Genomic DNA, 144179 nt, shown 5'->3' on the forward strand with positions numbered 1-144179 from the left:
TGGGGAGAGTTGGACCTATCAGGCAGGAGAAATATAAAGTAGTGTTTCAGGGGTTTGGATGGGAAGGGGAGGGCAGGCCAGTCGTGAGCTAATCCCGAGCTGCTGGTGGTTGTTTGCAAATTGTGAAGTAGAGGAGGGATGGGGATGGGGCCACAGCTTCTTCGGGACATTATGGAATTGCGCACGGCAATACCCAGCCCCTCTGATTTTCCCCTGTACACCTTGTTCCAGGGTCCACTTTTAAGGATGAGACATTAAGCTGTATGTCAGTATACTTGGCCACTGGTAAAATACTCTATGAATGTATATTATTGTTTTATAGTTCATCTGAGAAAAATTGGCATTTCCTCAAATAACATGAACTGACAAACTGTTCCATTTTTCCCCTCACATTAATCTAAAAAATCCAGCATTGATTTGGTTTTCATTACATAAAATCTTTATGTATGGAAACAGGAAGAAAACAGATTGAACCAATGGGTAATGCCTAGTTATTACATGAGAAAGACACAGGTCCTGAGGGGATATGGAGTTTATAGAATAGAGAGAAATATATTTTGTGGAGGGAGGGAGAAAGAAAGAGAAAGTGACAGAGAGAGAGAGAGAGAGAGAGAGATATTTTTCTGTAGTCATGTACATATACTCTGTCAAAATTTGAGACTAGATTCTAGTTGGCATTCATGAGAGGATTTTGTCAGGAATCAAAGTTAGCCATAATGATGGAGAATTTAATTAAAATTAGGGAGTATGTTTAGCAGAAAAAGAAATAACTGTTAATCCAATCATTTCAGTGAGTTTAGGAAAAAGGTCAGACCGACTGTATTTAACTTTGGGTTGACACAGTCAACCCTCTATGTAGGTATTTATAGTAAGCCTGGAGGGTTTGATGAAATGTGGAGGTAATTGAAAATAAACTATAGTTTGTGGATTCTCAAGAATTTTGGAATCTCTTATTCTCTCTGTTTAGTATGGTACTAGCTAAGCATGGCTCGAGTGATTAGTACAAAGTTTTAGAAAGGGAAAAAATAATTTCTTCTCTATGCAGAAAGAAAATCTCATAAATAATGGTTGCTGGCTGTGAATAGATTAATAAAGTTCATAGAATCTTTTTTAAAAAGATACTGATTTTTGATAACATGTTTTAAAAAGTACTTTGATATATATCAAAATTAATAAGCTTCCTGGCAGAATTCATTAACACCTTAATTTAAATAATTTTGGTGGAAATTAATAGGCTAATAATTTTTCTTTACTTTTTCACTTTCTTATAAAAATCACTGAGATTTAAAAAATGATAATGTTAGTTGTAGTCAATCCAAAGCTTGCCTGTCCTTGGTCAAATACCGTGCTCACCTTTCATTCCAAGTCTTCAAATCTTTACAGATTACTGAGGGTTGGTAACCAACAGCCCCTTGAGAAAAGAGGACTTTTTTCCACAGGATTCAAAAAGGAAAAACATCACTCTGAATAAATGCCTTAGAGTGCTCTGCCCACTCTCCCTTTGACCCTTTACCCTGCAAAATTTATTAACATTCTAGATCCTTCCGTGAATGTAAACTCTTTTCTAATACTTTCCTAACCAGCTCCACCTGCTGGCGCTAATCTGTGCTTCTTTGCCATCTGTACCCTGACCTGAGATAAGGTAGGAGTTTCCTTCAAAATACGACCTCTGTTTCATATTTTCATACATCTGCATCACTTAGTTCCTGGCATGAGAAGAAGTGGGGTTAGGTCTGTTTTAGAATATTTTCTTTTGATCTTAAACTGTGTTTAATTTGAGTCACATTTAATTGCTTTCATGTAAATGGATGAACAACCCTAGAAAATATACCTCAGGAGAGTACAGTGAGGTTAGGGTTTGGAGGGGTGAGATGCCAATTACCTTCCTCTTAGGCCTCTCTAAGGATAAACTTAGCAGAACTCCACTGTTTGGGAGATCAAAATATGTTATTTGGGAATTCAGCAGACAGTGACAGATTTTGAATTTTCTGGATCTTTTACGATGCTTTCAAGCAGGTATGAGTCTCACACCTGCTTTGAAAAGTATAACTAGAGGTCAGCTCCTGTTTTTCTCAGAAGCTTCTGCTCTTTCTTGAGGTCAACTGAGCAGTTCTGCTTATATTTCTGATAACTTCTCATCCAGATGTCTCCCTGAGGACTTTATAAACAGATCATCCTCTATACCCACTCCTGAAAGATCTGGATCAACATTAAAATACTTTCTGGGCAATACTTTTGGGACCAAGTAAAAGAAACAAAAAGCATTATGAGTGAGTGTTTTGAAGGGAGCATTGAAATTTGGTGCCCTGGTTGTTGTTTCTCTTAGGAGACCATTGATAATAATCACTCATTCATTTCTAGCATCCTTTTGCTCTATGTGCTGTAGAAGGAGTAGTTTGCTTTGGACTTGATACTGTTGGCTGTATTAGCTTTTGCCTGGTGCGATAGCAAAGGGAAGGTGCCAAGAAGTTGGGAGAAAGGCCGTGTTTTCCAGTGTTTATTCTTTGATCTTACTCTTCATGTTCTCAGCTCTTGAAGGGGAAAGAAGTTTGTTGTAGTCAATCCAAAGCTTCCTTCCTGGTTATTTTCCCAGATACTTGGCCTCAAAAATTTGCTCTAGACATATTTTTTTGGCATAGGGTGCATTTGTTCAGTGCCCTTTAGCAAAGACCTTTCAGACACACAAACACAAGTTCAACTCTTGGTTCACGAAGGATTTCAAGATCATAAATCATATTGAGTCATATCTACTAGCAATTCATGAGGAGTCTTTTCTTTACATTCCTTCTGCCTAGAGTTATTCTAGATTTTTAATGAGAATCCTTGCAATTATGAGTGCATATGTAGAACCCAAATATGAAAGACCAAAGATGTAATACTTGGTTACTGACATGATATTTTGATTAATTTCTAATATTTCATATTTAAACTTTATTACCCAGATGTTATGGATTCTGACTCTATTTCAAAGTAGATGTAATTATAGATGTTCTACATTTATAAGGTTTATTCTATGCTCACTGGAGTATATAGTTACCTCTCTTCTTGATCTGGAAAGTTATTTTAATGCCATTTAATGATGCTTTTATTTTATTTAAAAAAAACAAAAACAAACAAAATATCCAACTCTATATTGTATGAAAAAAATGTATTTGAGTAGCTGAGAAGTTGTATAAAAGTTTGGGATTAAAACCAGAAACATCAGCTTTGTGTTCCAACTGTGTCAACTGTGACCTATATACAGTTGTGTGCTGGTAACTGTTTAACAACCAGCTCCCAAGCAGAAATTGGCCCAGATTTGTAGAGTTTGCCAATTCTAAGTAGTGTTTCCAAATCCACCATGACTAATCTTAAGCCACAGACTGGAAGTTGCTGAATTCAAGGTAGGAAGCTGTGTGTACAATAGGCTCCCTCCATAGCCTGTGAGAGCCAGGTCTAGTACATGATCCTTGGACCTTGGGTATAACACTTCCCTGAGTCTTAGTTTACACCCTCTGTGGAATGAATGATGTGTGTAGCTGGGACAACTTCTTTTATTCTTATGTTAATTGCTAGCCTGTTAAACTAGGCTGGTTCAAGTGGGGAGTTCTGTTTCTTTTGTGGGGATTTTTTTTTTAAGTAAAACAATCAGAATTATAAGTAAAAAACTAAAAAAATAGATTGTTAGAATAAAATAGCCTATGATAAAGCCCTGAAATATGAGAGCTCCAATAAATAGTTTTTGTATAGTTATCCATTAATGCGACTACCATATTGTAGGAATATATTGTATATGTTAAATAAATATATTACTTTCATAAAAACTTTGTTGTAAAAGTTAATTTTTATCTCAATGCCAACCATTTATTTGGTTTTGTAATATTCAATCAACTAAGCCCAAAATACAGAAAAGGCAGACTTTCTGTGATTATGAAGCAAACTCCATTCCTCAAGCCATTTTGAGCCACAGCTGCACTTAATTGTTTAGCATTAATTACTGAATAATGTGGCTGCATCTGTGACCTTCCCCTTAAATCACCGAGAGGGAAAAGATACGAGAATCAAAATTTGGTCTGGTTTTGTCCACTGAAAACTCTAGATCCCAAAGATTTGGGGAAAAGGTAACATTTTAAAACTACTGCTGAGGAGATTTATTTCATCAAGTCATAAAATATTTGGCAATGTCTCTAATAAATAAGGTTAAATTTCATTTTACACGAAATGCTAATTATTTTAAAGAAAGAATTCGTGCTTTTTTGATCTTACCTCTTCCAGATCAGCGTTCTCCAGTTGAGTCCTTTGCCTTTCCTGGGTTCTTCCTGCCCAGCAGCGTTCATGACATGAGCTCCCCTCACTCCATTGCTTCCTTCTTCTTGACTTGACTGCCGGCTTTGACTCAGTTATCTGACTCTTCGTGCCCAGAGAAAATATTAGGGGGATAAAAGAGGTGAAAGGAGAGTGGGTAAAATTGGTCAACAATAAATCAATCAAACAAGCACTTATCCAACACTTCCTACGTAATGGAGATTGTGGTGTAAACCCATAAAATCCTTAGAGGGAAAGGAAAGGAAAGAAGCCAAGTAATGAAACACATAAGAAAGAAATATTTAAAAAGTAACCCATAGGTGCAAAGTTAAAAAATAAACATAAAGAATAAAGGAAGGTACAAAATATATAAAATAACTAAAAGGAAAAACCTTATAGATTTGTTGCAGATGAGGCAAATGCATAAAGCATTCACATAATACCCAAAGGTAAATAAGAGTACACATTTGACGCTGTCTTTTTACATTTCGCAAGGTACTGTTTCCTCTTAGAAAGCTAATTAGAAATCCTTCTGCTTTTCTTTGTTCTCTGAGAGTTTCCCATTGATTCAAAGCCCTATTTAGTGAAATGTCATGAAATTCTAATGAAATAAATGTAATGACAGCAGACATATCCCTTCCACCCACCAATTTTCCCGCAATACTGACACACTGGAAGATGACTTCATGGGTATTTATTTGATGTTAGAGCTGTAGGATTTGGATTTTTAAAGTTTATATTTTTTTCTTTTCACTGAAAATGAAAATTAGAGGAGGCAGATGACACAACAGTTAGGAATCAAATGTCCCAATGTAGGTAGGAATCTTTTTACAAGTCAGCAAATTACTCAGTCCTGCAAAGCCACAAATAGTGCTGTTTCAGTGTCAAGTTCTTTGAGATTACTTGACCTCTTGAACTCCACAAAAGGCAATTTTTAATATTTATATAGTACTCAAAATGCGGATTATTTGTTTCATGATAAAAAATTCAGCCTTTATTTTATGTAAAAATGTTGGTTTTTGTAAGTTGGAAAATTGATTAGTCCTATGGTTGTGTGGCTGACAAAATCTGGGGGTATGTAGTTGGTTTCTGAATGGTATTATCTATAAGTCTACCAATATCTATCTCTAATGGACCACTGAATTGAAGTAAAATCGAATCTAGTTAATTATATTAATTTATTATAACTTATACATTGTTAATGCTTCCTAAAATCTAATTATAAGCATAATTTGAATGTTTTCTTATTTCTCTCACATGACAGAGAGGCCCTTTTCCTTGACCTGCTTCAAGCTAACCCACAGAAAAGAAAGATATTAAATGCCTAGCTTTGGTGATTTAGTCAGTATCTTGCAAATCCATATAGAGAATGTATATAGACAGTGTGACACTTGAGTCAGACAGTTATGGGTCCAAACAGTAATTCTACTTACTAGTGTATGGCTTGATAAAAAGAAATTACTAAAGCTCTTTGGGCCTGTTTACTCATCAATAAAATTGGATTAATGAGGTCATCTTTGCAAGATTGCTCCGAGAATAAAGATGATCAATAGATAAGAATGATTGTAAGTCTTTTCCTCATTAGCTCCTATACTTTCCATGCAGAAATTTGTTCTTGAAGTTTCTATCCTTTTCCATCAAGAAGGACAAATGAGAAAGAGGGTCCCCTGGAGTAGGGTTGACATAAGGCCATGGAAGTGTTGTTAGTTCTGTCTTAAGCCTCTTCCAGCTGAGATTCTCAGACCTGGCAGAGCAAAGCTCAAATAAACACAGCTGCTTCTATGTCCTTTCAGGGGTGGTGTGGCCACCTGCGTCAGCCTTCCTTTATAATGACAAAACTCCTCAGGTATATGACAAAGGTTTGGCCTTAATATAATGGCAAAAAACCATAACAGTATTCGTATTCTATAGAACACGTTTAGGCTTAAAGGTGCAAGCCCATGGGCAAATGTTTCTGAGCACAAGATTGAGAAGATACTTCTATCCCAAACAATATAATGATGAGGAATTATCTACAGGGGATGATCTTGTGATTCTCACTTCATTAAACTTCAAGTTCATGTTCTATCAGTAGATAGGAAAGAATATGATGATTGGCAAATGTATAATATGTAAAGCCTAAGAGTGCCCAAAACCAGCAGTGACTCTGATGGAGCTTCCATTTATTATGTGTATGCTGTATCAGTTATAAGACACTTTATATCCATTTATAACACAACTGCAGTGTATATACCTTTATCCTTAATGGGGACATGGAGAAGCAAAACTCACTGGTGACTAGACTAATAGACTTGTACTGACAGATTGCAGAGCTCAGGGTCTTCTCATTGCACTATGCTGCAATAGTCCAACAGGTGCATGCTTAAGGATCTCTACAGTTAAATCTGTGCCTGCATGAACAAAACCTAGACACATCATACTGGTTTTGTCTTAGGTTAGATTCCCTAAAAGCAGAGCTTGAGGCAGGTACTCGGTGCACATGTTTTACTGAGGGAATGTTCTCTGGTGAATGATATAAGTCAGCGAGGAAAGAAGAAGGCAGTAGACATTTCATACACATCCAAACTCACTGCTTTGAAAGGCAGGTCATTTTACCCAGGCCAGATGAGATCGGGCGCCTTCAGGCCGGCATGGCCTTAGACAGGTGAGAATAAATTGCAGGCTCCACATCATTAGGGTTTTTTTGTTCTCTAAACTCAGTGTCTCCATACCTTTTGTCATTCTAATCAACTTTTTCTAGAAGGTGCCTTTTACAAAGGGCTCTTCCTGGACCTGAGGCATTCAGAGATTCAAATCAAAACCACAATGAAGGTATACACCCATCCCTTCATTGTGGTTTTGATTTGAATCTCTGAATGCCTCGGAGATGGGGGGGATGGGCAATATACATAACCTGAACTTTTGTACCCCCATAATAAGCTGAAATAAAAAAAAAAACAAAACTCCGCAATGAAATATCATGTAACTCCAGTGAGAACGGCCTTTATCAAAAAGTCCCAAAACAACAAATGCAGGCGTGGATGTGGAGAGATTGGAACACTCTTACACTGCTGATGGGACTGCAAATTAGTACAACCCCTGTAGAAAGTAATTTGGAGATATCTCAAAGAGCTAAAAATAGAAATACTATTTGATCCAGCAATCCCAGTACTAGGCATCTACCCAAAGGAAAAAAAGACATTCTACAATAAAGACACCTGAATTCAAATGTTTGTGGCAGCACCATTCACAATTGCAAAGATATGGAAACAACCCAAGTGCCCATCAATACATGAGTGGATTAATAAAATGTGGTATATGTATACCATGGAGTACTACTCAACTACAAAAAACAATGTGAACTAACACCTCATATATTATCCTGGATAGAGCTTGAGCCCATCCTTCAAAGTGAGGTATCACAAGAATGGAAAAACAAGCACCACGTGTACTCGCCATCAAATTGGTACTAAATGAGCAACACTAAGGTGTTCATGTGGAAGCAATATTCCCTGGCTGCCAGTCAGGTGGGAGGGGGTGGGCAGGTGGATAAACTCACAACTAATGGATACGGAGAGCACTGTATAGGGGAAGGGCACGTTTCTAGCTCTGGCTTGGTCGAGGCATAGGCATTATATGTAACCAAATAGTTTGTACCCCCCTAATATTCTAAAATTAAAAAACAAATAAAATTAAAAAACATAACCCAATAGAAAAACAAACAAACAAACAGCTTCCTATTATATTTGTGAGTAAAAAAAAAAAAAAGAGAGAGAAAAGGAAAAAGGATGGGAATGGAAGGATGAAGGATGAGTGGATAAAAAGACATGCATTCTTAGAGCCATGTCTATGGAGAACCAGCCTTCCCCTCCATGGAGTCCAAGGGCAAATTCAGCCACAGCTTGGATGGGGTGAATACCAGATCTGGCTTTGAACCTTGATGGGTGCCTGTCACTTATGAAGCACTAAGTAAATTTTCAACACATGTTTGCTGAATTCATAAATGAGTGAATAATTGAATGGTTGGATAATTTGAATTTTTTCAGGCATTATTTTAAAGTATACTTATTTGGAATCTATCTCTCTTTTGTTTTTCACCGCCCATATATTTGCTCATCTTCCAATTTCCCATTATTCTGATCAAACAGGATATATTTGTTGGTCAGAAACTCTATAATGCCCAAAAATGTACTTTTTGTGTGAGAGTAGAGACTTGGATGAGTGAGTTTTGATGACCCTGATCTACCCAGAGACATTTTAAGGCAAAGCATTCAATGCAAAGAAAACCAGTGAGTATTGTTTGGCAGTGACATGGTAATTCTAGGATTTGTCTAAATTTAATAACATGGATAGCTACAAAAGAACAGGCCGTAAGAACATAAATTCAACAACTTGATTTATTATACTTACAGAAAAATAAATTTTCTAATCCAATCTTGTTCACTAGAAATTTACCCAAAGACACATGGAAGCTACAGATTATCTTTTTCAGCTTCTCTATATCTTCTTTCCCTAAGGCAATATTGAATCTTTAATGTTCTTTGAGTCATATCTTTGAACTATTTAGGAAGGTTTGATAAGTGTTTCCAATTAAGTCATTTTGTAAAATGGATACTTAAGATCAGTTTTATGATACTATCTCTAATAATGAAGACACATTAATTTATTAATAAATTGACCCACCAGAATATAAACTGAAACCCTTTATGTAACAGGTAAAAGCTATTTTTTATTAATCCCAATAGCTTAATATATTGAAAAGCCTGTGTAAGTCTTCTAGCTCAAAAAAAACTGGTTGCTTTATGAACTACCCTAAATAGATTATTCAGTAGATTATTTCATCTTTTAAAATATTCCTCCTTCTCCTGTCTATGGTAAATATACATATGATATAATGACATATTATAACATATCATGTTAACATTGCTGATGGTGCACCAAAAAGTCGTTATTCCCCATAAACTTTCTTTGAGCCCCTAAATGAGAGAGTCCTTTAGAAAGACTGCAAATTGAGAACATGAAGACAGAGGCATTATAACCCTAGACTAAATTTCAAATATCTCTATTATTCAGATAGCTGCTACATATCTGTAGTAACATTGGAGTGAATATTCACAATTTCTTGGTTTAATTGTGACTATCTCTTCTGATATAGAAATTTGGATTATAGTGCTAAAAGGGGATTATGGGGAACTCTTCTTAAAGAATCTTGATGCTTTCTAGGCAGAGGAATCTTGGTAAGTGTTAGGCAGAGGGTACCTACGTGACCAGTCCCCAATAAAAATCTTGGGAAGTGAGTCTCTAATGAGCTTCACAGGTACACAATATTTCATACGTGTGGTCAGAATTGAATGTTGGGGGAATTAAGAGTGTCCTGTGTGACTGTACTGGGTGAGAATTCTTGGAAGCTGGCACCTGGTTTCTTTTACACTTTTCGCCATTCACCTTTTCCTTTTGCTGATTTTGCTTTGCATAATTTTGCTGTAATAAATCATGTCTCTGACTTCAACTATATTCTGTGTCCTTTAAGTTCTCCTTGCAAATTATCAAAACTAGATGGTCTTGGGGACCTCCAACACAGCCAATTTATCAGCACATTATTGATTATATTGTGAAATTCTATTCAGTTATTAACATGAAGTATCATTGTAGGTAATGTCCTGGAAATGGGCTCATGGTTTATTGTTAAGGAGAAACAAACAAATGTGTAATTCATAAAATATAATGTGTGCATGTGTGTATGTTTGTGTGTGCGCATCTTTGAAAATATAGGAAATTATCTGGAAGATTATATATTAAACCATCGATATGGTATAGATAGGACACAATGCTTCTTCTATGTACTTTATAAAATAATAATAACAAAAGGATAGGATGTATAAATGACTCCTATTTTATTTTTTAATAACGAAATAAAAATGCAGACTACAATTCTAAATGTCACTATCTGTAGTAATGTCTTTTTTAGAGTTCTGTATCATGGGAAACTACTAATTTGAGTCAGATCTAATTAAATCTGATATGTTAAGGAGCCTCCAGAGGCAATGATAATTAACCAATAACATTGCTCATGAACATCCTGGGTGCACGGTCTTTGCTTGGTTCGAAAATATTTCATGGTTTCTTGTTCCAAATGTCAAGAGAGTCTCTGTGCCCTGTGTTTAATTTTCATGCATAGGCAGCCAAATTTGTTTTTTCAAACATGTTCTTGGTCCAAATTTGTCAAGTCTACTCTACTTGGCTTCAGGTTATTCAGCAACATTTTTCAGGTAAAGATTTGTGAATTGAGTTGCATAATAACAGGTCCGTTTGGTATCAGGATGGCAGGTATTTGAACAATCTGTATAAGCATATTAAAATCAAATACTAGAAATATGATATATACAGAATTGATGCTTTTAGATTAAACCTGGCAACGTGGTAGAATAATGACCTAGCTTTTTTCTAGATTTCCCCAAATTCACTAATAAATAATTCAGGAGGTATTATTTTCTCTATTTACCTCAAACACCTATTGGTAAAATTGCCCCCACATTTTCTCTCTTGGCCCCCACCCACAACCTATCAAGGAGCTATTGCATTCTAAGTAAATATTAGGCTGTTAAAATTGTATTCATGCATATTTGCACAGTAGACAGTTAAACCAACTTTTACTGTGTTCTATGAAACTACATAATTACAGACCTTTCAAAGTGCATATTATTAACCTGGTACATGACTACTTCAAAGCAGACATACTGCAGATGAGTTGAGTCAATATTCACATGGTATTTTTCAGCTTTCAGTCTTAGGAGGAGGTAAAAATACAGAGGCTTCTGGGTACATGGTAAAGAAGAGTTTGGCATGAACTAAAAATTTCACACAGTCAGCTAGGATTTTCAAATACACAGTTGTTGAATGCTCTATTTTATAATATATGTGTCTAAAATATCTAATGATGTCCTGAATGTCATTTTGTATATTATATTTGATTTATATATGTGTGTGTGTGTGTGTGTGCGTGCATGCGCATATGTATGTATTAGCCAGGATCAGGAGAAGCCAATTGACAAACAAGAATGTAGGTTTATTTAATTACAATAGGAATATAGATTTGCAGGGTATGTAACCCTAGATCCACAATATCTTCTCTGCTACTTAAGATGTTCTCCCATTTCTAGCACTTAGGTTTTTAGAAAAATGGATTATTTGGCTGAGGATTCCTTGGGCATTATGGGATAAGAGCAAAGGGGTGTGAATAGGGTTAGATATTTTTGTCCAGACCCAGGTAAACCTTAGGACACATCTTCACTCCTCATTAGAGAATACCTTTAACATTGGCAGATTCTTCCCATCCCCACATATTTGACTGCTCAGGCAATATAGAAGCACACTGCTGGATCATATGGTAATTCTATATTTAACTTTTTAAGGAGTTGCCAACCTGTTTTCTACTGCAGGTGTACCATTTTGCAAACTCATCAACTATGTATGAGCTTTCCAATTTCTCCATATCCTCAGCAACACATTTAATTTTTAATTTTTTTTAGTTTAGCCATTCTAGAGAGTGTGAAGTGGTACCTTATTATGATGTGGTAACTCAGGGGATTAGATTCTTCCCCTCCCTAGAATTTGCTGTGTTTGATATTCAATGGCTATCGTCATTGATTTGTTTAGTGACTTTCCAAACTATTTTTGAAAAGACTGTATTCTTTGACATGTGTGGTCACTAAAGTCTCTGCTCTATTATCTCTTTAGTCAGCCAGTGATGTGATAGAAATTTCCTTAAACTATTTCCTTAAAGGCTGTCTATGACTCTCTCTTAGTCTTTACCTACTTGTGTGGTGTTCACAGATCAGCAAGAGGTAGAAGCCTGGGTGCCTCTTAGGTTTTTTCTGAGCAAATTTTGGGTACTGGGCATTTGTGTTTTACTCTGTCTTCTCCAGTATATGTGATGGCTTTTGGGAGCCCATATTTCCTCGATAATTTTCCTCTTTGGCTTCTTCCTTTCCAGACCTAGGGGTTCTGTCTGTTGCTGCCCATCTGCTATGTTTCTCCCAGGTGGGCATGGGGTGAGAATGTCTTTAAATATTTCCACAGCCATTTCCAAAGCCTGGAAAGGTACCCCAACCTATGTTGGAGGGATGCAAGAGGCAGTATTAACAATTGTCAGGCTCTGTGCCATTCTCTCAGGGAACCATCAGACAGACAAAAATACACAGCCACAGTATTTTAGGAACAAGGTTTGTATTAACACCCTAGTCCCAGCAAGCCAATAAGAAACACAGGCTACGGTCTCTGTCACTGCCACTGCTGCAGCCTCTGCTGCACCAGACAATGGGATGGTATTCAGGTGGGGGGAAATGTCATGGTGCTCATACTGAATTTCAGCTGTCCTTTACTGAATGTGACTGAACTTGGATTTAACTCTCTCATGCACTTTCCAATATTTTACTTTCCTAGCAAGGCTGTATTCTAGTTAGTTTTTCCATAGAGTTGAATTTATAAGAATTTTGTTAGGCCCATCATATCTATAGATTTACTATCCCCACTTATTTTCTCTTCCTCATTCTCAACATCAATACCAATTGTCATGGTCTGTATGTCTGTGAACCCCCCAAATTCATCTACTGTAACCTAATCACCAATATGATGATACTAGGAGGGTAGGGCCTTTGAGAGGTGATTAGGCTCATGATAGTGGAACCCTCATGAGTGATATTATTGCAAAAGAGAGAAGGTTCATCATGGATTGAGTAAAACCTTAAAAGACTCATGATTATAGAGCAAGAAGTACCATAAAGAAAATTATTCACTAAAACCCAGATTCCCTGAACCCTGCACTGTTGCTTTTTCCATAAAACAAGTGGCTTAGTTTATAGACCTCAGTGATGTTGTTTTCTGTCCACACAGTCCATCCTTTTTCATGCAGATGACTAGAACACTCTCCAGCCTGCAGACTTTCACCCACTCCATCCTGCCCATTACGTTCACCCGCTCTCTGTTGTCATAGTAGTCACTCCTCCCTCTGCTCTTTTTCTTATCACTGTAATATTTAACGTGGACATTACGGAGGCTGGATTTCAGGTTTGTTCACTGTTGGCCCACTGGTAAAGTCTTATTTCCATGGCAAGCAGCTTGGATTGCTCCAAGACAGGTTTATTTTTAAAAGTTCTACATTGCACATTGTTGGCTCTCTAATATCTCCTGGCAAAAAGATGCTAACAAGACAGAACACATAAAAAAAAAAAAGAAGACAAACACCCAGCATTTTCTTTTCCCTTTTCCATATTCTCCTCAAGCCAAGTTTGGAATGGCTTCAAGGAGGGTTTTTTTTCTTTCCCTTCTTTTTTGCCTAGAACTGACTGCTGAGAGGCACCTTTTTGGATTCAGATATTTTCCTGTTGGCTTCTCCCGGGGTATCTTCCACTGAGTTCTGATACGTCTTACTTATCCAAGAAACCACTGCTTAAGGGAGAAACAGCCCTTGGGTTGAAGAACAGCCGGCTCTACCTGTTAAGGATTCTCTCTGTTGGGTGGAATTAGACACCATGCCTTTGGATTTATGGCTCTGCTGAGTCTTTAACCCATTCTGACCATCTGCAAGGCCACAAAAAACTAAAATTTCCAATGTGGGGTAGTGGTTTGCTACTGTGTAAGGTGAATCACCATAAGTAGAAGACAAGTGTTTGGTCTTTGAAGGTGGTGTAAGCAACAAACCAAGAGTTTCTGCTAAATGTCTTGAGTTTTTTCTTGGAGAGAACTACTCCCTGGAGAATCTAACTATACAATTGATCAGGATTACCACTGAGTCACCTGTTCTTTGTACTCCCTTTTCGTTCATCATGGCAGACATCTGTAGTCATAAGTACATGAGTATTTGCAATGCATCTTTCCCTACTCCAAGCACCTCAGGTGGTTATCACAGAGGTGTAGTTAGTTGTGTTTGATAGATGGAATTTTTCCAATAAATAGTGCATGGGATATTGGCATCATTCCATAATTTTGCTCTAGTCTCATTGAATTTTTTACGCAATAGAATGAAAATATATAGAATATAGTTTACACATTTTCCTTCTCATTAAAAAAAGAAAAAGGAAATAAAATAAGTCTATTTACTAAAAAAATTAGCTAGTCAGGGATCAGTATCAAAAGGTAGAGGTGTAGGCCGGGCGCGGTGGCTCACGCCTGTAATCCTAGCACTCTGGGAGGCCGAGGTGGGTGGATTGCTCAAGGTCAGGAGTTCGAGACCAGCCTGAGCGAGACCCCGTCTCTACTAAAAATAGAAAGACATTATATGGACAACTAAAAATCTATATAGAAAAAATTAGCCGGGCATAGTGGCGCATGCCTGTAGTCCCAGCTACTCGGGAGGCTGAGGCAGTAGGATCGCTTAAGCCGAGGAGTCTGAGGTTGCTGTGAGCTAAGCTGACGCCACGGCACTCACTCTAGCCTGGGCAACAAAGTGAGACTCTGTCTCAACAAAAAAAAAAAAAAAAAAAGGTAGAGGTGTTTATGTAGAACTTACCTGAGACTTTGAGTTAGAAAGTGAATTGTCAGAAACTGAGAAGTGAAATTTAATTGGGATTCTAATACTGGGAGAACATCCTCTTTTTGTTTCCAACAGATTCCAGGAATTGAGAAACATAAACCCATGAACCACCACCGCCCCTAATTTTTTTTAAAGCATCAAAGATAAAAACCAAACTAACCTATAAACCCACATACATCAACACAACAATGAAACATATATACATTACCTGAGCATTGCTGAATAATTCTCTGCATTAATAATGATGGAAAAGTGCTATTCTGCTTTACTGGAGATTAGGAGGTGGAGATGTTGGGGTCAATTTTAGTGAGCCCTTTTGAGCCAATCTGATGTAAAAAGTCCACGAGCCAACATTCACAGGCTACACAAAGGAAAGATTTATTAGGCAGCCAGAAATCCAGACAGCTAGCAGGTTTGGCATTATTCTGTTCACCACAGTAGAAATTACCCCAGACTTCGTTAATGCCTGCTTGGTTGCAAATGTCTCATTGCTGCTTACGGTGCTCCTTGGGCAATGATCCTCATTTGGAAGAGCTGTTGGCAACACACATTTTTTAAAAAAGAATAAACTGCCAAACAATATGCTCATCACCAAGTAACAATGATGACAGCAAAAGCAAAACAAAGGAATTAAAATAATCTGATAACCACTTTCTTTCTGGGCAACAGGGTTCTCTCCGGGCAACAGGATTCTTTCCATAGACATTTAAAGATAGAGTTGTTATGCCTTTGTCATAACTCCCTTTTAATTATTTTATCCCAGAAAATACCAATTACCTTTGTTCTGTCTTAGATAATGTTTCCTAGCTCCCAAGGGTTGCAGATAGATCTTCTTAACCAAGAATTATCAGTAGAATGGAGGTACACAGGTCCCCATCTTCTTGCCCTTGAAGGCATTGAGTACACTTCAAATATTACAGCTCAAATGCTAAGGCTAATGATCCATGTCCTTAGCAGAGTCAAGCTCAGATACGATTTCTTAATCTCCCTTTCGTTGTGTGGCCACAGGTCTCTGTAGTGCCAAGTTTACATTGAGAAAGCACAATTTGTATTTCAGTTAATCAAGTGAACATCTCTTGGTTTTATCTGTCAAAGAACCTTCCCCCTATTTTCTTGAGGACGGAATCCTGGCTTTCTTTGTGAGCACCATCCCTTCTCCACTCCCATCAGATATGGTTTTGGTGTCACTAATGTACTCGTTCCTACATTTTCTCAGCAAAGGATGAGGATAGGACTCCGTTGGTCTCTGCCACTTTCCCTGCAGATCCCCTCTCCATTTCCATGCACACCACTCTAGCTCCATCAACCAGCAAAAGCATGATTGTTGCACGACTGCCTTCACGTTGCTGAAGACTTTTTCACCCATACACAAGGCAGGTGGAAAATGCCTGGGATGGGGGAGAACCCCCCTGCCCCCCAGAGGGAGTCCTTACCTAATAGCTCATGGGTGTGGCTGTGTAAATACCCCACATCCCTCACTCCTTGGCAGGGGTAATTCCTAGGTATCTGTTTTGCCAGAGAATATTACTATAAGATTAAGCTCCAATATCTCACTGGTATCTGATTTAACAACACTCCCTGAATTGGCTGACTTCCCTGTCACTCACCTATGTCTCTTGCAATTTTCCATAAACTGTTTTCACTAGAATCCTTGGCTCAGGATCTACTTCTGGAGGAACCTAAACCTAAACAAAAACAAAGCCTGGCACATCTTATCATTCCCTCCCCTGGCTTCAGTGATTGATTATGGATGCAAACCTGATCCAAGCCAGACCAATGAGAGACCCAGGCTTTTCCTGGAACCCTTAAATCAGAGTGAGTTTCTTTCCGTTGGGATTCCTTTATATAAAATGTAAGCTGGGACTACTGTTCCTTATCTTTTCCACTGCACAAGAACGAAGCTAGCACTGGAGAAACTCATTTCAGCAAGGTGAGAGGGAGACTTTCTTGATGGATTCTGCCATACTGGAAACTCTGATCTACCCCAGGGCTTTTCAGTTATATGAGTTCCTTTCCCCTCTCACCAGTTTGAAAGAAAGGTTAAGTTTCTGTTTCTTGAAATTGAAAGTGTTCTGATTTATTCAGATATAAATGAGAAGATTCCATGTGGGCTTGTTCTCAATGCAGTGCTGGCCAGCAAGAGAGGGGTTTGGTACCATAGTTTCTCAATTGTGATATATGTGGTGGTCAGCCGTTAGCTCAGAATGGAAGGCATGGACTCTGGTATCTAAATACTGAGGAGTTTGTCTTTTCTCGGTTTTTATCACAAAAGTTGAGAGAGGCCACATTTTGAATTTGGTTGGGATAGGGGAAAAAATGTCTAAAATATTTCATCACTTTTCTTTTCATGTGAGAATTTTTGGAGAATATAGACAAATGGTCTCTGAGGACAAAGTATCATGTAGTGAATAAATTTGTCCACATGAGGTAAATGATCGTCTTAAATTTTGCTGTATAAATTGCAGGCTGCATTTTTTGTTTTAATTAAGCAACACCAAAAATGGTTTTGTGGCATTTTCCTCCCAGGATTGGGAACCTACACACATCAGCTTTGTGCATGAGAACCAGAAATTAAAACTGACCGCAGCTAATGGGAACCTGCTCAGGTCCATTTTATAGGCTCTACTGAGGGAAGTGAAAAGAGAAAACAGGCTAAGTGAAGAAGGAAAAACACAATTCTGCCTTTTCAATAAGTTTTAATAATATATAATCCCCCAGAAAGTAACATATGAATAGAATTATAAATTCTGGGCTGGTTGCTTTTCTACCATTTAGGATTCGTTAAATACCCAAAGGGAATTTTTGGTTCTTTATATTATTAATTCCGCTCCAATGTCTTCAATTAAAGCATGCTGTTGGAGTAAGCAATACTCTTCAAATGTATGGTTGAGAATGACTAATGCTAAATCTTGAGGCATCCCTAACCCAGTGAAAATTCAAGTGCTCATTGTTACAGAGAGAATCCTTGTTAGCAAGGTGGTCTTTTCTGGAATGATCTGTGTATAATCTTGCCATACTGTGCCTGAAGCAAGATCTAAGAAAATGGGCATCCAGGGGGATCTTGTCATGGCTGTTAACCTTTTACAATAGTCTTAGGAAACATCTTCTGCTTCCACTAATGAAGTCTCTTTGATCTCATTTTTTAGGTTTAGCTTTCTAGGATATTATAAAATAGTTTTTGAAGGCATATAGCAGCCTCTAGGTATTTTTAGCACTCTCAATAGGGGCACTAAATACGCAGAGAGAAAACGTTATTAATAACTATAGTGACCCAACAGCCAAAAAGAGCTTAGGAATGTATTCCATCTAATCTGATCTTTGGAGCCTACTCTTGTCTTTGGAAATTGTTTAAAAATTTCACTCAGGGGACTGGTGGCCATCTGTAGTTTCATGTGTTTATTTTTTAAAGCTTTCCTGTTTACTTAAATGGCTCTCCTACATTGGATTTCTCTCAATACATGTTGTGGGCACTATCTTAGGTTTTTTATTTCCTCCCTTTTCCTACGACTGAATGCCCCAAAGATAAGCTCTTTAAAAAAGCTGAGATTTGAGCCAGTCACCTGTAATCCCAGTGACTCGGGAGGCAGGGATGGGAGCATGGCTTGAGCCCAGGAGTTCAAGGCTGCAGTGAGCTACGATTGCACCCCTGGGCTTCATCTTACGAGACAGAGAGATAATTTGTCTTTCCCTAAAAAAAGGTGAGATTCCAAAAACCCAAAGTAAGCAGTCAGAGAGTTGTTTGTAATTCATTTGTAATCTGTAGAGTGGAGAGATGCTCTATCAGTTATCCACTGATGTGTAACAAACCACCCCAAAACTTGATGCATTACAACAAAGATTTATTACTTATCAAGATTATATGGGCTATGGGTTATGGGGTGGTTCTTCTGTTGGTTTCACAGAAACTCACTCAAGTGGCTGCATTTATGTGGTGGGCGACCTGAACTTGGAGGGTCTACTATGGCATCACTCTTCTCAGTAATACAGGGTAAACACAGAATGGCCAATGCAGGCAAAGTCCGTGGCAGCTCTTTTCCTTGAAGCTTTAACAGATATGAGCCTGGAATGGGTAACTCAAGTATATCTGTTTCACTGTGATTTGGGGAACAGGTTAATGTCCAGGTTGAGGTATCAGGTCAATTGCAGAATATTCTAGGGAGAGACTTTACAGAAGGGATTTCATTATTGGAAGTATTGTAAAATAGAGCCTCATCCTAAGGTTTTAGCAACAGCTAGGCTCTGCAAAGGAAAAAAAAGTGGGCTGAAACAAGGAGGCTTTATCTATTCTAATAGGTCAGAAAGAGGAGTGTGATGGTAAATGAAATGGTTAACAACTGGCTCTAAAAATACCAAAAGAACCCTGAGTTGTAGCATTTGTTGACTTACATTGTACAAATACTCCTACTGATGTAAAGCTTTTGTCCATATGAGAAAGACAAGTGCACAATTGACTCTTGAGAGCCTGCTCAAGCCTATTCTAGCATAGCATTCATCAGAAAGAATGAAAAAAATGAAAAAAAGCATTACCAAGCCATGGAAAAGAGAATGTCTCTGGGGCATAAAACACATTCAAGAGATGAAATTTGGACATGGGGATAGAAGATGGGATAGAATCATTGGTGAAACCCTCTGCTACCTACTTAGGGATACCTCAAGTGTTCTTAAAATGCACAAACAGGCCCAAATGCACCATAAAGAAAAACAAAAAGTAAGTAAGAAAGAAAAAGGAAAATATAATAGAGAGGAAGTAAAATTGAAATTTTTCAGTTTGGACCCAAAGTCATCATTAAAACATGAAGTAGACAAATCAGTCCCTGGGTTTGATAGAGCCTCAGCTCTGGAGATTTGACCTGAGGTAGGCAGGTGGTGTGAGATGAACACCACATTGAAGGATGTCTAATGCAGTTGACAAAGTGGAAAGAGTACGATGAGGGGTTCAGGAGTCTAGACACAGTTCTAGTTCTATTATTACCCCGACTCCGTGGCCTGGAACATCTGGCCTCTACAAGTTGTAAGTTTTTTGAGTCATTCCTCTGCCCATTTTTGCTGTGTAAATATATCCCAAGGCAGCAGTGATTTCTTCTGGGATCGGGAGGTTGGAATAGTATGTGAAGACAACCGTGTACTAGTACGTAGTCTAGAGTATACAATAAGGGAAGAGGAGGGTCACTCTGGGTTGACTCAGAACAATAAGGAGAAAGAATATATATCAGTAAGAAAAATTTGTCATGGGCAGATATTTGTTCTAGCAGAGCACATGATGTCCTTGGTTACCAGATAGTATGGTGTTGTACAAGGTAAACCAGCCGGGGTAGGAAATGATGTATTCAAACTGGTCCTGTGTCAGGTGGTTGGCAGGTTGGCAGTATCGCTTAACCTCATGTCCTGAAAAAGCAGAGCCCTTCTTCCTTAGAAAAACACCAGTAGAGGTGTAGACTAAAGTCTCCCCCACACTTGCCCTCATTTACTACATTGATGTTTCCTCAATTGTCAAATGGTAGTGCTTAGAAATCTGGACAACTTACTTACTATAAGAAATTATTGTTAGTAAGGTATTTCTCTTATGTGCAGATTATATATACATACATATATATCTCACTTCTGTGAAGTCTCTCCCTAAAACAGTTCATTAAGCAACAAAGAAGGACCTTGACTTAAGTTCTAGAGTGGTACCCTATGAAATTACCCAAAATTGATTCATTGACATAGGTGAATATTGGCAGTATCATATAGTTTGACCAAAATTTATCAAAAGTCTATTCAGCTAGAAATCTATTTAAAATAGCCATAGATACCAAAGTGGGTATCTTCAATACATATGTTCAATTTCTAGAATTGTCCTGAACTAGTCTTTGCGACCTATGAATTACATTAAACTCATTTCTTGCTCTCCCCGTATGCATTCTTCTGGACCCATGACTCACTGTTTCTCCTTCACTAGGACTTTGGCTTTGCCATGCTAGTAAAGGCAATGACAGAAGTGCTGGACCTAGCCTTGCAGATTTGCCTTCAGTGACTCACACGGCTGCTGAGTGACAACAGCAGAACCCATTTATTCATGTAACAAATATATGTGCCTCTATTTCTTCAGCATATGCTTTTATGGGCATCTTGTGGTTCTTGAGAGCTATTTAGTGCATGGTGTTTTGGTCTCCTGCTTGACACATTGGGCAAAGAAACAGCTGTGTGCATATAAAGCCAGTCAACTCTGGAGAATGCTCATTCTCCTGAGCTTCCAAAAGAACTGTGAGAACAGTGGAGCTACCTAATTATCTACCTACTGCTTACAACATAGAAGGAGCTAAGTCATGAGAGATTCTACTCTCAGCTCTAGGCTATTGGACTGTGTTTGAAAGGGTGTCATTTAAAAAGCAATTTCAAAAAGGTCTAGTTACCCTTTGCCATAAACTGACTGGCATCTAAACCAGGTGGTCTGTTTGGGTCAGTGATGTGATGAGTTCTGGAGAGGGAGGTGGTTATAACCAACCCAGTTACGTTTTCAGTTTGAGGCCTTTCTAAAAGTAGAGATTTATCCCACACTTCTATTGAGAGAGGTCCTACCATGTCTGGTCTAGACAGGGAACAAGTCCAGTCTAAGCCTCATCCCTTTTCTTACCTGGAAGTGTATTTTGACTGCCCAGGGTTTTGATATTTGGGTTCTGCCTCTATGTTCTGCTGATAATAGACTCTAGAACAACAATTAGATTTACAGTTATCTGGGGAAGCTAGCTATCTACCTGCATCTGCATGTGCCCACAGTTTATGTTGATGAGTCTATGACCCTGCCACTGGGAATCCAAGTAGAGTACCATGCAGGAAGTGATGATGTTCAAGATGTCTGGCTTCAGGTCCAGGATTGGGGGGACTTTACTTTGTGTGGAAGACTTTAATTTGGCTAACTGTGCCGACTTTCATAATTATCTGCTTAGGAAGACATGTAATTCACTCCTCCAGGAGTTTTCATGCCATTCCAGCACATGGTCTACTGTGGGGCTCATAGAGTAACAGCAAAAGAACAGCATCTAATACTGCTAAGATTTCGACAGTGATCTCATGTTGAAACTAGAACCCTTTGGAAGCATAAACTCTGTCTTAAAGCTAGAGGCCTGAGCTAGACGGAAGTCATCCATAAAGCTTGAAGTACAACACTGTTCAGCAGGCATTCATTTCTTTCCTTTGAAATTAAGGTACATAGGTGTCCTGATTGCTGTAACAGTCTGAAAGGATGTCAGGTGTTTGTTCACAAGAAGTGAATTTCCAGGACCTCAAAAAGGAGAGGAATAGAAAAGAGCATTGCTGAGCCAAATTCAGCTCATTCTTGTTGCTTCCAATGCCATTTTCCCTTGTTAATCCCCATAGTGTTCCAGCTCCTGTGGAATCACATCTTCCATCATTTTCTAGTTAGGAGATAATCATCTATTTCAAAGATACTTTGGTTTGGTCTTCCCTAAGCTCATTTTCTGGGGTGTCCTAATCCAGCTACGTTGCAAGGGTGGGGATGATGTGTGATTAGAGCCAGGACTGAAGGAACCCACTGTCATGACTTTGTAAGGCTGGATTCCATGAAGGACTCAAAGCCTTGGTATATGAAAATTAATAAGAAATCTTCTGGGTTGGGGGCCAGAAATAGCAGTGGAGTCAAACTCAGATGTTCACAGAATGAATGTTAAGATTTTAACTTAATTAAGTGTAGGGAAATTCAGTGGGGGTTAGGGGTGGAAGAGTGGTCACCTTTATATGACTTCTGTCAAATGTAACTATTGGTTTAAACTATTCTGAGTTTTCCTCAGTTTTGTTCTGTTGTTTTCCAACTGAATTTTATGGAACATACTTGTTTTAGAGTAGCAGAGCTATAGAGAATAAAGAGGGTGTCAAATGCACAAGCCATTGGGTTTTCAACTGCATTTCCAAAAATTTTCATTCCTCTATTACCATCTTTGCATAATGAGGCCTCATGTTGGGGGAGAAAATTCTGTTATTAAAAGTAACCATTAGAAAACCACTAGCTTAAGTTATTACCAACTGAGCAACTTGAATGCTTTAATTTTCCCAAGAGGAATGCATATTACAACCTGTTATTTAAAAAAATAAATTGGTCTCTGCCCAATTAGTACTTTAAGAAATGGTGGTTGTCCTCAAGAAACGAAGTCTTACAGATTGAAGAAGGCTTTATTTTTCATACAATCTAGGTACAAATAAAACTAAAGTGGATAAATTTGCTATAATTAATCACAAATTTATCACATATAAATACATTGTAATTGTTTCAATAGAAGCAGTTTATTGGATGATAAGGGTCAGTAAGGAAAGGGACTAAAGACAAGCTACAAATAGAAGACTATCCTTGGAGACCAAGTCCTGGGGACCACTGCCTTTCCCTGTTAGCATTTCTCTGACACTGCTCCTCTGAATACAATTAGTCATTTAGAGAGCAAAATGATCTCCTTACTTTGTGGGACCAGCACAAGGTACAACTGTGTGTTGTCTAATTAAGAACTGGCATGCTATCCTTGGCTATAATGTCTGGATAGATGCCATCAAAAAACTAGGCTCATCATACACTGATGCTCACTTTAAAATAAACAAACAAACAAAAAAAAAGTTAATTCAGAAAACAAAGAAGCTGAAGTTTAGGACTAGATGTCTTCTACAAAATAAAATATTCTTCAGAAAAATCACAGTACAATAAAAACACTGATTTCAACATTATATAATTTATCCAGGTCACGAAAAACACTTGTACTCCTTAAATCTATTGAAATGAAAATAAATAAATATTTTTTAAAAATAAAATCACAGTAATCTTGGGGTGGGCTTTGAATATCCACGGGGTATTAACTGGGGGCTCAAATTAATATCATCTAGACGTTAAAGTGTTGGAAGACTCTAACAAGGATCTGAATTAAAACTGAAATAATCTGGGCCTGGAACTTAGAATTTTAAATAATTGTGTCTTATGTAACCTAAGTGTGCTTACCTAAGTACTGAGATACCATTTTCGTAGTTTCAAATGAAGCTGACATACACACGTGCCACTCTGTATTCCAAGCTCATGCTTACTATTCATTACACTGTATTATTATGTTCCACATCCAATGCATCAAAAAGGTTGACTTTGAACTCTTATCTCACTGACATTCATGTTTTTAATTTCTTTGGGGGAATGGGATAGTGGGGGTTAACATATAATTTAAATTTCCCGGGCTTCCAGTTCCTAAACATCATATAGGATGATTTAATGAAACAAAAGAAAACAAAATAAAACAAAGCAAAAATACATTTATTTCTATGTCTTTCTTAGCTTATTCTGAATTTATATTAATCCATACTCAAGCTGAATATGAAGTGGCTTTCATATTTACTTTACAAATATTCAATAACAAATACATATTTATATCAATTTATAGTTATTTATGAACATTAAGCAGATTCTGTTAGTGGTTTTAACATTAGAGCCAGCTTTCAAGCAAGAAGAGATCATTTTATTTAAAATAATTTTATGTTGCCATATTTAAAATTGATTTAGTTAATTTCTGGCAATGGAATTGTTCTAGGGTGATGAGATTTAAAACTACCTAACTGATTATGGGATCCAAAGAGGTGAGGCTGTATCTCTAGCCTACATCCCAATCCTGGGTAAGCAGGAACAAGAAACTATGAAACATAAGTATCTGGAAATGGACTTACCTTGGACAACCTGCTACCCTTCCCTGGAGATATTGGTATGTTTCCTACTCTCCATTCTACAGAGACATGTGCTTTTTAGCTTGATTTTAAATTTTCTAGTAGAGTAGGGATGCAAAGGGAGCATAGAACCAATTAAATGAACAGGACCAAGCCCGTTGGGTATTACTCCCTTTAAAGTATAATTCTAGAGGAGAAGGCTAACTGTGAGGAACGTCAGCAGCACCATTCAAGGCTCAGCAGCCTTTCGTTTAGAAGGTCCTGTGACTCTTCTCCTTTGAGAGAGGGTGAGGTGAGGTCCTGTTTGAAGTAGAGCCCATAGCAGGGGGAGGAAGTGACTCAGTGGTCTCAGCCCCACAACAGTAAAACTCTTCTAGCAAGAGAAACTGTGCTTGAACTTGGCAGCCTAAGCAAAATCTCAGCGTGATTCAGGCTTAGAAAGTCAATCTAGCTTTCACTGGCTGACTAATAATACCCCATGGGGCTCCTCCAGGCTACAGCTGAGGAATGGATATGGAGACAGTGAAATGCTTTCTGCAATGCACGTGTATATTGGGACCACAGAGCCAATGGGGCCTGATGGCTGCATAGAGCTGGGAAGGTGGGCATTTCACTATTTGCTAAACTCACTCTCTAACCTTGGGCAGGACAGCCCATGCTCTTTATCTTTTAAGATAATTATGAAATTTAAGTAAAATCTATTCAAGGTGAATTTTTATTTTCTTTTTTAACATGACCACTTTTTTTTAATATTGGGAAAGTTTTGATTATTCTCTATTAGCATATAATTATTTGCCAGAAATAAAGTGCCCTTAAAATCAGTGAATATGCTTGGCAAAAACAAAAGATGCTCAAATTCTACTCAGGATAGGTCAGAAGCCTCATCTTTATTAATAAAATGATACACAATAGTATAGAAGCTTAAATTATGTGCAACATCTCCACTTACCCAGCAAATATCTTTGAGGATTTATTGTGAGCTGAGCATATTACAAGGGTTGATGATAAAGACGCAGATACAACATGATCTTTGCCTTCAAGGAGCTTGCTGTCTTGTGAGGGAGGTAAAGCCATTGTGAGTAAGTGGTTTGGTTTTATGGTGGTAAGAACAGTTAACATGAGATCTATCTTCCTAACAAATATTTTAAGTGTACACCACATTATTGTTGACTCTAGGTACAGTATTGTACAGCAGATTTCTAGAGCTTATTCAATTGCTTAACTGAAACTTTATGCCTATTGATTAGCAAGTCCCCATGTCTCCCTGGCAGCCAGCATTCTAGTCTCTCTTCCCATGAATTTGACTATTTTAAATACTTTATACAAATGGAATCAAGCAGTATTTGTCTTTCTGTGACTGCCTTATTTCACTTAGAATAATATCCCCAAGGTTCATTCATATTGTCGCATAATACAGAATTTCCTTCTTTGTTAAGGTTGAATACTATTCCATTGTGTAATATACCTCATTGTCTTTATTCATTCATGTCCTGGTGGACAATTAGGTGGTTTTCACATCTTGGCTATTGTGAATAGTACCGCAATGAACATTTGAATGCTTATATCTGTTCAGGATTCTGATTTCAGTTCTCTTGGATAAATACCCAGAAGTGGGATTACTGGCTCATACAGTGTTATAAGAGAAGTTCTTCACAGTTTCCTACTGGAGCAGGAAGAAGTAAAAAGCAAGGGGCTCAGTTAAAATGTAAGGGATACTGGGTCAGATGACAAATCCAAAAACACGTAGCAGGAGTTGCTTGGGGAGGACGGAGGAGGAGTGATCGGAAGCAGAGATAATACACTGTATGGTGCAAAACACCAGGTAATTGAGAACATGGCACATTGTATGAAACTGAAGTGGTCCAGTTTCTTTGGAGTAAAAAATGTAAGTGGAGCCCAAAATAAGACTGGAGAGGTAGAGTGGGATCTTTTTCCCTTTGTAAATCCCTAAATCCTGTGGAGAATTCTTGGCAAAGTACATCCCAAGAGGAAGTGGATAAGAAGTTTTGGCTTCTTTCATGATAACAAAGCCATTAAAATGGTTCGTCTGGAGTTTCAAACCATGTTTTCTGCCCATGAGAACATTTCATAAATTTAATGTTTTTGTTTTTGGCATCATCAGTAAAAAATCTAGTAGAGAAAAAAGGCTAAAGCCAAGTCAGATCACATACAGAAATCTGAGACTATAAACTGCTTGTTTTTCTTTACTTTTTCATTGACATCATAGATGAAACAATTATGACCATTATTAATTTATAACACTCTAAACATTATAATCCAGATAATATCATGTTGTCTCCTTGAATAAGAAAAGGAAATGTTTTTGTTTGACTCACTTTAAATTTGGAGAGTTAAAAATGAAGGAAATGATTAGGTGAAAGATTTTACTCGAAGAATTAAAGTAGTATCAATGTCTTCAAGACTTCTTGTTCTAGTCCAAGTTCATGAGTTTGTACAACCTGTAAATTGTCACTGCCAAGGACCTAGAATTAAATAAATCTGGTGTATTCTATGCAAGTTTTCTTCCTTATCTATTTTCTGGTATCTTGAATATCCACTTCACTTTACTTTGACTCCTGATGTTTCAAAAAGACAAAAAAATATGTATTAGGTTGAGCAGAGCTCCATATTATATTGTTTATATAATTATATACTCATATCACACCCTTGAAGAGTGATTAATAAGATCATCCCTTTTATAAAAAAAAATGGAGAATCTTGCTAACCAGTGGTGAAACTGTGACTAAGCCAATTCTGGGATTACAGGTGTAGGAGGAGCATGGCAGAGGAGGGACAGGGATAAAACATGGGATTTGATTCAGCCATCTACTAATTGTTGGATATGTGCTAAGATAAAGATTATAGTCTTTTTATAGTACTATACAATTACTTGTAAGTATTAGTAATTATATGTACATATAAACACTCTGACATATAGTAGTGGTCACTAAGCAGTAGCTACTCATTAAGGTATACTCAAGACTGCAACCTGGGAACATAGAGTGAGAATATGGTAAATAGCAAAGCTAAGACTCAGCTTTGCTTTCTCATGAACCTCTTGTATATGGAAAAATCAGTCATTTGAATGAAAATAATGGAATGAAGCAATGATGGTATTGTTTAGGGGAGTGAGCCTACTCGGTACTGATCCAGGCTCAGCAGATGTAGCACAAAACAAAACGGACAAGCAAAACAGAGGGAATGTTGAGATGTATGGGTTTCTTTGCTGTTATACCAAAATATCTTATTTGGCTACATATTTTTTAATGATTAAGTCAAATTTTTGTAATCACTCTGTTTCCTCTTGACCAATTAGTGATCATTCCTTCTTGCTGTTCCAGTTGTTCCTCCAATCATCATATTGACTCACGATAGAAACACCGTAGGGAATCACTTGGTTTCCAACAACCTTCTTCTTTATGTTGGACTAATCCCACTTTACACTTACTTTATTATGCAGCCAAAACATTTGAAACAAAGTAAGATTACTAACATTAAACCATAAAACCCAATAGCTTTCATAAAATAATTTATTTTCAATTTATTCCTTCTAAAATGCTGGATGCCCCTTGGGCAGCTGGGGAACTCTTCCATGAGATCATAAACATCGGTGTGGAGGTTTTTAAAACATGCATTTTGATTGCTTTGAAAACTTTTTTCCCCTCCAAATTTATTATTTTCTTTAGGAAATTGATTTCCTATTTCATAAGAAGATAGGTATTACTACACACAGCTTTTAAAACCGCGAGGGTAACTGTCAGTGCAAAACAAAAACCTCAAAGTTCCCTATTAACTAGTCAAATTGTCAGCTCAGATATGCCATTGGTCCAAGAGTGAGAGTACCAGTGAAATTGAGAATACATAGAATTTTAGAGGAATCACTGAGGTCATGCATTTGAACTGCAAACCTCTAAAAGAGAAAGCTGAGATTCAGATGAATAATTAAATGATTCTATGATCTGTTACTGTTGAGACATGGTTCCATCACAGGAGACGGAGGGTGGCCCAGGCCAAGAGGAATTGAGCTGTTCCGGCTATTGCTCTCAATTAGATAGGTACAGGCCATCTTGTTGACATAACACAGAGACCAGAGAAGTGCCTACAAATGCCATCGGGTGCTTAATAATATCGAAAAGTGTTTTTCTATCATGAGATTCCCTAACACTACAGAACAATTAGTAGAGAGGGACAGATTGCATGGTTTAAAGTTCTTTGTGTAATTATGAACACAGTTCATATATATACAACCTTCAGCAATGTAGCCAGGTATCACTGGCCTGTGGGTTTTACAAAGTCTTAATCTCAACCTTCCAAGACACTGGGGAATCTCCTATGCCTTTTTGAGGGGTGGGAGGTGGACAAGGAGGGTAGGATCCTAAGGAACTATCTGGCTATTATCTAACTTCCTCTGTCTCCACATCTAATGTTGATCATTTCCATGGTTCAAAACTAATATATTTTATTTGTTCAGAGTGTTTATATCCTGAACTCTTCAAACTATTAGAATGTTGGAGTTACTTTCCACTTGATGCCTTTTTTTCTACACTTTCACTGCAATGGGAGGAGTTTTCTAAATATGTAAGATTTACACAGGACAAATTTAATGTTAAATGTATAACACTTACTGAAAAATGACTTATTTTGAATATATGGAACCTAGTGCATTAGCAGATGATAGAATATGCTCGTGTGACATTTTAAGGACTAATATAAAAATAGATAGGATTGATTGCTTTTATTTGATTCAAAATTGTGGCCATTATATTTCTGTGATGGCCTTTCTAGCTAATACTTCACTGCATTTATAGTTTTACAAGTCTGTCTCCCTCAGTGAAGGGTACTTCTCTTGTGTTTCATTCACCTTTGTATCTTCACCTTCTAGCATATAGGCTGGTACATAGAATGTGTTTAATAAATAAATGGGTGTCGACAGGAGGAGTAATAGGTCAATTGATTGAACAAACCTGATCTGGGCTTTAAAAAATGTGGGAGAATTGGTGTGATGAAAATGAATTGACAGAACCATGCTAAATGGGACATGTGTAAAAGCATGAAGGTAGGTATATCAGGGTATATGTGAATCATGGCACTAGATCGAGTATTAGCACTTTAATACATTTCTAAATGTTTGCCATAGGTTGCTTCTAAGGTATGTTCAAAAGACTCCTTTTCTACCCTGGGGATAGTGTGAGGTTTTTCTCTATCAGTCTACCATCAAGATTGTAATTAAGTCACTGAGGCTGTGTCCTATATTTATGATTACAATATATGATCAAGGGTTATAAACACCAGGAAAACTGTATTATCACACTGCCTAATTATCATGTTAAGAGAATGACAGCAGACAAACTTTTCATCTCTTACTAGAAAGAGGGAATCTGACAGAACCTGGGAGTTCACTTTGATGTTGGATTTGTATATGAAAATATCAAAGATTGAATTATTTTCAAACAGAACATGCAATGTTGGTTTCATCCAGGCAGTCGGTTTTCTGCTCCACTACCATAGTTTCCTTTGAAGTGGCCTAGCCTAGAGTTTGTTATTAGGGTCTATTTATTGGCGGGAGAGCAATGAAATTCAAGAAGGTGAAAGAAAAATCAGAAGACCTCAAAGCCAACAGCAGGTATTATAAGTTGATCTCTGAAATGGGTAAGGTGCTAACAGACCCAGACAGTTAGCGTGAAAGACCTAGGTAGATCCGTGGTACATAAAATGTGTTCCTCAGGCTAGTAACATTGGCAGCCCCCGGGGAATGCAAATTCTCAGGCTGCATTCCAGGCTTACTGAATCAGACACTCTGACAGTGGATTTTGGCAGTCTATGTTTTAAAAGGACCTCCAGGTGGTTGTGATGCCGACTAAAATTTGAGAAACACTGGCCTAAAATAATGCATAGCATGGGTTTCATGCATCATTTTTACTTTCCTAATCTTACTGGCTCAAGGTCTGGGATGATTTCTTTTATAGCTATTCCAGTCCATCTGTAAACCCACTTCTTTAAACAATTTGTCATTTAAATAAGTTTTAGATTATGCTGCTTTCTAATTTATTTACATTTGTTTATTTGTTGATTGTGCCCCTCCCTTAAATGCCACCACAAGTTATTGTATCTTGTAATATTATATTTTCCTGGTTACAGAAACAGGAAAGGACAAAGAATAAACCCTAAAATACTTGTTGGCTAATTGACAATGCTAAACATCGCCCTTAATTGGCTGCATAAATGATTAGAGAAAAAGTTAACACTATAGTTAAAATTTGCTTTACTTGTCTCTTTCATCAGTAGTGAAGACATCCTAAGTATCTCTCACTACTCAAGAAGCTAGTCAGAAAAACAGAAAAAAAAAAATAAAAGCTGATGGGACAAATGTCCATATCAAGTTATTCTCTAGGGCGGAGACCGTGTATAATTCATCTATGTACCTACATTACATGGCAGAGAACATGGGAGAAAAAGGTGCTGATGTTCAAGACTTAAGCATTAAAGGCTGATAGAAAAAAATAATAATACAGCCGGGTGTGGTGGCTCATGCCTGTAACCCTAGCACTTTGAAAGGCTGAGGCAGGAATATCACTTGAGGCCAGGAGTTCGAGACTAGCCTGGACGACAGAGCCAGTCCCTGTCTCAAATAAATAAATAATATAAAAGAAAAAAAAATAATACAACTCTTGTATTATTACCAAGGAGTTCTGAATTCCAATTAAGCTTCTGTGTGGTGGTTGTTAGGAGACTTTGGAGTCAATAGATTTGAATTTAAATCAAATGCTAAAGCCTTATCAACAAGTTATTAAATCTCTTTGTTACTCAGTTTCCTTCTGTTAAAAGTGGAAATAGTAATACTTAGCTCACAGAATAACTTTGCAATTTCAACAGAGCATCTAAAGCTTTTAGCAGAGTAACCATAGCAAATATCCAATCAATAAAATCTGTTATTATTCACCTCTCTGGGTATACTAATCAGTGTATACCCTATCCATATCTATATCTATTTATATTTATATCTAGAGAAAGAGAGACAGAGATAGGGGGGTTGTTTGTTCTAAAGTTCACAAGGCAAGCTGACAAGCTGGAGACCCTAGAGAATTGGTATTGTGCTTGAGTCCACAAGTAGTCTAGAGGCTGAATTCCTTCCTCCTCCAAAGGTTCTCATTCTTTTTCTCTTAAGGCCTCCCACTGATTGGATAAAGCCCACTTCCATTATTGAAGGTAGTTTGCTTTTCTCAGAGTCTAATTATTTAACTGTTAATCACGTTTTACAAAATACCTTCACAGCAACATGTAGACTAGTGTTTGACCAAACATCTGGGTACCATAATCTAGTCAAGTTGACATGTAAACTTAACCATCTTTCTAAGTGAATCACTTCATCCTTAGACTGCCTCCTGCCATTAGATTATGCTATTAAAATTCCCACACTTGTTGGAATCAATGACATTTACCCTGTATCTTTGCTGTAAAACATATGAGACTGTAAGGTTTAACTGGTGGTAGATAGGATTACAAATCACAAGCAGGACTTGGAGCCTAGGCAGATCTGCCAGAATGTGGTAGCTTTCTGGGAAGGTCTCAGCTGAAGATGGTTTGAGAAAACCAAGGTCTTCCATTGCTCTCCCTCCATGCCTCAGTGACTCTAGAAGCCAGGAATTGAGATGTTAAACAATGGTGGAAATCCCATACTTGGCATCATGAGGCATAATGGGGCAGTGGGAGGTGAGTCAATTCTGCTCCATTTTGTCGTCTTCCCTCTCCTGGTGTCAGAAGGTCCACCCAGCAGGCAGCTGAGCTGTTTCTACCTTCCAACAAAAATCCAATATGAGTCAGCCCTCCACTGCTCTCTTTCCCAAGGTCAACAAGGCCCAGGAGAGAAGCAGAAGATCCCAAAACCCCTATTTGGGCTCAACAAAGAAAGTCTGTGCCCCATTTTTGCTAGCATGGTCCTGGCAGGGCCCAGGAGAAAGTAAAAGCACCCAATATGGGAACACAGGTTTCCTTCAGTCTAATTCAGGGCTCTTTTCTCAGTGATTCTCAAATTGCAACTCCCACTCAGCAGCATCAGAAACACCTGTGGACCTGTTAGAAGCTCAGCTTCTCAGGCCTCGCCCCAATCCACGCTGCCCACCTAGTCCTCAGGCTATGCCTTTAAAAATGGGCTACATATTTTAAAAAATAAGATTAAATAGGATCCAGAGTCTCATAATATAATATCCAAAATGTGCAGGATACAGTAGAAAATCACTCATTTTACCAAGAAACAGGAAAATCACAACTGGAATGAAATCGAACAATTAATAGAGATGCTTCAGAGGTTGGAATTCGCTGACAAGGATTTAAAGCAGCTGTCGTAAAAATTTCAACAAGCAATTACAAATTCTCTTGAAACAAATGAAAAGTTAGACAAATATTACCAATGTTTTAAAAAAGAGCCAAATGAAAATTTTAGAATTGAAAAATAAAATAATTAAAATAAAAATCTTACTGGATGGCCTCAACCATAGAGTAGAGGAAAAAGAGGATAGAATCAGTGAATTTGAGGACAGATCAACAAAATTTACCCAAACTGACCAACAGAGAGAAAATAGTCTGGAAAACAATGAACAAAGTCTTCAGGATTTATGGGACAAAAACAAAAGAGCCAACATTTGTATCATCAAAGTGACAGAAGGGAAAGAGACAGGGAGACTGAAAAGAGATTTAAAGAAATAAAGTCTGAATGGTTCACAAATTTGCAAAGGAAAAAAACACAGATTCAAGAGACTGAGTGAATCTCAAATGGGATAAACCCAAAGAAATGCCTGCCAAGATACATCATAATTAAAACCTCTGAAAACTAAAGGAAAAGAAAACATTCTGAAAGCAGCCAGAAAGAAACAACACATTATTTATAGGGGAACAACAATTCAAATGACAGGATATTTCTCATCTGATATCATAGAGGCAAAAAAGATTGAAAGAAATGACCCGCCAACTGTAAATTCTATATCCAGTGAAAATATCCTCCAGGAACAAAGGGGAAATAAAAGCATCCTCAGATAAAGTAAAGCTAAAAAGATTTATTCCTAGCAAACTGATGGTTAAAGAATGGCTAATGAAATTTTTTCTAAACAGAAAGTAGGTTTGCCAGAGACTGGCTTGCTAGTCTTCAAACTTGACTTCTTAATTCCATAGCTAGAACACATTTCCTGTATTCCTTACTCTTAATCTGGTTATGTGACTGAGTTCAAGCCAATGGAATATGATCTTCACTTCTTTGGGGACTGCCCTATAAAAATCTTGCATGCATGTTTCTCTAATTTTCTCTTTTTTCATTGGCTTGAGTTGAAGGTGTTTGAGAAACAAGATAAAAGTTGCTTGAGTCCCTGAACCACTCTTTGGAGCAAAGTTGTCCACCAGTCAGGATGACTTATTTTGGACATAGAAATAAATTCCCTTTGGGTACTAAGCATTATATGTTTTGAAAATTTTGCTATTGCTGTCATTATAGCAGTTGGCATTACCTTGGCAAATAAAGTAAAATAACTCATTAAGGTATGAAAAGAGTTAAATGACAATACCTATATGAGTTTATCATTAAGTGTTTATGCCCTCATATTTTATAGGCGCAGATAATCTTTAAAGAATCGGGAAAATATCTTATTGTCTTATGTCTTAATAGGAAAGATTAAATTTTTTTCTTCTAAGGTATAACTGTAATTAATCTCACTGAAAAAAATATTTAAAAAATAAGAAAAAAGTTGTGTTCAGATTGAAGAGAAAAATAATTTCACTTTCAGAGAAGCTAGATGAGAGTACTCTGTCAGAGTGGAGGGATTTGAGGTTATTGGGCTTCTCTATTACAGTGGAATAGAGTGGCAGGAAGGGACAAAGAAGCCCAGAACTTATTTACTTTAGGTTGTATTTCTGGCTGGTCTTGGCTATAGTGGAAGAGGTCTGGAGAATTCTTTAATGGGAAATACAAAAAAGTGCAGGTTGCAAAGGTAGAGAGTTCTTTAGGATGAGAATAAATGGAGCAGGGAAGGAGAAAGGAGAAAATTTCTGAGTTTGTCAAACTTCATGTGTCTCAAAAACTTCATGCTGCACAGTAAATGAAATGTGTGGCTGTGTGTTCGGATATACATGGAATAATGGGAAAATCACTAGAGTTTTAGATTCTAATACAAGAGCCCACTTTCATGACCTGTCTAATATTTTTGGAAGAGATTTGAGGTCTTTTCAAAATAATATACAGATTTCTATGAATTTGTGTATGTGTTGCATATCTATGCACTGAGAGATTAAAAAAAAAAGACATAAAAACAGAGAGAGAGATTATTAGGTTACCTTTCCCTTCTTCCATTTTCACTAAAGCCCTAGGAATATAAGGGTTGAAGGAGAACGGGAACTATTTTCTGAGCAGCCCACAAAGGACTTCTAACCATCAGATGGAATTAGTGATTTCTATTCTCTCTGTGGTAAGCTAGGAGATCAGCAGTAATGCTGGGAAATATGTTCTCTGACCTTGAATGCATTTTTTAAACCATTGTCTGAATCAAATTTCCTTGAGATGTTGAATGGAACTCTGCCAAAATATGCCAGAAGGAGCAAAAGGGATGTGCTTCCCTTTGGGACCTGTGCAGTGAATCTGAGAAGAAGTTTCTGTGAGGTCTTGAGAAGTATCATTTTGTATCAACAAGGGGAAATCCACAGAGCTTCTGTTTTAAGACATTGTGTTCAATAGCTAAGCATTTCTTTCAAGCCTCACCATACTGCTTTCATTTAGGCGTCCCCATTCTTTCGGAAGGCAGTGTGTTGCACAGACAATATGCGGAAGCCACATCAAAGATGATCATGATCATGGCCAGGGGCATTTCAGATTATGTGAATGAATAAAAGCTGCTTTTCAAAAAGCAAGCCTTTTTATTTTCCTCCTGTTGATGTACTGCCATAGATTGAAAATGGCAACATTTTGTTTCCTGTTACTGAAATTGTGGGATTCTGGTTGGGCACAAGAAGTGGGAAGTCAGGCAGGGGTAAGTGTATGAAAAGAATGGCTTGGCACCTTGTTTTTTGACCAGCCCCATTCAAAGTAGAGACTTTGTTTCTGAGAAATCTCTTGTTATTTAGAAGTAATGTCTTGCTCTGGGGTTTGAAGCAAGTTCCACCATAATTTAATTTGTCCTAAGAACAAGAAACTTGTAGGAAAAGCACGTGGGTGGTCACCATGAATAGGGCACAACAGTGTCCAAATGTGACAGCAGAGGAGAGCCTGGGGCTTCAGAACTCAACATGGGGAGAAGATTATTCTGAAGGAGCAAATGGCTCGTCTTCAGGCCGTGTTAAAAACGAAGCACATCCCCTGATACCCTGATAATCTAAGTATACAATTCAGGCTGTGGAAACAGAGAAGTTCACGGACACCATTGCCTTTCCTAATTTTTACATGGTGTTTGGCATTCTTTAGACCCTTAAGAAAAATATTTAGCGATCTAGGAATTAATATTCAATTGGACCTTGACATATGTGCTATGCTTTGAGTATGTCCCTCAAAGTTCATGTGTTGGAAACTTAATAGCCATTGTAGTGGTATTAATAGGTGGGACTTTTGAGAGGTGATTAGTCCATGAGGGCTCAGCCCCTAGGGATGGATTAATGCTGTTATTGTGAGAGTAACATTGCAGAAGTTTGGTCCCCATTTTGTCTCTCCGTCTCTCATGTTATCTTCTACTTTCTTTCTGCCTTCCACCATGGGATGACCCTGGCCAGATGCTGGTGCTGCTCTTGGACTTTCCAGCCTCCAGAACTATGAGCCAAATAAACATCTATTCTTTATAAATTACCCTGTCTATATTATGTTGTGATAGTAAACTAAGACAATATGGAATGTTCGTACTATTAAGGATAATCAATCTTTATTTAATAAAACATGTTACACATATAGAAATGGGTATGTCACAATGTAATAAATACACATTCATCGTCCAGTTTAATATTAAAATACTACAGATACACTTAAAGTCCTCAGGTCACTGTTCTCTTTGCATGCCCTTCTCTGTACTTTCTTTTTAGAGATAATGACTATGTCATTCAGTTTTAGTAGTCAAATTTATGATAGGCTTTGTCATACTCCCCCACCACTTTTTTAAAATAATCTTTTAGTTTATAAAAAACAAAACTGGAAAAGTTAAGTAAGATAAGTTTACTTCCTAGTGTAGCTAAGCTAAAATTGATAAAGTGGAACTTCAATACCCATCTTAGGAGTCCAAAGTCTCATATTCCTTATCCTATACTGTGGAATGTCTTTCTTTAGGTACTAAAGCATTTTATTACTAGGGATACCCTGGAATGTCTCAGTAATATGGTCATCTCGAAAAATATAAAAGACCACTAAGAACTTCTGTGAAAATCTTTTTTGGCCTTCAAAGTTTATTGAAGCTATGACTCTCTGAAAGTTACTTTTAATGAACCAAAAATCAAAATAATTTATTACATATTAGGACAAGAAACAGGGAGAGTGGGAGTATTCTGTCACCTTTATAATAATAATAATAATTGAGATGATTGAGTATGAACTATTAATATATGCCAGTTACAGTACCAGACACTTCATATAGATGCCTCACTTTAGTAGTCATATCAGATTTTTGAAATTATTATTGACCTACTTTATAAAATAACCAGTGGCTCAAGACAAATAAGTAACTTAAAACAGGCCAACTCTCTTAATCATTCTGCAATCCTCTCTTATCTATTCTTACCATTCTTTATCTTATCAGAGATTGACTGACCATCAATCACATACCAAACCCTTGTTCTAGAGAAGCACTGTCCAACAGAAGTATAATGAAAGTTGCGTATGTCATTTCAAACTTTCTAGTGGTCACATAAAAAGTAATAAGGACACAAGGGAAATTAATTTTAACAATTAACATATGTATTTAACCCAGTATATTCAAACTATTATCAGTTCAATATATAAGTGATATTTTAAACCCTTTTTTTTTTCTCACTAAGTCTGTGAGTTCAGCATGTGCTTCCACACTTATGGCACATCCTAATGCAAGCTAATCACATTTCACGTGTTCAATAGCCACACGTGGTTAGTGGCTACCTTATCAGACAACACAGGGCTGGACACTTGGGATACAGCACTAAGACAAAAATATTAATTGCCATTGTGAGATATAAATCCAAAGTCGTAGGGAGCAATCATGCCTGATATGTTTCAGGAATAGTTGAGAGGCCAAGATGACTAAAGTAAATAAAGGTAAGAGAGGGAAAGTGTCAGATGAGATGGGCCCTCACAGGTCACTATAAGGACTTTGAATTTTGCTGGGTGCTACAGGCATCTTTTGGAGAGTTTCAAATAGAGGAGTTACACAATATGAATTAAATAGGATTTCTCTGGATGCTATCTTGAGATAGGCTATGGTCAGGCATTGGGGCGAGTAGAAGCCAGGAGGCCTGTTGAGAGAGGACTGCTGTAATTTTACTTTTTAATGGGATTATTTCGTGGGTTTGTTGTTGTTGGTTTACTACCAATTTGAGTTGCTTTCATATTCTGGATATTATTCTTTAGTATGGTGAATAGTTTGCAAGTATTTTTTTCCCATTCAACATTTTGTCTCTTCACTCTTTTGATTGTTTCCTTTGCTGTGGATAAGATTTTTAGTTTACTGTATAATCCCTTTTGTCTATTTTTTGTTTTTGATTCTTGTGCTTTTTAGTTCTTGGCCACAAAATCTTTGCCTAGATAAATTTCCTGTAGTGTTTCCCCTGTTTTGTTTTAGGTCTCATATATGAATCTTTAAATCATTTTGAGTTGATTTTTGTATATGGTGAAAGATAAGGGTCTATTAATAGTTTCATTCTTCTGCATGTGTATATCCAGTTTTCCAGCACCATTTATTGAAAAGGGTGTCCTTTGCTCAGTGGATTTCCTTGATGCCTATGTCAAAAATCAGTTGTCTGTAAATACATGGGTTTATTTCTGGGTTCTCTATTCTATTTCATTGGTCTACATGTCTGCTTTATACCAATAACATGCTGTTTGGTTACCATAGCCTTTCAATATATTTTAAAGTCAGGTAGTGTGATGACTTCAGCTTTTTTTCTCAGGAATGCTTTGGCTATTTAGGCTTTTTTTTTTTTTTTGTTCGATACAAATTTTAGGATTGCTCTTTTCTGTTTATGTGAAAAATGTCATTAGTATTTTGATAGAGATTGCATTGAACTTATAGATTGCTTTGAGTAGTATGGTTACTTTAATAATAATCATTCTTCTGATCCATGAGCAAGGCATGTCTTTCCATTTGTTTGTGTCCTCTTCAACTTCTTTTATCAATGTTTTGTAGTTTTCCTTGTAGAGGTCTTTTACCTCCTTGGTTAAATTTATTTCTAGGGTTTTGTTTTGTTTTTTTTATTTGTTTTTTTGGTATTGTAAATGGGAATACCTTCTTGATTTTTTTTTTCAGCTAGTTAATCATTGATGTATAGAAACACTACTGATTTTTACATGTTGACTTTGTATTCTGCAAGATTACTGAACTTTGTCATCAGATCTAAGAGTTTGTTGGTGGAATGTTTAGGTTTTTCCAAATACAAGAGCATGTCATCTGCAAAGGGGCAATTTTACTTCTAATTTCTAATTTGGAGGTCTTTTATTCTTTGCTCTTGCCTGATTGCTCTAGCTAGGCCTTCCTGTATGATGTGGAACAGAAGTGGTAAAAGTGAACATCCTTGTCTTGTTCTGATTCTTAGAGAAAAGAATTTCAGTTTTTCCCTATTTTTGCCTATTTGGTATAATGTTAGCTGTGGGTTTGTCACATATGGCCTTTTTAATGTTGAGGTAGGTTCCTTCTATGCCTAGTTGCTGAAATTTTTTATCAGGAAGGGATATTCAATTTTATTAAATGCTTTTTTTGTGCCTATTGATATGATCATATAGTTTTAGTCCAATTCAAATATTTGGTCACTTTATGGTGTCCATATGTCATATAGGCTTTCTTCATTCCTTTTTTTGTTTGTTTGTTTTTTGTCTGACTGAGTTATTTCAAAATACCTCTCTTCAATTCTGAAATTCTTTCTTCTGTTTGATTTAGTCTCTTCTTGAAGCTCCTGATTGTATTTTTTCTTTCATTTAGTGAATTCTTCAGTTCCAGGATTTCTGTTTAGTTCCTTTTTATGGTATCTCTTTCTTTGGTGAATTTATCATTCATATCCTCAATTGTTTTTCTGACTTCTTTGTATTATTTAGCTGTGTTCTTTTGTATCTCATTGAGCTTCTTTAATAACATATTGAATTCTTCTTCAGGCATTTCATAATTTTTGTTTCCATTGGAATCTGTTGCTGGAGAATTATTATCTTCATTTAGAGCTTTCATTTTTCCTTGCTTTTTTTATTTCTTGTGTTCTTACATTGATGTCTACTCATCTGGCATAGCAGTTGCTGCTTCCCATTTTTTTGGATTAGCTTTCATAGGGGATGATTTTTTTCCTGAACATGTGGTGTTTCTTGGGTAGAGTACTTTATCTTTGATTCTGGGCACTAGTGTAGCCTCCATATGATTTCTTTAGCTGTAAACAATGTCAGTGGTGTCTGTGTTTTCCTCATAGGCTTAGGAGATTGTGGTGAGGCTTTGCTACATACTAAGATACCAGGTAGACCAGTTCTCAGGCCCCAATGGTGGCAGTGTGGGCTAAGAGTGACAGTCCTTGGGACCCTGTGCAGTGTGTGTAGGCACTAGTGTTAGTGGATTCAGTTTTGGGGCCTCCAGGTGGCTTGCTGGCAGCAGCAGTGGCGGGTTGTGCTGGCAGGTGGGTCCTTGGGCCCCTGGGCAGGGTGCATTGTGTGGACAATGGCAGTAGTGGTGGTAGAACAACTCTCAGGCTCCCAGGTGGTTCACACTGATGTTAGCAATAGTTGCAATGAACTGGGGGTGGGGGGAAGTCCCCAGCCCTCTAGGTGGTGCTTATGGTCAGTGCTGGCCATGGTGGTGGCGGTGGCAACCTAGGTACCCCTGTCCTCAGGTACCTGAGAGGAGTGCGCTTATGCCAGCAGAGGTGAATGGGATGGGATGATCCCCAGGCCTCCTGTCAGCATGCTTTGGTACCAGCTGCAGTCTTCTGGGCCTGTTGTTAGGCCCCCGGGTGGTGCAGATATACTGCTAGAGCAACCACAGAGCAGAGACAACCTTACGTCCTTGGGTGCTGTGTTCAGGCACTGGAGGGGTGGATGGGCAATGAACTTGGCAAAGCTTATATTTAAGGAGAATTATCTGCTCCTTAGGAGATGAGCTGAGATAAGAGGAAGGAGAGGAGAGCATCTGATCTCAATGGCAAATGTACATATACATAATTTACACAAATAGTTACATTGCCTTTAATTAAAAAGGCGAAATATTGTATGTCTCCAGAAACTGGCTATTGTTGAATTGGTTGTTTCAACTCTATAGGAGATTGCTTAGGTATAAGCCTTCACCAGTAGAGTCAAAGATAAAGAAACTTCCTGGAGAAATGTTAGACCCTCTATTTTCTATAGTTATAACTTGTTCAAGTGCTTGATAACTCCTTGTGACTGTACTTGGTCAGTCCTGATTATTCCTACATCTACGCAGCAGTTGTCCACAGTTTCTAGCATGAGGCACCAACAAATGCAGTTGAACCCTCTTCATTGGCTGAAGTTCCTTGCGCCTCATTGGCATTTTTTTCCTCTTCCTTTCATCTGTTTGGAAGTGGTTTACTGATCTTAACTAATTCAAATACAATATGTAGTACTCCAGTCTTGCCAACCAAATCCATAAATGACTTTTTCTTCATGGAAGAAAGGGAGGGAAGGACAGTGAAAAGGAGACAAAGAGAGAGGGAGAGGGAGAGGGAGAGGGTTGAGGGGAGAGAGAGAGAGAGAGAGAGAGAAGGGAAAACTCCTGCCCATACTCCTGTGTCAGACCAAGCCCTTTAGGGAAATTTTGTAAGCTTTAATGTGCACCTTCCTCTTACTGTAACTCTTTTTTTCATTACAAATAAAAACATTACATGTCTTTGAAGTTTTAACTCCATCAAAGACTTGCTCCTATTAATTTTAAATTACTCTTCCTAAAAGCCTCTCTCCCATTAGCAGTTCATGAAAAGGATGCCCTGTTTTTCTGTCCCTTGGGTTCTCAAAGCAGAAGAACCTCTTAACTGATCTTTCTGCATTTTTGCATTAAAGAATACTGAGAAAAATATGCCCTTTAACTTGTAAAATGGCCACATCTATTAGAAACCCTTGAGGCTAATAGAACTAAAGAAACTCATCTGGCCCCACTCTGGGGTTCCGGATTTGGAAGAAAACTGGAAATTGAGGAACTGAATTTACACTTGAAACTAACAAATACTAACTTTTGATTGGTTTCGATGGCAGCCAGAGGAACAGCAAACCAGTCTCGAACATAAACTAGCATTTTTAGGGTCTTTTAAAAATTCAATGTTGTAGCAGAGTGTATTTATTGTTAGACTCACAGATTTGAAGGAGTTGAAAAATCTTAATTTAATTCCCTCTCTGTAAGTGTATACTGAATTTATTAACTAGATCAATTTGTTTTAGTTTTTATGTTCTTCTCATATAAAATGTCTATAATTTGTTTGTATAATAATTACCCTTTACATTGAGGATTTTTTTCATATAGTTTAATTTTATTCTCCCATCAGCATATCTTGTTTTCCTTGTAGATATCAAAGATACAGACTATTGGCAGCCTGAAAATAACCCATCATATAGTTGAAGACCAGTATTAAGTAAACTTTTAAGCTTCTCTTCTGAACAATATGCATTATAGTTGCTTTTAGCCTGGAGGCATTTGCACACAAATAAATTCAAGGAAGTGAAGCTAAAATAATCATATTTGTGGGATTCTATCAAAATGATTATTTGGGGAAAACAGTCAACTCATACTTTAGAAAACAACAAATTAAATTGTGTTTGTGGGGTCTGACTTTTTATTAAGTAAATTAATTATTAATTATAACAAGTTATAAATTAAAACCTTTAATTGGTTGCCAAATAAGTTGGATAAATTAAATTTCTTTAATGTCTTTACATCTATAATTTTCCAAAATCTATTATGCTACTTGTTTAATTCTTTTGCAAAATACAAAATTAAGATCAAGCATGGTGGCGCCATATATCAGGAAATTATATTCCCTAATGTCTCCTCCTTGATGATGCTTGGAAAAATTCTGTGAATAACAAGTCTAACAGAATAATGTACTTCTTAATCAATAGCCAAGGACTCAGAGGATAAACAAAATTTGTTTTGTTTTATGTTATTAGAGCAGCCTTTCTATACCAAGCCTTAAATAAGCACTTAATCTTTTTAAACTAGGGTTAAACAAGGGTTATAAAAGAAAATTATAGCTAGTGCAGGGTAGCACTTGGCATTTTTGCCAACTACTGCCAAGAGAATAGTTATTCAAATAACTGAACTAGACACACAATCCATCACTCATGGGTTCCTTCTCTAATATTCAAATATTTATGGCTCCATCCAACATAAAGCGACACAAAACATATCTAATCTTTTTTATGTCAAATCTGAAAATAAAGCTCTCTTGATATTATCTAACCATGGTGATACATTATAATGACACCTAGGAGACCACACCGCAAGTACTGGGAAAGGAAGCATAGCATTTTGGAACTGGAAAATACCTTGGAGGTCATTTTGCTCAAATGCCTCATGTAGAGACAATAGCAAAATAGTGAATGCACTTAAGAAACATTGCTGGCAAGGTTATATGGAGTTTCTCCGTTAGCATTGTGCAGGAATTTGGATCATTTTGAAGGCCCATGTGTTAGTTCCATAGGGATGATTCAGCTAGCTCTAAACAAGGCATAGGAGATCCAAGAGATGTGCCAGCTCTCCTAATGTAGGTTAGCAATGTGATCCTTGTTTTCCCAGCCAGCTTAGTGATACCCTTCATCCCATGGGAAAGCCTTATTTTGCTTTTTGCTGCCCTCCACTCTAACTGTTCTATATAAAGCTATGGAAATGGTTGCTTAGGAGCAAAAGAACTTTAGACACAACTGGATTTAGTGAAAACTCCCATTGAAGGTGAGTGCATATTTACAAGAAGAGGTTTAGCATACTGTTTAAGAGCTTAGGATCTCGGGGCAGAGTATCAGGGTTTAAATCTCAGGTCTGCTCCTAGCAGTTTGACTTTGAGCAAGTTGTTTAACCTTGTTTTGCTTCTTTAAAATCATCTATAAAATTGGACTAAGTAATACTAGGGCTGTGATGCATGCTAAATGAGATAATATGTATAAAATGCTTAAAATAGTGCCAGGTACACAGTCCCTAAGTGATTTTGCTGGAATTTGTCTCATCATGGACTCAGAAAGCCCTTTACAATGAAAAAAAAAAAGATAATTCTAGATTTTTATCTAAGATTTTTATCTATTTGGTATTATAATTACATATACACAAAGTGTGCAGAGATAGTTCAGCCTCTGTACGTACTTTTGCAAAAGTGAATTTTGGAAAAAGTGGACTTGGCTTATGATAAGAATCAAATGAATCCAAATCTAAACTTTTAGGTTATTAAAATAATCCAAAGTGCAAAAGTGAATTTTGGGAAAAGTGGACTTGGCTTATGATAAGAATCAAATGAATCCAAATCTAAATTTTTAGGTTGTTAAAATAATCCAAAGTTGAGTCCTCTTGGATCCCATCATAAACAGATTTGGTTTTGTTTAAGGATTTGAAAACCCTGAAAATAAGGAAATGTGAAAATTAGCATCTATTACACATCCCCTGCATGCTGCAAACTATTTTAAGTGCCTTAAAATTAGACCCAATAAACAACTTGAGTACATTTTATGAACATAACTGTGAGTGAAGAAAACCAAGTTGCAAAGTATTATGTACAATACTATTCCAGTTAGAGAAAGTTAAAAAATAGGCAAAATTAATGTTTTTAGGGGTGCATACCAAAATGATTAAAATATATATTTTTTAAAAATCAATACAATTCATTATCATAAAAAGCAATAGAGTGGTTATTTAAGGGACGAGGAAGAGGATGTCTCATGAAGAAGGGATAAATATGCAGGAGGAGTTTAGGATTGCTTGGCAAGGTTTAATTTCTCATCTTCAGTAGTGGCTGAATGTGTACTTGGTTTATACTTATGCAGTGTACTATAAATTTATATTTACCCCCTTTTATAGTGTTGAATTATACTTTAGAATAAAAAGTAAACAATGGTGACATCAAACATTTACAAGACAAACACTGGCAAAATTGCCCCTATTTCCAGAGAGTTTATACTGCCTTGCTAGAAATGCTCATTGTTGTGATATATGAGGCCTGATTCAACCTGTACATCAAACCTCCATCGCAGCTACAAGTGGCTGACTCCACAGGCAATTTGTTGACAGGACATACAGAGAAAATTGTTCCTCAGCAGATATACCTGACAGCAAATTTAATGACGATGGCAGTATTTCAATAGCAAATGAGAAATGAAATGTGTCAGAATCATAGTGTCTACAAAGAAGAATGATACATGAAGCATTTCATCATCCTTGTCACGTCTTACCAAAATAATTTTCTGCTTTTTAAGCTGAGCAACTGACTTGGAAGCAATGTTTCAACTTGTGGTCTTATGTTAACAGAAGCCAAGACAGTAATGGGGTAAAACATACGTAGTGATGAGTCAAAAAGTGAAACTGGTTTGGCAAATCTACCTCATCTCAGTGGCAACTTATTAGCTTACCATGAAAACTGAAACCAATTACACTCAAGCTAAGGTGAAGTGGAAGGTCAATTCTTCAAGATATCAACTAACTGCTAAGAAATTTTTGGATTTCATAAACTATTGATTTTTATGGAGGGACACTTATTAGCCATCTACTGAATAATATATTGCATTTATCAATTCTCAAGATTCCCAATAATTGTGAACAAAGTTTCTAATTGAGTTCCAGGTTGTATTTTCCACAAATAGCTGTAACATCATCTCCATTCATACACGCTCTTCTAGAACCTTGCTATTCCTCCATTATGAATTAGTGTCTGATTCTCTCCACATGAAACTAAATGGGCTTATGACTCATTTGTAATCAATAAAATGCAATACTTATGATGCTATAGGATTTTTGAGGCTACATGATGAAAGACAGATGATGCCACTCTGTCTTACTTGTTGAAATACTTATTCTTGAAATCTTCAGAGGTCATATAAATTGCTCTATTGCCCTGAGGGAGCCATGTTGTGAGGAAGCCCAAACTATCTTATATACAAAGAGCATATGGTGAGGGTGTGAGCTTACATGTGGAAAATGGGATCTCCAGGTGTCATGAGTGGCACAAGGTCAGACATACCCATGTTTGTGTCTTTCTACAAGGTCAGACTTTTATTGATGCTATTACAATCATAAAAGCCATCAGCTACATGGAGTTTCCAAAGAGGCAATTCTCCTTAGCATTACCTGTTTACTCAGTAGTCAGCTGTGGGCACAAAGGCTCAAGCCAATCCACAAGTCAGTCAATATTGCAAATCATAAATAGCAGTATACTTAATTTATAAATGCTATAGATTGAAATTTCCTTGTGAAACAAAGTCACACAACATCAAGAGAAAAGGGGTTAGGAAAAAGGATTAACAAACCAGTCCAATGAAGCTCCACATGGACAAGAAGAGTACCCTGTGCTGACAAGGACAGCCATCAGTGGCTTGCACAGCAGAATCCTCGATTTGGGCAGAGTCTTTGGTAGCAGATGCCAAGTGCTTATCATGAGTGACAGCAGGATGGTCTCTATGGAGATGTGTCTAGCTCTTTTTATAGCTCTTGAGTCCTGTAGTAAGGACTGATAGTAAAGAGTTATGCCCTTATCTGATTGGGTGTAGTTTTTATTGACTAGATGCACATCTAGCCTCTGTTGACATTATGCCCTTTGAAATATGAAATGAATTCTGTTTTCTTTTTTTTTTTTTTTTTTTTTTTTTTGAGACAGAGTCTCACTCTGTTGCCCAGGCTAGAGTGAGTGCCGTGGCGTTAGCCTAGCTCACAGCAACCTCAAACTCCTGAGCTCAAGCGATCCTCCTGTCTCAGCCTCCCGAGTAGCTGGGACTACAGGCATGCACCACCATGCCCGGCTAATTTTTTCTATATATATTTTTAGCTGTCCAAATAATTTCTTTCTATATTTAGTAGAGATGGGGTCTCACTCTTGCTCAGGCTGGTCTCGAACTCCTGAGCTCAAACGATCCGCCCACCTCGGCCTCCCAGAGTGCTAGGATTACAGGCGTGAGCCACCACGCCCGGCCTTGAATTCTGTTTTCTAAGATGGAGGAGTCACTTATGTCAAGGGTGTGCTGGATATCGATAAAAGCACTGAGTATTATAGTACTGCAGGATTATTCCCATACCCAGCTCCACAGTACCTTAAAAACCAAACCTGTAATCATGAAAACTAGCATCCTGGCAATCACTGCTGGGGGCAGGATGGGTTTGGAGTTTCTTCAAAATCTTATTCCAGAGGATTATCATTATTTGACCTATCTAGTGACTCATTGGCATACGATAATTGCAAAGATATCTTTATTTGACCTGATTTGGAGCTTGCATAATGTGAGCAGCCTTTTTCCCAAGGGTATTTATTGAAATAATCAGAGGAAATTGTATAACGTCATAGCTGCCTGAGACAGTGGATAATGCTTGGAGCAAACAATAGGCAAACCAAAAATCTTAACAGGAATAGTTGGGGAATGGTATGCATCTTGGGGAATTTGAAAAGCTCTAATATATTCTTGGGAATCTTGAAGGACACATACATATGTAAATCTATACATATGTCTGCTCAAGACCATGAATGCTCAAAAAAAGACCCAAGAAACTAAGTTCTAACCTCTTGCTAAACTTGAGGCTCTGTGCAAACAGGAAATAAAGGTTGTTCAACCACCTGACTGAATTTTGAAAAAGTGCATCCTAATGTATACAGACAGACACTCAGTAAAGATCTGGAGACATGTTGCTTTCTGATATTTAAGGAAATCTCTGTCTATTCATTAGCTGACCATTAAGATAACTGAGCAGAAACTTCAGTGGACACATATAAGAAAGAATATACATTGGAAGAATTTTAAAGTTTTATTCTGATAGGTCCTTGCTGTAGATATCTAATAATCATTCCCATCTATGGGGTCTTTTTTCTTCATTATTTTCTATCGTAAATGCTACCTTTTCCTTTTTTTATTTCAGAATATTACAGGGGTACAAATGTTTTGGTTACATGTATTGCTTTTGTACAGCTTGAGTCAAAGTTTTAAGTGTGTCCATCACCCAGATATTGCACATTGTACCTGTTAGGTTGATTTCACCCATCCCCTCCTCCCTCTCCCACCTGCATGATTTCCATTGAGTTTTAGTTCCATCTGTGCAGATGAGTCCTAATTGGTTAGTTCCAATTTAATAGTGAGTACATGGGCTGTTTGTTTCTCCATTCTTGTGATACTTCACTTAGAAGGATGGTTTCCAGTTCCATCCAGAATTTATGGACATGCTAGATGTCTCCATTTTAATTTTGTTGTTTTATTTTAAGGGATATCCTTTACTATTTTCTCTGTTTTCTCACTTTGTGATATGGGCCATCCTCCTACCATATATCCCCCCCAACCACAGTCAAAATTTGTAATGCATTTATTTTGTATTTATTAAAATGTATTTTGCATTTATTATTTTTCATATGTTTAATTTTATAACTATAAGTAGTCTACATAAATAATTTTTTATTAATTTGTTAACTTAAAATAAGACAATAGCCATTAATAACGATTTTAAAAATTGGCTTCTGGATTTTTACTCCAATCCATAATTATAATTTACATTATAAAAATGTCCTTTAAGTGTTATGATGTTTACATTTCTTTTGGCTAGCCAACTTCTCATAGCATTTGCCCAGAAATTCATATTTTATGACATCCATGCTCACCACTGGTTATGTATATTTGACCACTTTATCATTTGTTTGTGCATTCTGTTTACTCACTTCTCAGCTGGATTTCTTCATCAAGTTGTTTAAAAAAGAAAAAAACAAAAACAAAAACACACAGATTCTCTGTGCCTTTATGTGTTTGAGAATACTTTAGTGAAATCTCATTTTTACCTCAGAACTCTAGCAGTATTTTAACAACCTCTGAACTTTGACTTTGCCACAAAGAAATCCAAGGCCAACCCAATTCATCTATGTACAGGACTTCTTTTACTGTCTAAATGACTATGGGATTCTTTCCATAGTCTTGACAATAGGAATTTCATCAGGATTTTTTGTGAAGTTACACATTATGTATCACACTTTCCCAGAAAGCAATATACCCCTTCAATCTATAAACTCAATCTATCTTATTAAATATACAATATTTTAAATAATTTTGTCAATTTATTTTAAGCGCATTAAACATCCATGTGTTGAATCCTTGTTTTCTGATCTCAATTCACTTGTATAATCTTTTAAAAATTGCTTTTATCTTTTTTCTTCTTCCTCCTTATTCTCTGGATTGTATAAAAATAATTCTTTGCATCACAAATTTTCCCTATCACTTTATCAAGTTTTTGACCTCAATATGTTTCCTTCTCTCTTAATCTTCTCCCTTTGATTCATTTAGTTGTGTTATCAGCTTATCTTCACACATTTCATCTTCACTTTTATTTCCCTCAGAGGAAGAATTTGTTAGGAGAAAGTTTGTTGTCTTGGGTACAAGGTCTTCTAGAGTTAAGTATTCAGTTCTTTCTCCCTTCCTTCCTTCTTTCTTCCTTCCCTCTTTCTTCTTTTACTTTGTAGCCTATTTGCATGATTTCCATGACATTTTGTTCAATCGTACTCATCTGTTCTTCATACCTTCTTTGCTGGTCCAGATTTACTTTTTAATCTTCTTCCCTAAGCTCAGTGCTTTGAGAGTCTAGCCAATAATATGGGTGATACCAATGGACTCTCCAGCTCCCTGTTGACTTTGAATAATGAAGATCCAAGTAGAAGATTGCTGAGAGGAGGTCAGGATATTTATTCCACTGGATCTCTCCTTGTACAGTTGCCACAGACTGCCTTCATTCCTTGCCCCCAAACCATAGCTCCTACCAGGCAGCCCTCTCTCCAGTTCTGAGAACCACTCATTCCCTTTTCCCTTTAGGCTTCACAGTGATAAAACTTTCACCATTACTGGTTCTTGGGTACTGCTCTATCTCTTACGGTGATTTTGAACCCTACTTACACCCCTGAATACAGTTACTTTATTATATTTTCTGCATATTATCCAATTTGACAGTGCCATATATTTACTGCTGAATATAGTAATTAGACCTAGGAATGTCCCAGGAAAGAAACAGGATATTTGAAGACCATACTGATCATGTAAACAGAATAAAAACTCTCGAAATCCATTTAGTTCAGTAGCACCACAATTGCTCAAATGATTACTGGTGGTCAGGTAAAATAAAGTGCAGGTGGAGGCAAAGCTTAGGGAGTTAAAGTGACTTAAATTACTTAAATTTCCTTTAAGTGTTATGATGTTTACATTTCTTTTAGCAAGCCAACTTCTCATAGCCTTTGCCCAGAAATTGCCCCAGTGAATAAGTGACTGGGCCACTTACTCACTATGGCAACTACAGTGATGGTCAAGGTTGTAGGCCAACTGACTTCTTTTTATGGTCCTAGATAGCATGGAGAGAAGAAGGCATTGAAATCTTTGAATGTGCAACTGAGAATGTAAGCGGACAGTCAGAAAGCCTCAATGGCAACTATGAAGTAGTCCCTCATCTCCTGCAGTTGTAGAGAAAATATGTCTGAGGACCTATCTTGATGTTAGATCATATTACTCTGCAACCCTTATGAAATAAGGGTTTTCAGGACACACTTCCACCACCTCATTGCCTTTAGTGCCACAATGAGATTTAGATGCCAATACAGCTCAGACACATAAAAAACAAGGCCTGATCTGGCAATATAAGAGTCAATATATCAAAGGAGTTGCAGGATTTCACCAACCTGTATTGGCCAGGTTCTGGGTATCATACATGACAATGAAATCTAGGGGTGTTAGACCAAAAAAGAGAAATACAAGCCTTGAGCAAGACACAACATTGATAAGAGCACACTCACCAAGAATTTGGGATTTAATTCATTGGCATGAACATTCACAAATGGCATTCATAGTCTAATAGGTCAGCTACATGAAGTTTAAACAAAATGAGGTTGAAATTCTGGAATGTCCTTAGCATCCTGAATAAAGCTGAGATATCAGAGAGATGGAAGTATTGGCTGAGATCTCTTATGCATAGCCTGTGTCTCCTAGGGCAACCCACCATCTGGCTAGCCCAGGACTGAGGGCTTTCCTAGGGACGTGAAATTTTCAGTGCTAAAACCAGGACAGCCCCAGGCAAAGTACAATCCTTGATCACTCTATCTCCCGCCCTCTAACTATACCTCTGAGAGGCCACGAAAACACTCCTTGGAGAGGCAAAGAGAAATCCACTGCTAATCAGAGTTTGGCTTTTATCTGAGCTGCTCAGTTCCTTGGGACTTATGATCCACCAGACCTAACAGAGTTTGGAATTCTTGTGGCCCGAAGAGATGTTGTATGAAATCTCTGGCAAGCCTCAGCAGGAGAATCACACTATAGGTTTTTGGTTTTTTAAAGTAAGACTATTCCATCTTTATGCAACAGATAGCCTCCACTTGAAAAGCAACTTCTGGCTTGCTACTGGGCCGTGATGTATGGAATACCTGATTACAGAACATCAAGTCATTATGCAGTCTGAATTACCTGTCATGAACTGAGAATTAATTGATCCACTGAACCATAAAATTAGATGTGCACAGCTGCATTTCATTATAAAAGATGAATAATATTTGTGAGATCATGACTGAGCAGGCTTGGAAAGCACACCTAAAATGGTATGAAGTAGGTAGCTCCATTTTACCTCTCCTCGTGCCGTGATACCTTTCCTTCATTCCACAAATACGAATTCAAGGAAAGCTCCTTATGACTAGTTAGCAGTTGAGGAGAAAGCTCGGGCTTGGTGTGCAGATGGATGTGCATGGCATGCTGTGACCACTATCTTTAAACTCTACCCAGGGATAGCCCTCATAAATAGTGGAAGGCATCATTGGGTGTCTTCTCTTTATTGCTAACAATCATGCATTTGAGGTGGAAGTGACTTCTCTATTATAAATAAAATGCATAGAAATAATTTTTGCTTCCTGACTCCACCTCTTCAGGCAAGAACTGAGAAGTCACATGGCACAGGGGCAGGTGGTAAAGAGCAGACTTTTAGAGAGAGGTGGGAAATTAGAACTCTTAAAGCACTCTACCATGGAAGGGAAAGGAAAGGGTAGCTGGGAGAACTTGGAAGGCCTGCCAGAAGTGGTAGTACATAGGAACTTAATTAAGGAATAAGCAGTAATAAAGAACAATGAACATTCTCAGATGCAGAGATCAAAACATTTCAAATTTCCATCTCCCATTAGAAATCTAGATCTAGAGGAAATCCTCAAAACCATTTAGTTCACTCTTAATTAAATATCCATTAGGAGAAAATTCATATTCTCTGCCTCCTTCAGACTTCTCAGTGTTTAAAAGTGCTTATTGTCAATTTTTCCCCAACATTAAACTGCCATTATTTGTTTCCTTTAAGCACATTCTTTTCTCTGCTAAGCTGGGGGAAAAGTAGGTCTATAATCCTCCATTCATTCAAAAACCATTTTTTTTTTCTTGATTAGCTACGTCAATTTTTTAACCAGTCTATTTCCCAGACATATCTGTCTACAAAACTTTGAGCATTTATGTAGGCTTGACTAATACATCAATTTTTCCCCAAAATACTTTCTTGGATATATGAAGAAAGATGAATCTCAATATTCTAATAAGAACCTGCTCACTGTGGCAAAAAGCTGAAAGATTACTTCCATTCTTGCCTGGAATACTATTCTTTACATAACCTGGGATCAAATGAACATTTTAGCATTCGTATTACCAATCTGTGTATAAATCTAAGGATCCACTCTGGCTCCTGTATCTTTACCTGTTGTTTTTATGTCTTTATATTCATCTCCACTGATACAATGTTCCCCCAAATTAAAGATCATCTTTCACTAATTACGAGTGAAACATTGACTTAACCTTCTATTTTCAGATTCCAGTTCACTTACAGGCAGCCTTGAACTTCATGCTTAATTACCTATTCTATAATCCAAATCCTAAAGAAAAATAAAGACTGATGTTAATTTTGCTGGGGATGCCTCTTTCTGTGGAACAATTACTTCCAAGCATCTCTTTCCTCATTTTCCGGAGCAGAGTACTTTTGTTATACTTTCTTCTTTCTTCCATCTCTCAACTCCAATTGGAAAATGAGTGTTCTAAAAAATAGTTTTGTCTAGGATAGGAGATAGACAATTAAAAGAACAATTACAATTCAATAAGAAATATGATGTACTAGAGATTCATCTGGATTTAAACGAATGATTTTAGTCACTGGAAAGAGTGTCAGGGAGGAAGTAACAACAGTGAAGAAGAGATTATTTCTGAATTATGTTTTTAAGAATAAGTGAAGTAAAAGATGGTGAAGATGATTCAAACATAGAAATCAGCATGTGCAAAGACATAAAGCCTAGAGATATCTTTCTTCTTTTGATTGGTTATATGGTGAGGTATACTGGTAGATTTTTGAATATTGAACCATGTTGCTTTTCTGGAATAAACACTTGGTTTTGATGTATTATGCCTTTTATGTAATTCTTATTTTATATATTCCCTTATATATTGCCAGGTTTGGATTTCCTAATATTTGGTTGAGGGTTTTTGTGTCTATATTCCTGAGGGACATTGGTATGTAGCTTTCTTTTTTTATTGTCTCTGATCACTTTTAGTATGAGGGTAATGCTGGATAATGCTGGGAAATAATTTTATCTTCTATTTTCTAGAAGAGGATATGTAGAATTGATCTTATTTCTCTGAAAATTTTTGTAGAATTCACTATTGACACTGTCTGAGGCTGGAGACTTCCTTATTTGGGTTTTAAACTATGGATTAAATTTCTTTTAACTATGGACTTTAGATAAAAAAGATCTAAATTGAGATCTAGCATAGCCAATTACAAGCTAATAAAGATAACAATAAATGGTGGAAATACCAAATCATCTTATAAAGACAACATGATGATGGCCTACACAAATCTGTAGTTTTGTAATGTGTACATTGACCATGAACAGAGGCGTTTAACTTCGTGTTGATTAAATAGTATTATATTCACCTGAGCACATAATTCATATATGTTAATATAATTTTGAATATTGAATATGTCATCCAAAGTTATAGCTATTCTTCTAGTTTTGTGTCATGCATAAACTTACTGATCTCATCACTTAATGCCTTTATTCAAGAAGTTTACAAATTTGTTGAATGGGAAAGAGACAGAAATATATTTCTTTATAATAGCATCAGAAACCTTCTTTCAAAAGGGCCCTGTTCTCTTGGGCAATCCCAAATCTTTATTTTTTTTCATCTTGTCCTTAAGGATATCAAAGAATTCTTAGCCATACACACTAAGTCTAGACATAAACTATTACTTATGCTACAAAAAGAAATAAGATAAATTTGGTAAAATTTGTTCCAAAGAAGTAAACATTATCCCAATCTTAAAAATGAAAAAACAAAACAAAACAAAAAAACCCTGAGATACAATGACATTAATTTGTTTATTTAAAGTCAAATACCTAGGAAATAGAGGACACAGAGGTAGAAATTGGTAACATCTGACTACAAAGCCCATGACATTTCTGTGATAGGCAGCTTTTAACGTCCCCCCCCCACTAATTATCCCTGCTCCCTGGTGTTCACAACCTTGTGGAATCCCCTTCCCTGGAGTAACTTGCTTCTAAACAATTTATATCATGACACAACAATTTTAGGAGTTGGTACACCAAGATGCTTTATCTAATTTGACACTTGAAGAAACTGAGGTCTACAGGAGTTCTATGATTTCTGAAATTCAATCTTATAACTCATTCAACTGAATAACTGAATTGGGGTTGAGTCTAAATTTTGTATTTTTAGAATCTGTGTTCTCTTCACATGTACCAAAAGTCTTCTTCGTGTGTCCCTCCCTCAAATAGTCACTACTCTCCTGACTTTTATGTTAATCATTTCTTTGCATTTCTTTATAGTTTTAGCACTCAAAAAGTGAATCCCTAGATGCTATACTTTAGTATTATGCATAAAAACATGTGTGTCTTTTCAGTGTCTGGTACCTGCCTGATATCCTCAGGTATTTTCTATTAGGAGCCTTGCCGACTTTGCACAAAACACATAAAAGCCTTTAAAACTGTCATAAAAGTTGACATCAAAATGTCAACTTCTAGTACTTCATCCCAAAGAACTAATCATGAATATCTTTAAAGCATTTAGTGTAAAGATGTACTACCTTGTATTTATTAACAGTAAAAATTTGGAAATGGCCTAAAAATTAAAAACAGGAAACGTGAAATTATCCATGATTAATACATATAGTTGAATGTTGTATAAGTATAAAAAATGGTATGGTAAAAAAAATGTATTACATACAATAGTGTTCTGATATATATTTAACTTATTTACATATGTGATAGATTTATGTGATGCCTTTTTATTAATATGTGCCATATTTTCACTTATATATAATTTATATTTATTTAACATTTTTTATGTATTACTTTTAAGTGTAGGAGCATATTACAAATGTAGTGTGATACCATTTTTGCTAAGAATTATATATACCTATAAGAAGATGAGAAGAAAATACAAGAAAATGTAGTTTACCTGAATGGAAGCATTAGTTTAACTTTTTCTCTTCTGGCTCATCTTTTTTATTTCCTAAATTTTTAAAGGATTTATATTATGTCTGTAATTAGAAAGAAGTAAAATTTATAAAAAAGTAATGTATATAAACAGAGGGGAAATTAACATTGGTTTATGTCTGGATGCCACTCCTCTAGCTTTTCACTCTGTTTCTGTCATGAACCCCCCTACACACACACCCATTTTTTAAATAGAAAACAGCAAATATTTAGAGACAACTAAAAATAAAGACTATTATCCAGATAAGTAAAGTGTAACTTAATTTTAAACTTACTGTGCACTGTGTGGGGAGAACAACCATATGCAGTCCGCTATACTGAGCAAAGGCACATGTGTAGGCCCCTAACTACATACAGCTCTTTCTGCATCTGCTTCTCAATTGACTGCTCTAGCAACATCCATGGAAACTCATGCTCCAGGCCTTTCTCAATCATTCAAGGAATCTCAAGGGGCTGCAGACTCTGAAGGAGAATTTCTTCACGACAGTCACTCTTGGTAGGGAAGCTCACAGGAGGGGATCGTGGAGGTCATTTTAGTCAGAAGTGCAATCTACAACAAGCACTATGCCAAGAAATCAGAGCTTAAGTGAGTCACTTGCAAGAGAGACCCACTGGAGTGCCGTTGGCTTGCCAACTGGAAAGAAAGACTAGAGCAGCCTTCCTCTTGAATCAGGGGACCGTCAGTGGGAAGTATGTGGCAAAGGCAAAGTGAGGGTGAGTGCTCCGGGGCTGGAGGAGAGCTACTCTCATGTTTGAGACAGTGTGTTCCTGAAAACTAGAAGCAGGCACTGAACTTCTCTTAACCAGGCCAGATACAATCAATTTGGTGTGTCTTTAAAGACTATTCAAGACTATTCTAGGTGCACATTTGTGAATATCTACTTATGTTTTTCAGCCTCCACCTCCCTTTAACTTGTGACTCCGCAAGGCTATATAGAACATTGACATTGAGTTTTCAATTGATTTGTGAGAGAGAGAGAGAGAGATAGGGAAAGAAAGAGAAGAGGACACAGCCTTAATTATATTAGAAATATAGATAGAACTTTGTTTTAACTAGTCCCTTCTTCCACTTTTGTAGGTCAGATTTTTCTTTAGTAACCCTTATGAAACTGTGCATCATGCACAGATCTTATAGTCTACGACAAAGTTTCTTTTGCCTTTTTCTCTTTTTGGCTGGAGATAGGAACCTATGAGCAACCTCAACACATAAGAATGAGAAGCTACTTCTGTTTTGATGCTTTTTTCTCTAAATGATCTAAGCAAACATGACTATGGCAAGGAGCACTTCTCACCAAGGCCAACTTGGTAGCAGGCCACCTTGATGCTATCAATTTTGCATTCCCAGCTGTTGTCCCTGTATAATTTTAAGAGAATGTCTGATGTGTGGCCCTTACAAACTCCCCACTGCTTGCTGAGGTAGATTCAAAGATGCAAACTCACTGAAATATGCCAAAGAATATAATGGTCTCCACAGAAGATCTGGCTGTGTCAACCAACAAAAGGTTCCAGCTGTGGCAGCCGTGTGGAACAAAGGGAACTCTTGGCTTAATGTGGAGTGCATGCTTCTGACGTTCCAGCTCAGGCAAGAAATAAATAAAGCTATTACAAAGCCCTTGACCAGATGTGTCTGACATAGTCTAAAACGTGTTTGCATAGAAACTTTGCTTTCAACGTGGCTCGTTCTTATAGCAACAGACATCTGTTCCTGAAACTGATGGGGGTGCAGTCCGTAATCATAGTAAAGACCTGATTTGGCTGACTTCATTGAACTGCCTTTTCCCTGGCCACTGTTGTTCACATTAATATCTGCATAGTCTCAGTCATATGTGGGTCAATGATTTATTTCACACAGAATCGAAATGCTTCTGTGCCATGAATCAAACTCTATCCAATAGTCAAAGACTTGAAAATTTCCATTTGTTTTCCGGGAGTGATGGTGCACATTCTCTGTAGATAACTTGACTTTGTTATGCCCGGTCACAGTTTACATCTGTCTTTGACTTATATTGTTCCTAAGGTTGGCTATTGATCATTGTTCTCACATGAATCCTTCATTACTCTAATTGGAACCATTTATAAACACATTCCTTGGACAGATGACAAAAGGATCCATGATGGACAACTTCTTATTCAAAACAGCTGCCCAATATGTAAATCAAAATCTGTTAAAGATTGTATTGAACTGAGAACAATTATACAAGGTTCTAGCCTGTTGTGAATTAAAATGACTGCATTAGAGCTTAAGGGATTTGTAAAGGGAGTCTTTCTTTTCAAGAATGCCAGCTCAAATTCAGCTCAGGTCATTGACAAGTAATATCATGGGAAAATAATGTAAAACAAATCTATGCTCTCAACTTTATTGTTAATAGAAAGATAATGCCTTCAAAAAGCACTATGAACAGCAGTGAATCCCTTGGTTATCTTATCTGAAACCTGAGGACTGAGAGAACTTGACTAAATTAAGGAATCACTTGGAATTGATTTTAAATTTCAGGCTAGAATTTAGGAAATTTCCATAATTTTAAGCACATTATAGGATATTTCTCTTTAATTTTCTCTAGTGCTGTTTACACACACATATACAATTTTTCTTTCCTCCCTTTTTATCTGAAAATGAGATAAGATGAAAGTTAAAACTGCGTAACCCTTTGTAGGACTGTGGAAATCATAACTAATATTTATTGACTCTTTGCTTGCTGTATGTCAATGATTGTGCTAAGTACTGCAACAGATATCATAATCTTTACAATGATTCTAGGAGGTAAGAACTATGATTATACTCATCTCAAAGAAAACTAAGGCCAGCAAGGTTAAATAACATTGACCCAATGTCACACAGCTCATATTCAAACCCAGATATCTAGTTCAAGAGTCCATACTGCTTTACTGTCACTTCTCCATGGGAGGCACATTGAATGCCAATACGCAGTCAAGTGAATTAATGTTGGCTACCAGTTGACATTCTCACATAGGTACATAGATGATTATTGACAGGTAAACAGAAGGAAGACCGAAGACACTAATATTTATTGAAGTCCTCCATTATCTCCAGTTATGTTTTCTCATTCAATATTTCCTTTTCTCATTCAATATCCCATTTTTTAAAGACAAATTTTATTAGTCCCATTTAAGATGGCTTTTATTAGCCCCATTTGCTTTAACATGAAGACACTAGCACACAGCTACCAAGAGCAAGAGCTGAATTTCCAACTCCTCTTACCTCATTCTAAACTACACTACAAGACTGCAGCATGTTAGCTAAGCCTTTCGGACTAATTGATGTCTTTGTATGACTCTCATTTCAAATGTCAGTTATACATGTGGAATCAGTATCTTGTGTAACACAAAAAGTCGGTAATTCTGAGACTCCAAATACTTAAATTTGACTTCAGAATGTGTTCTTATAACTCTAACTTTTTATGTACAATATATGTGGTGGATGAGAGGGAGATAAAAGAGGATTTCGCCCACAGTTGAATTGCAACAGTAAAGCTGAAGTAACTGTTAGAATTATATTTGTCGTGTGGAGGTGCAGGCTTTCAATTTCATCTCCAACATTTTTGTCATAGCAGGTAGGCAATGGGGCAATGGGGAAGGAAACCAGCTTGCAAGTTGATGAAATGGAGGAACACTGATTTTTTTTTTAAGCAAATACATTTGATTTGATTTATCTGATTATATAAAACCATTGTTTCAATAGTTACCCATGTAGCCTATTGTTGCCCATACAAAATCCTGCATGATAAATATTTAATTCTAGCTGACAGAGTGCCTCAAGGATATAAGAAAAAAAAAAAAACTATTCCAACCAAATAAAAGAAGAATAAAAACTGTTCTTCTTTCTTGTCTTTTCCATTGAACATCTCTTTCATGTTTTTTTTTCCCCAGTTCTTTTGTCTCCTGATCCTAATTCAATAACATACTGAGTTATAACCTTTTGGCATCAAGAATTAATTTGCTCAACCCTCTTTATAAATGCTTACATTTTTGTTTCTCTCTCTTGTAAAGGCTGAGTTCTTAAGATTTAACTGTGCTCATTCATTCATTCCATATTTTGGCAGTGCCTACTGTGTGCCAAACACTGGGTTTGCTAACAAGGGAGGCCAAAGCTGCTGCCCCCAGAGGGCTTATTAGAGGAAGAGGATAGGGAGATGGCATAGGTAAAACAATGTAAAAAGTTCATTAAAAATTTGTCATTTTTGTTACAAAAGTTCAGAGGTGAGAAAGTCTACCTATTTGGGAAGATCAGGAAAGTCTTCAGAAAAGAGGCCATGTTCAAGTAAATATTAAAGAATTTACTGTACCAAGCATACAAGGGAGGGGAGGGTATTCCAGGCCATCATGGTGGATGTGAAATGTCTTTTAAGGATGGATTATCTATTCTAAACAATAATTCAACTTAAAATATGCATTCGGAGAATATATTTAGATAACTTAAAATATATGTTCAGAGATACTCTTTAATACTGTTATAGTGTAAGGGTGTTAACTATAAAATACTTATAATCAGCTCAATCTTCAGGTTAAGGAGAGAAAGGATCATTTCTGTCCTTAATTAATTAAGACTACTTTGTTCATTACTGTGCATATAGCTTTCTTTCACACTCTAAAATGAGTATTAACTGAAATATTCAGTTTTTCAATTGTTTATAACATTGAAAACACTACTTCAATCACTATCTCCATCTATAAGTCAAATATGTGATTAAGTAACTTATTACCTACACTACCTTATTTTTGCCTCTACTATCATATTATAAGCACTTTGTCAGAAGAAATCATGCCTAATACCTCCTCCAATCCTGCACAAGGCTCTAATTAGCTCATTTCAAAAGACCGTTTCCATTTAACTCAATAAATACAATTAAATAAATATAGAGGAAAATTAAGTAAGTTGGTATTTATTGAGTACCTACTAGATAATCATACAGTGTGGTAGGCACATTCAGCTATATCTAAATGGAAACAGCATAAAACATGGGCTTTAAAGATACACATATTGGAGTCAAGTCTTGTCTAGATGGTCTCTTCACTTTGTGAGGCCTCAGCTTTCAATTCTGTAAAATATTAATAGTAATATGGATAGTATCTGATTTATGAGATTGTGGCAAAGATTAAATGGACATGTTATAGCACCTCCATAAAGAAGATGTGCCTAAAAGTAAAATGGGGTTCATGAATAGTTACAGTTCATGAGTAAAAATATTCTGGCATTTCTCAACAATGCTACATAACAAAACACACAACCTTAGTGGCTTGCAGCAATAAACACTGATTTTGTATTCTCATGTTTTCGGGCCAGCAGAAAGTCTGCCAAATACAGGCTGATTTTGACAAGATTTGGCCCAGAGTTACAGGCTGAGGATAGGTCTGCTACGGCCATTTCTCACCCTCCTTGTCCTAGTCAGTGGCTACTGAGATATATTCTTCTTATGGCAACAGACAGCAGAGCCGGAGAGCAAGCCTAAATACATAAGCATATTTCAAGCCTCTGGTTAAGTCATATCTGCTAATATCCCATTGGCCAAAGGCCAAGACAAAAGTCAAGGCATAGGCATGATTAAAAAGAACAAATATTACTACTTACTAAAAAATGATTCCATCTGCCATAATTTTGGCTTATTATTTTAATCAGTTTTTAAAATTTAAACATATAAATATAATCTAAGTTATCTATATCTACTAGTCTATAACCTGTCTAACTTTATATTCAAAAACCTATACAAATGACTAATTTGAAGGTTGCCTGAAAAAAAAAAGGAAGGCTCGAATAATCTGTTACTGATTAACTATAAAATAAAATCACTCAAAGATGAACAATAATGTTAAAAAGATAGAGAAACAATAACCATGAGTAATATGTTAAGTAAATTAACTCACTATTCTGAACCTTTATGTGTTGTGCTCCGTGAGAAATCTTGTTACTGTGTGTTTTGGAAAATCAAAAGAAGCAGAAAATATGGATCCAGTTCTCTGTGTGGTTATAGCAGTTTGAGGCCAGTTGTTCCACTTTTTAGTTTAATATTCATGTATTTAATTGGGCCCTTTTACCCATATTGGCTTTACCCAGTAATTTGTTCATTCTCTCAAACAATATTTATCAGGTGCTACTGTGTGCCACACTCTGTGATAGTTATTGGAGGAAAACCATTGGCTGTAAATAGTTTTCCAAATGGGAAACTTTCATTACAAATTATAAAAAATAATTAATTTCTTAAATTCTATTTACCTTGGAAAGATCGTCTACAATTTTGAACTAACTGCATGTACGCATCTTTAACAAACTCCCAGGAGAACACAGACTGAGATCAAATGAGCAGTCCCACGTAAACACCAATTACCTCAATTGTGCTACTTTAAGAGCCGGGTATTATAGCTTGGGTATACTGTTAAATTTTTCAGTTGGGTTTTTAATGAGCTATTTTACTGGTTTAGAATTATTTCAATTTCTTGCTTCCAGTGAAAAAAGTTAACCAGCAGGTATGTATTTTTTTTGAGACCTTTCTACATACCTCATTTGAGTCTAGAATCAATATACTTAGAAATCTGCAAACTGAAAGAGCTCAGAGTGGATTTCTGTTTCTGCTTTCCAGGTGTGTGGGTTGTGTTTGAAGAAAATAGGGGTGATTCCTCTCCAAGATAAGGCACATTCTGAAAATGTTGTGTGAGAGACTCAGCCTATCTAGGCAAAGATACATAGAGTTAAACTATCGTTCCACTGAATTAGAATTTAGTGATGTCAATAACCACATAATAAGATGGTGAGTAGGAGACTATGCTTTCTACTAGTACTTTTTTTTTTCTTTTAAATAGTCCAATTAAGTTTTAGTGAAGGCATGGAAGTTTGCACCTTACCTCTAAGCCCTCTGAGTTTTTGTTTTATCATTGACTATCAACCTCAGAGCTAACTTTCAGAGAGAAGAAAAGAGAGTTGGTACAGAGCATCTTCTAGAACTGTGATTAATGGTGCACCTTTCTTATCTATCATTTTACCACCTTGAACCCACAACCTGACTTTAAGTGCACCTTAGAAGCACACGCCCCATGCTACATTTCTGCAAGTTTCACCAAAAAGACTACATTTCTCCTCTAATTACCATCACAACAGCTCCCATTATGGTTTGACCCTAGCAATTTAGTTATATTTATGCTGCTACAATGCACCAAATAGATAATAATGAATACTGATGTAGCCTAAGGTTGAAGCAAACTATAATTATGCAGACTTAATGAAGTTACCAGAGAAGGCAGTATGTAAAAAACATGCTCAGATTCACACACACACACACACACACACACACACACACACACTCTGAACTTTTCACTTTCCCAAAGCTCTGCATTATACTTGGAAACTCCTGGATACCTGGAATGTGCTGTTCATATTTCTTCATTGCGTTCTTGTCTGTGATTTCTGGACCTACACCATCACATCCCAAGCTTTCATCTTTCACTTCCCAGTATCTACCTTTATTTGTTAAATGAAGACAAACATTTGCATGACTTACAGAGTAAATTAAATAAGATACCTATTGGGCAATCTATTTTTGTGCTAAATATGCTAAATTAAAATTTAAAATCAAGGCCTTTGGTCAAGATGTTGGCAATCAGATTCATCACATGAGGAGCAGCCCATGGCCAGAGCTCCTTAAAATATTAGCTAACAAAGTTACTGCACCTGCAAATTAAAGTGAAAGGCAGTTGGCAGCTCAGGATGAATAAAGTTGAACCAGAAACTGCTTTTGTGAACGTTAATGCCTAACAGGTTGTGTGTGGTAGGAAAAAGCAAAGTGGGGAGTTATTATTGTGTGTTGACAATAGAGGTGCTCCTCTGGAAAGATTTAGATGAACTTTGGGTATCTGTAAGACAGGACTAAAGGAAAAACACTTCCCTAAGTGTTCACAGTGAGTCGAACACCTGTTTTAGCTCATTGAGTAACAGAGATAAGATGTAGAAAAAAAAATAAATGCAACTGTCTCATTATTTCATTTAAATGTTTGATGACTGGGGCACTTCTGCTGATTTTCACTTGTTCCTTAGTAACCCAGTGACAGAAATGGGGAAGCAAGAAGTGTGGCTTCTATGGAATGGTTATGACACCAAGAGGAGAAAGAAAGAGACCCTGTGAATTTCCTATTCTTCCCCTGGTTCTTATCCACCCTAATCTCTTGTAAAAATGAAGAATAGTCATTCTTATCTTATATTGCATAGGGAAACTTCTACAGTTATCAATTTCTAAGAAGGATGCCATCATTAATACAAAGCCAAGACCCTGTAGTAAAAATTTTCCCCTATTGGTTTAGGGGTCATGTTAAATTATCTGTGGCTATTCAGGTTCAACTGGCTTAAATTCCAAATGTCCTTCTAAGGAGATTTCTCTCATTCTCCTCATTGTTGAATAGGTCTCAACTATTTCATGCCCCAGTAGGCACACATTCCTATTTTAAGTGCATATCTGGGTAGCAGATTAAGACAGAAAGGACAGAGGCAAAGCTTTAACTTGCCAAAGGGATTTTTTTCTAATTTGACAATTTTTCCCCTATGTCTCCTCATCAATGCATAACTTGTAATAAATCCTGGCCAAACTGCATTTTTATGCTCCCTGATGTATTTCATATTCACATCAGTCACTCTCTGTTATCTCTGCTACTTCTTTGATCCATCAATTGCCTTTTTCTGTACCAGGTGAGCTGGCTTTTTAGCCACAGAGGGATCCAGCTGTCTGTCTGGGAGTCATTTGAGAATCCAGTATTAAGAGGTGGAGCTGCTGTCTTTTGCTTCACCTGCTATGCTCTTTTCTATCTTTGTAATTGGATTTCCTGATGAGAGTGAAGCTGTAGTGGGGACAGATGTTCTTAAAATTAAAAAGGAAAAAAAAAAAAGTTTAAGTATTGGAGAAAGCACATAAACATGGGAGTGATTTGTGTTGTTAAAAATGGAAGATTGTGAAAATAAACTAAGATGAACCTTTGACTCCAACAAGACTTCACATTCTTGCAAGGGAAAGGAGAAAAGAAGTAGGTACAATAGAGATGTGCACCATCGTACTCAGTGGGCATTCTCGACAGCTAGTTACAGGAGTATAAGGGATTCTTCAGGAAAGTATTCCTACAGAACTCCTCAAGGAGTTAGAACAAAGAGAAGTCTTCAATTTGAGGTGATTGAGAAATGCCAGTTCTTTATCTCAAATGCTCTGACTCTGACTCAATAGGCTGAGTTTGCCCTTAATCAGATTCTGGTTGTTATGCCATAAATACAATACAATACAGTAAAAATAAAACAGAACAAAAGTCCTCTTGTGATCTTCTAATCACAAGGTACAGGTCTCAGGTATTAATCTTTACCTATACAGATTGGTTCCATCCATCAGTTTTATCATGAAGTTGGCTTAAAACTGAGGATACATCTTGTCTTTCACTATACATGATAGATTCCAGATGTTCAGATTAAATAATGGTGCTCCCCTGTAGACATAATGGACCATAGCAGCAATGTAACTAGGCAAAATGAGCAAACCAGGCCCTGCAAATGATCTTAATTATTTCAACTATGAAGGAACAGAAAAGCACGGGGTAATACAACAAACAGCCCTTTGAAAGAGCAAACAAAAAGCCCTGGTAATTTACATTTAAATCAAACCTGCTCCCTGCAAAGTATAATGTGTGTGGAATAATTCAGGAAGAAATCTAGCACCATACCATTTTCATAATTGGTATTCTATGTCAAGTCTCCAGCAGCAAGTAGCACATAAATCATAATGTTAATATTGGTCTGCTTTTCAATTTTTAAAATGATGTTCTACAGTCAAAGAACTATTGCTAAAAATATGAATGTGATTTACATCACTCAAAATGTTTTTTGCGCTTCCAGCATTTGAAAAAGCAGTTATGAATGTCAGAACTTAGGTGAGTCAGATTTATACAGCAAACACACAAATAAACAGATATATGGAAACAGTCTATATCTTTACTTGTACTTTCCCTGATTAAGAGAAAGTACAGGTTATATTCAACTTGGCATAATATTGCTTAAATATAATCTTCCAGTCCTTGGAAAATGGAGTAAAATTAAAGTTCATGTCAATGCTGGCCAAAAGGTGAGCTCTACCCCAGCAATCTTTTGTGGTTCTCTACTAAGCCATAAATTAATCTGTCTAAATCATCGACACTCATCCACAAAGTACAGGTGGCAGTCTCCTTTCATACACACCAAAAAGAGCGAGATAAAAATAAATTGTGCTGCCATTAAAAACATGCCAAAATAATATTTTTCCCATCTGCTAAGTCCAGCCCCTGTGGTAAGTGAACTAACAGGTTTCTACACTCACACTGGCTGAACAGACACCATAGCAATTAATTAGCATTAACATGACAGGAGTCAATTGGATTTCTCTCTTGTAGACAGACATTAATCAAAGCCAAAAACAGAATGCGTACCCTGTATAATATTTAGCATTGTGGATCTTCAGATGTGGCTGCTCTAAACCCCATTTCTATCTAAATATTTACGACTAAATTTTTCTGCTGAATGGTCCTATCAAGGGGGCTCTCTCTGTGTCCCAAGTTCCATGCTGCCAAAACCATGATTCACAGGATCATCTCTGCTCGGCCTGCCTCACTTCCCTGATACCCACACTGCCAACAAGGACAATCCAAGGGCAAAGTCTATTTTTGCATTGAACCAGTTAGTTAAAAATAAACTTTAGACTTTCCTTCCCATTAAAAAAAAATGTGCCAGGCAAATATGTATGTTTTAAAACATTGCTGTGAAGGGCATTAGAAAATCCATAAAAGAGATGAGTATTGGCATTAAAAAGCCATTAATTATCTTTCATCTCATCATAGGCACTTGGGAGAATGTTAAACTTTTATGGAAATAGTTGGTTTATGGTTTTAAAAAAAGTTTGAATAAATGGATAATTTAGAAAATAGGGTATCTAGCAAAGTTATGTCCCTAAAAAGTCCAGGCCAGGAGAAGGATACTATTACATCCTTTCAAACTTCCAAGGGAAAAATGACTTTGATATTTAATTTGTTTAAAACATAGAGAAATAAGTGAACTTGTAAAGTTGTTGTTTTTGAGTTTTTGTTTTTTTGGGCTTTTTTAGGAAGGCAGCATACCAATGAGTCTTCATGACTTCCAAAGTGAAAAAAGATCAAAATTACAGCATTAGAGACAATAGATAAAAATCAATGAATTGATTTATTTACTTTCTACATTTATAGCTCTTCATTTTGAATTTAGTCCCAGTAGGTAAATCTATATGAAGAGGTAAAAAAGCAAACCCAATGTAAAAAAGCAATAAATAGCAGAAATGTGACATGTGAGTATACATGCAAATACCATGCCTATGGGTCATGATGAAAAGAAACATAAGTTCCTGCTCCATTGTGTCCTGAGGTTGCTTAGGTAATACACATAGTGTGGCAGGACACCTCTGGGAGGCCAGGCATTGGCAGAAAGAGAAGGTGTTTGGGTTTTATTTCCCTTCTCTTTTTTCCCCTCTCCCTCACCTCCCTCACTTCCTTCTGCTTTTTTTTTTTTTACTTTCCTAAGCCGTTCTGGGATGCTAATAAATAAGATTGATCCTGTAAGTAGAGCAATCTTCACCTGTCCCATTATGCCAATTCTCCTTGTTGAATGGAGGTTGGGAGGGGTATTTTTGTTGAGTGGAGGCTGAATGCAGAGGAATCACTTCCAGCAGATCTTCAATTGCTGTCACGCTTACAGTCATCTACAGCCATATGCCGGGACCCCCTCAAGATACCAAAATCCATGAATATTCAAGTTCCTTTTACAACATGGCCTACTATTTGCATATAACCTATGTGCGTCCTCCTGTATACTTTATATCATCTCTAGGTTACATATAATACTGAATACAATGTAAATGCTATATAAGTAGCTGTTATACTATATTGCTTTTTATTTGTATGATTTTTTATTGTTGTATTGTTATATTTTTTGTTTTTTATCCCTGAATAATTTTGATTTATGGTTGGTTGAATCCATAAATGCACAACCCATGGATACAGAGGACTGATGGTATAGTTTAACTGACCCACATCTATCTCTCTCTCTATCTCCACTTAAATCCAGTCTATTTTAGTAGGTAATTCTATGGGTACCTATGGCAGATTTTCCAAAGGCTGCAATAATATTAATACTTCTAGTGCTGTATATTCTTCTAGAGCCTTTCCATTACCCACCAAGAGAGGATGTACTTCTCCCCTTGAACCTGTGATCTGCTGCTAATCAATAGAATGTGGCAGAAGTGACCCTGAGTGACTTTTAGCACTCGATCATAAAAAGTCCTGCAGCTAGGATACTTGCTTTTGAAGATCACATAAGAACCCCAGCTACCCTGGGACTGCCATGCTGACGAGGCCACATGTGGTAGGCTCACTGGTTAATAGCCCTGGCTGAATCTTAGCCAACAGTCATGACCCACTGCCAGCCAGGTGAGACAACATTCTTGAACATCCCACCTAGTTGAGTTTCCAGATGACTACAGCCCCAGGTAACATCTGCTGCCACCGCATGTGAGACCCTGAGCTAGAACTACCTTCCCAAATTCATGATCTACAACATATGAGCATGTTTTAAGTCCCTAAGTTTTGGGGTAATTTGTTACTCAACAATGGTAACTGGAAAAGTTCTCAACATTTCAAGGGCTGACTTCTAATTAAAGTTCATTAGAATGAAGCACACATGACTTGAGGGACAATATTGTGCAGGAAAAGCTAAATATAGTTGTATGTCACAGAGCAGGTTTTAGGTCTTGTATACTTTTTTCAAAGCATCTTGTTCAACATCAAATGTACATGGGCATGATAGCTATATTCCCTGTTTTTAATTCAGCTCCTCTGGTCTTTCCATGGAGGAAACATTGTTTCTTATCCCCACAATACTCCTTATACAGTTTGATTAATATCTTCTGGTCTCCATTCAAGACACCATTCTGCCCGAACTGGCTATATTGGTCTCTGAAAAAAAGGGAAGGAAGGAAATGGAAGTACAAAAATATAGGTAAAGAATCTGGATGGTACTAGAATGCCTCAGTTTTCATTTTAAGGAACTACCAAAAAGAATGTTGGCAATTTTATATTACCTATCATATTTTTATAACAAATGTACAGAAGTTCAATAAGGTCAATAAGTATACTATGGATTTTCTAAGTGCACAATTTACTTTTTTAAAAATGTTTTATTTAGGAAATTATTCACACATTAACCTAATTCCTCTATTCTTGGAAATAACTTTGAGTACCTTTACACAATTTTTAAATATCTAAGAGTTTCTTTCTATAAATAATATTTTTGTCACTTTTTAACTAATTGTCTCAGTATATGGTCTTAAACTCAGGAAATAATTGCATTAACCTTTGACTCTGTTATTTTATTAGCTATAAGCTGTGAAGTAATCTGTGATTCAGCTTGCTTATACTGCTCTGCCCTTGTAGGGGGATGATCTAGCTGATGACAATCTGGCAGATTTATGTCCAGGGAGAATGAGTCCCACCCTGTGTGGGTGTTGGCTTGAATGGCTCCCGTCCCTATGGGGCAAAGAGGTCCTGTCACCTCACCACGCTAGGAGGGCAAGTTGGAGCCAGCTAACATCCGTCAGGAACTCCACAGCCAAAGGCATGATCTGGAGGGAAGAACTGAGTTCACTGTCAACTATACTAAATTGAAGGGAAAAAATAATGTAAGTTAGGTCAGCAACTTGGTCCCAATCATAAGGGGAAAACTGTTAGCTGTAAAATAGCACTAGTAATTTGTCTTTTAATTGTGAAGCCACTTTAGCATACCTACACTAATGTTGGTTACTATAACAACTATTGTTCTGATTTGGAATAATAAGTGTAATAAAAATTACATTTAGCCATCAAATACTTTGATGTAGTTTCCTAGGGAACATGACTAGAGCCAGAGAATTCAGAGTTTAACTCAGTCCCTCAGTTGTCTTATATTTTCAATTTTTTCCAATGTAAAATAAAAGATTTTTAAGGCCATTTCCAGATACAGGATTCTTTCTTCTTTTTATTTTTATTTTTAAATTTTTTTGTAGATATGGGGTCTTGCTATGTTGCCCAGGTTGGTCTTGAACTCCTGAACTCAAGTGATCCTCTTGACCTGGCCTCCCAAAGTGCTAGGGTTATAGGTGTGAGCCACCATGTCTGGCCAAGATACAGTAGTCTGAGTCCTGAAAAATATTTTCATTTGTTTGGAATGTTTTTGAATATACAGAGTACTAATGTTCAATTTAAGCAGCTGTTTCTTAGATGGGAGTCTCAATTACCCTTAATCTAATCAATTCCTAGGCTAAAAGGAGGTACTATCTTGTACAGCAAACGTCTCCTGCAAAACAGTGCTTTCTTGAATTCAAAGTAAATAAAATTGGAAGCATAAAGATTGAATTTCCCCTTAAATATTTGCTAAGCTATAGCTTAGGGCATTATAATATTTAGGCTGAAGACTTCTTACGAAGGTTCTGAAATGATTTTTAATTTAGAAGAGTTAACAATTTTAATAACAACAATAATATATGTAATATGTATCTGTCATTTTCTTTCTATACATACACACACAAATACAAATATCTACACATCTGTTTGAAGGACAAGACACACTCATGTCAGTGAAGTGCAGGCCCAGTTAATAAGCTACGGCGAGGAGCCCCTCCCCTGCAGGCAGGAGTCTATTTGCAAAGACAGGTCAGGTCTGAGTCACCATTTTGGGGGTTGTTGGCAGCTGGATGAAATCAGTCCAGCTTCATGTTCTCCTGACTAGAGCAAGATCTAGGTCAAAATCCAGGGCCTGCCTCTGTGGAAAAGAACAGGCATGGGCAGGCCAAGGAGGGAGCAGAGGCCTAATCTGTGCTCAAACCCATGTCACTCAACAAAAGAGCGATGGCATTTTCACTTAGCATCGGGGTAAAAAATAGAAGCAACCAATTTCCTTGCCATAAATGGAACCAAAACCATTTCTGAAACTTCGCAGAACTTGGGGGCTCATTTTAATTTGTGCAGCAACCTCTGGATTTGCTGATTTTGGCTGGAAGGGTTGGAGGATTCTTGGAAACTTTGTGGTGGGTCACATCGGCTGCTGCTTTCCAAACTTTAATGTGCATATGAGCACTTGAGGATTTTGTTAAAATAAAGTTTTGATTCTGTGGGCGTGGAATGGGTCCCGCATATTTTCCTTCCTCCCAGGTGGTGCTGGTGCTACTCTACTGGTCTGGAGCTCACACTCTGAGTAGCAAGGAGACCAGCAACTCTTGCTGGCCACTTTAATCGTGTGGGTAGGATTGCCAGATTTGGCATATAGAAGTAGAGGACACCCAGTTATATGTAAATTTTAAGATAACCAACAAATAATTTTTTAAAATATAAGTATGTCCCAGGAAAATATTTGGGACAGGTTTGTATTAAAGAAAATTACTTGTAGTTTATCTGAAATTCAAAAACATTGACACCCTCCGTTTTATCCGGCAATCCTACATGAGAAATATTTAAAAATGACAAAGTCTGAGTTCCTGCCCCAGATATTCTATGATAATTTAATTGGTCCAGGTGCAGCCTGGGCATAAGGCTTTTACAAAATACCCCAGGTGATTCTAATGTGTAATTACAATTGAGATCCACTGATCAAAACTCAATGCTTATTAAACAGAAGAGAAAACTGAAGCCCAAGGGGCCATAGAGGATACCCAATGGTAAAATGAGGATTAAACTTAGGGCTTTCAGACACTCTTTGCCCTAAACTCCCTCCATCTTGAGTGATAAACAGTAGGAAGCATATTGGCTCCTTAGAAGCTTGAAGGGTATCCTCCTCTGAGAACTCCTAACCCTGAGATTAGGCAATGTCTCCCCTAATGTGGGTCAATCCTATAAACCCTAGTTCTTATACTAGTTAAGTGTTGAGAATCCATGAGAGAGCTGCCTATTAGCAATCTTAATTCATGAATACTTTAAAATTCATTTATTCTATTTGTTAACCCCACATCTGGGAGCTTTGAAAGACACTGGTATCTGGATGCCACCCTCAGAGATTCTGATTTAATTGCCCTGGGGTGCAGCCCAGGCACTGGAATTTTTGGAAAACTCCCCGAGTGATTCTAACGTGCAGGCAGGGACGAACAGTACTGCTTTCTCAGACCCTTTAAATGCAGTGGACCTGGGGCCTATGACTCTTAAAGTTGTCTGTAAGCGGTGGGTCCAGCTGAGCCCATCACAGATGTGTGTAAATCAGCAACTTCAAAGGCTGGAAACGCTGAGCTTGACTGCAGGGTAAACCTGGAATGCCTCATATGTTATTCTTTCAAGACTTGTCAAAGCATTTGAATCAGTTCTAATTAAAAAACACATAGTTTCCTTAGATTCCAGCATCTTAAAATACCTATATGAGCCTTGTATGTATTTCCACTGGTTCTAGGATATCCTGTTTCTCTGATGAAATGAAGAGTAAATAGTTATTTTTAAAAATACTAATAATAATAAAAAAAAGAGAAGTAGGGGGTTGACTGGAGGGTGGGGGATGGGGGAGGAGAAAGCCAACATTTGCTTAATCTGAGCTTTCTAACTAGCAGTTTGAAGGTGCTAGGAAAATCTTCCTCACCCTCACCCTCAGTCCTCCCATGTGATCTTGTACTTTTTCCTACTCATGTGAAGAAAGTAGAGCAGGTCCCTGATTTAGGAACAGCTGCACATCAGGCCTTTTGTGAGGAAGAGAGATTTCTTAGGCAAAGTATTTTGGCAGGAACTAGAACAATAAACAGTCAGCCCTTCTACTTTCTTCCTGCTTTCTCCTTCAAGAATCGAAATACACTCAAAGCAACCCATGAATGAATCGCTACTATTTGAGATAGACAGATGGGGTCTTCTGAAGTCTCAAAATTACAGAGTATCATTTTTTTGCACTTGTGAAGGTAACTCACGTGTTTTTTTTTTTTCTATAGGGAAACAATCTTTCCATTATCAAGAAATAGTAAGTAATTGGAGTACTTATTAATTAGCCTGATACATTATATGAAACTACCCTCATATTTCTATAAGCTTGATCAATTTATTTAGGTTTAGATAACCAGATCACATGATCAGAAGTACATCAATTTGTTCAGCCCAGTATTTCCCAACTCTCAATCCAAATGTCTTTCATAACCAAGCCAGACCAACATCGATGAATTTGTTGCATGGTTCTAGTTTTATTATTTAAATTGGGTAGACTTTGATTCACCTCCACCCAAGTCAAATGAGAGAAGATGAGGCTGCACAGATGGAAAGATTTATTGACTCAGTACAAGGCAAGTCCAATCTCCCCATCAAGTCCAACCCACCTGCAAGTCCTTAGAATCACCCTGTAAAGATGGAAAGTCAATGACTTCACAGTAGTTTATCCAAGAGTGTTGTAATTTTCACCAAATTGCAATATGGTGCTTTATAACTCTAGGGAGAAAAGTGAAAAGATGATCATCTTTATTAGAGGGGAGATTTCTTTTTGAATTGCAATTTGTCAGAAAGCTTTATTGAGATATTAATTTGTGTTTTGATCCTCTCATTTTTCCTTTTCTTGTTTCCAATCCTCAAACATTTTTTTTTTTGCCTCAGGGAGCTTTATATGACAGGGCAAAAAGGCAAAGTTATTTTTAGACTACCCAGCTTCCAAGCTTGTGTTTTCCAGAAGCCTTAAAATCAGTGAAGGCGAGAAGTTGACGCTCTCAGACAAGTGTTCTGGCTATCAGGTGACCAGCAAAGAAGCTAAGACCAGTGAAAATTTTGCTCTGCGTTATACTCAAGAGACTAGAACCCAAGTATGGGGTGTTTCTCCAAGAATTTGTAAAACCTACACTTGGGGCAGACTGGCACGTAGAGTTTGGAGACCACAGTTATTAAGGCATTTGCAGACTCGGACGAGGAATATAGTTGAAAGACTTAGCAAATAAAAACACAGGACACCCAATTCAATTTGAATTTCAGATAAATGTTTAATTACCTTTTAGTATAAGTATGCTCCCTGAAACATTTGTGACATATTTATACTAAAAATGATTGTTTATATAAAATTCAAGGCCCGGTGCCATGGCTCATACCTGTAATCCTACATTTTGGAAAGCCAAGTTGGGAGGATTGCTTGAGGCCAGGAGTTCAAGACCAGCCTGAGCAAGAGTGAGACACTGTCTCTACAAAATAATAATAATAATAATATAATAGAAATTTATTGTTACAGTTCTAGAGGCTAGAAAGTTCAAGATCAGGGTTCCAGAAGGATTGGTGTCTGGGGAGCACAGCTCTCTGCTTCCAAGATAGTGCCATGTCACTGCATCCTTTGAAGGGGAAGAAGGCTGTGTCCTTACCTGGCAGGAGGGACAGAAAGGCATAAGGACACTACCTTCATCCCTGAACACTTTTATAACAATACTAATGCCATTCATGAGCGTGGAGCCCTCATGGCTTTATCATCTGCCAAGGGCCACACCTCTCAGTGTGGCTGCAATGGGGACTACACTTCAATGTGAGTACTGGAGGGAACACCAGCATTCAAATCATAGCATCAGCTGACCTCTATTTTATCTGGCAACCCTAACAAGGTGGGTTTCATTTGATCATACTGGACTGATAAAGGCATATCCTGAGTTCCATGTTCCAGATGGCAAATAACCCTTCTGGGCTCTTAGACGACACTAGGCAAGAGGAAGGGTCTCCTATAATGACACATATATATTTTTCACTAGCTGGACCAAATGAAGGTTCAGAGAAAGAGTTAATTGATTTTTAAAGAAAAATAATGAAATTTGACATTTCTTACACATCCTATCTTTGATTGTAGATGAATATTCACTATAACCTTAATACCTGTCCATTGTAGACGTGTTTCCCAGGGGAATTTAGGTAAGACATCTGGTCCCTTTCTTGGAAAGAGAGGAAGAAGTGGAGGGAGAGAATGCTCAAGTTTTGCTGTTTTTTGTTTTTTTATCTCAGCAAGAGAAGAGAGCATTTGTAATGGTGTACAAAGAGACTGTAAACTCCTGGTGCCGTGTTTCTAAAGTAGATAAAGCCTGTTGTCACCAAAACCCTATTGGTTTTGATAGAAAGTGCACTTTATAATATTTCTCCTCAATGAAATAAATGGTAGATTTTGCCCTGTAAAGCAAACTATGTCATGTAGTACACAGCAAATGCATTAAAAATCAAGATGACCAAATTTTCATGTAAAGCCAGACATTGTTAAGGTCCTTCAGAAGTGGCGTGCCATTCCCATTCATGCCTTCCCTTATAGGGAAAAGAACCTGATACCAGATGGCCATGAATGTGCCCCCCTGAATCAAGCGTGGTTTACACTCTACCTGGGAGGCAGCGGGCGTGCCATGATGGAGGGGCCTCTTATTTCTGAAATGGAGCTCAGCTGCTGTCTAATGGGCCCGGGAGGAAAGCACAGCCTGAGGTCAGAAGTGAGCAAGAATCCTTGTTAAGCTCAACCTGAAGGTGACGTCCAGGCGAGTAGATTATAATGTTCCCCGAATCAGTACAGGCCAGTCAGGTGGATGAACATCCCTTCTCTCGGTGACACTATGCTAAGCGTTTTAGTTTTGTTTTGTTATTGTTTAAAGTGTGCAACAGGCTTCAGACCCTGAGTTTAAAAGCCTGATCCAGGCCTGAGTCATTGGCTGAACTCTGGAACGCCTCTCTGCTGCAGGGCTCCTTCTGGCTCATGCTGAGCCCACCCCTCCCCACTTTCCCCAGCACCGCCCCCCCCCCCCCCCCCCCCCCCCCCCCCCCCCCCCGCCATCTCCACCTGACAATTGTAAAATGTAAAGAGGAGATCCTCTCCCGGTGGTATAGCTTCAGGCATAGGAATTCTTTCCGGGGCTCTTTGAGTTTGGAAGTAGTTTAAAGGTAAGAAGGTTTGAAGAGTGAATGAGTTCCCAAGAATAAACATGTTTCAAAGAAACATAAATGAGAAACTTTGTTTATGTGGGGTTTTATGTGACATTTGCTTACTTAATGTAGTAACTCCTTGAACATATTGCTTAGTATGATACAATTTATTTACATAATTCTGGATCGGAAAATCATGAGCAAACTCCAAGAAAACATCTAGAGAGGAGAAAACGTGTTTCTTCTATGAGGATTTTAAAATTAAATATATGTATGTATGTAGGTACATATGTATATAAATCCACAGGTATAGATTATGTACCTATAATGCATATAGAGATTTAGATATAAATATATTTTAAAAATGGCAAAAATAAATTTAAATCATAAGTCAATTTCCAGCCTGTTTTTAATTTATGCCAAATGATTTCCTAGAGAATTCAAAAGAATATAGTGGTTTGTAATTATTCTAATCCAAGTTTTTGCCATTTTAAGCATTTCAGTTTGTGTAACATTGACCTGTTATAAAATTAGTGAAGTCCTTTAGAGCACTGAACTACTGAAAACTCTCATGGCAGAATCATGGTTTAAAAAAAAAAATCGAGAACAGTTTACTTTTTGTGTCTCCTGAAAAGATGAAAAAATTTCCTTCTCACAGTGTGGAGAAGTAAAGGAAAGGCAGAAGAGTCTTTCTTTCTAGAAGAGTAAAAGTGATTTGTTCACTTTCTAAACTGTATTTTTCGTGTCTCCCAAAAGAGATTACAAGCTCCTTTATTTTAGTTATTTGTTCCCCGTCTTTATCTACAGTGGTTTTTTTTTTTTTTTTTTTTTTTTCCTATATGTCAGACTTCATGAAATTAGGTAGAAAGGAAATACAGAGAACATGGGGGAAAAAAATCAAGTGAGCTTTTCAATTACAAAAGTCCTGAGCCACGTCAACCTAAGACACCAAGACCCACAGCACAGGGCGACTGAAGATTTGGGCTGTCTGGAAAAAGCACTGTCAGTCATTTTGCTGAAGTAACTCACAATGTTCAAGTAAAAGCCAGAAGGATCAGTATAGATAGGCTGCTATCCAGGTTCATCCTATTTTTTTAAAATATCCTTTTTTATTACTATTTTATAACTTATAAACATATTCCTAGATGACAGAAACCTACGGATAATTGCCATTTGGAAAGCATTCTTTTTAGGATGCTGAAATTTTTTTCTTATTGAAAAGGGGACAAGATACTGAGAAACTGGTGGAAGCCTGGGGTACTTTGGGGAATAGCCCATAGGGATAAGCAGGGAGCATTCAAAACACAATCTAGGGAAGGAAGTGACTTTCAAATCAATTCATTGGCCTTGTTAGAGAAGCCCTGAAAAGAGGTCATGCTTGTTTTTTCCATACACAGATTTGGCTTTCATAAAATCCTCACATTCTAAATCTAACTGATTTAAGCTACACCCAGATCCCAGGCCACCTATTTAGCCATTTGAGTGATTTATCTATTCACTGGACATGGAAAAGAAGCTTTGATGAGAAACCTAGAAATTATCTGCTCCAGACATGAGGTCAATAAAGAGTCCTATAGTGACTTTGTTCTCTGTTTGATTTCGAGGAGACATTACCAAACCACTTCAGAAGCCTCTAAATTTACTAACGCTTATCTACTGTGAGTCTCTGTCTAGATTTGGATCATCCATTGGTAACCTGTTGCTTGAACAATTTTTCAAAGGCCCATTTTCCATGTCAGAATTCTCACCTGACTTCTATTTACAATAAATATAAAGAAATACTTGGTGACATTTCTGGTTCAGACACTAAAATCAGAATAAAAATATAAAAGCAATGAATGCAGATTAATAATTAAAGCAGTTTTTAATGAAGTCTCCTTCTTATATCAGCTCAACCTTTCTAGAAGTTCAATAAGATGATAATTTTATTCACTAGGAATTTTCTACCCAATGTCTTTTTGAGGTTGGGGTAAAGAAAATAGAGAGAGAATAGAACTAGACTTTTCAAAATAGTCTTTGGGCTTCTTTCTGAATGCATTAAGGAATGGATTCATGTTACCGCTGAATTTATAGGCTATTCTAGAGGGACCCAGCATGAGCAGCACACATTCTCTGCTGAATCAGGAGTATCTAGAGTGGGGTGAATTCAAAGAGAGTTGAGAAATACTGAGAAAAAGAAGCACCAGAACTGCTGAGGGCTAAGAGAATTGTAGAAAAAGATGAGTTTGATTTTTTTTTTTTTTCAGAAGTGGTTTTGTCAGTGAGCAAATGTGTACGTTTAAATAATCCTGTAAGAGGGCAAGTACTTTTAAATTATATTTAACTAGAATTCTGTGTTGCCACAAATGAGACTCTAAGTGAGGCTGAGCCATTTGGCATGGCATGATTTATTTGGGTTACACAGACATGTTTTATGATTTCACATAAAATGTAAGTTCTATAAAAATAAGAGTTATATCTTTCCTCTCTGAATCTTCATATTTTGGGGTTCATGTCCCATAAATATGGCAGAATGATTTGTAAGCTCATTGTTTTCAGATGTAGTGCTACTAAGTAAAATTCCTCAAAACATCACAATAGTAATAGTAACTTGCATTTGTAGAACATAAAATGCTTTCCCCATTTGTTATCTTTAGAGTACATCACTTCATCCCTACCCTGTAATGTCTGGAAAAATGTGCAAATATCCATAACCAGAAAGGAAACAGTCTCTTTGGTAAACACACACTCACATTAAACCCCGAGTTGTTTTTGAGTCCATCTAAAAACTATCCTAGAATGGGTAGTGGTCTTCCTTTCTCCTCATTTTACAGCCATCTCCTCAATCTCTGGCTCCATCTGGTGGAATATTGTGAGGTCATGACCACGGACATCAGTGGTCCTAAGTCTATTTTATGGGACCACAATTGTGTCTTTATGACTCTTCAAAGAAATAGAAGTACATCTTTCAGAATCTGAAGATTGGATTACCCATTAGGCCAATAATTTTTGTTTTGCTGATGTGACTGCTTCGTAGAGTCTAATTTGCAAAACGATCTCGTCCCAGTCAGATTAAAGAAGAAAAGACACATAGGTTAAAAAAAAATACCTTCCTATGAGCTTCTAATATGTAGTGTTGGTTGAGTCTTGCTGGCTAGAGGACCTAAAAAATCTTTTCTTAGTCCTTAAATTCTTTGGCCCCACAATTCTGTAGCACAATCTCCATTGTACCCCCACTGGTGACATTTATTACAATCACTTGCTAACCGGATCACCATTCCCAGGAACCTTAGCATAGGTCTTCCAATTCCAAATGTCCTTTTTCCTTGTGCTGCATCATATTCTCTCCTGCCTTACTATTGCAGAGGTAGTGGGAGGAGATCTACAGTGGTACATCCCTTAAGGTCTCATAAATTCTCAGTTGATAGAGAGAGATAAATGATTTATTTAGAAGAGTTGCAGTTCTGTTTGATGAAAAATAATCCAATGCCTTTAGTAATTCCCTTAACCTCTTATACATACAAAAATAGGGTTGAACCAGGGTAAATTAATTACTATGGCAAATGCTCACTTGCTACCCTTTAATATAGTTCTGTGGTACTGCTACAAATGTGTGTGTAAAGCTGAGTCTTGAACACTACATGCTAATGATGTGTTCTTTACAGATTTATGCCTTTGGAAGCTATTCCAAAACTTTACTTTTTCTTCTCCAGGCCTTAATCGTATCCTATACCACATTCTAAGCAGACAAACTGGTAGACTTTTTATGGGAAAGTTACGTGGTCTATCACCAATTTTCTGACATCCTCCTCCCCTTCACTAATCTGTTCCCTCTGTTGCACGTTGGTTATTATTCCTCCTGTGGTCTTGATCATATACCCAATCTACCTCTTCAAAACTTTTGATTTCATTGACTGCGGACTCAGGAGAAATCTACATATTGATCTATGGTCTCCTCCTGGGTATTTCTACTTGATTGTCCCGTTAGCACATCAAAAAATAGTTCCAAATTGCTGCTCCCACTCTGCTTTGATCGTTGTCCAAACTCAAGTAGTCAGAAGAAATAAAGGTTCTCATTCAGCAAATCTTATTGGCTGTTAACGTTGTAAACTAAGTTTGTAAAGATGCACATGGCACAGCTCTTACCTGTTAGGAGTTTGCAGAACTCTTTGTCCATTAGGCAGATAGATTATATGACATCTCTTTCTCCTAAACTCACCCCCATACGTAGTCACTAAAAAAAGTAAACAAGCAATGCACTGTAAAGCATTTGGCACACTGTAGGCATTCCATCCTGATACTTATGGAAGAAGTGAACTTTGAGCTAAGCTTTAAATTGTTAAAACAAATTCTAGGTAGCTGCAGCATTTGGCATTCCTGGTAAGTAAATAGTGAATAAATATGGGACAAGCAGAGTTGTAGAAGGATGGGTTCAGGGGTATAGTGAGCAAGTGTCTAAATCTGTGAGGAGTTCCTCCAGGTCTTAAGAGTAACTCACTCACTAATCTCCTATAAACTAATTCACAACGAGGTGTCAATGGCTTAATGATACCCCTCCTAGGACAGTAAAGGATTTTTTGAGATTAATGCTTTCATTCAAAGGACTAAATCTCCAATGGTGGGGGTTTCAAATAAGAGGGTAGGATGATTTTATGGCTATTTGGGGTAGGGCAAACTTTTAGCATTATCATTCAAACCATACTACAAAAGCAACTGGGAGGAGTCCTTCTGCCAGATGAGCTGATAAAATGTTGTTGGTTTTGGAGTTGCTTTGTTATTGTAATTGCTATTTTTAGCTATTTGGAAATTGCAGTGCTTCTATGGGGATGTGGATGATTTGAAAATAACATGGTAATTGTATGTGAGTATGTGTGCTTGTGTGTGTATATTACTGTGTTTTTGCCCTGGGGCGTCCTAGGTGAAGGGCTCCCTTGAAAAATTTGAGACAAATAAATAAAATGAGAGCTGACCTAAATTTTTTGCCTCAAACTGGAATGGAGTTCAAGCTTTTGAGGAGGATCAAAAGCCTGATTAACTGTTGTTTATTTGTTTTTAGAGGCTTTGCTTCCCTCCAACTCAAAAAAGTAAAAGTGATCAAACACTACACTCTGAGAGAGACTCTTGTATCAATATTTCCAACTGGGTTGAAACCAGAAAGTACTTGTGAGGCAACTGGGAAGCAAAGTAACTTGCAGCCCAAGGTCCAAGATCCAAGGGGTGAGGAGAAGTTCAGCTAAATTTCATGTTGGTGTCCAAGGAAAACATAGCAGTAGTGTTGTTTTCAGTGGGACGGAGATCCTAGAGGGCAGAAAACATCATTATGTGAAACAGGAAAAGAACATGCATTTGTGTTTTCCACCGAAGTCTGGGAGAAAATACATTTACTCATTGGTTGAAAAGTAAAAAGAGACCCATGGGATGTGTTGAAACCTGTGGGTCAACTTGAGGCAGCTGGTGTAAGGCGAAAGCTGTGAGGGACAAGTCAGGGGACTTGGAATGAGGGCTCTCCTCTCACAGCTGTGTGACCTTGGGCATGCTGTGTAGCTCCTACAGAATTTGGTGTTTGAATTTGTAAAATGCTCACTTATTCAGAATACCAATGGCGTGTCTTGCAAAGCATGCTTAAATAGATGCTTTGCATCTTTCTAAGTTTGCTAAGAACCAATTGTATTCTTGCGAATGGTAAATTTTAGGAGGGGTCTTAAGACTAAAATCATCTTTTAAAACAGATTAAGGGCTATGAGAGTTTGGGGGAAAAGAGGGGATAATTTGGTTTAACTTCCATGCTTTGGAAAGCTTTATGAAAATAGAATTGAAAAATGAATAGGCTTTTGATATACAGAAATTGATTGGATGGAGGGCATTATAAGAAGAGGTAACATCATAAAAAGATACTGTGACAATAAAAAAGCAGGACTTAACACAGCAAATAGCAAGTAGGCAAGACTGGATGCTTGAACTGGAGAAGGGTTAGGAGATAATTTTGAAAAGGATGGATGTTATGGATTGCTAAACTACTGGTTTGGGTTTTATTTTATATGCAACACAGCATACCTGGAGTTTTGTGCAGGCATATGAATAATTGTAATATTTTATGAAGATTAAATTCGAAATAGGTGAAAAGTAATATTTTTTCCTGGGCTTTGTTGACAAGTTTCCTTGTGTGAGCATGGTTCTTAGCAACTGGACTTTGTCCCCGAAACAAGGACCCATCTCTCCTGAGCTGAATGTGAACACCTATATGAGTTGTTCAAATCTGATCTGACCTCTGCTACTCACTGCTTATTCTGACCACCCTGATTTTCACCATGACCCCAGTTCATTATGTCTATGACCTGCAGTTCCCATGCTGATAAAACTCAGAAATGCTTATGAAAACATTTTCAAAAAAAAAAAAAAAAAAAAAAAAGAAGAGGGGAAGCTTCAGGCTTTTATTTGCTTCTCTATATTTCTGATTTAACTCTTCAAACAAAACCTGTACCTTAAGGATCTGGATGTATCATTTTAATACTTTCCATAAGCAATGTGCATTTTAATAATGTATTTCCAAAGAACATTCCAGGAAAATTTCAGTGCCAAGAAAACATAGGAAATTCCTTCCTTGTATATATCACATTTTTCTTGTTTTATGCTTTTCCATAAGGCTTCACCATGGATCACATAGACTTCTTTTAATATTCAAAGACATATGAATAGATAAGATATCAAATTTTACAAGGCAGATGACAGCCTTGAGGGCTGGCTTTAAAACTTGGTTGTGTGACTGTTGATAAATTATTTCAGATATCAGTGTTATGCCTTAGTAGTACGAGAATTCAGTGAGGTATACCACCATTCTCCAAAAGCTGTACATAAACTGAGAGATAGAAAGTATCGTGACATTGGATAAAGGTAGAATAAAGACAAATTATTCAACATAATCTGAAATGTTAGAAGTAGTACTTACCAGAGTGATTTTACATTTATTTTTGTGATTATTTGATTAATGCCTACAGCCAGTATCAGATTGTTAGTTATATAATGAAGACAATGTCAGACTTTGCTCACCATAACCCCAGCAACTAGGACTGCACTTAGCCTATGGTAGGTGCTCAGTAAAAACTTTTAAACAAATGCTTCTATGCTTAAATTCAGCCAATTTAAGTGTAATAAAAGAAATAATTTTAATTAGGAGAATATTTTTCCTCTAAAATTCAATACATATGATGATACAGATTGGTACAAGAGTGATCAAGATAAAATTTATAGAAGAAATGTTCAAGGCAGCAAAATTAGGAAAGATAGGAATGACTGCAAAATCTTTAGTGGCCCCTGCCTCTTTTACCCTGATTCCATAGTGAGAATAAACCAATACTGAATTTGATCTGCTACTATATAGTCTTTCTAGTGTTCTAGTTTTATATTCCCTTTGCTTTGTTCCTTGTGTGCTTCTATGTAAAAAAAAATATGTTCTTTGAAGAGTCAACAGTACTTGCACTTCATCCCCTCTTTCATTTCTCCTTGGTGCTCTGTCTTCATCTACAGAATGTGATTGAATTTGCTCCTAAAGAGTTCACCAGCAGCTCTATAGAACATTCCTCTCAACTGCACTAATCACCAGTCCTTTGAATCTCATTTCTCTGGGTTTCTGTAATAAATACTTACTCCTTATTTTCCTCCTTTTTAAAACATTCTTTGTCAATATACTTTTTTTTATCCCCATCTCCAATAATCTCAAATATGGGGACTCCCTGGACATCTTCAATCTCTTTTGGTTTTTCTACATAGTCTTTAACGGTTGTTTCCTTCCTTCACCTCCGTGAAGCCAGTTTCAATAGCCCCATGGGCATCTTGACATGGGTTTAGTCATAAAACACCAAACTCAGTTTATCAAAGCTAACTCTATGAATTTTTACATTTTTCCACTCCTCCTCCCATATCACCTGTTTTGGTCTATCATTTGATAAATCATCATTTACCACACAAAATTGACTCTTCAAATTTTCCTGCCCCACTCACCTCTGTCTCTGTCATCCTACATTCGATGAGTCTTGTCAATGTTACTTCCGAATGCCCATTAAGCCACTTCCCCTGATCTGGCCCAACCGTCACAGTGGTGGTTCAATTGAGCTTCATTAGAATTATAATGTCCTATCACTCAGCCTCTACTTCATGTGGCACACTGCTACAAAAATCATCCTTCTAAAATTTACATCTGCATATGCTGCTCCTTTCTGTACTCAGTATCCAAAGGGTAAAATCTTTGGCTTAACAATAATTGTCTTTTAAATAAAGCTCAAAACTATCTTGGTAATCTTTACTTTTAGCCTGTAAAATCTTAATGATCTATAATTCATATATCATGAAATTCACCTATTTAGAGTGTACAATTCAATGGTTTTTAGTATAGTCACAGAATTGTACAACCACCACTATGATCAATTTTAGAAAATTTTCATCACCTTCAAAAGAAACCCCACATCCCTTAGGAGTTGCCCATGATCAATGTACCCCAAATTGCCCCTAGGCATAGGTAACCATTAATTTATTGTCTGTCTTTATGGATTTTCCTATTACAGGCATTTCATATAAATAGAATCATTCAATATGTGGTTTTCTTCTTTCATTTAGCATGATGTTTTTAAGGTTCATTCATGTTATAACATATATAAATACTTCATTCCTTTTTATTACAAAGTAATATTTCATTGTTTGCCTATACCACATGTTATTTATCCATTCATCTGTTGGTAGCATCCTTTGGCAATATTTTTTTCCTCTTGCTATATATTGTACTTCTTATATTTTCACAATCTTAAATTTCTTTTCTTAATTTCCTAGAGTTCTTTGTACTGCTGTGTTATAGAGTTGGTTGTTTAAATTTCCCTATTTTCAAGTAGATCTTAAAACTGTTCTATACTCTTTCTTAGATCTGCTATATTTCTAAAACTGGGTCTTTTTACATGGATGCTCAATTCCATTTAATGAAAATGTATTAGGTCTGTTGTTTTTGGTATTTGGATACGTAGGAATGGAGGGGCTATAGTAACTAGAAATGCAAAAATGAACACTATCTTAAAATTTATGACATCCATTATGTTACAATATTTAAACCTACAATCATGCATCATATTGTCATTGTCCTTATGCAATTGGTTTGATGCCTTTTATTTACACATTAAACAGCATTATTACTGGCATAAATACTATAAGCTTTCTAATATAAAGGGGATAAATTGGGTTAACATCCTTGGCTATTCTATAACACAAAGTTTAAGACACTGTGCTGAGCACTATGGGAGGTTGGGAGGTATTAATACGAAGAATTATGGGAAGAAATGCATGCACACAAGCCATGATGAACTAACCTGTGATGACAGGAAATGGCAACTGTTTAGTTCTTGGACACAGCAGCAAAAACAACAGATTACTTTGGGTTGAGCCACTATTAAAGGGCTCTGGATTAAATTTGGTCCATAAAGAAAAACAGGATTTAGATAGTTAGGTGAAGACAAGAGCAGTGTTTAAATAGGACCACCTCAAAACCAAATTTGTTGACAAGGGAAATCCTAAGTTTGATCCCAGTTTTAGTATAACCTTGGGCGTAGTTTGTTAATCTAGTTAATTCCTTGAAGTTATTCAGCTATGCCAGTGTTCTCTCTTGCTTTGTGAATCTGCACAAACTGCTCCCTTTGCCTGGTCACTCTCCCCCTGCCCGATCTCTCTGGCTGCCTCGTTCTTGCCAATTAAAATTCAGTTCAGATCAATTTCTTTTGGAAATTCTTCTCTACTCACCTCCTGCTGAATTAGATGTACTCTTCATTATGTGTCTATATCCCCCTAATTGGAAGGTAGCCCTTGTTGAATAAATGGATGATGGAATGGATAAAAAATAAGTACATGAGAGTAAGATATATTAAATCACCTCACTGAATCCATCCTAATAATGTTATACCTTAATATTTATTTTCTAAAACTGCTTTCTAGTGAACTTTTTGAAAAATAAACAAACAAACAAATAAACAAACAAAAAACACCTTAGAACATGTGAAGCAGGACAGAAAAATGTAAGTGGAAGATGGTATTTGTTTCAGTAATTTTCATTATGAATCCGTTAAGGCAACAATTCTTAAAGTATGATCCATGAACAAGCAGCATCATCTTCACCTGGGAGCTTGTTAGAAATGCAAATTGTCAGACTCCACCCCTAAACCTGCTGAATCAGAAACGGGAGGAGGGTGGTAGCACTCTGTTTTAACAAGCCCTACAGGTGATTTTGATTTCCCCTGACATTTGAGACCACTACATTGTGGAGTATTGAGGGGTGTCTTGTGATGTCACAGGGGACTTGCATCAATATTCTCATTTAACTCTCATCTTCTGATTGTGTGGGAGTGGCAGCCCAAATAATACAAAACTTAATATTGAACATTTCAGAATCTAGCAGAACAAGGCCTGCAGGAAATTTTAAGCTGGTAAATCTGTTTTTATTTTTTAATAAGCCCTCTATTCTAGAATAGTTTTACATGGACAGAAAAGTTGCAAAGATAGGTAATGATAGAGAGTTCATCATGTATCCTATACCCAATTTACTGTGTTATTAATCTCTTATATCAGTATGGTGCATTTTACAGCCAATGCACCAAAATTGATACCTTGTTGTTAACGAATGTCCATACTTTACTCACATCTTTCATTTTTACCTAATATCCTCTTTCTGTTCCAGAATCCCATCCAGGTTATTTCATTACATTTAGTTGTACTGTCTCTTCAGTTTCCTCTAGATTGTGACGATGTCTCAGAATTTCCTCGTTCTTGATGAAGTTGAGAGTTTTGAGGAGTACTGATCAAGTATTTTGTAGAATGTTCCTCAGGTGGGATTTGACTGATGTTTTTCTCATGATCTGACTGGAGTTATGGGTTTTTGGGAAGGAATACCACAAGGCAAAGAGTTATTTTAACCACATCCAACATGACTTATAGCTGCTGGTGTTGTCCTTGAGCACTGGGCTGAGGTAGTACTTTTCATGACCCTCCACTCTAAATTTATGCTTTTTTTCCTCTTTTTCCATACACCACTGTTTGGAAGAAAGCGATGACACACAGATCATATGTGAAGAGTGGGGCATTTCGCTCCACCTCCCTGAGGGCAGTTTGTCTACAGTTAGTTCGAATTCCTTTGCACAAAGATTTGTTTGTTCTCTCCGTTTATTTATTTATTTAGATCAGTATGGGCTCACAGATATTCATGTTGTATCTTGGGCTATAATTCAATATCATGTTATATTTTTGCTCAGATTTTTCCAGCTTTGGCTCCTTCAGATGGTGCCTGTGCCCTTTTGGCATTCCATTACCTTTTTTTTTTTTTTTTCTTGTTGTTATTTTGTTTATATTTGTTTTGTTTTATTGTTTTAGCCTGAAGGAGCTCGGGAAATTTAACCCCTAAATATGACTCCTGGATATAAAAAGTCTTTTGAATTTAAAGGCTTTTAGAGAGATGATCAGGCTCTTGAAAGAGGCTTTCCCTTTCCCTGCATAAACCAGACTGACCTGACCAAAAGATCAAAGGGGGCAATGAACTTTCCTTCCTCTCCCTGTTATCTCAATATATTGCAGGAAAGAAAATTCAAAAATGCAGGCAGACCTAGCCCGAATTATTGTGAACACAATACCTGTCTCTCAGGTTAATTTATAAGTCGATCTGTCTCCCCCATCCATTTGTCTTCCCTAGCAGCGTTTGTCACCCCTAAACAGAATCACCTATTCTCCACATTGCTCCTCCCCTCCAAATAGACAGGTGTAAAAATATCTGAACTTCATTGGGTTATGGGATAATCCCTCTTGTGATTCTCCCCATGCTCGTGGTAAATAAACCTTTCTCTTATTAATCTGCCTTAATTGTGAGTTGATCTTTCAGGAAACTTTTGGGGGAAAGGGCAAGTTTCTCTCACCTCTACAGCTCTTCTTTACTTTTGGCACTACAAGATGGTCATCTTATATATTCTCTACCCCTGCTACACAACTGTCCATTTCTCCAATGAGTCCCCTGATTCCTTTTCTTAGAAAATTGTGTTAGATACTAATATCAGGGTCCTGGGTATGTTTGATGCTTTTAGAGTGTCATTGTTTCTATATTCTCTCCCATGACAAAGCAAGGAATTATATGTGTGTGTATTAACCCATGTATGTACATATATCTGTACATATTTATGTGTATATCCATGGTTATCTATATTAAGGTAAGCATGAGTTCATACTAAGGTCTCCAACTCTAATCTAATACCACATGGATCATTCTAGCCTTCTCCTCTCCTTGCTTGTACATAACCTTCCACTTTAACAGTTAGAAACCTAGGTCATACCATCTCCCACAGATTTAATTAATTGTTTGATTCCAGTACGCATGTATAGTGATTTCAGAATTTGTAGCCCATACCCTCTGGGAAATAACTTTACCAATTAGAGTTTGACATTCTCGTGTAGCTCTTTCCCACTGATTGTATTAGAGTGGAAATACAAAATAAAACTTAATCTTGAGCATTTTATAATCTACAACAGTCCCCAACCTCTTTGGAACTAGGGACTGTTTTCATGGAAGACAATTTTTCCATGGACCTGGGGATGGTTTGGAGATAATTCAAGCATATTACATTTATTGTGTACTTTATTTCTATTATTATATTGTAATACATAATGAAATAATTCTACAACTCACCATAGGTTGAGGACCCCTGATCTAGAAGAACAAGTCTCCCAAGAGACTCATCTGTAACATCCTGGTTTGTTTATCAGAAGGCAAAAAAAGGCCCAATTCATAGGATAAAGAACACAAACATTATCAGAGGTAGGCAAGACCCTAAAATAAAAAAAAGTAGTATTGCCTAATTTAGCACAATGCCAGGAACTGGCAGTACCTGTGAAAGGCCCATTTTGTTAAATCATTTATGAATTTAGAAGGCTGTATCATATTTAAATGTTAATAAATAAATAATAATTAAATGCTAGTACATGAAAACAGGTAACTGTAAACTAGCTCACTGTGGTTCCTCCTAATCCCAAAGAAAGCTCCAAGCAAAGTATTAGGTCTTCACCAAGCTAGAAGTGTATAAGAAGCCCAGGAGGTCTGAATTTTGGCACAGTTCTTCTCCTAGGAGAGGTTTACAGGTATGATGGTAGGTGAGTGGCTAGCAGACCAGAGAGAGTAGAGAAGTTATCCTGCCACTGAGAGCAGCTTACCTAAATTTCCTAGAGGTTCAGGAGCTATTTTTATGAATCTTCCAAGGAAAGTGGTGCTCATTCGAAATGATTGGATTTCTTCTTTAGCAAATGGCATTCCATTCATAATTTCTTATTAAAAATAAGGAACATCTCTGCCAGGAAGAAACAAAAACTGTCCCACATCAGAATTATTCCTTTTCTCTCTCATGACTCCCTATTGTGTTTCTTCACTGCATCCAATTCTGTGTGGCCTGTATTACAGTTTCTCATTTATAGTGTCGCTTAGCTTCCCCTGTCCAATCTGCACTGGGTACGCTTTTTGATGATAGGGACTTATTCTTATTATCTGAATGCCTAACATACAGCAGGTGATAAACACATATTGAATGGAAAGCTCAAAAACACATAGGAAAGGATAACTTCAACATCATTGTTTTTAATTCACAGATTTCTTTCATGAACGTGAACGATTTCCTTGACTTTATTTAGACGAATAGCTTTTCAGCATGAACTTTCATGCTCATAAAAACAAGTTCTCAAGAAGTGATCCCAGGGATGATACCATCCTTTGAGTCTCTAAAAACTAAGTTACCCGTGCTTCTTGCAAGATTATTTTAGGATTCTTCAATAAACCATTTGAACTGGTTATATTGTTTAGAATTTCTCATCTGTCAAATAATGGCCCAGCTGCAATATAATCAACTTGAGGAGATTAAAAATAAAACCACAATGGGTTCCAGAGTCCTACCCCCAGAGTTTTGGATGCAGCAGGTTTGAGGTAAGGCTTGGAAATCTGTCACTGTAACACACTCTCCCAAGTGTTTCTGATGGGAAGTTGGATCACGTCCTGCCTCATAGTGAGGAATAGGTGGAGAAAAATTCTCCAAGCTCTCTTCTTCCCTTAGCAAGAAGTGTCGGTACTGAATCAAAAGTTATCCTCCATGTACGTGTCCCACCAGAAGTCTATTCATCTCAGACATTCCCTAGAGAATCAAGTTTGGTTTCTGGTAGTAGTACCAGACTATATGGCAGAATAGACCGGCTGAAAATCAAAATTTATACTTGGGAACAATATTAAAGACATAGGCCAAAAGAGAAAGCCCGTTTCCACACAGAAGAGCTTTCCACAGCATAGATTTATCAGAACTTCTCTTTCTGTTAACAAAACTACCTGGTTAATGCCTCGCGGTAAGTAAATCTGAGTTGGCCAGTGTTATGAGAAAGTGATTTCTAGCCTCCGACACTCTACCTTTATGCTTTGTGAAGTACAACCCACTATAGGGACACAGGCTGCTCTGAAAAGCTCTGAGCCTCAGGGAACAGCGCCATCTGCTGATCGCTTAGGACATAGCTTACTTGGGAAAAGTGAGTGGAATCTTTGGGAAAGTGGTAGATGTTAATTACATATTTCCTGGCTTTCTTACAATGGCTGCTATAACACCATACTGCCAAGCACCAGGCATTCTTTCAGCTCATTGGATAAATCAATATTAATTGGTGGGTTTGTTTGTTTGTTTGTTTGTTTTTTACTTAAAGGTGAACACTATTTGAGTGTCATGGCTTAAGCCTTAGGTAGACAACTCTGCCTATGGGTGCTCATTCACCAAACGGGAAAGCTTAGCACTTGGGCTACAAGAACCAGAGCTATGGGACAATGCCTCAGTGACTTTAATGGTTTATGGAGAGTACCCTGAAGGTCTGGTTTCAGGGAACTATGGACACTTCATTTCCTAACAGTTTTTCTTTGGGGCCCAACACAGCAATCCACACAGTTAAGACTGTGATACTCTGAAGTTCTAGCATGTGCCAATTCCTTCATTGAACAGGTATAAGAGAGCAAAGCAGACCCCAGGGAAGCCCAATTTTGGTTAGGTTAAATCCTTAAAGAAATGAGGTGCTATTTTCCCCAGTGGTAGTTTATTTATGTGTTTTTTTTTAATGTTATGGTTTATTAACATTATAGTACCCTCCCCAGGACTGGGAGAGAGAAATATGAAAATCATAAAATGTGAAGAGTCGAGAAATACACTATCTGTGTGTGTGTGTGTGTGTGTGTGTGTGTGTACGTGCTCTAAGCCAGGACTTTGAAAGATAAACATTTGATGTAGCAAAATGTTGAAAGTAAAAAAGTCATAAGCAGGTTTAATTACATTTTTCTAAAAATATTTGGCTTTCAAAATCAAACCCACTTAAAGTTTTCCTACTTTTATTTTCTTTTCTTAGTCATTTAAACATATTGTAGGGGATTTCACTGTGTCATAATAATGTTATTTTTACACAGGTTTTAGTAGTGAACATAAAGTTGGTGGACCCTGCTGCCCTCCACACAGCTGAAAGTTCGTTTTTCTGCCCAATTCTTCCCACACTCATGAAAAAATACCAGATTTAAAATTAATGTTCAGCACTTAAACTCTTGTGAGGTCCTGCAATATTTGATCAGAGTTAAAAAAAATCTACAGCATATATTACAAATAATAGCTGGAATAAGTGCAGATGGGACTAATTAGGATTTTCCAGTTTGATTTTACCACCTGCAAAATATTTTATTTTTGAACCAGATTTATTTTTTCTATATTCAAAGTGTGTATAATTCAATTTTCACTCTTGCAAGGACAGACGTGGCATAAACACATTCACATGAGAACTCTTCATTTCTAAACTATCACAACTTTGGACCACATGATTCCAGGTGCTTCGACTTGAAATGTTTGCCAGTTTAAGTAAATCAAATATGATATTATAATTATTATTATTTATAATAAAAGTGAAATTTATTGATAGCATTATTAGGCAGTGTTTTGGGTACTTTATATGTAATAATTCATTTAATCCTTATAACAACACTGTGAGCTGGGTACTATTACTTTTTTCTTTTCTTTTTTTTTTTTTTTTGAGACAGACTCTCACTCTGTTGCCCAGGCTAGAGTGCTGTGACATCAGCCTAGCTCACAGCAACCTCAGACTCCTGGGCTCAAGTAATCCTTCTGCCTCAGCCTCCCGAGTAGCTGGGACTACAGGCACGTGCCACCGTGCCCAGCTAATTTTTTCTGTATATATTTTTAGTTGTCCATATAATTTCTTTCTATTTTTTAGTAGAGACGGGGTCTTGTTCTTGCTCAGGCTGGTCTCGAACTCCTGAGCTCAAACAATCCACCCGCCTCGGCCTTCCAGAGTGCTAGGATTATAGGCGTGAACCTCTGCGCCCAGCGGTACTATTACTTTTTAAATGAGGACACAGAGAGGTTAAATACCATGCCTAAGGGTGAAAACATATGTAGTAAATGGTGGCACTGATAGAGATATAGATAAATACACTGATATAGATCCCTTTATATGCCCCAAGAACACCTGAATCTTCCCCCTAGGTACCTCATTTCATCTCATCCTACTCATAATTTTAAGATATCTATCTCCATCTATCTATTTATCTATCCATTTTTCTACAGGCTGAGGAACTCTTATCTGAAATGCTTGGGACCAGAAGTGTTTCAAATTTTAGATTTTTTTTTTCTTTTGGATTTTGGAATATTGGTATATATATATACAAAATGAGATATCTTGGGGATGGGACCCATAAACATACATATGAAACATAAATCAACATAAAATTCAACTGTGTTTCATATATACCTCATATACATAGCCTAAAGGCAATTTTATACATTTTTAAAATAAATGTGTGTACAAAATTATAACCATGATATAAATTAATGAAGTTTGTGTACATTGAATCATCAGAGAGCAAATGTGTCACTATCTCAGCCACCCATGTGGACAATCTGTGGTTGTTTAGCATCACCATCATTCCCGACTCCGAATTTATATGGTACAAATAAGCAAACATTTTCTTACACTTATTCATGCATCAGTACTTAGTAAAAAATATGACATGTCATTAATACAGGGAAACAACGATGTGAACAGGGTAACTAAGCAGCATAGTGGCATTCCCAGAATACCTGTATCAGCTGTTCAACCACAGCCACAACAAACCATGGCAGGCTTTTAGTCTCCACCTACAATGCTCTGTTTTTGTTAAAAGGTTTCTGAACATTGTATTTTTTGTTTGTTTTGTTGATTTTTTTTTTGTGGGGGGGCGGTAATAAGAAACATCAGAAGCTGTTGAGGGACTAGGAAGTGGGTTCTCTGGGGATGAGGTGGCATTCTGCTGGAGGACTTTTTAAAATGTTTCCTTCAGAGTCATCTGCCTCATTAACAAAGGTTTGTTGTCTTAAAGTGTCTCTTTGATTTTATAAACTGAAATGATTTCTTGTTCTGCTATGAATGCATACTACTCTAGTCCTTCAATAAGCCCATCACACATTTTCACCATGTTGTCTATAGGCACTTTTTCTGCAGTGTTAACGAAGTCATCTTCATCACCACTGTTATGGTCACCTAGATTCAGAACCATATAGGTTATTTTATCATTGGCCTATGAATGAACAACTGGAGCCTGTAACTGATATTAAAAACTTCTTCAATATCTACTTCTTCCAGCCTACTGATGGATTCTGAAGGTGTATTTTTTCATATATAAGGAGGCCAGATATATTTTTTTCTCATTTGACATAGGAAATCATTAAAAGTCACTACTTTGTTCATCATCATCGCTAAACATAGTCACAGGCCAGAGGTTGTGCCAAGGCATGCACAAATGTATCTTTAGTAACTGTGATCCAAGCATTGGCAACAACATATATGGCATTTTTCCTGTTAAACTCCTTTTCAAAACCTCCCACACCCACACCTCTGTTCAGTGCTACTAGACTACTTTTCAAGAAAATGTTTTCATAGTTACTCTTTGTTGATTTAAAGATGTCTTGTTCACGTGGCTAACTTAATGAAATCACATTTGGGGAAAAGTGCATGGCATAAACATTATTTTTAATGAAAATTTCCACTGGAAGATGAGCAGAAGAGTTATCAAGGAATAATAAAATCTTGCAGTTATTGTCCAGTTCAGATTCCCTGCAGTGAGCACTGGCCATTGGTACAAAATGTTTGTGAAACCAGTCAGAAAAGATGTCTCTGGAGGCCGGGCAAGGTGGCTCACGCCTGTAATCCTAGCACTCTGGGAGGCCGAGGCGGGTGGATTGCTAGAGGTCAGGAGTTCGAGACCAGCCTGAGCAAGAGCGAGACCCCGTCTCTACTAAAAATAGAAAGAAATTATCTGGCCAACTAAAAATATATATATATAAAAAAATTTAGCCGGGCATGGTGGTGCATGCCTGTAGTCCCAGCTACTCGGGAGGCTGAGACAGTAGGATCGCTTAAGCCTAGGAGTTTGAGGTTGCTGTGAGCTAGGCTGACACCATGGCACTCACTCTAGCCCGGGCAACAAAGTGAGACTCTGTCTCAAAAATAAATAAATAAATAAATAAAATATCTCTGGTGATCCATGCTTTTTCTAACCATAATAATGGACTGGTAAGAAATTCCTCACTCCTTGAAAACAGTGAGGACACAAGTTTTTGCTTATCACAGCAAGTTTACACTTATGCATGCCTACTGCATTAGCACATTCTAGCACCGTTATTCTATCCTTGGAATCCTTAATTCCTGTAGTGGCTGTCTCATCAGCTGTAGTCAGTGTCTTTCTGGGACAATAATGCCCAAATGGTGATATTTTAGCAGCATTACATATTTGTTCTGCATTCAAATTTTCATCAGCAATGACTTTGGCAAACTTGTCAATAAATTTCTTTGCTGCTTCATGAACAGCTCATGTTTTATCACTACAGATCTTTAAAAATGTAATGCTGTGTCTTTTCTTAAATTTCTGCAACCAGTTTGTTGAATATTATAGTTCCTTTCAGTTTTCAGTTCATTGTGATAGATCTTTGCTTGTTTCATAATCAGCTTACTGTTAAGAGGCATATGCTCACTGCAATGCTGACAGATCCATTGAAATCTTCATTTCTGGCTCATGTAGTGTTTTCCTATTTTTTATTGACTTCTGTTTATCACTTCCAACATAGGTCTTGGCCCCACATGAGGCATTGTGGAGACCATGCTGTTGGTGCATCTGTCCTGCACATGTGCCATTTTATTACCCTTTGTGAGTGAGCCTGTTTGGGGGAATCTGGATGTGTGTGGAAAAGATATATCAAAGCTGAAGAGGCTGGGTGGAGGTGTCTTTTTCCCTTATGGATGCTGAATAAACTGTGTGTTGTGCACCTGTATTTTGCCTGCAAACTGTCTCTTCAGGTCATGTGTGGAATTTTCTACTCGTGCCATTTTGTTAGCTTTCAAAAAGTTTCAGATTTTTGATTTTCAGATTAGGGATGCTCAACCTCTATCTATCTATCTATCTAGAATACTAACACATACACACACACACACACACACACACACACATGTCTTCTTGGCTAGCCTTCTTGATTACTCATCTCCTGGATCCTGGAGGTTGGTGTTCAGAAGATGTGGCTCTTGCCCTCCAAGATCCTTCAGTTTTGTAAGTTAAGTTACACACATATATACTAACAGCTTTGAAGTGATAAGTGCTAGGAAATGTTCTCTTTAGTAGTTGAGAATTGGGAAAAGTTCTTCCACATTGTGGTGTGAGGGAAAGAGGAAAAGCTCTGGTAGAAGAGATAGAATTTTGGTTGGTTTAGCAGATGGAAATAGGAAAAATGTGTTTCACTAAGATAGATGAGCCCAATGAATTGTCTGCATGGGGGTAGAGAAGCTATGAGTGAAATACAGAAATCCCTTTCAGTATTTTCTGCCACTTCCTAAACTTGCCTAACTTGTTTCTATAAAATTTTGATAACTTACCTATAACTTTTCTTGGTAGTTTCTCTCTCTTCTCCCATGGTGTGGGTCATTTCCAACACAACTATGGTAAGTCTTCACTTATGATTTGTTAAAAATGTTGATAGGTTCTTAGAAATTGTGACTTTAAGTGAAACAACATATAATGAAACCAATTTTATCATAGGCTAATTGATATAAACAAAAGTTAAGTTTCTACACGTATTTCTGGATACAAAACCATCACCAAACTTTTAAATGAAGACCTAAAACACTCCTAATATTGAACATCAAAATAAATGTGAGCTATACATATACATTAAAAAGGTTAATAAAAACAAGTAAGATAGTTATTTACCCAACTTGTGGTGAATCAATGAGGAATGACAGTCATAGGTGTGGTGGGTGAAATCAAGGACTACATATATGCAAAGTGAAAATTGCCAGGAGCTCACTGAATGCTTTAGTACTATGTTGTTTATTGTTGTGCATTTGTACAATTATTGGATACTTTGTGAATTTTTGTTTGATGATAATTTGTATTCATTCACTCATTTATTTTTCAACTCATTTATTCCAGTTTAGGGTCACAGGTGGCCAGAACCTATCCCAACATCTTAGGGCACAAGGGAGGAACCAGCCCCGGACAGGTTGCCATTCCATGTCAGGGTGCACTCATACCACACCATTCTCACTCGGACTGTGACCATGTAGACATGCCAATTCACCAAACATGCACAATTTTCAAATGTAGGAGGAAACCAGAGTACCCAGAGAAAGCCCACACAAACATGGGCATTACATGCAAGCTCCAAAGACCGTGGCCCCAGCTTGGAACCAAAGTTATTTCTCATCAATGTTATAACTAAAAGATGTTTAATGAAACCACATTCTTCCAGGGCCTGCTGTAGTAATACAGCATAGCACTTAAGTGTTTCAGATCTGGAAATATATTACTACCTCCTGCTGTAGAATTCTGATTCTGCTGCTTAATTTGAGAGAAGACCAGGCAGTGAGAAAGGAGGCAGGAATAGGTTTTTGTAGTAAACAAGAAAACAGGGAGACAATTTCAAGAATGAGATAGGAGGTGGGGGTAACTAACATTCTCCAATGCTGCAGGGAGAATGAAAAAAAAATATGACTGAGAAAGACCGTGATATATCAGCACTGCCCAATATATGAGCCATGCAGATGTTACAGAGTTAAAAATTAATTAATCCAGAGGGCTACTGTAATCTCACAGTAATAATGTAACAATCCTAGGAAGCTTAACTTGCAGGTCTGTTTGTGTCGGTTGGTTTGTTCATTCTCTTCTTCTCACCGCAGGGGATGGCTCAGTGGTCACAAGACAAATGATGGAGAAACTGCAAGATTAGATCAGATAAGGAATAATTGAGCCACTAGGGGCCTGTGGGAACAGTGTACTACACACGTCACAAAGACCCTGAATTAACTAAACCTGTGGTCCCAAACCTCCAGGCTGGGGACTGGTACAGGTCTGTGGCCTGTTTGGAACCCAGCCACACAGCAGGAGGGGAGTGGCAGGCCAGGAAAGCTTCATCTCTATTTAGAGCCACTCCCCATTGCTTACATCACTGCATAAGCTCTGCCTCCTGTCAGATCAGCAGTAGCATTAGATTCTCATAGGAGCGTGAACCCTATTGTAAACCGTGCATGCGAGGGATCTAGGTTGCGCACTCTCATGAGAATCTAATGCCTGATGATCTGAGGTGGAGCTGAGGCAGTGATGCTAGCACTGGGGAGCTGCTGCAAATACAGATTGTCATTAGCAGAGAGGTTTGACTGCACAATAAATGTAATGTGCTTGAATCATCCTGAAACCATCCCCCAATCTGGTCCATGGAAAAATTGTCTATAATCTCAAGAAGTGAAAATTAAAAGGACCAACAATAACATTTCAGGAGCCTTAAGCCTGATACTTTCTTGAGTGTCTTGTTTCCCATTTAATCTAATTATTACAGATCCAATATTATGTTTTGCAAAAGTATTCAGGGACATATTTTATAGGTTATAGATGTATACATGTTTATGCATTTTCATTTTTTCTTTTTGTAATTTATTCACATGAAATCAAAGTCTACCATAATACCCTATCTTTTATTTGGGGTGAGAGTGTCTTTGCTTTCTTTCTGATCTTCTTTGTGCAGGTCAGAATGGGTTCTGCTGGAGTGAAATCATAACTTTGTTAGTCATATCTTAACAGTAGTAGAAACGGTCACTCTCCTGTGAGTAACTGCTACAAATGGAGATTATGGTAAAGCATAAACCTCAGACGTGTGGGTATTTTCTTCTCCAAGTTTAAAAAAAAAACAGAAAGGAAAGATTTAACTCACTAAAGTTATTTTGAGAAAATCAATTTCCATAAATACATTTTATTGCTCACTCATAAATTTATACTTCCCTTTCCTTCACTGCATAATTGGTTTCCTGCATACAGTTTAGCTCCATGATTCATGTTTTCACAGGAATTTTATCCCTGATATTTTTCTGGTCCAGCCATTCTTCCATTCAAAACCTGCAGTTCTTTACTGCCTGAAGAAAAAAGTACAAAATTCTTTGCATGGCATTCAAGGCTTTGCAGAAGCTGGCCCCAAACTGTTTTTTCTTGATAATAATTTTACCTCTCCTTCAGTATTCCTTCCCAGCTTCCTTCCAGGTCCTTCCCAGTTCCCATTATTTTTGCATTCTTTGTTGTTTCCCTGTGTACGATGGAGTTTTTCTTTGGGACCATTTTATACTGGTAAAGTTAGATGAATGCATGTATGCCCACCTATGTTACTGGTGACTTCTGTGTCAGAAGATGGTCTATAACCTAGCTACTCATTCTCTACTTTTTTTTTTTTTGGATAGGATTTCACTCTGTTGGCCAGGCAAGAGGCAGTGGCATCGTCATAGCTCACTAAAACCTCCAGTACCTGGACTCAAGTGATCCTCCTGTCTCAGTCTCCCAAGTAGCTGAGACTACAGGTATGCCACCATTCTCAGCTAATTTTTAAATTTTTTGTAGAGATGGAGTCTTGCTATGTTGCCCAGGCTGATCTCAAATTCCTGGCCTCAGCCTCCCAAAGTGCTGGGATTATGGGCATGAGATACTGTGCCTAGCCCACTCATTCTTTCTATGTGGATGATCTACCAATTCATGTTTTAAGATTTTTTTTAATTATGGGAAAATACACATAACATAAAATTCACCATCATAACCATTTAATTGTTTTTTATTGAACATAATATTTTGCATATTTATGGGGTACATGTGATATTTTGTTGCACGCATAGAATGTTTAATAAGCAAGTTAGGGTATTTGAATATTTATTATTTCCATGTGTTGAGAACAGTTCATGTTATCTTTTCTGGCTACTTTAAAATATACAATGCATTGTTGTTAACTATAGTCATTTAACTCTGCCATAGAACAGTAGAGCTTATATCTTTTATCTAACTGTATGTTTATATGTGTTACATTGTAGCCATTTTTAAGCATACAGTTTAGTGTGCAACCATCACTACCATCCATCTCCAAAACTTTTTCATCATCCCACACTGAAACTCTGTATGCATTAAACAGTAATTCCACATTCTCCCCTTCCCCCAGCCCTAAGTAATCTCTATCTACTTTCTGTCATTATGAATTTGACTACTCTAGGTACCTCATATAGGTGGAATCATATAATATTTGATATTTCACTTAGCATAATGTCTTTAAGTTAAATCCATGTTGTAACATGTTTCAGAATTTCATTTCTTTCTGAGGTTGAATAATATTCCACTGTGTACACACAGCACAATTTGTTTTATCCATTCATCCATTGATAGACATTTGAGAAGTTTCTACCTCTTGGTTATTATGAATAATACTGCTATGAACACTGGTGTACAAATATCTATTCAAGTCCCTGCTTTCAACTCTTTTGTGCATTTAAGTGGAACTGTTGAATCAAATTTTACTTATATGTTTAATTTTTTAAACTTAGATACTGTTTCTCACAGCAGGTATGCCATTTAACATTTCAGCCAGCAATGCACAAGGATTCCAGTTTCTTCAATACTTACACCAACACCTGTTGTTTTCTGTTCTTTTTTTTTTTTTTTTAATGTAGTAGCCATCCTAATGGATATAAAGTGGCATTTTATGGTTCTGATTTGCATTTCCCTAATTATTAGTGATGCTGAACATTGTTTCATGTGCCTATTGGCTATCTATATGTCTTCTTTGGAGAAATGTCTACTCAAGACTCTTGATCATTTTTCAGTTGGGTTGTTTGTTTTTTGTTGTTGTTAAATATTATGAGAGTTCTCTACATATTCTGGATATTAATCCTTTATCAGATATATTATTTGAAAATATTTTCTCCTATGGGTTGCCTTTTTAATCTGTTGATTAGTGTCTTTTGATGTAAAATATTTTTAATTTTGATAAAGTCCAAATTATCTACTTTTTTTCTTTTGTTGCCTGTGCTTTGGTGTCATATTTAAGAAACGATTGTCAAATCCAGTGTCATGAAGCTTTCCCCCTATGTTTTCATCTCAGATTCTTATACTTTAAGCTCTTATGTTTAGGTCTTTGATCTATTTTTAGTTAATTTTTTATATGGGATAAGGGAAGAGTCCAGCATCATTCTTTTGCATATGGACATCCAGTTTTCTCAGTACCATTGTTGAAAATATCATCTTTCCCCATTAAATGGTCTTGACATCCATGTTGAAAATCATTTGACCATATATACAAGGGTTTATTTTTGGGCTCTGTATTCCACTGGTCTGATCTCCATTTTAATGCACGTACTGCACTGTTTTGATTACTATATCTTTGCAGCAAATGTTGAAATCAGGAAATGTGAGTCCTCCAATTTTGTTCTTCTCCTAGATTATTTTGGATATTTAGGATCCCTTGAGATTCCATATGAATTATAGAATGGATTTTCCTATTTCTACCAAATATTTCATTGGGATTTTGGTAGAAATACAACCTACAGATTGCACTGAACCTATAAGTTGCTTTGGGTACTACTGACATCTTAACAATATTAAGTCTTCTAATCTCTGATTACAGATGTCTTCTCGTTTATTTGTCTGCTTTAATTTTCTCAGCAATGTTTAGGAGTTTTCTACGTACTAGTCTTTTATCTCCTTGGTTAAGTTAATTTATAAGTGTTTTATTCATTTCAATGCTATTGTAAATCAAATTTTAAAAAATTTCCTTTTCTGATTGTTCATTGATAGCTTATAGAAATGCAACTGATTTTTGTTTGTTTTTGTATCCTGCTTGCTACTTTGCTGGATTTGTTTATTAGTTTTAACAGTTTTTTTGTGAATTCTTCAAGATTTTTTACATATAAGATTGTGTCTTCTGTGAATAAAAATAACTTTACTACTCCCTTTCCAATTGGGTGACTTTTACTTCTTTTTCTCACCCAATTTCTCTGGCTAAAACTTCTAATACTATGTTGGCTATTAATAGAAATGTGAAAGCAAGTATTCTTATCTTGTTCCTGATCTTAGAGGTTAAACTTTCAGTTCAACATTATGATGTTATCTGCGGGTTTTTCATATATGGCCTCTATTATGTTGAAGTGGTTTCCTTTTGTTCCTAGTTTTCTGAGTGTTTTTAATATAAAATTGTATTGAAATTTATAAAATGCTTTTTCAGTGTCTATTGAGATGATGATGTTTTCTCTCCTTTCATTCTGTTGATGTGGTATATTACACTGAGTCATTTCCCACTTTTGAACTATCTTTGCAACCCAGGAATAAGTCCCACTTGGTTATGGTGTGTCATCACTTTAATATGCTGCTGAATTCAGTTTTCTAGAATTTTGTTGAGGATATTTGCATCAGTGCTCATAAGCTACATTGGTCTGTAGACTTGTTGTCTTGTAATGTCTTTGTCTGGCTTTGGTATTAGGGCAGTGCTGCCTCATAGAATGAGTTAGAATGTGTTATCTCCTGTTTAATTTCTTGGAAGAGTTTCTGGGGAATTGGTGTTTATTCTTTAAATGTTTGGTAGAATTAACCAGTGAAGCCATCACATACAGTGCTTTCTTTGTCAAGAGGTTTTCATTACTGATTCAATCTCCTTACTAGTTTATATCCATTTAGATTTTCTATTTCTTTATGATTTAGGCTTTACGTATATTTCTAAAACTTTGTATATTTCATCTAGGTTACCCAATTGTTGGCCTACTATTGTTCATAACACTTTCTTATAATCCTTTTTATTTCCATGGATTTGGTAGTAATATCCCCACTTTGGTTTCTCATTTTAGTTATTTTAGAGAAAACATGATACCTTATAAGATATTTGGCCAGATAGGATTTCCAACAGGACAAGAAAGTGAAAAGAGAAAATAAGAAAATATTGGCCCCGAATTTTTGTTTGAACTCAGGCAATATCTGTGATGGGCATCCCCAACTTGTATTCAGGTACATGTCCCAAAATACGTGTCTTTGAATCCAAAAGTGAGCTGGTTCAAAGGTCAGTGTTGTTCATGATTTCTGTGTCATTGTGTTCAGCTTTTGTCACTAAAATAATGTGACCTGAAGCGATGGCTTCCCCTCTGCCCCCCAGGATTATTTTCTTAAGTATTTTGGAGCCAAAGTACACAGTTGAGACAACCCATGAGGATCCCTGGCTAGATTACTGGTTATTCTTGAGAGAGGAACAGATGAAGGAGACCTCAGTTTTTTCTTTTCTCCATAGATCCCCATTTTCGTCTCCTGTTTGTACTTCACAGAGGACTAAGAAGGCAGAGGTGAAATTCCTAATAAATACTCAGTATTTTACTAAATCAAAAGTTTCACAACTCAACACTCAAAGAAGTCTTATTTTATTGCTTGTTTATACTCCCTCCGACCTTTTACCATAACCAAAGCTGTTTTTGCCAAATTTAAATGAAATTTACTCCTCATAGGATTTCAGGTTGAAACTGGATTCAGAAGCCAGAAAGATTTAGAAGGATGTGCTTTAAATGCTACATAATGTATCTATTTTTTTTAAATAGATGTTCCATAGTATTCAAAGCCAGTTATATAAAACAAATTGCAACACATTTCTTCAATCAACCACTTAAGGATCATACCAAATGAACTTAATAATTATGTTTTTACATGTTGTAATTAGCAATAAGGAATGTGCCTTCATGGTCCAGTTTATCAGAAAAATTTCTGCAGGTAAACTTCCTATCGGCTTCTTCCAGTAAAGAACACATTTTCTTTCTCCTTTTTAAAGCGTCAAAGTTTATTCCCTTCCACTTTTTTTTTTTTTTTTTAAGCTCTTTCAGGTGGTGGAAGGTCTGAGGATCATTTGCACTAATTATTTTTAGTTCTTCCTCACATAACACCTGAAGAGGACATTCTATTTATGGGAACCAAATTACTTAGAAATATTTCCAAGCTCTTTAAGCAGAGGTCAGTACACACATTAGCTAGGGGCAAAAGGAATATTCAAGCCCAGGCATCCCTTTTGAATTCACAGCTGGGATTTATGCAGCTCCATGCTGTTGGCCTGGTCCCCTTGGTTACCCTCCACCTTGCTCATAATATCCAGACAGCATGTCAGGGCCCATCGCATCTCCACGTATCAATAAATGTTTGTGGAGGATCAGCTGTTCCCATGGTACCTGGGCTCCGGGATTTGTGTTGGAATGTGCAGTGTTTCCCAGACTCTAGGTTCTCAGCAACTGCTCCTATACAATCTTGATTCTCTGCACCTACTGAGTCTTTCTAGGATTTCATGATGCTGCTCTGACATTTTCACACTCTGGGTCCTAACTCCCGATTACAAGCTGTAGGGATTAAGAAATTCCTCCCTGAGACTTGCCTGCACTTGCCTTAATAGGCCATTTGTTCTTCTCTGTTTTTTTTTTCCTTTTTTTTTCCCATCTCCTTTAGGGTAATTTTCAGAGAAGCACTCCTTATCACTTTCCTCATTCCAAATCTTTGCAATAAAACTTTCAGAATTGTGCTACTTCCACCGGAGAAAAGGTAGACGTTTATTAACTTGGTGGGAAAGGTCCCTTTTCTATGTTTTTCATCTTATTTTCCTGGCTAGGTGATTACTATCACATAAAAATCCCAAACTGGATGGCCATACATCTCATATAACATTAAATATGGTTTGGAAATGTTTTTGAATAAAAATAAAATGATTACAAAACCCCCTGTAAGTTAAGTGACACCTAAATAATAAGACATTTGAAATAAACATTTTATTTACAAAACGTAAAGTTGCTGACCTTGAATTGTGACTAAGCTTAAGGAAATGTTTACTTATATAAAAATATTTAACTTCTTAACTTTGAAAAAATTGTATTAATATGTTGTGTGAGAGCTCTTTGGTTTAAGTCTGAAATGTGGATTAGGAAAAGAGAAATAAACAAAGAAAAAAATTTAGGGAAAAAGTGAATTTTAACAGAATTAGCTTAGAAACTGCTGAAAATACAGACTCCTGGTTTTTGTACCCTTGATAGGGTAGATTTACTAAAAAGGAAAACAAGACAAAACAAAGCAAAAACCTGAGATTTCCAGATAAATTTGAGTTTTCAATAAACTATGAATTTTGTAGTGTATTTCCCAAATATTATGGTACATAGTTGGACTAAAATTTATTTGCTGTTTATCTGAAATTCAAACTTATTTGGGTATCTTGTATTTTGCCAATCAGCTTTAACAACTGGAGATTTCAATTCAGTTGTGGTGGGTGGGGGACCAAATGGCTGTACTTTTTAAAAGCTAAGTTCTGCATGAATTTTGATAAGCAGTCAGGTTTGGAAACCACTAGATTATCATCTCAAGATACAACACACAAACACACACACACACCCTGTGAAAGAGACAAAACTGTGGTCCCAAAGTCTGTGTTTCTGGTAGATTCATACTGTAAATGGAGAAAAAATATTAATCTGAACTGAACAGAGAAACCAAAATATATCCAATCTTGCCACTAGTGATCCCCTGGCACGGGTGGTAAAACACTCAGGCATTTTCCACAGTATAGGCTGCGATACAGACCCATAGAATTATCATCATCATCATCATTATTGATTTGGCTGGCTAGCTTGAATTTCTTTAATCAAATATGGTTGGCTGTGATTGGATGTTCTTATTAACTTTTGTGATTGACCGTGAGGTATCATGAGTTATAAGTAAAACCTAAAATATTACATGGGATCGACTAGCTTTTAAAAACAGAATACAATATACCACAATAAATCTAAACTGACATTAATTCATTTAATTCGTTCATTACACATCTATTAAGTGCATGGTATGTTGAAGTGCTGGAGGGAAAATGATAAAAGAAATAGAGCCCCAGCTCTCCAGGCACCTAAATCAATGGTTTAGAATCGCAACAGTTTCCAGCAGGACTTTTAAGTTTCTCATGATGTGCTGATCAGCATGGAGATTTATATGCAAAATGCTCAAGCAGACTGCCTGGTTTAACAGAGCTTACAACATTAAAAAAAAAAAAAAAAAACTTTACAGTTTAAAATATAGTAGCCTCAATATAAAGCTTCATAAGGAAAAATCCCTCTTATGTACTATTGAGGCCACACGGTTTGGTAAGAGGAAGATTTAACATTAGAGCTCTTTGTACTTACTGGATTTATTTAACTAAGGACTAGTTACAGTATTTAGTACTGTATGTGCTTCTATTGCTCGTTGTCTAATAAAACTTTTTCTGGATTCGTTTTTTTCTGTTAGAGTATCCACTGTAATAAGGAAGGGCTATGCTGTGTGAAATGAATTACGCTCCTCAGACAGGTGGGGGGACTTCAGGTTCTTTAGTGTAGAATCCAGCTCACTTCCCAACTATTTCGTCAAGTCTTTCTGACAATGGCCACCCACTCTGAACTCTCCTTTTCCAAACATCCATAGTCCTTTCCACTGGATTAGCTACTTTACTGTTCCCAAAATCTCATCATAATGTTTAAGTCTAGTAGTTCAATAATATTAGGGGGCGGGGTTGAAGAGGAAAGCGCAATGTCATGGACTCATTTAGAATTCCCCACAGTGCCTCCTCCTTCTAGATGTGGCCCGTAAGTCTTTTATTACCTGGTTGTTTGACCTGGAAGTCACTTTGAAGATCACAACACAGAAACAAGCCTGTGGACAGCAGGTGCCTTCGCAGCACCGTGGGTGTGCCCTGAGAAACAGCTTAATAAAAGGTGAAACCTCAATGTGCCAGGATGAGTGAGGATTTAGGGGTAATTATTCTTTCTGGTTCACTGGAAAATGTCTTTCTGAAAATTAAATCTACTACAATATGAAAGTTGCTTCGCTTAGGATTCTGGTTTGCACAAAGAGGACGAACACAGAACACCTGCTCTCAAGGATCAGAGCATTCAGGTGAGGAGTTAAGGCAAATGTGAATGAAAATTTAATTAATTTAATTAGAGTTAATTAGGCAGCATGGCAAGGCGATTTCTTGCCTCCAAAGTGGAGCTATTAAAGGTTAGCTTCCCATTTTCTACAGCAGCTTAGTTCTATGCCCCAGTAAATAAAAAAATGGTAAATGTAATTGGGTCATTATTTTGATATAGTATCTTGAGATATATTAGGTCAATAATAAATAATAATAATGATAAAATGAGAGCAGCCACTTATGGAGTGCTTAATACTGTCCAGGCAGTCTTACAACTTTTTAGAAGTTAACAATTTAATCTTTCCAGCAACACTATGAGCTCGGAGCTATTACCCCCATCTTATGGAAAAGGAGAGGTTAATGTACATAGCTTGCCCAGGTTCACATAGCCATTAGGTACCTGAGCCAAGCTGGCTCTAAAGCCCATGGTTAACAATGATTTTATTCTACCTTTTTTACTTCTATATATCAACTCTTATTGTGCCTTCTAAAAATATGAATTCCAGAAAAATGTTCCTCTTCTTTTGTCCTTTTATGTTACAATCTATTGAAAGGAAAAACATCTGGTTAGTAGATGGTTCTTATAAGAGAGGCTCTGTTTCTAGGTAATTGAAGTTTTACATTGGTGAGGCTGAGAAAGTACCTAGGCAAGGTCAGTTTATAAGAAGTGGAAGCAAAAGCAAAACAAACATTAATGTCCCCTGACAGTCCATAGGCAACAGGAGAGGATTTCTGGGACGTCAGACGAGAGTATAGCTCCTTGGAGAGAAATACGCCGTCTCAGTAGGAAAGAGGCATTTCTTTGTGAGGAGCCCAGGTGATTTTGTGAGGAGCCACTATTCAGTTAACAACAAATAGGGGAAGCAGTGAGCTGTCTGGAGCTTTGTAACATCTGTTATAACTGCACCTGCCTCAAAGATTTTCTGGTTCCTATTCCCAAGAGAAAGTCAGTCAGCAGGAAATGAGGCAAGTGCACAATGACTTTACATAAAAAAGGATGGCTTTTAACTACTCCTTGGGCATAATTCCTGACAATATTACATATTCCCCTTTTTGTCAATAATATTTTACAAGGCAGTGATTTGTAAAGTGAAAGATAGGGGAGAAGAAAGAGACCTATGCTTGGAAACAGTTTTTTATGGAGCACGGGAATGTCATAGGGCCACTGGTCATTTGGGTGACATCAATGCATCTGGCAGGTTAGACCTCACTCTGACTCAATGGATAACACATGGAAACAAAGCATATCCCTACTCACCAAAAGAATTCAACGACTCACCCACCACCTGTGTCCCTTTCTGTCTCTAATTCAGTGGTTCTCAAAATTTAGAGTGAATCAGGATCACCTGGTAGGCTTGTGCAAACACAAATGCCCAGACTTTCTGACTCAATGTGTCTGGTGTGGTGCACAGGAATCTGTATTTCTGCAAGTCTCCACGTGCTTCTGATGCTACAGGCCTGAGGACTGTATTTGAGAAATCTTGCTCTAACGGATTTAAACACAAATCTCCCATGCTTATTATTCTCTCTCATCAGGATCATCCAGTTCCTAGAGACTTTCGTTTTGTCTTGCTATCAGTACCAGTGAACAGAATTGCCCTCTCACTTTCTTCTGCATCAGAGCCCCAGCTGTAGCCTCAACATGCCTTTTCAACTTTGAAGAAATTAATTAAGTTACAGTCAAGGAAGAGTTCCAGAAAGCAGTTGAGTGGGTCTAGCCTGCTCAAGCTAGTATTAACACAAGCTAGTACGGAGTATTTCCCCAAAGCTTTGACTACATTCTACATTGGACATAATGTTTTAAATCAGTTTTTCTGGTGTCAGACTAACAGATGAAATGCCAACTTTGTCCATTTTTATTACATGCGACCCTGGAAAAGTACAGTAGTCCCCTCCACCTCCACCGTCGTCCTCAGTTCTACATTCTACAGTTTCAGTTACTCATGGTCAACAGTGGTCTGAATACAACTAAATGAAAAATTCCAGAAATAAACAATTCATAAATTTTAAATTACATGCCATTCCGAAGGGTGTGATGAAATAGTGCACTGTGCTGCTCCGTCCCACCCCAGGTTTGAATCATCCCCTTGTCCAGAGTATCTAAGCTGTAGAGGCTCCCCGCCGTTAGTCATGAACGCTTGTGGCTCCTGACATTCAACCATCAACACTGTCATGGCTGGATGATCCAGGATCACCCAGTGATCCTCCTACTGACATCCTCAGAAGGTCATTTGGAGCCTACCGCCTACGCCACTCACCTCACATGTCATCACGTAGGTGGTGTACCCCCGTACATCATCACAAGGAGAGTGAGTACTTTACAGTAAGATACTTTGGGAGAGAGTGCAAGACCACATTCACATAACTTACTACAGTGTTCTGTTGTAACTGTCTTATTTTATTATTAGTTATTGTTAATCTGTTACTGTGCCTCTAATATATAAGTTTTTTATCATAGTTATGTATAGCATATATACATAAAGTTTGGTACTATACCTGTTTTCAGGCATCTCCTGGGGATAAGAAGGAACTACTGTACCTAACCTTTCTATGCTTTATGTGAAGAGCACATAAGAGCACTGGCACACAGAAAGCTACTTAACAAAAATAGTTGTTACAGTCAGGAACTCCCTAGATACAATATGTGCAGCATCATTTAAAGAAGTGAAAAGCAAGAGTATAATCTCTATATGTAAAATAGTTATTGCATTACTACATTATAATTATAGTATTTACTATATTAATTATGCTAACATTAATATTTACATACTGTTAAAGTAAAACATCTATATGTAAGGCATATACAATATTTTAATTATTTAAATATTTAAGCAAGGTATATTTGTTATATTAATAAAATGCATGTAGTCATGTACTGCATAATGACATTTTGGTCAAGTATGGACCACATATATGATAGTGGTCACATAAGATTATAAATACAATATTTTTACTGTATCTTTTCTGTGTTTAGGCATGTTTAGATACATTAACACCTACCAGTGTGTTACAGTTGCGAGCAGTATTCAGTATAGTAACATGCTGTTCAGGTTTGTAGTGTAGGAACAATAAGCTATACCATATAGGCTAGGTGTGCAGTAGGCTATATCATCTAAGTTTGTGTAAGTACACTCTATGATGTTTACACAGTGACAAACTCGCCTAATGATGCATTTCTCAAGATGTGTCCCTATATTAAGTGATGGATGCCTATATTATACTAATATAATACATATAATTTGTTGATATTTAATATCTCATCAGATACCAATATATCATGTTTACTATATTAGCTATTTTATAAAATATGTACAATATCATATAATACATAATTAAACATATTAGAATAGTATATTAATTACATTCATATTAATATATAGTCATTTAAAAAGTAAAATATCTAAATGCAAGGCATACATAAAGTATATTAAAATATTATATGTACCAAATATGTTCATATTAATATAAGAAATGATTGAAAGGTATAATATCTATATACAAGACATATAAAATATGTAATATATAGCATTAATATTATAGATTGCATATATATTATGTTTATTATTTCTAAAAAGTTACTTGTTTTATTCATATTTTAATCTATTGTGCCACATTAGCATTATTAGAGCTATCACCGATCTTATTGTAATGACAACTGAAATCAACAAATATTTCTGGATAATGGAAAATTTACTGTGTTTCCTCAGTACGTTAAAGAATGAAAGTTATAGTCTTGGGGGTCTTGGCTATTTAGTGCTTTTCTTTAAATGTATGTTTTAAAAGGGAGTAATCATTAACATTACCTTTCACTTCTAAGGTGATATATTTACTTCAAAGGTCTTAAAAATTTGATAATATTTCACTTAATGGAATATTCTCTGGGTTCATTTACATTGTTGCAAATGACAGGAATTCCCTCTTTATAAAGGCTGAATAGTATTCCATTGTGTATATATGCCACATTTTCTATATCCATTCATTTGTTGATGAACACTTAGGTTGATCTCATATCTTGGCTATTGTGAACAGTGCTGCAATGAACCTGGGTGTGCAGATGTCTCTTCTGCATACTTGTTTCATTTCTTTTGGATATGTACCCAGTAGTGGGATTGCTGGATTACATGGTAGTTCCATTTTTAATTTTTTGAGAAACCTCCATATTGCCTTCCGTAGTAGCTGTACTAATTTACATTTTCACCAACAGTGTACAAATGTTCCATTTTCTCCACATTCATGTCAACACTTATCTTTCACCTTTTTGATGATAGCCATTCCAACTGGTATGAATTTTATCTCATTGTGGCTTGAATTTACAAGAGAGCAGATTTTCAGTGCTCTCACCACAAAAACATGAAAGTATGTGAAGGAAGGCGTATGTTAATTACCTCAATTTAGTCATTCAGGCATGCACATTTTAAAATGACATATAATATATAATAAATATGTACAATTTTAATTTGTCAATTAAAATAAAGAAAGAAATTAAAAAGGAAAGAATGGATAATATTTTCAAGGCTCTTCTTGAAGAAAGCAGGTCAGCCTGATAGGAGTTATTCACAGGCTTCTAGAATGTGTGGCTGTTTAGTGATCTTCCCTGTCTTAGACCATGGTGCCTGGAATTCCACCATGCCAGCATCACGGTTTAATCACTATGGTTATTCTCCTTCTAAGGAGTAGCCCTCTTAAAAATGCTTCTGTTTCTAAGAGGATACCTTCTTGTGAGTCCCATCATCAGGGTCATTTTCTGATGACATGTGAAGGTTTGGGGTTATTTGTAGGTTAGAGTCCCTGAAAATACAAGAGCAGGAAGAGGGAGGCAAATGCTTCCTGCTTCCACCTTCTATATGGTTCCCGCTCAGAAAGAAAAATCAACATTGAGATCCTTATTAAGTTTGTCTTATTCTTTAATATTTTGCCAAACTAAAGGCTGATATTATCATCAATTATATGTTCCCAGTAAGACTTGTGACTGACAGAAATGAATCCAAAGTCATGTGCTAATGAATACTGAACCGATTATTAATTATCATGCCCTATGGAAAAAACTGTACGCACAGATAATTTAGTCTATTTATGAATGGTGGCTGATTTAAACTTGGCTCTGCTGAAATCTTCAAGCCTTTTAAATGGCAACCACCTAAAATCAAATACACAGTGATGATTATAATAATCTCTTCCATTTCTCCAAAGCCTGATGGTATACAAAGACTTTTCCTGGGCATTTTTAGATGTTATTAAGAATGTTCTCTCATTTAAGATTTAGCCTAGACCAACCCTGATTTGTAGCAAGCAATTAATAGCCTTATTTGACCGAGGGAGAAACCAACGATCCGAGAAGTTAACTAAATAGCAGAAGGTCACACCGCTAATAGATTACAGATCCAAGACTAAAATACACCTACCAATTTGCTGCCAGCACACCTTCCGCCCCACTGTACTCTTTTTGAAGATGTTCCAGGGCATGAAATAAATAGTATGTGCTGCCTGAGATCTGCAGAGACATTTTCTGAGTTTGAATTGGGAGAAAAATTTGGAGTGTAGCCAGATGCTCTTCTCTCTAGATGATTTTTATTTCCTCTCTCCTTCCATTACAGGCTGAATCATACCCATCCCCCATTCATATGTTAAAGCCCCAAACTGCAGTACCTCAGAATGTAATGCATTTGAAGATAAGGTTCTTAAAGAGGTAATTTTTTTTAAATTTCAGCTTATTATGGGGGTACAAAAGTTTAGGTTATGTATATTGCCCATGCCCCACCCCTAGTCAGAGCTTCAAGCGTGTCCATTCCCCAGACAGTGCGCATCGCACTCATTATGTAGGTATACACCCATCCCCTCCCCCCACCCCCCACATCTGCCCGACACCCAATTGGTGTTATTCCCAAATGTGATTAAAGAAGTGATTAAGTTAAAATGAGGCCATTAAAGTAGCGCCCTAATCCAATATGACAGTGTCTTTATAAGAAAAGGGGGAGATTCCAGAGGGGCACACACGGGGGATGGTCGTGGTGCAGGGGAAAGAAGAGGACAGCTGCTTATTTAAAATCAGGGCTGTTATGGTGGCCTGTCATGCAGATGCCATGGACCGAGCATGTTTATCCTATACTGGCAGGCCCCATCTGCCTTCCCTCTTCCTTCATCTTCTTTCCTTTCTCAGTTTTCCTCACTCTTCCCTCTGTTTTTCTCCAGCTTTTCTCCCTCCTTACCCCATTCACTCTCTCCTCTTTCTCCCACATCCCTCTTCTCTGATCTTTCTCATCTTCCCTCCCGTTGTCCTGTGTTTTCTCCCATCTTTCCTCTCCCCTTCTCACCCCATCTTTCCTCTCTTATCTCAAAACAGTTTCTTTACAAAAGACATTTTCACTCCTTTTTACCCGAATGCAAACATTTTTCCACATAAAATACCCCATGAGGTGTTTTCTTTAATTCAACAGGTTTTTAAACAAAATAAATGGCTTAACCAACCCCTACTGTAATGGCAGGCACCCAGAGAATAGATGTGGAAGCACGTTGGGGTTTGTGTGAGGTTTTTCCATGTCCTCAAATCTATACTGCCAAGCTGATGTCAACTCTATCAATTCAACAGTCCTCCTGCAGCCAGTTGAGTTAAAACTTCCTTGAGATTCCTGGACTGCTTCAGAAAACTATATTTAAAATAGTCTAAGTTGGTGGATGTGGAAGAAGGAAGTGTCGCCTGGCAGATGTGACTGTGGGAACAAGTCAGGTGTGAATAGTGATTCTTGAACCTACTGGTATAGGATCAAGCCAGAATTTGAAGGTTAAAACTCAGGCTGTTGGCACACCTCATATCTTAGGTACCTTATTGTTTCTTCAAAGCATGTCTGGCCATATTAATGTGAGCTTTACAAAATGGAAATCTCTCAACATAATGAGATCAACATTGCAGAATTCCCAATTCTGTTTGGGGAAAAAATGGTGAAGAACCCTCTCAGCTTGTGGCAAAATGTAGCATTCTCAACTCTCCATGCCAACATTTTGAATTTTACTCTATATACAAAATAGCATACTTAAAATCCATAAAAAGAATTCTTAAATTACGGGAGAAATATGGCTTAACACTTCTCCTCTAGCCCAAAGAAAATAATTGGTATCCCAATAAAGTCATTATTAAAAGTAATGGATGGGAAAGGCCTGGAAAAACCATTTTTGAACATTTCAAAACAGGACGAAACAGGAAAATGTCTGGTTTCACAGTGTTATTTAACAAACACACACTGTCTGTTCAGGGTGCACCTCCTCAGTCATGAATTAAACATCGTCTCATGGTGCCCCTTCTTCTAATCATGGTAAAATCCATGACTTGCAGGTGTGGTTTCAGGAAGAAAAATGGAAAAAAAAAAAAAAAAAAAAGCCAGAGAAGCTTTCTACAGTTTTAAATGCCACAGGTATTAATTACCAGGTTTATCCTGAGCAGCAGGTGAATTAGAAAAGGCAAAGCTACATGCGATTCTCAGACCTGTAGAATGTCCCTTTGCTGAAAGCAAACAAGAATCCTGCTCTTTTGATGGGCCTGGGTGATCCATCTCACACAAGTTATACAAAGCATGAGGGAATGCCCTAGGTTAAATTTTGAAGTCATGGAAATGGACCATAATTTATTCCCTAGCTGTATGTATGTTTCCAATTTAGAGCTTCATGGGCCTTTTTATCTTCTCTCTTTCTCTACTCACATATGTAAATTTGCTGTCTTGAGTATTGATATCTATGTATCTGTGTTGAATTTTATAAAATATGAATTTCAGAAATGGGAGGTTTGGAAATATGAGTCAAGGAGATTTCATAAGAGTTGTAAATAGAGCAAAAACCTGCCCTGGATTACCCTGAGACTGCCTGATTCAAATATCATCCCACTGTTGCCGTAAATATACTTGTTCACTATTTGTCTTGCTTCAGTTCTAAAGGTTGTGATGGATAAAAGATCACTGAGCAATTTAGAGTGATGTAGACGAATCACGTCTCACCACTATTTCATCTGTACATGTTTATTCATATTGCAATGTCATTGAGCTTTCCTTCTATAGCTATAGCACTAAGTTACACCTGGACAGTTGAATGCAAAACATCTCTCTGTCAAAGACTTGCTTCAAATCCTGACTCAATACGATCTAAGCCTTGCGTGCCTCAGTTTATTTACTCTTCTCCCAAATGGCCACATTAGGCCAGGTGATATCTAAGTTCATTTACAAACATAATCATTTTGTGAAACTCATTTGGATCAATTTTATTCTACAACAGCCCTGGTATAGGGAGAAGGGAGGAAACCCACACAATGTAGCAAAGCAAACATGAAGTTGCCTTTATCTCTCTTCCTGGGTGCACCATCACGAGGATTTGGATTTGCCTCTTCAGGGCATGTGACACAGAGAGAGCAGGCAGAAAATAAGGGTGAGGCCTGTACAGAGCTTGTAAACCAACAGGTATTTTCAATTTTTTCAAGTGTCCACAAGGCTAATATAAATAGAAACTTATTCAAAGTGATGACAGTTGCAGGAATCCATCATTACAGTTTAGTATATTCTGTTGCACAATTTCCAGGCCTTTGTTTAATATCCTTCTTTATCAAATTTTGATCATTTAGTCATTTGGAATATCATGTGTTCTAATCCCAAGAGGAAGAAAAGTAAGAGATACACAATATGCATTATGTAGATACAATAGCTAGTATGTTTGTGTGTATGTGTGTATATGTATGCACTATATACGTAGTGATGTAGTGTGTGTACACACACACATACACTGTATAGATACTTATAACTCCTGGTTGGCCTCTAAAACTATTAAGAGAAAATGTTGGAATAAATACACATATGTAGTTTGAGAGCTTAGCTCATGCTTTTCTGTCTACGTACTTAAATTTCCAAACATTTTCACATTCATTATTCTTTTGCTAGTTGTTGAGTCTGTGGAATATTGCTTTTGTCTGTGTGTAAGGTAAGAAGATTGTTACTTGGGAATAGGATAGACTGGTTTTGAAATTATAGGTAATTCCTTTCCTACTTGGTAGGAAATTTGTTTCATTAGGATTTTGTATAAATTTTTCTGAACTGGATTGCCCGCTCTTGGAGGATCTTTGTCAGTGGGAAGAGGGGAGAATGGTCAAAATGCAGGTGATGCTCTGAAACAAAGCATGATTAGAAAGTTCGGATACAAGTTGCAGCTTTAGAAACCAAAACAGAGTAAGCCAGGAAAGAAGTTTAGCCTCCATTCAGTAAAAGCTAAACTAGGAGTTTTTAAAGTGGATAGAATAAAGGAAACCACTATCAAGGAACTCACTGCAGTGTGAATTGGCATAAGGAGAAACGAACGTCTGGGACTGTTATAATACTCAGAAAGCTATTATAATAATAGAGGAGAAGAGTGAATGACCAGGATGTTGAGGAAAAAATAGATCTGTAGAAGATTATTGATGAAGTGTACATCTGAAATCAGCTGGTCCAGAGATTTCCACAATCATCTGGAAAGCTTTAATCATAGTATGCACATCTGTGTCCTGCTCATTCCTGCCACTGAAAATTCTAGGTCAACAGTTCATTTTATAGATAAAGACACAATGACTGTGAGAGCTTAAGTGACTTTCTGCAAATCAAAGTGATGCTTGTGAACATATTAGGAACAGCATTAAAAACATTTGCATTGAACTTACTCTCGCGCATACCACAATCCCTTTCTTTGGAGAGGGAGTGTATTTTCTTTTAAAATCATAGAATTGGGGAGCTATTTGAATCTTCCTGTATTATTTCTAAATCCTAGGGAGTTCAGCACTACCACCTTCTTCCGTTTCAAAATATACCCACAGGTCACCCACATTTGCACATCCACATCACTCAAAAACTGAAGGTTTGAACTCTGCTTCTATTTAGCAAAACACAGTTCTTCCCAATAGCATCTCTTCTGGTCTTTGGGAAAGTTGGACATCTTTCTTTACTCAATTGAATTAGTTTCTTTGAAGGATACATGTTTTTATATTTTCTATTTGGGCCCTTTTTCGTATTTCCATGAAAATCTAGTCAATCCTTTATTATCTATATTTAGGAAATCTCAAATGCTTCTTCCAAACAGCCTGACAGAGCTTTGGTCCCACGCAAATTTCAGGTGGCTGTGGCCTAAACATTACATATCATCCGAATGATTTGATTTACAAACTAAACAGACTGTAAATGGAATCTTAAAGCCTTGTTAGAATATCGTCTGGGAACTCAGCTTTGTTATACTGAGCCTGCAAAAAAGAACTCCTGAACTGTTCCACAGGCATCCATCAGAATGGATTATTATTCAGTAAGAGGAGGTGCAGGTGTTACTTTGAAGAGTTGCGAAGGGCGCCTTTGGTACAAACAAGAGCAGTTTATTAGACATGCTTGTAGTTTGTGATTAAAAACACATCATACTTTGACTTGCTAAACCCCTCCAGTATTTGGCTTTTAATTTGTTTTCTCATATATCCATGAAACCACCTCACAATCCCTGTAGTGAATATGTCCATCACCCCTGAAGTTTCCCTATTCCCCTTGGTAATCCTTTCCTTCTAGGTCTCTCCCCAAGCTCCCCAAAACCCCCTCCTGTAAAGCAACCAGTGTTCTGTTTATTGTCTCTGTACATTAGTTAGCATTTCCTAAAATTTTATATAAATTGGATCACAGTGTGTATTATTATTTTTAATCTCTCTTTTCGCCTTATTAGCTGTCATTCTTTGTTTTCTTATTTTGGTGGTTGCTTTAGGGTTTATAGTGATATATCTTTACCTTCCAATCATTTTATACTACTGCACATCGAGTATATAAATCTTTTGATAATTTACTTCTATTTCTCCCTCCCATGCTTTAGGCTATTACTATCACACATTTTACTTAAACACATGTTATAAATGCAACAGGCATATAGTTTTTTTTTCTTTTGTTTAGATGGTCAATATCTTTCAAGAAATTTAATGAATAAGAAAAAGATCTTATATGTTTGCCCATGTATTTACTATTCATGGTGCTCTTTTTCTTGTAGGTAGATCATGTTTCCATCTGGCCTTATTTTTCTTTTGCCTGAAGGATTTTCTTTAACATTTCTTACAGTGTAGAACTGCTGTTGATTAATTGGTGTTATTTTCCACTATCACTAGGGATCCACTGCATCTTCCCTTTTTAAAAGGGGGATGGGGGGGCAATCCCATTTGTATCTCTCCTCTGATGTGTGTTTCAGATGCAATTGAGCTAGTCTTGGATATTTGATTCCAAAATATGTTGGTCTCTATATTTACTCATCTTGTTTAGAAATAATTTGCCTATTTAACTTCTTTGACTTTTCACATAGATTTTAAAGTCAGCTTGATGATATTTATAGAAAGGTTTACTGGAAATTTGATTGGGATTGTATTGAATCTATAGACAAAACAGGAGAGAACTAATATCTTAATATTGAGTCTTCCAATCCATGAACACAGTATAATTTATTTAGGTTTTCCTTGATTTATTTCATCAGCACTTTGTAGGTTTCTGTACGTAGAGCTTGTATATATTTAGATTTATTACTAAGTAGTTCAGTTTTGGGTGCTATTATTATTTTAATTTCAGATTCAAATACTAATGCTAGCATATAGAAACACACTTGGCTTTTGTAGGTTGCTTTTGTATTCTGGGACTGTGGAAAACACACTTATTAGTTCCAGGAGTATTTTGTAGATTATTTGCTATTTTCTATATAGACAATCATATCATGTTGAATTAAAGGTAGATTTATTTCTTCCTTTCCAATGTATGCCTTTTATTTCTTTCTCTTACCTTACTTCACTAGCTTGAACTTCCAATGTGATGTTGAATAAGAATAGTGAGAGAGGCCATCCTTGCCTTGTTGTAGAGCTTAGGAGAAAAGCATTTATTCTATCACTACTAAGTATCATGTTAGCTGTAACTTTTTTCAGAGATATCCTTTATTAGGGTAAAGGAGCTTATTTTCAAAGAATTGTTATTAATATAATATATGCAAATGCATCATGAATAAATATATGTTGGATTTTATTGGAAGCTTCTTCTACATGTGCTGACGTATCACTTTTAATATGGCAAATTGCAATGATTAAATTTTGAATGTTGAACCAGCCTTGTATTCCTGGCGCAAGTTCTGCTTGATTGTGATGTTATATGCTTTTTATATATTTCTAAGTTTGACTAGTTAATATTTGTTATGAATTTTTTGGCCTATATTTATGAGTCATAAAAGTCTATGGTGTTTTTTTCCTTGCAATACTTCTGTCTGCTTTTGATGTAAGGATAATGCTGGCCTCATAGAATGACTTTACAAGTATTTCCTCTTTTTGCATTTTCTGGAAGAGAGTATGTAGGTTTGTATTATTTCTTCCTTAAATGCTCCTCCTCCCCCTCCCCCCCCTCCTCCTCCTCCTCTTGTCTTTCCATAAATTTAAAAACATAAATTTACAAAAAAATACAAATGAATAGCATGTGTATGAAAAGGTGTTCTATATCACTAATCATCAGGGAAATGCAAACCAAAATCGCCTCATACCTATTAGGATGACTATTATCAAAAAGATAAAGAAACAACAAGTATTGGCAAGGATGGAGAAAAGGGAACACTTGTACACTGTTGATGGGAATGTAAAATGGTGCAGGCACTATGGAAAACAGTACGGAGGTTCCTCAAAAAATTAGAAACAGAACTACCATATGATTTGGCAATCCCATTTCTAGGTATTTATCCAAAAGAAATTAAATGACTATGCTGAAGAAATATCTGCACTCCCATGGGCATTGCAGCATTATTTATGATATTCAAGATGTGGAAACAACCTAAATGCCCATCAATGGATAAAGAAAATGTAGTATGTATACACCAAATTTCCATTGATAAAATTTCATTTGAATTGGCATTAATAATTATGTTAGTTTTACCACTTTTAAGGCTTATAGCTTACTAAAATTTCTCGTTGATTGGCTCTTAAACTACTGAAGTAATAAGAAATCCATTTAAAAAAATTTTTTACAAGTGACCTTTTTAACTAAATTTGCTATTTTGCATTTAACTGTTTTAAATACCTTCTTGTTTGAGGGATAGCAATCTTTATTGTCAAGACTATTTTAAATATATAATTTAAATTATACAAAGTTATCCACTAACTCTCATCTATAAATTTGATAAACATTCCATCAACTTCATTATCCCAGTTATTGAAAAATAATATATACAACAGGATAAAGATAGAACCACAGAATTTTTCACCCAGGTTGTCATGGAGCCATTAATCAATACTCTGTGCATTCATTGTTAACCTGTATGAATTCATATAATTCATCTAGAAATGAGCTCAATTTCACCATTGTAGCTACCAATGTCACCTGAAAGCTGCTAGGTGCTTCTTTGATACAGTTTTTAAAAAATTATCGCTACAGTTTCACAACTCTATGATTAGTTCCTAGAAAATCTATGTTGACTTAAACTGATTACAATAATTTTTTTGAAAATTCTTATTATGTACTCTTAATAATCTCTTTTCGAATTTTACCCATATTTAATTTACTAATCTCTAGTCTGTGGAATCCACACTTCCCTTCCTCCCTCCATCGCACTTTTCCTTCCTTTCTTCTTTTCTTCCTTCTTCCTTTTTCCTTTATTTTAATTTAATATTTACTACACTAAAGACTTAGTTGGCAACTTTGCTATTATATTATTAATATATTTCTGAGAAATTAGCAAATGTTTTGAGATTGCATCTTCAAGATCTGTTTAAGACTCCAAACTGAAATTTTTCTCTGCTTTTACAGCATTTAGATACATTCTTGGTAATTAAAAATGTCTTAATATTTTGACCTAAGTCATGCTATATTTACTCTTGTTTATTTAATATTTTTAACTTGAAATTGATTCATTTTAAGAAGTATATGGACATATTAAGTCAAGCTTGACTTATTTACTTAGCATACCTCTGTTAAAAACAAGAATTATTTCAGGAGTGATTATTTGAATTTCTAAATATCCGTTAGATTTGCCAATTCAATGACTGACAATTTCTCTCTCTTCCTGTAGCTTAGAATTTTTCTTTTTGCTAATGAATCACAACAATTAAGCACATAAAGAAAATACTATGAGGGATTAATCTGCAATTATGCAAACTAAATAATAGTCAAAATTGATAACCATTACTAAATTCTTACAGCTCTGCTACTAGACTTAATTGGTATAGACCAGTGGCAGGTTCACAAACATCTTCAATCTAAATACAACTTTAAATAAAAGATCATCATGTCTTAAAATACCATACTTAGTGGAAGGTAGCTAAACAATAGCTACCAGTACCAGCAAAATGTAATCACAGCTCATATCTCCAGTCTTCCCAAGGAAGTATAGATAATAGAGTAATGATAAGTCTGTAAACATAGGAAATGGGAATTTATAATGAATATGCTATTTTGTTTATGAACAAACCTATGCATATATATGAAAGATGTATTCTTAACTCACTAGTTTAGGTATTCTGGGTTGCAGACCCATATTTTCAAATGCTTTCTAGATGCCCTCAAATATATGACTCAAACCATTCATTCCCTTACTCATTCACTTAAAGAAAAAAAAAAAAAAGAGTTATTGAGTCATACTGCATGCTGGAATTATGTGATTGAGATACTTTAGGTAACAAATAGACAAAACTCCTTTCCTTCATCAAGATTGCATTGTGTGTGTGTGTGTGTGTGTGTGTGTGTGTGTAGGAGGGCAGGAAATAAATAATCTACATAATAAATATGACAATTAAACATGCTATAAGTATTGTGCTATAAGGTGTTAAGTGTTACAAAAAAAAAAATGTCATCATAGTGTGGGGTGATCAGGAATTCCTGGGAAGAGAGTGGGACTTGTAGCTTTAAGTAGAGTTACCGGGTTCGGCCTTGTCTTGAAGGTTTACCTGAGCCAAGTCTTGAAGGAAATGTAAGAGTTAGGCCTTGCATATCTTGGGAGGAGGAGTCAAGGCAAAGGGAGTGAAATGCAAAAGATTGATGGCAAGTGTGAATCTGGCACTTGTGAATGAGGGAGTGAGTAGGAGAGGTCAGAGAGGCAATACAGGCTGTGTTGTGCAAGTCCATGTAAACTGGTGTAAATACTTTGACCCTCACTCTAGATGAAAGGAGAAGTCATCGCAGGATTCTAGGCAAAGGAGTGGCTATTCTTCTGCTGTGTTTCTTCACCATCAACCTATTCAAAACTTACATAATTAACTTCATTTACTGTCTTACTGTGTTCAGGCTGCTATAACAAAATGCCATCAACTGGGTGGATTATAAACAATAGAAATTTATTTCTCACAGTTCTGGAGACTGAGAAGTCCAAGACTTATGGTGCTGACAGATTTGGTGTCCAGTAAGAGCCAACATTTTAGTCCATAGACGGATCTTTCTCACCATGTCCTCTTACGTGGAAGGAATGGGGCCCTTGCTTGGGCCACTTATATGGGTCCTCATTGCACCCAAAGTCCCCATATCCTAATACCATCACCTTGAGCATTAGGATTCAGCAAATTAATTGGGAAAATGGGCAAATATTAAGTCCATGGAACTTACTTAATCTTCCAACCCAACCCCACCACCCTACCTTAATTTGTTATAAAATTTACTTTGTCTTTAAAGGCAGAAATAAAATAGTTTATTTCTTGCTCATATAATAGTGTAAGACAGGGGTTTCTCGTCAGCATCAGCAGGTGACTCTATTCTATACAATGATTCAATGGCTAAGGTTGTTTGCATCTGATGGTTCTACTATCCTCTAGGGTCTCATTATCAAAAGGAAATATTAAAAGGAGAAAGAAGGTGTAGTGTAGGCCCTCCTCTCCAGAGCTTTCCATCATATCCATTGGTCAGACTTGGGTATGTGGCCCCACTTAAGCATAAAAGAGGCTGGAACATGTAATCCAGCTAGAAGCCCAGACAGAGAAGACTTGGGTGAACAGCTAGGTATTCTTTGCGTCATCAAATAATCATTCAATTAATTGATTCTGCCCACTAGATACCTTCCAAAAACACATATCACTTTTTCTCCATCAAAACTTTTGTTTTATTCAGGGCTCATCCTCCCTACTTTAGTTGATTGAAAAACCTTCTAGCTATTCTCTACAGTTCTAGACCTTCCTTCTTCTAATCCATCTTTAGAGTGACATGAATATAGATGTCCTCTTTCTCTAACGTGAAAATTTGGATCAATTTCACACTTTCCCAGGAACTCCCCATAACTTCTTTTTTTTTTTTTTTTTTTTTTTTTTTTTTTATTTATTTATTTTTTTTTTTTATTTTACAGAATCAAAGAGTCTAACAGTATATCTTGTTAGATACAGTATGTCCTCATAATGTATACATTATTTCTTGTACAATGATATGAAATAATATGGGAAATATTCATGATAAATTATTAAGTGAACAGTGCAAGTTAAAAACAATAGTTTCATATTTTTTTCCCCACCCCCCCTTTCCCGAGTCAGCACCTTCAAATGTTACCACTCCCCAAACGGTGCGCAATGCACTCATTGTGTAGGCATACCCCCATCCCCTCCCCCACCCCCCACCTCAGTCTAATGTCCAATTGGTGTCGTTTCCAGATTTGTATTTAGGTGATGATCAAGGAAACCAATTTTCTGGTGAGTACATGTGATGCTTGTTTTTCCATTCTTGGGATACTTCACTTAATATAATGGGTTCCAACTCTCTCCAGGAGAACCATAGAGATGTCGTATCTTCATCATTCCTTATAGCTGAGTAGTATTCCATGGTATACATATACCACAGTTTACTAATCCAATCATGTATTGATGGGCATTTGGGTTGTTTCCACATCTTTGCTATTGTGAATTGTGCTGCTATAAACATTTGGGTACACGTGCCTTTGTTACAGAATGACCTTTTTTCCTTTGGGTATATGCCCAGTAATGGGATTGCTGGGTCAAATGGCAGGTCTACTTGAATCTGTTTAAGATACCTCCATAATGCTTTCCACAGAGGTTGCACTAGTTTGCAGTCCCACCAGCAGTGTATTAGTGTTCCTGTCTCTCCACACCCACGCCAACATGTGTTGTTTTGGGTTTTTTTGATAAAGGCCATTCTCACTGGGGTTAAGTGATATCTCATTGTGGTTTTGATTTGCATTTCCCTGATGATTAGAGATGTTGAACACTTTTTCATATGTTTGTTAGCCATTTTTATATCTTCTTTTGAAAAATTTCTATTCATGTCCTTTGCCCACTTTTTGATAGGGTTGCTTGATTTTTTCTTGCTGATTTTCCTGAGTTCTAAATAGATTCTTGTTATCAGTCCTTTATCTGATGTGTAGTATGCAAAAATTTTTTCCCATTCTGTAGGTGGTCTGTTTATTCTCTGGACTGTTTCTTTGGCTGTGCAGAAGCTTTTTAATTTAATCATGTCCCATTCATTTATTTTTGTTGCTGCTGTGATTGCCTTGGGGGTCTTCTTCATAAATTCTTTGCCTAGGCCAATGTCTGTAAGAGTCTTTCCTACATTTTCTTCTAGAATTCTGATTGTATCACGCCTAAGGTTTAAGTCTGTTATCCACCGTGATTTGATTTTTGTGAGAGGTGAAAGCTGTGGGTCCTGTTTCAGTCTTCTACAAGTGGCTAACCAATTCTCCCAGCACCATTTATTGAATAGGGATTCTTGTCCCCAGAGTATATTCTTTCCCGCTTTGTCGAAAATTAGGTGACTATATGAGGATGGTTCTATATTTGGATTTTCTGTTGTGTTCCACTGGTCTGTGTCCCTGCACTTGTGCCAATACCAGGCTGTTTTAAGAACCACGGCCTTGTAGTATAGTTTGAGGTCTGGCAAATTAATACCTCCCATTTTGTTTTTGTTGCTTAAAATTGCTTTTGCTATACGGGGTCTTCTTTGATTCCATACAAAGTGTATAATTATTTTCTCTATGTCTGTAAAGAATGATGTTGGTAATTTAATAGGGATTGCATTGAATCTGTAGATCACTTTGGGTAGTATAGACATTTTAACAATGTTGATTCTTCCGATCCACGAGCATGGTATATTTTTCCATCTATTTGCAAGTTCTGCTATTTCTTTTCTCAGTGTTTCATAGTTTTCCTTATAGAGGTCCTTTACCTCTTTAGTTAGGTATATACCTAGATATTTTATTTTCTTTGTTGCTATTTTGAAGGGTATTGAGTCTTTAATTTGGTTTTCCGATTGACTGTTATTGGCATATATAAATGCCTCTGATTTGTGTATATTAATTTTGTAGCCTGAGACTTTGCTGTATTCGTTAATCAATTCCAGGAGTCTCTTGGTTGAATCCTGGGGGTTTTCCAGATATAACATCATATCATCAGCAAAAAGTGAGAGTTTGATCTCTTCCTTCCCTATTTGGACTCCCTTGATTCTGCTCTCTTGCCTGATAGCTCTCGCAAGGACTTCCAATACTATGTTGAAAAGTAATGGAGACAATGGGCAGCCCTGTCTGGTTCCAGTTCTAAGTGGGAGTGCTTTCAGTTTTTCCCCATTCAGTATGATGTTGGCTGTGGGTTTGTCATATATGGCTTGTATCATTTTTAGGTAGGTTCCATCAATGCCTATTTTGTTAAGCGTTTTTATCATAAAAGGGTGTTGAATTTTGTCAAATGCTTTTTCTGCATCTAATGAGAGTATCATATGGTTTTTGTTTTTGCTTCTATTTATGTGGTGAATTACATTTATAGATTTACGTATGTTGAACCACCCCTGCATCTCGGGGATGAAGCCCACTTGGTCGTGGTGGATTACTTTTTTGATAAGTACTTGGATTCGATTTGCTAGTATTTTATTGAAAATTTTTGCATCTATATTCATGAGGGAAATTGGTCTGTAGTTCTCTATTTTTGTTGTGTCCTTTCCAGGTTTTGGTATTAATGTTATATTGGCTTGGTAGAACGTGTTGGGGAGAACTCCATCCTTCTCAATATTGGAGAATAGTTTATGTAGGATGGGCACCAGTTCTTCTTTGTATGTATGGTAAAATTCAGGTGTGAACCCATCTGGACCAGGGCTTTTCTTTTTGGGAAGGTTTTTTATTGCTGTTTCGATTTCATTTCTTGATATTGGTCTGTTCAGGTACTCTATTTCTTCCTGGTTGAGCCTGGGAAGACTATGTGTTTCTAAAAATTTGTCCATTTCCTCCACGTTCTCCAGTTTGTGTGCATAAAGATTTTTGTAGAATTCATAGATGATATCTTGTATCTCTGTAGCATCGGTTGTGATTTCTCCTTTCATGTTCCTAATGGAGGTTATTAGAGATTTTACTTTTGTGCTCTTGGTTAGTCTAGCCAGAGGTGTGTCTATTTTGTTTATCTTTTCAAAGAACCAACTTTTTGTTTTATTAATTTCCCTTATAGTTTCTTTGTTGTCCTTTTCATTTAGTTCTGATTTGATCTTAGTAATTTCTCGCCTTCTGCTGGGTTTGGGATCGTTCTGTTCTTCTTTCTCCAGTTCTTTGAGTCTATTCGTTAGGTTGTCTATTTGCATGTTTTCTGTCTTTTTGATATAGGCATTTATGGATATGAATTTTCCTCTCAGGACTGCTTTAGCTGCATCCCATAGATTTTGATAAGTTGTATCTCCATTGTCATTTAATTCAAAGAAATTTTTGATTTCCATCTTGATTTCTTCTTTTATAGAATAATTATTCAGGAGAAGGTTATTTAGCTTCCATGACTTTGAGTAAGAGTGAGGGTTTCTGTTTGTGATCATTGTTACTTTTATTCCGCTGTGATCTGAGAAGATGCATGGTATAATTTCTATTTTTTTGAATTTTTGAAGACATGATTTATGTCCTAGGACATGGTCAATCTTAGAGAATGTCCCGTGAGCTGATGAGAAGAATGTATATTCTGTGGACTTTGGGTAGAATGTCCTATAGATGTCAGCCATGCCCATTTGTTCTAGCATTCTATTGAGGTCCATTATGTCTTTGTTTATTTTCTGTTTAGAGGATCTGTCCTGTACTGTCAGTGGGGTGTTAAAGTCTCCAGCTATTACAGTATTGTTATCTATCATTTGGTTGAGATCTAGTAGGGTTTGCTTTATGAATCTAGGTGCACCTAGGTTGGGTGCATATATATTGAGTATAGTCATGGCTTCTTGATGAATTGTGCCTTTAATCAGTATGTAGTAGCCATCTTTGTCTTTTATTATTTTTGTTGATTTGAAAGCTAAGTTATTGGAAATTAAGACTGCCACACCAGCTTTCTTTTGGTTACCATTTGCTTGAAATATCGATTTCCATCCTTTTATTTTCAGTCTAAATGCATCTTTGCAGGTTAGGTGAGTTTCTTGAAGACAGCAGATACTTGGATTGTATTTTTTTATCCATTGGGCCAGTCTATGTCTCTTGAGCGGGGAGTTCAAGCCATTCACATTTATTGAGAAAACTGATAGGTGAGACAGTTTTTTGTTCAGCTTGTTGGGTAGAACTTCATTGTGATGTTTTCTCTCCTGGGCCATTGTGGTATCTGGAATTTCATCTTTAGCTCTTGAGTAGTTTTACATTCGTGGATCTTTCTTGTGCTGATCCGTGTATAATTCTCTTTTGAGTACTTCTTGGAGGGCTGGTCTTGTCTTGGTGAATTCCCTCAACCTTTGTTTATCTGAGAATGTCTTGATTTCTCCTTCGTATAGAAAACTTAGCTTAGCTGGGTACAAGATTCTAGGCTGGGCATTATTCTGTTTCAGAAGCGTGAAAATGGGGCCCCAACCTCTTCTTGCTTGTAAGGTTTCAGCTGAGAAATCTGGCGTAATTCTGATGGGTTTTCCTTTGTAAGTTACTTGTTTCTTTCTCCTTACAGCTCGGAGAAGTGACTCTTTAGTGGATATTTTGGTCAGCCTGATGACTACGTGGCGTGGTGTTTTCCTATTTGCTATGAATCTCCCAGGGGTCCTTTGAGCTTCTTGAATCTGTATGTCTAGAGTATTGGCAAGGCCTGGAAAATTTTCCTCGATTATGTCTTCAAATAGCTTGTCCAACCCTTGCTTGTTATCTTCTTCACCCTCAGGAATGCCAATAACTCTCAAGTTAGGTTTCTTCACATAATCCCACATTTCTTGAAGTCTCAGATCATTTCTCTTACTTTTTCGATCTATCTCTGTGACTGACTTATTTAGTTGGAAGGAGTTATCTTCAATTTCTGAGATTCTTTCCTCTGTTTGATCTACCCTGCTCTTGAGACTTTCCACAGTGTTTTGTAGCTCTCTGAGTGAATTCTTCACTTCTAGGAGTTCAGTTTGGTTTTTCTTCAATATTTCAATTTCTTTAGTGAATTTTTCCTCCAAATCCTGTATTTTTTGTGTGTTTTCCTTGTGTTGTTTATCCATTGATTCTTGTATATTATTCAGCTTGTTTATAATCCATAATTGGAATTCTTCCTGTGACATGTTGGTGTTTTGAGTCTAGTTTGTGTCAAATGGTTGGGAGCTGGTATTTCTCTTTGGGGATGAGCTTTCCATTTGATTCTTTTTGCTCTCCGTGTTTTTTCGCTGGGTCCTTCCCATCTAGATTTGTCGATGGATCTTTACTTATAGGTTTAGTCTGGTTAACAGGACTCTTTGTGCTCTATTCTTAGGCTGTGAAACAGTCTAGGTATGTTGCTTCTTTTGGCAAGAGGGGGAGACTGTTGTGTATTGTTCAGAGATTTTTCTGTTTCCGTTGGGGGACTGCTTCCGATGGGTCCAATCCTAGAGGATTGGAGTGATCCAGGACCGCTTTGGTGAGTTAGGACACTGTGTTGTGGTCTTTCAGAAGGCAGGCAGGGTCCACACTAATAGTAGACCGAAATTCTCTTTGTTTGTTTGTTTGTTTGTTTCCCTTTGGTTCTTCCTCTATACGGGAGGTTTCTGACTCTATCTGCCGGCAAGATACTAGCTATGGGGAGAGGACGGTGACTTTGCTTGCTCAGCGCCCCAGTTGCTGTAGCTCCCACGGGCAAAAGTCTGTCTTGGCCCAATGTCCCCAGGGATCAGGTTCCACACTCTCGCTTCTGGAGAAGTATTCAGTGTTTACACTTGGGCAGGGATCCTATATAAGGTCCGTGGACCAGGGGAGAGGGCCGTCCGGGGAGCCTTTTGGTACCCTATTGCTCCGCAGTGACTTGGCTGTGGGCCCTAGAGTGGCAATTGCGTGCCCGCAGATCTCCGGCCCTGGGGGTGACTACTCAGGATCCGGTATGTACCAGAGCCAGGGACCTGGCCCGTTCCGAAGCTCACCGTGGGTCCCCAGTTAGAAGGCGAAAAGAGAGGAGAAAGAGAAGAGAAAAAAAAGAAAAAAGAAAAGGAAAGAAAGAAAAGAAAGAGGAGAAAACGAAAGAGAAAAGAAAAAAAAGAAGAAAAAGAAAGAAAGAAAAAGAAAAAAAAGAAAAAAAAAAGAAAAAAAAAAAAAAAAAGAAAAGAAACGCAAAAAGCCAAACCAAAAAACACCAAAAACGCCAACAAAAATGAACAAAAACAAACTACATAGCACTTCACCACACTGCAAGGCAGAAAGATACACAAATCTGAAGTATATAATTCAGCGACTCAATGTTTTTTTGTTTGTTTGTTTGTTTTACGCCTTAGCACAGCTCTGCCCCTTCACTTCCGCTCAGCTGGGTCCGGAGCGGCCATTAGATGTTTTTGTTTTTACGCCTTAGTGCAGCTCCGCCCCTTCACGCCCGCCCGGCTGGGTCCCGGGCGGTTTCGCAGTGGATTTCAAGATGACGTCTGCGCGCCCGCACAGCTCCGAGGGTGGTGGGGATCCAACCTCCGCGCTCAAAAAGGCGCGGCAGCCAGAGGCCCAGAGGGCAAAGGTGCCCGCCGGGGCTGTCCGCCGCCGGAAAAAAAAAAGAAAAAGAAAAGAAAAGGAAAGAAAAAAAAAAGAAAAAACCCAAAAAAAACCAAAAACAAACACAAACACAAACAAACAAAACCCAGAAGAAATTTACCAAGAATAAAATATACAGTTCGGCGAGCCTATTCTTCTTGTTCGTGTTGTTTTTTTTTTTTTTTTTTTGCCTTAGCGCAGCTCTGCCCCTTCACCCCGAGCGCGGCCCTGGCATATCCCGTACTCCTGGCGTTGGTTCAGAGACCAGCGGAGGGCGCCGGGCAGAGAGAGCCGCTCGGCACTTTATGGCTCCCGAGCGGTTTCGCCCTCGCTTTCAAGATGGCGCCTGCAGAGCTCCGGGGCTGGAGGGGACCGGCTCCTCGGCAGGCAGAGACCACCACTGCCCGGGGGCTGGCGAGCAAGAACGTGCACCAGGGGGTCACCGGCTGGAGAACCGCCGAAAAAGGCAGCACGGGCAGAAAGAGCCGCTGGGCACTTTTTGGCTCCCGAGCGGTTTTGCCTTCGCTTTCAAGATGGCGCCTGCCGAGCTCCGGGGCTGGAGGGGACCGGCTCCCCGGCAGGCGGAGACCGCCACTGCCCAGGGGCTGGCCAGCAAGGACGCGCACCGGGGGTGACCGGCTGGAGAACTGCCGAAAAAGTCAGCACGGGCAGAAAGAGCCGCTGGGCACTTTTTGGCTCCCGAGCCGTTTCGCTCTCGCTTTCAAGATGGCGCCTGCCGTGCTCCGGGGCTGGAGGGGACCGGCTCCCCGGCAGGCAGAGACCGCCACTGCCCGGGGGCTGGCCAGCAAGGACACGCACCGGGGGTGACCGGCTGGAGAACTGCCGAAAAAGGCAGCACGGGGTACAACGCTATTTGCTGTCCGGGAGTCTTTTGTGTTTTTCTGCCCTGGGGCAGATCCGTCCCTCCTCGCCAAGCGCTGTCTCAGCTGAGATCCCCCAGGTTCTAAGGTAATTTCTCAAAAAAAGCCTCCTGTCTCCAATGCGCCACGTATCCCTCAGTGATTCTGCGCTGGCCTGGGTCAGGGCTCTGTTCAATTGGGAGCGGAGGGCAAGCCGCTTTCCCGAGAGGCTGCACCCGCCCCAGCTGGGGGCCGGTGTATCCGACCCGCGCTCCGCTGGCTAGTGTCTGTCCCGCGTTCCCAATTTTCGTTCACCTCAGACCTCACTCGCTCTGTTTGTCCCACGCTGATTCTCCGTGGATTCACACCGCTGTTCCTGTGTGGGAGCGGTCTTCTAGCGTTGTGGCAGGTCCGGATCGATGCCTTCCTTCCCGGGAGCGCAGATTCAGGCCGTCACCACCACTCCGCCATCTTTGATCTCTCCCATAACTTCTTATATTGGTACTCAAGGCTTCTTGATCAGGTCAAAGACTTGTCAGCCCTCAGATTCTGCCGCCTGCACTGAGGCTGTGTATTTCCACTGTGCCATGTCATTTACTGTTCCCCAAATCATCTGTGTCCTGTGATTTGCTCCCAGTGCCTAAGTCATACGATTGCCATATGTTCGTGGCAAATGTCAACTATTCAAGCAGCTCATCTGTCCTCCGCAAGACGACCTCTAACCTCACCAAAAGCCCCCAGGAGATGAGTGGTATGCCTGAGGCCCCACACCCACTCAGTAATGACACAGCCCAGGGCTCCTGAACTCTAGTCAGCATTAGATGTGCCAGCAGACAGAAACATTTTATTTTTCCCACAAGATTGATTTAATACAGCAATGTCTCATTTCCTTCTCTCTCTCCCTTCCTCTCTCTCTCTCTCTCTCACTCTCCTTTCTTTCTCCTTGCACTTAATGTGTTTATTTTGTCCAGAATACCTCATATTTTCAAAGTGTGGTTTCAATAAAATAACATCCATGGTTTCTTTTAGCACCAGAAATGATAGATTTTAAAGGTCACTCATGAACATGAAGCCTCATCTTTTATATCATCTGCCTTGTGGTGCCTACACTGAGTTTGTGAGAGTACTATTTCCTGCAGAACCATGAAAACTCTTCAGAAACCACTATCTACACATACCATATTTGTGGGACTCAAACCATCTGATCAATATTAGATTTCGGGGAGGTAAGGAGTTCAGATGCTATTTAAACAAGATGAACCTTTAAGGTCAGAAAAAGTTGTCTATTCCTATCTTATTCTCCAGTCCATCTGAAAAATATTTGGAAATCAAGCAGGTGGGTAACATGTGAGTTTTTATGATGGAATTTCCTAGTCCTTTTGGCTCACACTGCCAACAGTATTTTTTCAATTAATTTAATATTACATGGACATGAAGAAACATACTTCTTTTCTCTGCAGGAGACAAAATTATGGGGGACCAATTATTCTTTTATTCTAAATTGGTAATATTTTTCATGTCTTGCATCAATATTTTTCCTGTAATATACTGAAGATAGGGTGCAAGTGTGTGCATGTGCACTTTCGTTATCTAACCTTGAGCTCCAGAAGTGGTTCAAAGCATGCTTATCAGTGTTTTGAACTTAATTTTTACCCATTGGAGTTAATAGTTATTAAATCATCTTTAAAATTACTTTTAAATTGTATAAAATAAAAAGATATTTGTGAGAACAGAGAACTATAACTATCATAATACAATGACTTGCATGTATTAGTCACTCAATAAAAATTTATTGAGTTAACTGTATTCTTCCCTTTTATTTTTCTTTCTGGAATGAGATAAGGCCCACTAAAACAAGAAGAAAAACTGAAAAAAAAAACAAATAATAAAATAAGTTTTAGCCAAAAATTCTCAAGATAAATTCAAGGCAATTTTCTTTTGCCATATCTGATTCCCATAATCAGAATTTTGGGAAATTTTAATTCATATTTTTTCCTCTATCAAACGGAGTCTCAGGAGAAAAAAAATTTAACTTTGTTAGAAAATTATGTATGATCTGTGTTGAATCTTCACGAGTAGGGGATATTTTCTTCACAGCATGGGATATACTACCATTTATGATTTAGTTTTAAAACTAAATTTATGATTTAGTCTTATTATGTTGACAACATGCAAATATTCATTTATCAGGCACATTATACCCTCTCTACATGAACTCCTTCAAATTTGCTTCTGGAAAAAGAAAACTTTTGCATCATAAAATCCTTTTGAGGCTTTATCATTAATATGTTCATGGATCCTAACTCATATATCAAGCTGAGTGTTTAATATCTCTACTTGAATGTTTTGCAAGTATATTAAAGGAAAAGTTAAAACTAAATTTCTTAGTTTATCCCTTAATCATTCACCCATGACAAAATGTCTTCATTAGTTAAGGAGTTGCTTAAAAACAGACAATGAAACAGAACAGAAAGCAAGAAAGGAAACCAATACAAATGTCTAATTTCCTTGACTATCCCCTCTCTCTCTTGTGCTCATGGACAATTATGTCCTTTTATTATAATTGCATGTATAGATTTATTTTGGATGCACCCACTGTTTTGTATCACCACCTCCATGACCCTGGACCAAGACACCAATTTCAATTTTCTAGACTGCTGTAAAATCACCTAACAAAATTTTCCTTTCACTGTTGTCATCTCCAATATATTCTTCAGAGAGAACATCCAAAGTAATCTTTTTAAAACCTAAAAATAATCGCTGCCCCATTGCTTAAAAGTCTGCAATGGCTCCTCATTGCGCTTCTAGTAGCATCCAAATTTCTCACCATGGCAATCCCTGCCTGCTCTGGCCTCTGCCTGCTTCTCTCTTAAGCCACCACAGTTTGGCTTACTTTCATGTCCTTACAAATCTGAGTTCTTTCCCACTTTGCTCAGGCTCTTCTGTCTGGACCACCCTTTCTCAGACTTTTGTCAACGCTGTCATCCTCCCGAACTCCAGCTCTCTGCTTTAATGCTAACTCTTTAGAAAGAGCTTTTCAGTTTAACCTAACATATTAAAATTCATAAACAACTACTCTCTTTTCCACCATTATTTTTTTTTATTCAAATACTACAGAGCATTTCCCACCTACAACAATTTCAGTGAGCCTTATCATTGCATATGATTGGAACCAGTAGTTGATTAAACCAATAAAATCACAATATGAAAGTTAAAAAGTAGAATTAATAAAAGGGTACATCCATCAGTTAGCATTTTATTTTAACTTAAAACATACATATGTGTTTTCTTTTCCTGATCTTTTGCCATAGGGTCAAGGACTTTTCTTTAAGTATACTGTTGAACAGTTGAAGTTATTCTAGATCTTTCTTGTCATAGCATAACCCACATTGCTTTGGCCATGATTTCTGGTTTCAATTGTTTATTCAAATGAGACACTAAAGGTACCTGTGAAGCTACCAGAATGTCAATTCTTTCTAGATTTTGATTCTTCTTATTGTTTGCAGATGCATCTCCTACATGTAAATTGACTGTTTTTTTAAATTGTTTTGGTTTGTTTTCAGTGAATCATTCCTATTGAGTTTTTCTAAAGTGTTTGCTTTCTTGTTTTCCTGGTAATAAACACACAGGGACTCCCTCCATTTTGTATTTTGTTCTGCTTCAGTGGCAAATTTTTGTTGTCCAGACATAGAAATGGCAGACACTCCTTTCACTCACATTCTGTTGGCTAGTTCTCAGTCACATGATTACACTCAATGGCTAAAGAGGTCATAAAAATGTTGTCTAATTGTGAACTCAGGAAAAAGAAGAAATGGATTTGATTAGCAGCTAGCCAGTCTCGGCAAAACTCTTTTAAGTTCATTTGAATGTTATGATACAACTAATCCATATTTATTATGGTAAACTCAAAGAAAAGATGACTAAGTTTTATAAGTATTATTTATTCTAGAAATCTCCATGCCCCAGTCTATCTCTTCTACTTACCCAAATCTCCTGGTAGGTATTGCCTGCAAAAGCAAGCTAGTAGGAGATATCACATATACATATATATTTTAGTATTTTTTATTTCTATATCAGGTGACTGCCTCAGCTGTTCAGGCAAGAAGGGATGGCGTGGCCCAAACAGGGTCTATGGCCCTGGTGCCAAGACAGCAAGGCTTCATTTGAAAACTACTTAGGGTGCACAAGTGCCAGGATTTAGTGTTAACATAGACCATTGGGGGAAAAGACTATTCAAGAATGACTCCCAGGTTTCTGGCTTGGGCAAATGACAAGGAGATGATGCATTTACCAAGAAGGGACATCAGAGGAGGCTTACCTTGAACCAGAATAAATTCAGTTTGAGATGGGGGCCTTAGAGTAAATTATAACACATGCAAGTGGAAATGTCAGATAACAAGGAATGCTCTGGCCTTTCCACCACTGAGCACCTTTAAATCTGAGTACACTGAATCTATCCACAGAACTGGTCTAGGCACAGTTCTGCCATCAACATTTTCTGTAGCCTTAGTTGAGAGTTTAGAGTACATTATAGCCCATTCTGTAACACACCCATGGGGCTGGAACTTCATAGCTCGTAAGAAGGTATGTGTTATACATATTAAACACACATGCACACACACATGCACACACACGCACACTGACTCACATGATTTATGTCCACTATTTAGAAGTAGAAATTCAAACTGCTGAGGAACACTGGTACTGCAGTCAGATCACCTGGATTCTGATTTGATTTTGCCACTTCCCAGCACTGTGATTTGGGCTTTTTAATAGCAGTTCCTTTTCCTTCCTCAGTCTACAATCTGAATCCTTAGCTGTGCAAATAAAGTACTGATATTTATTCACCCCCATGTCCCAAATAGGAGCTGGCATTTCTGAAGTGTACACTTTTAAAGAATATATTTACTCATTTGCTCCATGCCACTAAAATTGCAGTTGAAGAAAATATTTAGAGACGAAATGACTCACTAATCTTTGTTTAGATCTAAGAAGCAACAGGGAGACCAAGAGATGTATAAACATACATTTTACACACAGGCATACTCACACACTCCCATATTTTCCCCTAAGTGAGGGAAAAAAGACAGGCTTATAGTAAGTCCATATGCATAACAAAGAGAAAGAAATGCCTTCGGAATCCAACCAACTTCTTGTTAGTCTTTGAAAAATGGAATCTACCAGGCCCCGTTAGGATCAACATGAATACTTCCTAGAGCTTCCTAGACCTACTTTAGTGGACCAAAGGAGGCGTATGCCCAATGGCAAAGATAAAGGCAGTGAACCACTTGCACAAGAGGAGAGATTAAGTCTTGCTATCTGCTGGCCAACACAGATGGACTTCCTTCCCCAGTTCCCTCTCCATTTTGTGTCTTGGCCATGAGCGAGCTCACCAGCAAAGGATCTGGGATTTCTATCCAAACTTGGCATTTGTATGTAAACTCCTCTAAGTGTCTGGGGTTCAAACTCCAAAAAGGTCATTTCACCTGACCAAAAAGAGCTAACTTCCCTGTGAACATACAATATGGCCGCAGATGAAGGGGCCTCTCTCCTGTCTCATAATCCACAATGTACTCATGCCTCCCACCCTGTCCAAGTGTGCATTTTTATGGAACAGCTAGACATTGGGCTTGGCTTGGATTCTGCTGACTCTTTTCCCCATTAAGCCTCCATCGATGTCTACACCTTGTGACTAGTGGTGTTTGTTATAACCACCAGGGTTAACAGTCAGAGGCACACATCTGAAAATTAACTTATGTGGGTTTCCCCCCTACCCGCCTCAAATCCCACTGTAGTGATGGCTCATAGTCAGGCACTCCTCTATTTTATTTAAATCCATGAAACATTTTCCTTCTGTATGCCAAAGGCAGGTGTTTATTTGAACCTTATTAGAATTTCCAGCTGATGGATTTCCTTTCCCAGATGGAAATTCTTCTGGCTTTAGGAATCTATCAAGACAAAAAAAAAAAAATTACTGAGATTTCACGGTGTTGGGTCTTTTTTTCACTATAAAAATGTTTGTGTCTAAATGGAGGAGGCTGAGTAATAAAAAGAGATAAGACTGCCACCAGTTGGGTGTTACTGACCTACACAGTCCTATCTGGGGCCTGCTACTATATTGTATAGTTGTTTTGCCTTGATGAATGCAAAAATTTGTTGGTGCTCAGCATTCCTGGACATCTGGCTGGTTAAAAAAAAAATGCTAGAAGAAACATAATCTTTTAATGAAAACCCATAGTAGCACTATTTTTATTTCTTTTCACTGTAAGGTTTTTAACATAGCAAACCTTGAAGTATGTAATCAAAGAGAAAAATCTGAGGTTTCTTTATTTATGAATATATTTTCCTGATAAATATTGTTTTAAAAACATTTACTTTCAATGTTTTGTTTTCTTTTTCTTTTTTGATATAAAATAAAATGTTTTCTTATTTATAAGAAAATGGTGATGGAATTGTTAAATTTATATTTTCTCTTTTGCACAATGAAAGTAGTACTGGGTAATCAGCATTAGTAGGTGCACACTAATCCTCATCTTTGGGGGGACTATTCTATACTTTGCATCTTAAAAAGGGAGAATAATGAGTTTTAGTATTTTGTTATATACCTTACATAGTAAGTAGTTCTGTCCAATAAAACTTTCAGAAATCATAGAAATATTATAAAATGTTCTATAATGTCATTCAATATGGTAGCCAATAGCCCCAATGTGGCTTTTGAGCTCTTGAAATGTGACCAATGTGACTAGGAAACTGCATTTTTTATTTAACTATAACTATTTTAAATTTAAAAACTACCTGTGACTAGCAGCTACCGTATTGAGCAGTGCACCATTAGTGTTTAAAATTGTAATTGGAGAAAAAAAAATGCTGATTGAATCATTTTAGAAGAAAAAGCTCCTTTTGAACTTTTAAGCCTTGAAGCACATTAATTAGCCACGTTATCGGTGTTAGGATTTGCTGTTTTAAAAATCCTCTTCAATTAGCTTTCAAATTTCAATTCATTTTGCAAAATACAATAAAATCCAAGTATGGATTCATGTTATAAAGAAAAAAAGAACCCGTTTAACAAGAAATCTACAGGTGCTAATGTTTAAAATGCATGCTCTCCATCTGCAAATTATTATAAAACAGAAATTGAACATTTAGTTCACCTGGACTGAGCATGCAAGGCTTCATGGAAATATGTCCATAATCTCAGTAAACTTTTACTGTGTAAAATACAGGAAATGAAGGACATAGAATAGTAAGAGGTTAAGAGGTTACTTATTTATTCAAACTAAGTCTTAATAGCAACCTAAAAGGCTAACAAAAATTTTGCTTGTAGGCCTTGATGTTGAAAACTACAGATCCTGTCTCTTGTATTTTCCTATCAGAATGCCTGATCTAAATGCAATGATAATATTTCTGCCCATTACATTTTTTCCCCACCCAGTGAAAAGGAACAAGTAAAACAAGGCTTGGCACCTCCATGGTAAATAGACATTTAACCCAGTAGGAGTTGATTTCTCAGTTCTGACCCTGCTACACATGTTAATTTCATACTTTCTATGTGAAGACAAGATTTTGCTAACTTGTCTTTGTGTATTTAGCCACTCTGTGTTCTGCTCATGTATTACAATACTGCATGAACGTGACTGTTACCTTTCTTGTGATGTTTAAGTCTTTTAACCTAATGCATGAAACATTCAATTAATGCGTTTTGATGTATGTATGAGTGTAAAAATCACAGCTTTTTGGCATCAAGCAGATATGAATTGGAATCCTAACCTTCTATCTTACTAACTGTGAAAAACACATATTTAATTTATTTACCTTCCTTGATACTATATCACATTGGAAATAGAATTAATCATATTTCTATCACATATTTGTGGGTGTATGCTTGCTACTAGCATTGGTGCCAATAATACCAATCAATCACAGGTCTTCAGCAATACTGTGAAGCAGATAGGTTTATTATCCCAGTTTGCAAATAAAGAAATGGAGTCTTAGCAACTAAAGAGTGCACCTAGATTCCAAGCAAGTCTACGGATCTCACAAGCTATATAATAGAACTGATACTGTGATACACATAGTTGATCCTCAACACAGGGTAGCAGCTCTTACAAAACTTGAAGCTTTCAAAAATAAAATATTTCTAACATATAAAAAGATACAATGATCAATGTATGAATTGCTTACCTGTTCACCACCACAAGGGTCATATACTAATATTTGACACATTTTCTTCAGAACTTGTTCTCTTTCACTTTAAGAAAATAAAACAATATAGATACAGATAAAGTCTTCTTCTGGCCTTCTTCTTCCCTTCTTTCATTTGCTGGAGGTACAACCACGGAGGTGGATGGGTTGAGTCCAGACATGCACTTTCGTGAGGGGCTACATCTGCTCTGAGAAGTTGATTTACCTTTTAAAATTTTGTTCAAAGGGATTGCAGAAGCCCTGATACTTCTTTCATATCCATATGGAAATACAGATAGAGAATGGTAGTTTCCTCAGCAGCAGTGGAGTTGCCGCCCTGCCACCTCCCCTGCTCCCAAGAAGGAAAACAACTACCATTCTCTACCCATACTTCCAAATTTTCACTATATATATGTATATGTATTCATAACAGGCATATTGTTTTATATCTTTAAAAATTTCTATGAATAATATACTTGTATTTACATATAAATAAGTATACTTATTTAGAATACACTTATTTATAAGATAAATGACACTCTAGGTATCATTTTCCAAGTTGCAATTTTATTCAATATTATGATTTCAAGATTCATTCAAATTGATACATATAGATCAAATTTCATAATGTAACGTGAGTATAATATGCAAATATGTACCATTTTGTTATTCATTCCCTTATAAATAGTCACTTAGATTATTTGCATTTTTTAATGTTACTATGAATATTGAAACTAGGACAAGAATGTAGTATACTCACCAGTTTATAATGTGATTTCCCATCTTTGCTGATCTCAGGTCCTGCGGTAATGATAAATTTCCATTCTTGTTAGTTGTTAAGTATCTTACTGTCTTGCCATCTTTTGCCCATGATTAATTTTTTTTTTCCAGAATCTCATCTGAGTATGCCTTTTGCTCCCTACCGGGCCTGGCAAATGCCTGATGAATACAGCGTAGGCAGAAGATCCTGACATTGGAACCCACCCAGGGTTGAGACAAGCTCAGGATGGGGAGAAGTGGAATGGACACAGCTAATAGCAGAGGTATGTGCACTCAAGTTGTTTAGATGATGTCAGAGAGAACAGATCTTTAAAATTAATTTTTTGTCTGCTTTCCTATATATCCTGTGGTATAATAAAAAAAAATTATCTTTGTCTCTAGTTTCTAGAACAGAGTTTCTAAAACTCTCAGAATTTCCTGAGTAATGGGAGTGTCTTTGTTATTCATAGCATGCCCCTATCATACCTGAGTTTATGCTAAGGTGACTCATGGCTGGCTAGAGGACCCTAGATGGCTTCAGAATGGAAGCTGGTCACCTAAAAAACTACCCTCCAATTTCTGGGGATGGAAGGGGTGCTGGAGGTGGAGTTCCATCACCAATTGCCAATGATTTAATCAATCATGTCTAAGTAATAAAACCTTTATTAAAACTTTGAACAATGAGGTTGGGGAGCTTCCAGGTTAGTAATCACATTGATCTTCAGACAGGTGGTGCCTGGATAGGGCATGGGAGCTCTGCTTGCCACCCCCCCTATACCTCGCCATAGGTGTCTCTTCCATTTGGCTCTTCTTGAGTTCTGTCCATTATAATAAAACTGTAATCGTAAGCATAGTACTTTCCTGAGTTCTGCGAGTGGTTCTAAGGTATTATTAAACATGAGGGGCATCATAGGAGTCTTTTAATTTTTAGTAGGCGAAAGTACAGGTAGTCTGGGAACCCTATTTTTGCCTGGCACCTAAAGTGTGAGTAGTCAGGTGGGCCTGAGCGTTTAACTTGTGGAGTCTATGTTAACTCTGGGTAGTTGGTGTTAGAATTCAATTGAATTGTTGGATACCCAGTTGGTGTTGGAGAATTGAAGAATTGGTTTCTGGTTGGAAAACCAAACAATCACTTAGTAGAATAAGTATAAGTTTCATGGAAAATATATGATATATTCACACTGAATACTCAGTACTAGATAATGATATATGTATAATAAATGATTATTTTCTAAACCATGATAGTCCCAGGACAAGTTAGAGAAGTCAGTCTGAGTAATTTAGGACCTACTTACAGAAACATATAACCTAGAGTGCTATAATAGTTTATGAAGATTGTGACATCATTGGGAAGAAATTCCTTGCTTAAAAGATTCCTTAATAGCCTAACAGAAGACAGAGAAATCCTAACTTAATACAAAAACTGTTGTTTATTTAAGTGTATGATTTTACATTTATTTCCCAGGTAACCCTTCACTTTATGCTTCATTTGGCCCAACTGCAAAGTGGAAGTAATAACAGCTCTCTTTTTCTGGAAAGATCATACACTTAACAGGCTGTGCTCTTGAAATATTTTTAAAGTCTAGGCAAAGATATTTCAAAGAACTTAAAAAAAAAAAAAAACACTACTATAAATCCCTGAGTTAAACTGACTTGATATTAGATCTTATAAATAATAAATATTAAACATTTCTTGATCCAAAACATTTTCTTCGCAAATACGCTTTGTATCTAAAACACCTATCCTAATTTATTTTCTTCCCTTTTCCCTTTTGCTGTTAATCTTTTGATAATTACAAAACCTCTTTTAGCTTTTACCATCCTCTCTTCCCTCATAGGCAAGTTGATCACTGTGAGGTGTAAGTCCTGTTGCCTCTGTGTCTCTAAATAGAATGGCCTCACCCTCACCTCACTGATGGTAGAATATTCCAGGCCTTATTGCCTCTCACTGGACTAATGAAAAATCCTCCTACCTGCTCCCCTTATTACCAGTCTTTCCTCTTGTTTTATGAACTGAATGTTTCTATGACCCAAAAATTTATATGTAGAAATCCTAAATTCTTCATCTATGAACCAGAAATTTGGTTCTCACCAGCCACTAAATCTGCTAGTGCCTTGATCTTGGATTTTCCAGCCTACAGACCTATGATCAATAAATGTGTTTTGTTTATGACACACAGTCTATGATATTTTTGTTTAGCAGCCTAAATGGACAAAGATGCTACCACTAATCATTTTATATTAGGGAATATATCCAGATACAGATATAATGCATTCCTTTAAGACATAGTCAATCGCTCTCTCATATTCTTTCAATTCATTAATTGATAATTGATCAGTTGAGTATACATTGGCAGCCTGGCCTTTGTCTGATGTCAGCCTGCCTTTTAAAACTTCTTTCTCATTTCTTCTTTCCTTTTATCTGAATTCTTCCCGGACTGACCCACTTCTGGATCTGTATGTTGTTGCTTCTCCCATCACGCCACCGAAAACACCTTTCTCCTCCACTGTGCAAGCCAGTCAAAACTTGATCCATACTTCAAGGCCCATCTTAAAGATCAACTCCCCCATGAAGTATTTCCTGACCCTCTGGACCTAATCAGAGGGTTTCTCCTGCCTTCCACTCACTTAATAAGAGCATCATTCTCCTTTGTGAAACTGTTACCTGTGTTTTCAGAAGTCTGTGCCAGGTAGAGATTGAGCCTGTGGGACTGGAGTCACAGCTTGGCTGATTACTCTGTGACTGGGCAAGTTATTCAACCTCTCTGTACTTTAGTTCTCTCACCCATAAAATAGGGATAATAAGAGAACTTTCTTCATAGAGCTGTGGTAAGGATTAATTGTGATAATACCTATATAGTTTTAAAACTTGGCCTGGCAGGTTGTAAATGTCAGCTGCTATGGTTACTTATCTCCTCTCTGTCTTCCCAAATCATCACCCTTTTGACTTTTCTCATTTACCTATTTCTCTATCAATCTATCTATTTGTCTAGTCTGTTGGTTCTATTTTTCTGGAACACCATTGGTTGGTTCTATTTTTCTAGACCACTCTCATACATTCCCTCTATAGAATACTCATTCTCAGAAACATTGTCTTGGTTATTTGTTAATCATCTTTAAAAGCTCAGTATGCATTGAGTTCCTTTGTTCCACTCTCCAAATCAAGGTTTCTGTCTCTTTGAACACGTATCTCAACTTCAGTCAACATTAATTAATTAATTAATTCATTCATTCAGGAAATGTTTATTGAATTCTTGCACGATACGTGGTTCCAAGCATTGAGCACATACCAGTGGCGCAGCCTCATAATTTATATTCACCGTAGTAATTTCTTGATTAATATCAATGTGTCATTTTAGATTATAAATTCATGAAAGCAAGGCCGTGCTATGTTTTGGTCACTGGTGTATCATCGAATCTTAATTCATTGCTTCAAGCCTGGTAAATGTTAATAAATGAACAAAGATCTTGAAAGGCAGGAATATTGTGATAGCTTTACTCATAGTATCGTTCATGGGATTGTACGCATACACACTCTAAGATGTTCTGCAATTCAGTTAGAGTTTTGTACATTTTAATACATGTAATTTTTTATGCTACCTTAACCTTCCGGCAATTATGAGTACTAAATGGAGTACAAACAAATAGTATTTAAAAATAATTAGAAGAGTCAATTTGGGAATCAGTGTTTTCCATTGGAAGAAGGATCTAATTAATATATATTCTAGAACATCAAATTTTTCTGTTTTTATTCTCTTTCTGAATCAGAGTTAAAAAAATCATACTACTTTATAAGATGCTATAAATCTTATGTTCCATAAGAAGGGTGGGAAGGAATCCAGCACCCATAAGAATCTGCTATTGTCTATGCACCTTAGGCATTAGTTCTCACAAAAGCTCTCAGAGGTTGGTATTTATCATTAGGTCATTTTAAGTGATGAGAAGACAGAGAATTAGGGATGTTACACAACCTGCGCTGCCCAGATCCCTACAGCCGTCTAGTAGTAGAGTTGGGATTTAGAAACCAAGCCTGTTAGCCTGAAGCTGAGGCCCATCTAAGTCAATAGAATGGGAGGGATGACATACCATTGCATCTCCACTCAACTCCTTTTGGGTAAGAATCCCCTAGGTCCTCCAGGGAAAAGTAGTATAGGAGGACTCTGGCCAGATGAAGAAAGACTCAGAGAATCAGATCCATACACACACATACACACAATATGTATACATACTGTATGCGTGTGTGTGTGTGTGTGTGTGTGTGTACATAATGCTTCAAAATACATACATATTATAAACTAGGGAATAAAATCTGAAAGCAATTAAAAATATGCCTGCTGACTTTTAGGCCTGTGTATTTGGTTGAGCCAAGCCTGGGAAAAATTGACTCTGAACTGGGGCAATACGTAACAAACAATCCCCTTGCCCTTCCTTATTAACCCCTTTCTCTTCCTGTAGAACTTTCCTATCAGGGCTGTGCCTTAGCTGCTGATGTAGCAGACAGAATTTCTTCTGTCTCCTTCCCACCACAGTATCTATGTGTTGAATTGTTGAATTCAACTATGCAGGAAGCATTAACTGGACACTTCACTCTGTAGGGAACCTAAATAAATAAATAAATAAATAAAATCTCATGGCAAAAGGAGAGTGAAAAAAACGTGTCTGGATTTCCAGACCTCTCCTCTCAGAATGTTGACGGTGAGCTACAACCAAAACACAACCATGGCAACAAACTAGCTATTTGTTGAATCAGGCCAGGAGACAAAAAATATATCTATAATACATGCCAGAATGTAAAGATGACACAAGTGATCAAAAGAGAGGGAGAGAAAGCAAAAGGTCAAGGGAGAAACCCTCAGCTTGTAGGTACAGAACTATTTCCATGAGGTCAACTGCATTCCAAAGTGGTTGCAGGCTTGGTGGAGGAGCTTGTAGAGGCATGTTGCATGGCCCAAGACAGAGTCTTTGAAGGTTTGCACCCACCCTCATTTTCCGGAGATTTATGAGGCCATTTCAGACTCTCGTCTTACCAGTGCTACATCAAAAACATACATCTATCCTTTTCTTGAATGAAAGAATAGACACCACAGTATTAAGGACTGGGTGTAGGTTGAGCAGATTTCACTCCTCTTTATGGAAAGATTGTTTAGGAATTATAAAACAAGGGAGCAGGATTAATTCATGTTTATTGACTATTGAATTCTGACCCTCAAGTCATAATATCATATTTATTCCATGCAGGTTCCTCCCTTCTTTCCTTCTTACCTGTTTTCTTTTGTCTCATCCTACCCTCCTTGCTTCCTTTTCATCCCTTGTCATTCAACTGATGTTTATCGATGCTTACTGTGCCAGGCACTGCTCTAAGGGCAGAAAATGCAGCAAGGAACAAGACAAATTCAGCCCCTGACATTGTAGAACTTACCTAGGGTGAGAGGAAAGATTGGGTGAAGGATTTCTTTGAAACTCCTATATGCTCATTTGTGTACAAATAATCCAGGGTTTTATAGACAAAAATACAGAGAAGTTAAAATATCCCATAGTTAAGAATGCATGTCATAATCAAGGCCCTTTAATGACAAACTCTGACTGGCTAATTTATAGAAACTAAGAAGACAAGATAGGGTAAGGCATATGATTGGAAGAAGTTTTGTCATTGGGAAGCATAGAACTGTCCAGATGGGTGGTCTCCAACTTCTAGAAGGAGCTGTGGTACATGAGAGATGATGTCCCTGCCCAGAGATAGAGCACGAGCCTGGGGATTCTAGCAGAAGCAACTCACCAGGAGGTCTGGCTTGTGGCAGGGTGGTGCATGGATAGTTCAAGAAACCAAAGAAAAGGTTCGAGTGACAAGAAGGCAAAGAGTAGGGTTCATATGTGAAATGAGGCTGTAAGAATAGGTGATTGAGTCGAGGGAGTTAGCGTTAGGTGTTGTTCACCATCATCCCTGTAAAGCATTTGACTATTTTTTTGAGAGTACAAAGATAAAACAAATTGCTTTGGAAATTAGAACACAAGTAGAACACAGAAACA

This window comes from Eulemur rufifrons, chromosome 20 (genome assembly GCF_041146395.1).
Source record: "Eulemur rufifrons isolate Redbay chromosome 20, OSU_ERuf_1, whole genome shotgun sequence".
Classification (NCBI taxonomy): domain Eukaryota; kingdom Metazoa; phylum Chordata; class Mammalia; order Primates; family Lemuridae; genus Eulemur; species Eulemur rufifrons.